The sequence below is a fragment of the Cydia strobilella genome, chromosome 2 (genome assembly GCF_947568885.1).
Source record: "Cydia strobilella chromosome 2, ilCydStro3.1, whole genome shotgun sequence".
Lineage (NCBI taxonomy): Eukaryota > Metazoa > Arthropoda > Insecta > Lepidoptera > Tortricidae > Cydia > Cydia strobilella.
In genome coordinates, this window is record NC_086042.1 from 311050 (window position 1) to 455228 (window position 144179).

Consider the following 144179-nt stretch of genomic DNA (forward strand, 5'->3'; position numbering starts at 1 on the left):
CTGACGTGATGTCCATCACTTGCGTAACAGCTATTAATTTTATTTATCGTAATATAGAATACAAGCCCATTATATCATGATCTCCAGTGCCCTATAGGGGAGAGTGGGGCAAGACGGGGTGGCGGGTAAGACGGATTAGCGGCTTTATATGGCGACACGACAGACCAACCAGAATCCTGTTATTGCATGACGATACGGCGCCATCATGGCAATCAGTTCGCACAGTGACCGGCTAGACAAATGGTGTCGTTAATTATTTATTTGCAAAAAAAACTGGTTTTGCCATATTCCTTGTTATTTTTTTGTTTTATTTGGTTTATGTTTGTTGTCTTAATATCATCAGCCCAAATATAATGTTAATGTATACCTATGGACCAGCATTCACGTCAACAACTAAGGACTTGTTTGGTTTCAAATACGGAATGTTTTTTTTTTACAAAAAATCTTGCCCGTCGTATTTTTAAGGTAATGAAGAATTGCGGATTTGAATGTATTTATTTCTTCTCTTGTAGAATGGTGAAAAAATATAAAAGAAAGTAAAATAGAGGAGAGTGGTCAGAGGAGGCCATGATAAAAGCGGTGAATGCTGTTATGTTATAGAAAGGAAGATGGGTACATGTTAGTTGCAAAATCATTTTCTGTCCCTCAGACGACTTAAGGAATAAAAGTAAAAACAGTTCGGGAAAAGTTATCAGACGACGGTACTAATAGCCAAAAGTCCCTAAAGATACTGTTTCTATGAATCATTTCTATAACACCATCTTGCCTCATAGGGGTACCCCATCTTATCCCACCTAGGGGGCATGATGGGGAGAAGGCACCTTTTGCCATTTTTATTTATTTTTTATTTATTTAACTACCTAGAGTTCCTAGTAAGTGTTGATTATGAAAAACTGATTACCAAAGATAGAAATAAAAATAACAAAACCTGAAAAAGAATAGCATTTTCAGTTTTATTGGACTTGAAACGTTAAGGGCCCCGTCATGCCCCACTCTCCCGTACTTGTTATGACTTGAGGTCACCAACATGCTGGTTTCGTGACATCGCTAATCACAGGCTGATTTATTTTAAACCTTATAGCAAAGACATAAAGCCATCCATGGTTAGTTCAGTGTTGTCGTTATTTAGATGATGTTAGCAAAGGTCAGTTGATAATTAACCCATTACGAGTGCATTAGATATTATCGGGAGCCAAGGGTTTGCTTCTAAGCTGGTGGCTAAGTTAGTGGCCGGTGAATGGACGTAGTTTAGTCTTCAGCTGGTCCGCGGTTGATTGACTCAGCCTCACTGCTCGTACTTCAACCTACAACTAAGTAAATATTTATTTTATTTTGATTTTGTGGGGTAGTGTTTCTTCTTATATTAGACTTCTTATAAAAAATATACCTCAACTATACATCACCATCATACATAACACCTACCTCACCTATTTCATCCAACAATAGTTGTCATAAAGTGTTTGCAGTTATTTTTAATATAATTTTTAATAGTTTTTAATAGTTTTTTTAGTATGTTTATATTTAGATTCATTTTAATTTTTTTAGTGTTTGTTTGAAATGAAAAAAAATTACATCCACTCGTGCTGGATCAGGAAAATATGAACCAGAATCAGAATGTGTGAAACTTACTTTTAAACAAAGTTTCTTGTTTTAGATTTTTTGAATTTTGAAGCGATGACTTTTATGACATCATAGGTTTACTATAGACTTATATTGACCGGGATATAGACCGTGATTACCTTTTGTATTATTTATGAGTTTCCGATAAGTCTAGTTGAAACTAACCGTGAATCATTCAAAACTCTAATCATAGGTTTAGTTATGGAGAAATCAGGAGTTTACGGTTACCTAGGTATTTAGTACGTACCATCGTCAACCTATTTCACTGACCCTTTCACACGAGCTAAGGTCCACCAATTATTAGTAAACTTGCGGGTATAAAACGTGTATAAAAAAGATTATTGTTGCAGTGACTGCATCATCGAAGCCAGTGCTGCCGCGCTTGGAGGTGGTGTCGCGGGTCGCCGCCATCCCCATCGTGGAGTCCGGTATCGGGGTCACCGGGAAGATGTACTTCAAGATCAAGGTAGGGCTACTTTGTGATTTCCTTTGATAATTCTCTTATTATTATCATTCATTCAAAGGGTGCAAATAGAGTGGACGCTCGAGCGGCGGCGACCAGCGCGGCATCCATATTAGATGTAGAGATCCCACACTAGCGTCTCCCTGGCGTCAAATACGCCGTGACTACGTTACCTCAGCGTATTTTGAGCAGCGGTGTAGCCGATCCTTAACATAGATTGATTGGTCGTCAGGGACCGGACAACCCTTTCCGCGATAAAACCCTTTCAATGGGCGACACTTAAACACGGCTAACACATTGAAAGACTTTCCCTTTTGAACTGCAAGCCCATTCATACCCTTACCTTTGACTAACCCTTACCGAAAAGCTAACCAAAAATAAGGCTAGCCCTTAATAAGGGTTACCCTTATCTTTAAGCGCTTTTTATAAAGGTTTCCCTTTGCGTGAAAGAGACAGGATTAGTATATATCTACGGTAGTGAATGAAAAGGAAAGAAAATACGTGCCTAGTCAAAGAACGCCGCCGTCGCCGCCGACGATCGCTCGGATTTGAAGTAATGTGTGCTTTATGAACAAGGTAGATGACTTAAATTAGCACGCTTATATGCAAAAAGTGAAGCCCTTTATAAGGCTAACCCTTATAAGCAATATGCAAGGTGTTGGTGAGCGGATGATAAGGGTTTTGTAAGGGTATTTGGGCTACCGATTACTCAAATGTGGTAGCTTTATATAAGGGTTTTTAAAAGCAAAACAAAGGGTTTCGTCAGGCAAAGGGTATGGTGAGTTAAGCCTTATGCAATACCCTTATAAAACCCCGATAAGGGATAGCGGGCCCGTCCCTGAGCTGGACCCGATCCGTCAACAACCCTGAATCACCCCTAAAATAATCTAAATTAGAAGGCTTCTAATTCAGATTATTTTCACTGAAAGCGTAAACTCTAAGAGTGTAGCGTATTTGGTTAAACAATTTGTGGAATCGGGTCTACCTCCTCCATTGCTATATTTGTAACAATCGACCGTGATTGCTTATCCAGGACTAAAATAGACTCAAATAACTGACTACAAAACCTAGTAGCTAGTGGCTTGGTCACTTGGTTGGGTTTTTGGGTCAGTATATAAACATTAGAATAATATTGGACATATGACTGGGATGAAATCTGGTCTTTATTTCATCATCTCTGCAGGCATGCAACTTCGCACTTCCAGTTTGTCACGTGGCGGGGTCAGCGGGCACAGATAAGCCTGTTTACAGACTATTACAGACACATCAAAGGAGTATTTCGAGACACTAATCTCCCATGCCGCTGATAACCTTTATTGAAGTTTTCCGCTTTACGGTGACGTCATGCACGTGCTTTTTGACTTATAATAAATAATTCAGCCTACATATAGCCACGGCTGGGCACAGGCCTCCTCTCATGCGCGAGAGGGTTTGGGCCCCCAAGCTGGCCCAATGCGGGTTGGAGAATTCACATACACCTTTGAATTTCTTCACGTTTTGCTTCACCGAAAAGCTACCTAGTGGTAAATATCAAATGATATTCCGTATATAAGTAAGTTCCGAAAAACTCATTGGTACGAGCCAGGATTTGAACCCGCGACCTCCGGATTGAAAATCGGACGTTAGATGCACTCGTCCACCACCGCTTTTCGACTTTTTGACTTACTTATAAACCGAATTAGAAGGGGGTGATGTAAATAGGGGTAGTGTTATGATGTACATGAAGCATGTGGCTGATTACTTTTTTGGTTGTGTCATTAGACATCTACCAGACTTGGCGCTAGCAGTTCTAACCTAACTGAAATCACACCTGTCTGCTTGTTGTTATTGTTGCCCTTTCGACTAGCTTTCATCTGATGATAAGTCCACCCGGACCTGCCATGTTATAAAGATATACGTTTGATGTTTACACGCAATTTGTATTTGTAAAATATTGGATTAAATCAAATGAATTTTAATTAATCCAAATCTTATCCTGCCTTGAAAAGTTGAAATATGCACATCTCAACTGTTTGAGCTGTCTCACACTAGCAACCTTCCAGGAGTCGAACCCCCTCTTCCGCTGGTACTTGTCGCTGTACGAGAAGACGCTGAGCACGGGCGTCCAGCTGGCGCTGCCAGCAGTGCAGCTGCTGGAGTCGCCCATCCATCAGCTGGACCGGTTCCTGTGCGCGTCGCTGGACGTGGTGGAGAAGCGAGTGCCCTCTATACATCTGCCGCCGCAAACTGTAAGTGATGCGGTATGGTATGACTACAGTCTAATATTGAATGATAAATAAGACATCGTGCTTAAGTGTCAATGATATTCTCATTATATTCAAGAATTGGCATAATGTATTCAACAGGAAAAAAATACTGATTAGGTAAGCAAGCCTCGGTTCCCAGGAACACATTTGGGGACTGTTTAGATTAGCTACCCAAATTTTTTTAAGTAAGTGATGTATGTATATGAATGTACGGCACAAAAGAAGAAAAATATGTGTTTACTTAGGTACCTAAAACCGGGGCTTTATTTTATTTAGGTACCCGGAGCTGTTGAACTGTGGAGTTGTAGTATGTATCATAGATAGGTTTTATCCGATCCGACCGACGAAAGAATGATAACCAATTCTCATATTTGCAGATGTACAGTGAAACCCGACAGTACGTGCTCCGGCGGGCGGACTCCGTCAAGCAACTTGGCACAGCCGTGCTGGACTCTCGCGTTACCTGCGCGACCGCTAGCGCGCTGGACCGCGCGCTGTCCACCGCCGACAAGTACGTGGACAAGTACCTGCCGCCCGACACCAAGGACCCCGTCGACGGTCAGTACCTGAGGGTCTACTGCCAACATAAAAAAATTAATCGTTCTGCTCCTGAGAGAGGCCCTCTCTATCGCTCTTGCATATTCGAGCGGCAGAGAGGTAGATAACGTTAGGTATTCGATTTTTCGATCTTGGCCGTGGACCCTCTGTAGCCCTATAGCAATTAGGATAGTGCTGGACTCGCGGTGACCAGCACGGCCAGCGTTCTGGACCGTGCGCTCTACACACTGATTGACGACCCTTCCATCTACAGTCAGCAGCTAAAGTTGCTGAACGAGCGAGGTGTTAAACATGTTATAAACACTTTATTGTTAAGAGAATAAAAGTGTGTGATAGTAATTCTGAACAGCCCGCTTAGCTTCTAACTCCTGCACCGGTATCATGGTCGCGTTTTTGTCACTTGCCATATTATGCGTCACTTTCGTACTTATGTACTTGTTAGAGCGTGACAGACGGTGACAAATGATAGACAGCCGTCCATCTTAGCCCCGCTGGAGGCCTAACCAAGATGACAATCATTGATAGAAATTATAAAAAAACGTAAATTGAAACTATATGATCGAAACTTAAATAATGTATGGAAATCATCACGTGACTTTTCGTAGCATCTGTCATCCCGATACATTTTTTAGGGTTCCGTACCCAAAGGGTAAAAACGGGACCCTATTAAATTAAATAAATTAAATTAAATTGTCATTTATTTCAGGCCTAATACACCCATATGTGTTAGTAACTTACATAGCTAATAAAAATAATGTTAGTGCTATTACTACTCTCTGTCCATCTGTCCGTCTGTCTGTCACCAGGCTGTATCTCATCAACTGTGATAGCTAGACAGTTAAAATTTTCACAGATGATGTATTTCTGTTGCCGCTATAACAACAAATACTAAAAAGTACGGAACCCTCGGTGGGCGAGTCTGAATCGCACTTGTTTCTTTTCGTTTGGAGTTTGTCGACGTACGCTTGTCATGTTGGCTAGGCCTCCTGACTGCACGCAGTCTCCAAGCGATAATTCAAGCCACCAAACTAGAGCATAAATAAGGTCTATTATTAGCCCCGAATGAAGCACATCGGCAGTTTCCGTCGGCGATACGCGCATCCTCGAACCGTGTCTGGCGCTTCGTCTAATTGGCTCTTATCATTATCACTGCGACCCTTCGGCCTTTACCGGCGATAGATATGGGTTGCAAGCAGGGAACGTTACCGGTGTAACTTAAAATCAAAATATCACGTAGCATTTGAAATATTTCTTTGATATTGTAGAATGGTATTTAGTAATTGGAGCGCGGCTATCAAGGCTGACCACAATAACCGAAAACCAGTTCGGTATCACAGCAGGTAAAGGAACAACAGAGGCCATACAGATAATCCGAATTCTGATGGAGAAATGCCGTGTCAATAAAGAAAATCTCTACATGGTATTTGTTGACCTAGAGAAGGCTTTTGATAGGATCCCAAGGAAGTTGGGATGGCAGGCTCTGCGTGCTCAAAATGTCCCAGAACACTACATCGCCCTCGTTCAAGACATGTACTCAGAGGCTAAAACTCAAATCAAAAGCCCCGCAGGTGTTAGTGAGCCTTTTCTCGTCGGCGTAGGAGTCCACCAAGGTTCCGCTCTGAGTCCTTTGATATTTAATGTTACCATGGATTATATCACCAAAGGCCTACAATGTGAAATGCCATGGTGTATGTTATATGCGGATGATATCATCCTCATCGCTAAGAAGGCAAGAGATTTGCAGGAGACCTTCAACAGATGGGTGAATGAGCTCGAACGACACGGTCTCAGAGTCAGTCGCACAAAAACAGAGTACATGGAATGCGACTTCGGTGGTGAAGAAGAAACATCTTGCAATATCTCAATTGATAACACAACATTACCTCGAGTCACACATTTTAAGTACCTTGGTTCTATGCTTACGACTGATGCTCGCGTGGACGCAGATGTCAGTCACAGAGTTAACACCGCCTGGATGAAGTGGCGATCGCTAACTGGAGTACTCTGTGACACCCGTATGCCAGTGCGAACTAAGGGCAAGATCTATAAGACGGCTGTCCGACCTGCTATGATGTACGGAGCGGAGTGCTGGACAATGGCAAAAAAGCATGAACAGCAGTTGCACACAGCGGAAATGAAGATGCTGCGCTGGGCAGGCGGTGTTACCCGTCTTGATAGAATACGCAATGAGCACGTGAGAGGCTCTTTCAGAGTGGCCCCTATTATGGACAAAGTAAAGGAAAGCAGGCTTAGATGGTACGGCCACATCATGAAACGAGATGATCATTTCCCAGTTAAATCTGTCCTAAATATCCCCACTAAATCCTTGGGAAGAGGAAGACCTCCCGACACATGGTGGTCCAATATCAAGCGGGAGATGAAAGCCCAGAACCTTACCCCTATGACAACCTAGGATAGAGCGTCCTGGCGCCGCCGTACAAGGAGGCCCGACCCCAGATAGAACTGGGACTAAGGGAAGGAGGAAGATTGTAGAATGGTATTTAGGTAAGGACAATGGGTTATCAGATTACCTAAATGGAAATGGAAAAATATACATAAACAACCGAAATATCGCAATTGAATACCGGTTAATTTGTATGAAAAATATACCGGTATTCGATCCCTGGTTGCGAGGAAACTAGACCCTTATTGATTCGAATCGTCGACGATCCCAAACTCACAAGCGGTATTGAACCTTTAAGTCTAAGGAGAGACTTCGCCTCCTTATGCGTGTTCTACCGCTTGTACAATGGGCTGTGCTCTGAAGAATTGTTTGACATGATGCCAACGGCCGCTTTCTATCACCGCACCGCTCGCCATCGGCAGGGTGTTCATCCTCACACCCTAGCACCTAAATGGTCGCGTAGGTACTGTGCGGTTTAAGAGGAATTTCCTCCCGCGTACGCGTTTTCCCGAGGGGCTACAGTATGGGGTTCTTCAAAAAAGAAGTGTACAGGTTTTTAAAGGGTCGGAAACGCGCGTGTAATATCTCCGGTGTTGCAGGCGTCCATAGGCTACGGTAACTGCTTACCATCAGGCGGGCCGTATGCTTGATTGCCACCGACGTGGTATAAAAAAAAAACATAGTTTTTAGCCTGCTCTAAGTTTTTGGCTATTCTTTCAAATGTTTATCGTATTACTTCAGGTTTTATGATTAGAAAGAACTATACCAACGGAAGTGTCTAGCGTGAATTTCGAAATCAAATAATTTAAGCGGAGATTCTTAAAGTAAATATTGCGTCATTATAATTTATAAACTACATAGGGCATTTTTACACCAAATAAAAGTACTGCGGAGTTGTTTATAATGCTTAAAAGAAACATAAATACATAAGTATCATTGTTTCATGACTTGTTTTACTTATACATATTATATAAATACCTATAGCACTCAAGAACTTATCTATAATTTCCACCGCTGCTATTTTCGAACTTCCTCTAAAACCACCAGATTACCTGCATGTCTTTGGTGTAAAAAATATCTTCCTGTTTATATTTATTTGTGTATTTATCGCTATATATGTTCGTGAGTTATGAATGTTTTCTATGTACTGTCCGCGCGCCAATTCCGTGCATTCGGAGGTCGAGGAAGTGGGAGGGTGTGCGCCGTGCCCGTACGTACAAAATGACACCACTCGGTCATGACGCCCAACATTCCTAACATTCACGGAATTCGTGCGCGGATAGTATTTACCTAGATCGATATGTGCAAGATTGTCCCACAAAATTCATTTATATACTGTTGATCCCAAGCCGAAGACCTCGGTAGTTAGGTTAGGTCATGACACCATTCAAATACGTCTGTGTTATCAGTAATTTAGGATGCGCCGGACTCTGCCCGTTTGCCCGCTATCTCCGCAATTAGTCAAGCAATTATTGATACACTAATTGACCAGTTACAGCCGTCACAGGTTGTAAGACGGATGGATGGACGGTCGGTGGTCAGACAAGTGCGGATCCCAATTAACCCTGGGGCGGGGCAATAAACTGGGAACCGTTTCGATTATCGCAACTTTGTCTGACCGCTTTTGTCTTTCGTTTGATTGATCGATGTCGAGGGTCTTCAATTTTAAGTGACTTCCTGAGAATTTATGTTAGCGATATGAAACTTACTTGTTTATATTTACAACTTTGGGAACAAATCAAATTATTTTATTAAATATTACATTGTTGAGTATTCAAAGTATTCGACATAATATGACATGACTGTGGGAGGAGGGCAGAGGGGGCAAGTGCCCCGGGCGCCATCCAAGGGGGAGCGCCAAAATGGGCAAAAGGCAGCAGCAGGGAAATTTTTGTCAGTAGTCAGGGGGCGCAAATTTGGTGACTGCCCCGGGCGCCATATCCTCTAGCTACGCCCCTGGACATGTAACGGAAGTTTCAACGATGGTCAGCGAAGAGCGTCGCTGTTAGTAATGAACAAAACTTGTAGTTTACTAAAATTCCATGAGTACTGAAAAAGGTCTTTAAGTTAAACAATTTCTTGAACACGGAGAATGCCTCTCGTACAGCCAGCATCAATAGTAAAGTATCTGCAACTCTGGAATACTTTTCCAAAACAGAGATATTTCTCTATCTCAGAGTACCCAGTGGGCATTTAATGAGTGTGTGTTTGGTTGGTGTACAGTGAGCATCATAGTACAAGATGCAGAGAGCGGGGGCTCGGGCGGGCGCGCGGCGGCGGCGCAGGCCGTGCAGCACGGCGCGCGGCTCCGGCGCAAGCTGCAGCGCCGCCTCACGCGCCAGGCGCTCGCCGAGGCCAAGGCCATCCGCGAACAGATACACGTGCTCGTCTACGTGGCGGAACTAGTAAGTACTCTCTCTCTCCCTCTCTCTCTCTTGACGCGGAGAGCGGGGGCTCGGGCGGGCGCGCGGCGGCGGCGCAGGCCGTGCAGCACGGCGCGCGGCTCCGGCGCAAGCTGCAGCGCCGCCTCACGCGCCAGGCGCTCGCCGAGGCCAAGGCCATCCGCGAACAGATACACGTGCTCGTCTACGTGGCGGAACTAGTAAGTACTCTCTCTCTCCCTCTCTCTCTCTTGACGCGGAGAGCGGGGGCTCGGGCGGGCGCGCGGCGGCGGCGCAGGCCGTGCAGCACGGCGCGCGGCTCCGGCGCAAGCTGCAGCGCCGCCTCACGCGCCAGGCGCTCGCCGAGGCCAAGGCCATCCGCGAACAGATACACGTGCTCGTCTACGTGGCGGAACTAGTAAGTACTCTCTCTCTCCCTCTCTCTCTCTTGACGCGGAGAGCGGGGGCTCGGGCGGGCGCGCGGCGGCGGCGCAGGCCGTGCAGCACGGCGCGCGGCTCCGGCGCAAGCTGCAGCGCCGCCTCACGCGCCAGGCGCTCGCCGAGGCCAAGGCCATCCGCGAACAGATACACGTGCTCGTCTACGTGGCGGAACTAGTAAGTACTCTCTCTCTCCCTCTCTCTCTCTTGACGCGGAGAGCGGGGGCTCGGGCGGGCGCGCGGCGGCGGCGCAGGCCGTGCAGCACGGCGCGCGGCTCCGGCGCAAGCTGCAGCGCCGCCTCACGCGCCAGGCGCTCGCCGAGGCCAAGGCCATCCGCGAACAGATACACGTGCTCGTCTACGTGGCGGAACTAGTAAGTACTCTCTCTCTCCCTCTCTCTCTCTTGACGCGGAGAGCGGGGGCTCGGGCGGGCGCGCGGCGGCGGCGCAGGCCGTGCAGCACGGCGCGCGGCTCCGGCGCAAGCTGCAGCGCCGCCTCACGCGCCAGGCGCTCGCCGAGGCCAAGGCCATCCGCGAACAGATACACGTGCTCGTCTACGTGGCGGAACTAGTAAGTACTCTCTCTCTCCCTCTCTCTCTCTTGACGCGGAGAGCGGGGGCTCGGGCGGGCGCGCGGCGGCGGCGCAGGCCGTGCAGCACGGCGCGCGGCTCCGGCGCAAGCTGCAGCGCCGCCTCACGCGCCAGGCGCTCGCCGAGGCCAAGGCCATCCGCGAACAGATACACGTGCTCGTCTACGTGGCGGAACTAGTAAGTACTCTCTCTCTCCCTCTCTCTCTCTTGACGCGGAGAGCGGGGGCTCGGGCGGGCGCGCGGCGGCGGCGCAGGCCGTGCAGCACGGCGCGCGGCTCCGGCGCAAGCTGCAGCGCCGCCTCACGCGCCAGGCGCTCGCCGAGGCCAAGGCCATCCGCGAACAGATACACGTGCTCGTCTACGTGGCGGAACTAGTAAGTACTCTCTCTCTCCCTCTCTCTCTCTTGACGCGGAGAGCGGGGGCTCGGGCGGGCGCGCGGCTCCGGCGCAAGCTGCAGCGCCGCCTCACGCGCCAGGCGCTCGCCGAGGCCAAGGCCATCCGCGAACAGATACACGTGCTCGTCTACGTGGCGGAACTAGTAAGTACTCTCTCCCTCTCTCTCTCTCTCTGGTTCGGTCCCAAGGGCCTGACACTTCTTATTGCGATTCCTATAAGAGGAAAGAGAAATTAGTGCCATGCTTTGTCCTTATCACCGACCGGGTGGCATCATAGGTAGGCGATGGCGAAATACCAAAATTTATAAGTGAAAGAGAAAAATCCTATGCTGCCCAAATTTTATATGAATATTCTTTCTCTTACCCCCGGTCGCTTGATGTCGCGTCTATAACTACTTGTATATACTATGTCTATGTTAGGTCCCTCATGTCTGAGGATCGTAGTCGGCATCTGGGTTGCATCTGGAGCGGAGGATATGCCTCCACCGGTTTCTGTCCAGCGCTTCTCATACGACCGTGTAAAACTGAAAAACATGGAAGGCGATGATTCTTGACATGATTGGCCCATCTTTTTGCTGAATGACCGCGCGTTCTTTTGCCTTTGGTGTTTCCAAGTACCTAGTGTAGATTTTAAATACGGTTGATTAAAATGCGAGAAGCTTATTGATAAGCGATGCCGTAGCTATTTTCAACCCTTACCTTTATTTAATCAATATAGGGAATATTACGCGAAACTCTGCGTAGAGTGCGCCACTACCACAATCTGAGGGTCTATCGCGAAACTAAGAAAATCGAAATTTCGTTATCTAACATCTCTGTCACTCAGGTCACTCTTGCATATTTCGAGCCATAAAGAGGCAGATAGTGAAATTTCGGATTCGCGTTTCCCGGTAGGTCCTCTGTAAACAAACCGCCTTGATGTGTCAATGTCATATTTTATTATTTCTGAAAACTTGTCAAAAACCTGTTAAAGCTACAGTATGTATAAGTTACTCCTATGGTTTACTAAAAAGGCTAGTGCTGCACCCTGGTTGCAGAACATTGCAGTAATATCCCCTATTGTCAAGTCAAACCTAACCTTTCAAACAGGAAAAAAACACTTCTAAAGTACGGGGGTATATACGACCAACGTTGTATCATAGCAACTTGGTGTAGCTCTTTGACATTGTCAATCCATAAAGTCTACCAAAGAGTATAATAATATATGTATTGAAGTCTACTTTGTCGGGGACGTGCTTAGGGGACGTGACTCGTATGGCAAGTTGGCAACTAACTTGCATAAATCTGTATTAAGGTGGGTTTCCACGGCCCATGTTATTACAAGTCAGGCACGCCTGTGGATGCCTGTGCGGTTATCCGTCGGGAGTGGGTGACGACAGGCGACCACAGGCCTCATTGGATGCGACCGTTCCCATGATCTGAGGCGCGGTCAGATCCGTGAAACAACGGGCCGTGGGAACCCACTTTTATACAAATACCGTTGAATTCAAAGCTAATCAACGTACGTAAACTTACGTTCTCATGTCAATTAAGTATAGGCTTCTTAGCTTTATCAAGTGTTAAAAAAATAACATCACGTACCTGATACTTCAGGTATGCCTCCAATTAATTTCCAACTTCGTTCCTAGGTAGCCACAGACCCTGTCTTGGCGTGGAAGAAGGTGAAGGAGCTGTACTCGTCCCTCAGCCAGCCGGAGCCAGAGAACCAGGCGCGGCCGGAGACCCTGGAGCAGCTGGTGGTGCTGTTGGCGCGTGAAACTGCCCGCAAGATGGTGCATCTGGTCAACTACACGCACACGGACCTACCCAGGTCAGTTTAGACATACCCTGGCAAGTTTATAGACTGCATGTGCTATCCAAACCCTAAGAAGTTCCGTTTATGACTGATTCCGCATGTCAATTTACCTCTACAAGTTTTAGTTGATCAACCCTAATATCGCCGGTATACTTACTCAACCTCGTATCTGCAACACTCATTTGATGACAAAAACACCCGTATTCCGAATGAAAGAAAAGCGAAATTTCCATCAAATGATGGTTGCAGATATGAGGTTGAGTAAGTATAGCGACGATATGCTCTTATTAGTTAGTAGGAGATACGTTATATATGGTCGACCTTCACCGATACGTCTGACGGATGAAACTTATATTTTATGAAAGAAAATATGTTCCTGAATTCCTGAATACAAATAAATAAGGTTGCCTAAAGAAATATGGTCAAGGCTATTTTTAATAAATTTTTGAAAATATTTTTTTTTCTTAAAATTTCACCGATTTGTCTGACGAACGAAATAAGTTCCAAATACTTGAATAGAAAGGTCGACCATATATGACGTCATAACGTATCTTAGACTATATGATTTACATCGGCTATCATATTGAAATTCTGACTGAATCGACCCCTAATACTCATTGAAATATCCTCATACCAAAAAAAACTAGATCTGGACACATATATACATATGTATGAGTATACCTATAACGCATTTGATCTATATTATATTGCCCACACGCGTTTTGCAGTCGACGAGAAATTTATAGTGAATGGCGTATTATCTTATCGAGCGACCCGTCACCTTTCTGCAATTGCGACGTATTCTTTGTTATCAACCACCACACGGTCTGAAAGTGTTCTGTAATAAATATTGACGATATAAAACTTCTCATAGAAGTAGAAGAGACCTAGAATATTGAGCCCTTTATACTTGCAATTAATACTTAGGTACCAAACCTAAATACCGCAAGCCAGTAGTCACTAAACTTTATAATTCGGGGTCCACGTACTACGGCCTGCGCTATCTTTTTTAGGCCGGACTGTATGAAATATGGCTATTTTTGAGGGCCGGACTACCAGGAGACATCTACAGTAAGATTTCAGTAGAGGTAGTCCAGCAAGGAATATCAACGTTGTTATTTTTGCTGTGATTATATCATATACCATTTTCCTAAGTGGCCTTATCTTATCGAACTTTAACCTGCGAATCTTCAAGTTTTTTGAAGTGATACAGTGGTGATATTGCTGCGCTAACTGCTTGCAGAAACCGCGAAAGAAGTAGTCGGTTCTATAATCTAAGATAATCTCTAATCTAATCTAGAGCAAAGTAAAGTAGAAGTAGTTTGATAAACCTAATTTCTTATTTATCGACTGCATGGTTTCCTTTCAGAAACGTGAGCACCGGCTTGGCGATAGTGACTAAGCATCTCTCCAGTGCCGCTGACGCGCTTCTCAAGGTAAGTTTTGGTATTAATTCATGATATTTATTGAGGAAATACTAGGTCTTTCTTCATTATAACATCTCCAGGAAATAATAAACAACGGTGTCATTTCACGAATCAACACTATTTTAACATGTTTATATTATACAATCACAGAAGAGTCAACGAGTATTCTCTCGCGTGGCCGTCATAAAACTTATCAAATCTCTGTTAATTTGTGTATCTTTGTAACAATTGCAAAAGGTATAATGACGGATAGAAATAAACGATAATCCAGTCTACTCGTATATTGGACTTGGTACACGTTGAGAATAACGCCATTGCCACGACAGATGCGCCCCCGCAGCCGCAGCCGCAGCTCCGCCCTCGCGGAGCTCGCGCGCGTGTCCCTGTCGCTTCACCTGCGAGTGCTCAGCGGCTCAGCGCCACTCCCCCCTCAATAAGGCAATCTTCCGTCATTATTTAGAGTTCCGTACTTTACTAATGGAGTCGGTGTAGCTAGCGTAACGATTGGTGGACTGTGTGAAAATTGCTAGCACGTAACTAAAATCTAATTACAATGGGACAATGTAGAGTACTGTAGAGCTTGATAACTTATGCCATTCTACCCAGGTAGCATTTATACGTCATTATGACGTCCGTTACGTATTTATGACGTATAAATGACGTCATTATGACGTCACTTTTACGTCGCTGACGTCACTTTGCTACCTGGGTAACAACTCGTAAGATAAATTTTGATAGATAGGTGCGATCGATTGAATTCGTTGAAACTCGTTCTAGACTTAGGGTTTTTAGATATTACATTTGTTGCAACGTTTGAAGAAGCCTTCCTTCACACAATGACTGCTCGTTAGCAGTCGCGGAACGATTGACTGATATGGGATAAACAGCTCCCGCCAGAGTATAAGGACTTTTGCAAGTTGATGATATATTAAATGAACTAGGCTATTGAGTGAAAGAGATGGAATTATTGGAATATGGGATAAAAAAACCCGAACGCCCGCCTAATAAAACGCCCAATCTTATTGCCGGCAGACGGTGACTCACCCTCACAACATGGGCCCCCACAAAACACGAAATCGAAGATGGCTCAAGGGCAACGCCGGTGTGAGGGCTGGGGGTACAGACGGTAGAAAGGGGTCACTTACTGAGCGTGATTTTAAACGTGCAGCCCACTCACCACATATGTTGCCACGTCTGCTTTCGAGAACGCCGCTGTCACGACCCCACATTATTTTTATTTTTATTTCTGGCTATGTGATAATTTTGATTATCTTATTTACAAACTGAAATAAATGTCTTATGAAAAAAAAAGTATCCCAGGCTGGATGATCCAGTTAGAAGGTCGAAACATACTGTTCTACCTTAGGGATGGCCAGGGGGTGCCATAAGCCTTCAGTAAGAAGTGCATATACTTGGAAAAATTCGACCTATGCCGCTGTGGCCTGGTGGCCGAATGGTACAAGCACCTGCCGCGATAGCAGAGGACGCTGGTTTGATTCCAGCCTGGGGTACTGGAGGCTTTGGTCACTTTTTCTTAGTATATGACATTTATTTCAGTTTATAATTTATATAGTAGTGTTTACTTGAAATATTTGTTCTAATACTTCTAATACGAGTAGTATCTTATGTTAACTTTGACTATTGTATAGTCCAACAAGAAATTGTATAAAATAAATGAGGGCGCCACTTCCTACGTAAATGCACTGACATATTATTGACATTTGAATTATCTCGTTGTTTTTCTTGTATATTGTTTTAAATAGGTACAGAATTATATAAATCAATCACATTTTTTTTGCAACTTTGTGACCCTGCCACTCGCTTACGGATCGTTAAAATCGTCAGATTATTGAAATGGGCACTATTTAACAAGTAATTAAACCACCATATCTTAATCTGACGCGCTCGAGTATTTCAAGGTGGCAAAGTGACGTCAGCGACGTACAAGTGACCTCATAATGACGTCATTTATACGTCATATTGACGTAACGGACGTCATAATGACGTCTAAATGCTACCTGGGGATTTTTAAATACTATTCAGACGGACAGCGGGTCTTGACCCCTAAAAATAGTTCCAATGAAATTCCGCAACATGGCGCGTGATCATATATTCCTGGTCAGGCTTTACATATTGGGCTGGGGCACCCATATTACGTTTTATTTATTGTTTAGGTATTAGTTTTAGTTTTATGAGGTAGTTTTAATTTTAGGTTACTTTTTATTGTTAGTTTAGTATTAATTATGTCTATGGTTTTAATAAACTCCATCGAATTATATTCTAGTCTTGGTTCTAGTAGATTAATATGTATACTATGTATTCAAGTAATTTAACATAGCCTAACAATTTGTAATATAATAAAATTAAATAAATTTATCTAAATCTAAATATCTTTTGTTTACAAACTAACACTAACGCCTGCTATTAACACGATTTTCAAAAAATACCAAATTTCGTCAGACATATTATATGGCTAAAATGTTCAAAAACACCTTGAAAGGTACCAAATACCCGTACCATTTACGAGTATAATTTCTACTCGTTATAATTATGGTCAAGCACAATTTGCAGCAACGACATTTTCTTAAATCGTCTATTTTTTATCTCTATGTTAATTTAAACATCCTGTAGCTCGTAAAGTATTAGCCGTAGAGTAAAAATGAATATGACCTAATTTATAGAAAATTTTATGTAGAATCATTTGTCCGAAGTAATTATAATGCTATTCGTACAGATATTCGAGATATGAGCAAAAATCTGAAAAAGGGTACCTTCAACCCTCCCCCCCCTTACACCCTCAGCACACCTCCCACCCCCGAGGACTTAGTATGTTCATCTGTACACCACAAGGTATAAATGTACCAATTTTCAAAGCTACACGAATTATTTCCGCAGATCGCCCATTTTCGGCTTAATTTGACGTAGCTATAAGTTCTTAGTAGAAGGTATTGACGATTGTTCAATAATGAGCGTCTTTTGACCGATATTGCCGGTTTAGACTTGTAAAATGGTAACTTGTAGGTTTTTATTAAATCACACCAAGAGGGTTTCTGATGAAGATTGAATTCGCTGATTTAAACTTTCACGATTTTTACTCATTATTATTTAACAAAACATTTAATTATACGCGATTAAGGGCCAGTTGCACCAACCACAATTGACAGACTGATCAACGTCCTAAGTCCCATCTTTTTAAACGTCAGAGGCCTCTTGTTCATTTTTTTGCACATAATAAATATTTGCTGTCAGTCCTGAACAGACTATTTACAACTCTATGGACTGTCAGAATACTCCGCGCGAGCATTCAAATTTGAAAGCGGGGCATCTAAACATTTTGTACCGAAATATGTACTATCGGTGTTTATTACTATTATAGTAATAAATAATAAAGATTGAATTCGCTTCGTTCCGCAGACGTTGCTGGTAGACCTCGCACTTGCGAATTCGTAGCTTTATAAAATCTCACCCAGGTTTCTATTCAAGAGTATCGTTTGGTTTGGTTCCGCAGACGCTGCCGGTAGACTCCGCGCTGGCCGAGGTCCGCGGCTGGAGGAGCAAGTTGGAACAGCTACTGTACCAGCTGCAGGCCAGCTCTAAGGTCTATTTGGTAAGGTCTTCATATTATGTTTTAGGACATCTTTTGGACAGGTTTCAGTTTGATTATTTTAGACAGAAATGACACAATTTTATATTCAGACCGGAAAATGGGTTACTAATTGGCTTACTGAAGACCATATATTCGATCTCTGCAAGGCACACTAGAAACATTGGTTCGATCGGTTGTTCTTTTATTCACAACGATGGTGACATGTTGAAATTCTAATTTATTGCACTTAATTTTAAGCTTATTATGGAGCCTAAGTTGAGTGATTTTTGTTGATACCATGTTGCGTAATGAATTTTATTACATTCCACTAAATAATACTTTCTCATGACAGGAACACCTAGCCATCTTCCTAGCGGGCAACGAAGAGAGAGAGAAGATCGCGCCGCGCTCCTCGCTAGAGCAGCGCGAGGACCTTGCCGCCATCAACGGAGTCAACTAGTAGTTAACTGTTTACTCGTTTACCATCGTCTGCCGGCTGTACACACTCGTTCACGGCCTGTCTCGGGGTCTCTTGACGAGTGTACAGCCGGCATATGACTGACTGTTTGTAAATCTTATTGCAATGTGATAAGGTCTACCAACGATCAGTGTGTTGCTGTTAGTATATGTATATTAGTAGTAGTTTTGACGACCGGTCTGGCCTAGTGGGTAGTGTCCCTGCCTATGAAGCCGATGGTCCCGGGTTCGAATCCCGGTAAGGGCATTTATTTGTGTGATGACACAAATATTTGTTCCTGAGTCATGGTTATTTTCTATGTATTTGTATGTTATATATATCGTTGTCTGAGTACCCACTACACAAGCCTTCTTGAGCTTACCGTGGGGCTTAGTCAATTTGTGTAAAAATGTCTTATTTAATATTTATCTATTTATATACTTGTGTTTAGTTAGCGAGGTGGATAAGAGGAGCGCTGAAGGCAGACTGCGGAGATGTCGCAGAAACGCCTAGTCGAATATGCCAGAGCGTTAGAGCAGAGAGCAAATACTTAATGCTATTTAGATTCTCGATATCCGCGGAATCCTCTGTGACTAACAGCATTTTTACGGCATTATGACGTCAGCGACGTCATTATGACGCCATAATAACGTCATTATGACGTCGCTGACGTCACTTTGCTACCTGGGGAGCAGTGTTATCATTTTTGCGTTGTTGTTAGGTCCCTAATTGAAATTTAAGTCACCTAAGGGAGAATGCAAAGTCCGTCAGATTCTAGTATGAGTCGCTGGCGAGGCGTATCAACATTATGGTGTCTCTTACCATAGTGTTCAAAAGTTTGCGTAATTTAAAATGGGGACCAACTAGAGGTGGTTATTAATTTATGAAATACACAAATTTTAAATGTAATTTTTATTTTTATGACTATAAAGTTATTCTAATGAGCATTTTGTTTTACTTAAAAAAATATTTACTAAATTTGGTTATTATTCGTTGTTAGAATAAAAAGTTCTCTATCAGTGAACTATTATTATAACAATTGTATGTATTTGTAATTTTATTACTGTAAACTTATTTGTATAATTTTGGTGTTGATTATGATGTATAATACGATGTACCTAAGGCACTAAATATAGATAATATAATATAAAGTTTTCAGTAGATTATTGTAGCGTTTCATTTACTTAAGTGCTGACGAAAAGTTTAAAAACTTGCGAAAATATCCATATGGAAATATTAGAAAACTCATATTTTCGTATGCGGAACAAAAATTTTACATTTCTAAAATGGAGACCCTTATTACTTATAAAAATTTCTAGTAATAGACAATAGACATAGACATAATTTATTGGTAATAAGGTAATAATCACAATTTTTTGTTACTTATTTCTACACATCTTACATCTTTTATTGATATCACTTAAATTTTCATTTTATTTTATTTTATTAAACAATTCAATATTACACGTTACTATTCTTTATAATCTATTATACATATTACACTATTAACTATTCTTTATAATCTATAAATTCTTTAAAACTATAAAAGCTTTGCTTGATTAGCCAGTTTTTTAGCCTTGCTGTAAAAGGAACTAAGCGTTAACGCTTCTGTGATATAGACTGGCAGCTTGGGCTTAATTTTCGGGAACTTTTCCAACTTTTCACCACACAATTTTTTCAGCTTTTTGCGACATTGCACATCTGTAGTTTCATTGTTCATATCACCACATCGTCGGAAGACAATTGGCTGACTCGATATGCTGTACTCCCTTTTTGGCGAAAATTGTATTGCCGAATTTCACTTGGCAACCAACTTTTCGCCAAAGTTTCATTTGACAAACCAATCGTTACCAAATAATTATTTCGCAACCATTTCATTTCCGAACCCCATAGTTGGGAAATGAAAATGACGTACTAGCTTGGGTTAGGTTAGGTTTGAATATGTAAAGTTGCGAAATGAAATTCGGCCAAATCAAACTTTGGCGAAAAGTTGGTTGCCAAGTGAAATTCTGCAATACAATTTTCAGCGAAAAGGCAGAGAACCACTAGATATTATTATTTGTATCTCCGTTATAAACTCGGGTTTTCAACTGAAATATTTTCTAGCGTAACACTATTTGTGTTTTATATCTACCTAAAACTTTTTTCAGTCTCTACGATAAACCGCAATAAAATCTAAACTGCTCCTAACCTCCTGAGATTTGAGTAGCTTCCATTCCTCCCCCACATACCCAAAAGGCCTCGGGTCTGTATGCACGCCCTTGCCATCCCCCGGCCCTATAATAATTAACACTTTCCCCGTAAAATTCCTTAGATATTCTTCGAAAGCAGGTCTATTATTGAAGTAACAGAAGAGCAACGCCGTGGTAGTAGAGTGCAGAAGTCGTATGATGTCCTTGTCTAACGTAGGGGCGGTGAAGAGGAGGGGTATGAAGGTTGGCGGCGCGTATTTGCAGTGCCACCACACGCCGTCCACTTCGATGCCTGACGTCGGGAGGCCTGTGGAGCAAAGTGAACATTGATTCGAAGGTGTAAGAGTTTTTATTGATTGACTGATGAGTTATTATTTTAAGGGGCCCACTGACTATCAGTCCGCCTGACGATATCGGCCTGTCAGTTAGAACAAAAATTGGACAGTTCCGAACAACTGGCAGGCCGATATCGTCCCTCGGACTGATAGTCAGTGAGCCCCTTTAGTATGAAAGAAAAAATCGTGCCCCCTAGTTTGACAGCTGAAATGGTTCAAATAGATGGCGCTGTACTGTACTGCGCCATATTTTTTCTAGATTGACAAAATTACCGCATAATGTACGGAGCAGTACCTACAGACAGCAGACAGCGCCATCTACTATTGCCATCAGTTATATCGGAGAGCCCAAGGTGCTCAAAAATGTATGTAGGCTTAGCACAGGAGCGCCGCGCGGCAGTATCTCATAGACATAGACTACCCGTCGTTATTGCAGTTAGATATAGATGTACAGTCGATCTTGTGAGCGAGATATTGCGTTATTCCTGTGCCCACTGAACATGCACCTTAACATACCTAGGTACCTACAATCGATGAATTATTATAGTGATGATACCCTAATTTTAGGAAAAAAAGCCTTAACTACCTACTATTACACTACACATTGTTTCTCTGTGGGCTCACTTGTGACGACGCCGAAGAAAAATTTGCTCAACAAATATTATCAGGCGTTACGTGAAATCTTCCACGTTGTTAAATGAAAATACGTAAACCTTGTTGCAAAGCATAGAGTAACTTATACTAGAGCGGTACTGTCATAGTAAATTTTGTAACCACAGTAAATTCACTGCCATCTGTCGACACACTTTAAAACTAAAAATGGAGATTTATAAAAATACGTATTTAAATATAGATAAATGATTTTTTTTATTTGCTTTAATTATTTTTATGATTTTGACCCATGTTCTTTCACTGATATGCGTTAAAATTGTTAAATAACAAACGAAACCGTCAACGCCATCTATACGACTGTAGGCCAAAACTAGTAGCGCCCTCTGAACGAGAATCAAATTTTCTTGATTTTCAAGGCACGTTTTTTCCTTAGACTGTATCCATCTATTACGGAGTTATATCTATCTTTGTTGCAAAAAATCCATCGGTGGTCACTGGTCAGCGTTGCTCAATAGTAGGTACAACGTACAACATAGTAGTTTTAGGGTTCCGTACCCAAAGGGTAAAAAAGGGACCCTATTACTAAGACTCCTCTGTCCGTCTGTTCGTCTGTCCGTCTGTCTGTCTGTCACCAGGCTGTATCTCATGAACCGTGATAGCTAGACAGTTGAAATTTTCACAGATGATGTATTTCTGTTGCCGCTATAACAACAAATACCAGAAAGTACGGAAACCTCGGTGGGCGAGTCCGACTCGCCCCGCCCCGCAGCGCAGCTCCAAGTGGCGAGTCGGACAATAAATAAGTCATGTATCGTACCTTTAATGCGTAATGCTATACTTGCACAACTATTGAACCGAGTCCCGCTCCACAAGACCGTGCAAGCTTGTGAGAAATAACATGATTTTGATGATTTACGACCTGGGGGCCTAGTGCCTAGTCAAGATGCCAATCGCTTGCGCCGTAGCGAACGAAACGCTAATGTCTCTCTGTCGCACTAATATAGAAGAGTGATAGAGAGACATTACCGTGTCGTTCGCTACGGCGCAAACAATAGGCATCTTGAGTAGGCCCTCTGACTCGCCACTTAGTTTCGCGGCAATATTATAGTACAATAGAAAAGTAGCATAGAAATTTGTATGGGGTACCTTTTCTCTGCAGCTGATTGTACATGCTGCCTACCTGTAGCTTGCTCGATCCACTCCAGCAGCCCACTCCCACACCCCACACTGAGCACCATCAACACGCAGTTCTAGCACAGACAGACATAGCTAGCTCACCTGTGGCCTGTGTGATCATCCACTCCAGCAGCCCACTCCCACACCCCACACTGAGCACCCTATCACACCCCAAATCCTTGATACTGTCTCCGATAAACGCGAAGTTCTCTTCACTAGGGAACACCCACAGCACTTTGCTCCGGTCCAGGTGATCATGGAAACTATCGCAGATCTCCTTCCACTTCCCCAGTTTGTGTAGGCAAAGTATGCGGTTCACTATATTGTCTTCCATCTTTACTTTAATCTAGAATACCAACTGTTTAAAATTCTTTTACACTGTTACTTGAATGACGAAATTTGGAATGTTGTAGTCTTTTCTACTTAGTCTCTTTTCTTTGCTGAAAGTCAACTGCACTTTGAGGATTGCAATACAATCTTACCAATATTGGCCTTTTAAGTGTCGCGGTCTTTTCTTCTTTTTAGTAATTCTCTTAGTTCCGTTATGAGACTTTTCAATACGATTTTATCTTTTTAAGCAATTCTGTCTTCAACTGGTAAAGAACATAAGTAAGACCGTTATGTAGATACAGGTAGACATGATATATCATTCAATAAAAAGATAAATAAGAATTTCTTTCTCTTTTTTTTTGAATTGGAGTTTCTTTAGGAACATATGTTTTCGAAAATGCTTGTAGCACCCGCGGCAGTAACATTGACAGTGACCACGAACATACAAATACAATACATACATCATACGTTGCATAAAGGTGATCATATATTTGTTGTTGGGAAGTACTTGGATTTTATTTTGTTTTTAATTTTTCTGTACTAAAAATCAAGAAAGGAAGTGATCCTTTCTTGCCCGTATGTCTGTCTGTCAAGACATCTTCTCAAAACGCATTCTTGCAAAACATTTATCAATTGAAATGATTAAATGTTTTGCAGCAAATCCGCTGGTGTCACAAAAAAACTTTAGCTTATAAATAGATTGGGCCGCATATATTCAAGAAGATTTATAGATGCCTAATTTGCACTTAACTTTACAAATTTACAGTTAATAAGTGGACGACGGTATGACAAGACGGCATCAAGGAAAAGAAAGGAATAGGTATACATATTAAGTAAATCAAAAATAAAACGTGTGCCATTTCGTATCAAAAGATTAAATAGGTTATGTCTGATTGAAGAAAATAGGGGGAACCTAAATAAGGAAGATTTAATTATTAGGTACCTATTCCTCAAAAATTCTAACAAACTACAATTTGAGTATTTCTTTCGAGTCCGCCCCTGTGCTCTCGTACTCGTGTTGGTATCTGTTATAAAAATTGGCCGCAGCCCAACATTATATGATGCGGAAGAAATATAAATATAGCCCACAGGAGAACTACGAGCCCTACAGTTGACCGATCTTGAGCCTTACTGCGTCATAATAAGATCTACCTATGGTTAGAACTTAGAACTGATATACTTAGTACATACCATTGTTAACAAAAAACAATCCGGACAAGTGCAAGTCGGACTCGCCCACCGAGGGTTCCGTACAAATTTAACTTATTTTTAGGGTTCCGTACCCAAAGGGTAAAAACGGGACCCTATTACTAAGACTCCGCTGTCCGTCTGTCTGTCTGTCACCAGGCTGTATCTCATGAATCGTGATAGCTAGACAGTTGAAATTTTCACAGATGATGTATTTTTGTGTTGCCGCTATAACAACAAATACTAAAAAGTACGGAACCCTCGGTGGGCGAGTCCGACTCGAACTTGGTCGGTTTTTTTTTAGTAAACCTAAACTGTATACACTTAGTATATAAAAAAATATTAATAACACGCTAGTCAGGATAGGATCTACATTTTTTAGCAATTTATAGTTTTTAGATTCTCCCTGTATATACTTGTAGAGTAAAACGCTATTATTTGCCCAATTTCATAGTTTTCTACTAGGTCAACGGGAAGTAAAGTAACCTATACATTTTGATTCCCCTGAGAATATCAAGAAGTCGGATTATACGTTTTTTGCGGCATAAACGGTCGTATCTTTTTTTACGTTAACATAGAAATTTGATTTTTCCAAGAGATTGTAGATCTGCGTACCTAAGTATGGTTTTAATTTCAACTCGATACCTTTACGCGTTCCAGAGATAAAGGGTCATGACAGACAGACAGACGGACGGACGGACAACAAAGTGAACCTATAAGGGTTCTGTTTTTCCTTTTGAGGTACGGAACCCTAAAATTGTTATCTTTATTTTACAATACATAAGATGACCGAGGTTGGTCAACTAAGTTGCTATTAGTACAGTTGCCATATCAGAAATATGGGAGCGGCCAGGGTGCTCACAAGTATCTGAACAAAGTCTCTATGCTATAAGGGCCTGACACTCTTTGATAGAGAAAAGATAGTCTTATTGCTATAAGAGGAAAGAGAAAATAGTGCCATGCTTTGTCCTTACCCAGGTAGCAAAGTGACGTCAGCGACGTCATATTGACGTAATAATGACGACGAATTATGTATAAATGCTACCTGGGTATCACCGACCGGGTGGCATCATAGGTAGGAGGCGATGGTGAAATACCGAAATTTATATGAGTGAAAGAGAAAAAATCCTATGCTGCCCAAATTTTATATGAATATTCTTTCCTTTACCCCCGGTCGCTCGGTGGCGCGTCTATAACTACTTGTATATAATATGTCTATGGCATGCTAAGATATTTTCGAGCACCTCGGCCGCTCCGATATATCTGATGGCGACTGTATACTAAACTGGCGGCCATTCTAGAGTAAGACAGCTATATGCAGGTGATACGTAAGACAAGGAGAACAGCCGTGTCGCATTCATCATTTATAGACAGTATAGCACGTCAAGCGTGACATTGGTCTGAAATTAACAGCTTAATTAGACAAAGTACTAATTGCAATCGATTAATCATCCCGATAATATTATAAACTGAAGTGGATATCATACATCAAAGAAAAAGTGACCAAGTGTACTGGTGGCCGAGGCGGGAATTGAACCCGCGTCTTCAGCTTACGCGGCTAACGTCCACCACTAGACCACCCGCCACGGTACACTTGGTCACTTTTTCTTTGATGTATGATATTGATATCTATTTGGGGCATTTTCTATGAAAAGGGACCTTATTGTCGATGGCGTTTACGCCGCACAGCGTCGCGCGGCATTGTATTTATATCGGAGCATCGTTTATAATGGCGTAAGCGCCATCGACAATAAGGTCCCTTTTTATAGAAAATACCACATATTATTGGAACGTTGGCTTTTGAAGATGTTTGTGAAGTCGACCGTACCTATCGAATGTATATCCATACTAATATTTTAAATGCAAAAGTCTGTCTGTCTGTCTGTGTGTTCCCTCTTCACGCTTAAACCGCTGAATCGATTTAGATGAAATTTGGCATAGAGATAGGTTGAGTCCCTGAGAAGGACATAGGATAGTTTTTATCCCGAAAATCATCCCTTAAGAAAGTAAAAAGCGGGGTGGAATTGAGATAATTAATGAAGTGTCTGCTAATTTGTGTGCATAATATGCTCAAATTGAATAATTGCTATAAGACTTTCTCCAGGCGCTATTCTTACTCTTGCTGGGGTTACTAAGTCCACGCAGACGAAGTCGCGGGCAAAAGCTAGTAATATTATAATTGCGAAAGTGTGTCTGTCTGTCTGTCTGTTATCTCTTCACGCTTAAACCGCTGAACCGAATTAGTTGAAATTTGGTATAGAGATAGTTTGAGACTCGGGAAAGGCCATAGGATAGTTTTTTTCCCAGAACCCACCCCTTAATGGAGTGAAAAGGGGGGTGGAAGTTTATCTGGGGAATCAATAAAAAGCCCAAATTACTTATTCCACGCAGACAAAGTCGCGGGCAAAAGCTAGTGTATAATATCTACGGTGGAAGTTTCAAATGTCGTAAGGGACATACGGCCATATGTCCCTTACGACATTTGAAATTTCCACCGTCGATATACACTTCCGATTGCCGCCTGATAAGATAGCTTCACAAATTCCTCGTTTTGTGGTCAGCACTCACTTATCTACTAGGTACTTAACTATAATGTATTGATTAAATTATGACGATTAAACTCGATATCCACTTCTATATTACATTGCTATTATAATTATTTCATTTTTTTACATTTATTTTTGTATTTGATTGCAATAATCATTCATAAAAACCATCTGTCAAACACAATCTGGCTTTTAAACATCTGTACCTACATATGGGTCCCTACGGACTATACGGATAATATGCACATCTCGGCCTCCTCCTGTGTGTTCATCCGAGTTAATTTTTTTAAGATTCCGTACCTCAAAAGGAAAAAGCGTAACCCTTATAGGATGACTTTGTTGTCCGTCCGTCTTTCTGTCAAGACCAAATCTCGGGAACGCGTGGAGGTATCGAGTTGAAATTAAAACCATATGCGCAGGTCTACAGTTACTTGAAGCTGTGAAAAAATGAAACTTCTGAATTAACGTAAAAAAAAAAGATACGGCCGTTTATGCGGCCAAAAATAGTTATTTGTTATGCAAGGGTGCAAAGTGTGGAATTGAAACACGAGCAGCGAAAGGATTCTATAGTTGAACCACGAGCGAAGCGAGTGGTTCTAAAATAGAGTCCTGAGCGTAGCAAGTGTTTCAACACACGAGAAGTAAAATACATTTGCACCCGTGTGTAACACAAAACTTTTCACCTCACTATAGCGAGGAAAGTGCAACATCCACAGGCGTTAGATCATCTTCATCACTGAAATCACTCATTTTTTACGATATTATAACAAAAAACTCTGGAAATTCTTTATTTTACGTGAGAAGTTTTTAAGTAAAAATTTTGTTGACAATGTTGACATTTCTGACGTATGAAATGTCAATGATGCGTTTTGAAATTGCATCGACTCAACTTATATTTAACATCATTATTAAAAAACAAACGTTTCTTATGGAACATTAAGGTTTATGACATAAAATCATTAAATAAAGCTAAATTTGGTATTTTTTATTAGATTCTCAAACCATTTGTTTAATGATAATTAATATCAAATGAATCATTATTATGAGCGTTTTACGTTTTGTTATCTGTCAAGCTACTTAAACACGCTCCATCCAAGGTCAAATTACTTTCCCCACTAGTGGATAAAATGCGTTTTTCCCCGCTTGTTTTAAAGGATAAAAGACAACTTTCCGAGCTAGTGAGGGGAAATAGTTATTTGTTATACAAGAGTGCAAAGTTGTATTTTACCCGCGAGTGTGGAATTGAAACACGAGCAAGCGAAAGGATTCTATAGTTGAACCACGAGCGAAGCGAGTTGTTCTAAAATAGAATCCTGAGCGTAGCGAGTGGTTTCAACACACGAGAAGTAAAATACATTTGCACTCGTGAGTAACACAAAACTTTTCCCCTCACTATAGCGAGGAAAGTGCAACATCCACAGGCGTTAGATCATCTTCATCACTGGAATCACTAATTTTTTTTACGACAATACGATATTATAACAGAAAACTCTGGATGTTGTGTATTTTTACGTATCGGAGTCGGCGAGAAAAATTTTGTTGACAATGTTGACATTTCTGACTATGCGTTTTGAAATTGCATCGACTCAACTTGTGCGTTCAGAATTACATTCAACATCATTTAAAAAAACTAATGTTTCTTATGGAATTTAAGGTTAAAATAATTAAATAAAGCTAAATTTGGTATTTTTTATTAAATTCTCAAACCATTTATTTAATGATAATTAATATCGAACGAACCATTATTATGAGCGTTTTATGTTTTGTTATCTGTCAAAAGCTACTTAAACACGCTCTATCCAAGGTCAGATTACTTTCCCCACTAGTGGATAAAATGCGTTTTTCCCCGCTTGTTTTAAAGGATAAAAGACGGCTTTCCGAGCTAGTGAGGGGAAAAGTATATTTCGACACTCTTAAGGGAATCAAAATTTATGGAGTACTTCTCGTTAACCTAGAACTATGAAATTTGGCAAGTAATATCGCCTTACACTACAAGTACAGGGAAAAATCTGAAAACTATAAATTTGTCAAAATACAAAAAAAAAAAGTTCAATTTGCGACTCGCACTTGTCCGGTTTTTAAATTCATGTTAAGTTTGATTTTGACATGATATTGAATAGTGTCCGTATCGATTTCATTTTCGGTTAACACATTCATTGCCAGTGACTCGCCAGGGGAGTTCTCAGTTCTCTGTTCGTAAGCGCTTTTCGCTACATACGGTTTTTCCCGTGTTATCGGCTACGCTCGTAGCCCGTAGCGCGGGCTGGCACTGAATGTGTTAAGATTTTCGTGCTACGTACAGTCGCCATCAGATACATCGGAGCGGCCGAGGTGCTCAAAAATATCTGAACACGCACTCTAACGCCTTTACAATAGAGGCGTGTTCAGATGTTTGTGAGCACCTTGGCCGCTCCGATATATCTGATGGCGACTGTACCTTACCTACTAAATATCACGATCCGTCATTTTGACAAGTTAAATATCGGCCCCCCCGTTCGAGTTTATAAAACTTAGCTCGAAGTATGTAGCCTATTTATATATTGAGAGAACAAGGCGATAGTGGTTCTTAATCGGTACTCAATAATTATAATATTATCAATATCATATCTTATCAGCGCAAAATATTCGTTTCATTAAGATGCCTATCTATCAGTATGAAAATATCGCCTTTACACAGTGTTTCCTGTTTCACAACGTTGTTTGATTATTTTAAAGTTTCATTGTTTTTATTCTGTAGGTGCTTTATGCTGAAATAGTGTTTTATAAAAAATAAAATTCTTATAAAGAGTGAATTTCGTTGCGTGTGGCTGCTAATAGTGAAGTTAATATTAGAGAGCTGCGGATAAAAGGTAGGTTAACTATTAGTAACTTGCACCTAAACTATCATTATATCATCCTTTTACCGCCCATTGCTGAGCCTAGACATCTCTTCGAGTACACCACTTGTCCCGGTCCAGAACTAGTATCATTCAGTTGATCTAGTTAACGGTTAACTAGGTACTTAAGTAAATGCAGTGAATCTATAAAATGAAATAGATGTCGATGTCATATAGGTACTACATAAAAAGTGACCAATCCCTCCACAGTTGGAGGCCGCGCGGATCTGAACCGGCGTTACCAACTTATGCGGCTATCGCCCTTTTTTTTTTTGACGCAGGGGTAAATGCATTTACGCATCTCACCCCCGGGCTGGGGAAGCCCATTGGGGGGTGGTATGTGGGACTCGCTCCTCCCGTAACTTCCTCTGCTAGCCAGAGGAAGAGGAGGAGAATACCCACTAACATCCCCTGCGGCGTTTCCGTCTATGCCGTTGAGGGGGGTGCAATGGGGTCGCGAGCATGTCGACCACGTACGGCACCCCCCCAACATGCGGCTAACGCCCTAGCACTCTTAAATATTCTGTGCCGATCACCGATGTGTGTAATGACTAATGCACACGCGTTTCATACGTTTTTTAACACACTTGCGAGGAATAAAAATAAACTTTCATATTAATCAAATTTTGATTGTTAAAACAGTAAAAGTCTAAAATCTGTCATACTGCCGGCCGCCCCTCGCCCCGGCCGCGGGCGGGCCGGCCGGGCCGCGGCAGGCGGTCGGAGAGCGCCGGCTCCCGCCAGTCCGTGGTGTAAAATCTACTCGATTAATTACATATTATTAGCAATCAGTTACCTTCTTAACTCGGATAATATAATGAAAAAGCACGAGTGTTATAATATACTGAAAAAGCACGCGTGTTTAATATTTATCTAGGATTATGAGCCAAAAATCGGTGGAATAAAAACGTCGTTTTGAGCAAGTGTGTTAAAAATAAGTGTTTATTGTACTGACTTTTCGTTCGCATCTGTCATTCTGCTACACGTTTGTTTTTGATCGAGGGTATTGTTGATTGTCACATTTGCTACACCAACAGGTGCCCGTTTAAGGTGTGCTCATATTTACAGACCATTCCAAACACCTCACCATTTTCTGTTTCAGCAAGAAGAAGATGCAAGATGGCGGTTAACCTGTTGACTGCCGCGGTTCTGCTCGCTGCAGCTCCGCTCATCACAGCACAAGATGCTGCCACCGCAGGTCGGACATTACATTTATTAGACTTGTAATCAAGGAGCGAAATGGTGTTAGTAAAAATTCAAATTTCAAAGGAAGGATATACGGATGTCGCCACTACTTAAGGTGCGTCCGTTCGTCAAGTTCTGTTTTTTAACCGACTTCAAGATTTCAAAAGGAGGAGGTTATCAATTCGGTTGTATGTTTTTTTTTAATGTTTGTTACTCCATAACTCCGTCATTTCTGGACCGATTTTGAAAATTCTTTTCTTGATTGTAAGTATATACATACAGATTGGTCCCGTTTTGGTCAAAACGCAGTTCTGATGATGGGATCCATAAGGAATCGAGGGAACTCCTCAAATGTTAAAGGCATACATATAGTGATTTTAGTATTTTCATCAACAAATCAAGCATTTACATTTAAAAAAGTGACATTTGATGAAGTGGAACTGCTGATGATGATCAGAACGGAACTCTTCAATGACGCATAGTTCACGTTTAGCGATTTGTCCTCTTCGTTATGATTGGTAAGCAAGTTAGGTTTTCAAGGCACATTTTTGTCAAGCTCGAGTTCTGATCATGGGATCCATGAGGAATTGAGGGAACTCCTCAAATGTGAAGGGCATACATATAGTGATTTTTGTATTTTCATCAACAAATCCAGCATTTCCATTTAAAAAAGTGACATTTGATGAAGTGCAGCTGCTGATGATGATCAGAAATATCAGAATGGAACTCTTTAACGACGCATAGTTCACGTTTGGCGATTTGTCCTCTTCGTTATGATTGGTAAGCAAGTTAGGTTTTCAAGACACATTTTTGTTAAGCTCGAGTTCTGATGATGGGATCCATGAGGAATCGAGGGAACTCCTCAAATGAGAAAGGCATACATATAGTGATTTTTGTATTTTCATCAACAAATCCTGCTTTTACATAAAAAAGTGACATTTGATGGAGTGGAACTGCTGATGATGATCAGAATGGAACTCTTCAACGACACATAGTTCATGCTACTTGGAGTTGAAACTCTAGGTCCATGGGGTCCCAGCGCGCATAAGTTGTTTGCAGAAATCGCGAAGCGTCTGGTTGACGTAACTGGTGACCGAAGAGCTGGCGGCTTTCTCGCACAACGTATCAGCATTGCGATACAGCGGGGAAATGCCGCCAGCATCCTTGGTACAATGCCTCAAGGGCCTATTTTAGATTTAAGCTAGTTATTAATTTCGTTTACGTAGTACCACTGTATATATTTTGACTATTATATGTAATTAAATATGTTCACGTTTGGCGATTTATTCTCTTCGTTATGGACCCAGACCTAAACTTGGACCTGGACTTTTTTTTTGAACTGCGATCCTCACAGAACCGAACTGCTATCAGAAAAGTGGGTTAGGTTAGGTTAGAACTGTGACCCTTACAGAAACGAAATGCTATCAGAACATTGGGTTAGGTTAGGTTAGAACTATGACCCTTATAGAAACGAAATGCTACTAGAAACGTGGGTGGTTTTACCTCATTTCAGGCAAAAGATGCTGTCTTTTTCATTTCATTGTCTGGAGTGCACCATCAACAATAAGTAACCTTTCAACGGCATCCCCCATTGAAGTCGGTTTTTTTTTCTTAAAAATAATTTTTGTTTCAGGCCATGATTGCACTTACATGCAAGCCATACCGCGGCCGGAGCGGCCTAGCGACTGGCCTACCTTTAACTTCGACGGTAAGTGATTTTTAAACGACTTAAAAAAAATTAGGTTCTCAGTTTGACCCGTATATGTTTAATGTAATACTAGCGACCCGCCCCGGCTTCGCACGGATGCAATCTCATCAAAATCCGTTGCGGAGTTTTAAAGATCTAATCTAAGCATACATGGGGACAGACAGACAACAGGAAGCGACTTTGTTTAATACTATGTAGTGATATAACATCACTGATACTGTAAACTCTGTTAATAGCCGTAACAAGCATCATCTTAGGTCACAAAGTACTACAGGACGACCGGTCTGGCATAGTGGGTAGTGACCCTGCCTGCGAAGCCGATGGTCCTGGGTTCGAATCCCGGTAAGGGCATTTATTTGTGTGATGAACACAGATATTTGTTCCTGAGTCATGGTTGTTTTTTATGTATATAAGTATGTAGTTATCTATATAAGTATGTTTATATCGTCGCCTAGTACCCATAGTACAAGCTATGCTTAGTTTGGGACTAGGGCGATCTGTGTAAGATGTCCCCAATATTTATTTATACTATAAGAAAGAGCGAACGCATAGTAGACGCATGAGACTGCAAGTACCATTTTAAAATAATTCTAACCAAGTTTTACTTCAGTAAACTCGCATGCGAGTTTTTGCACCATCTAATCTACCGTTTCCACACCGAGTGTCATAGTTAGGATTTCTATTTGCTTGTAGCTTAGTCTTCTTCTTCTTCTTCTTCCTGGCCATTATTATTCCCATCTCTAATTGGAATCGGCGCCCTCCTTTTACCATTACGCCACTTTATACGGCTTTTTTCTATTTGCTTGCTTGCTTGAAATTATTCTGGATTGGGGATAAAATCCGCCTCCCCAATACGTCTGTCCGAGGCATCTGAACCTTTTAGAACATAACTCAAAAAGTGCTAAAATAAGTACTATCCCCCAGGCCTGAACTGGGCAACGCGGCCGCTGTTGCCAGCGCCGGACCGGCTGGACCTGTGCATGGACCAGTACTACCCCCAATCCGCGACCTCCGGCATCCAGCTCATCTTCATGGACGAGGACGTGGACGGAGACATCGCCATCGCCAAACTGAACTATCAAGGTGAGAGCTGGACCAACTGGACCTCGCCCCAGTCACCTCGGGCATCCAGCTCATCTTCATGGACGAGGACGTGGACGGAGATATTGCCATCGCCAATCTGAACTATCAAGGTGAGAGCTGGACCAGATGGACCGGTAGTACCCCCAGCCACCTCGGGCATCCAGCTCATCTTCATGGACGAGGACGTGGACGGAGACTTCGCCATCGCCAATCTGAACTATCAAGGTGAGAGCTGGACCAGATGGACCGGTACTACCCCCAGCCACCTCGGGCATCCAGCTCATCTTCATGGACGAGGTTACGACCTGCAATTACTGACTTATTTTACTTTAAATCTCATCATCATCAAGTAGTCAGTTTTTGATAATATTACGGGCCTACGCATCGATCTTTGAGTAGCGGCTACTCGAAGGTCGATGCGTGCTGTCACTTGGTATGGGGGCTCTACATGAAGTGATATATGATATGATTTATTAAAGAAATTCGTAAAGTTTTTTTAACAATCGGTGCAAATTATATTGCGGTATAAAGTGTAAATTATTTTACAGGCACGGCGACACCGGTGATGCACTTCACGTCGGGTCGTAACGCGTTGCTCGGGGCCGTCATAAGGCAGAACGAAGTCGGGGAGTGGTACATCTACGTAACGCAAAGGTAATTCCAATATTTTCACATCAAGAAACTTATTAGTAACTAGAACTTATGAGGTCTAGTTTCCACTCTGTGGGTGGCGTCAGATGTCAGGTATATCTTGAGTAAAAGCTAGTGTCCGCGCCAATTCTTGGATTACGTTGCCGAGTGGCTCCCTTAAGTGAGCCGTAGTAAAAACCTGGGATAGCGCTAGAAGAATGATGATGATTACAGTTAGCTACTAAAAGACCTTGCCTATACAGTTTATGGGTATGGGTGGGTAGGGAAATTGATAAGGTTATAATGAGCATATTGTTTCAGCCAAGACTTCGAGGAAGGCATGATCTACTATTTGTTTGAGATCGTTGTGGAAGGCGAGACTCTGGTGGCCAGCGTGGCGCTCACCATTGTCAACATCGACAACAAGCCACCACGGATAGAAGCGTTTGATGCCTGCCAAGTAGATGTGAGTCTTTGTCCCTGCACCCCTTTATTATTATCTAAAACAGGAATTTGTTGTATCGTATTAGGCTTCGTAATCATCACAAAGGGGTCGCTTAAGACAAAACTTGTGACGCCATGACAAGTCGATTTCACTCGCTCACATACTTATCGGTTTTGAGCCATTCAATCCCTCCAGTGTGAATGTTTATGTGTCGAGCGTAAACACGAGGAAATCAGCGTGTTATAAAATCAGTTCTGTGTTAGCGACCCTATTTATATCTTTCGAATTTGTGTAATTAAGATTTACATTTACAGGAGCTAGGCGATGCCCGTTTGACGGAGTGCGTCTACAACGTGCACGATCCTGACGGTCAGATCAGCACCAGTGTGATGGCCTTCGAGATCATCAGCGACCGCGGGGACGAGGACACCTTCTACATCGAGGGCCACGTCGATTCTAGCGACTGGTTCACCATGACGATGACGATTGGCATCCAGCAGTCGCTGGACTTCGAGGCCAATGCGCTGCACATTTTCACAGTCAATGCCCTGGTGAGTTTTTTGAATACTTTGGGTTGAATCTCGTTTTATTCCGAACATTACATAGAAAGGTACTCATAGATTAAACTTACTCCTCATGAACCGACTTACTGTTTCATATCCAGCAGAATCGCTATTATGAGAAATATCAGCTTTTACGTGTTAGATAAGCATGAGTTCTCTATTCTTTTGCATTTCTCATCATTGATGCAAAATTTGAACTACGAGCCTTTTGCAAGACAAGTTCTGATGGTGATGGTGATAATGAAATCTTTAGTTTTAAATCACAATATATACTTGGTATGAAATTAGACGCGAGTCGGTCTTATCGCTATAAGAAGTTTTTTTAGAAGGGCATCATTGAATTCCAGGATTCCGTGCCAAACATAGGCCCAGCATCGTCGGCATCGATAACGGTCCTGGTCCAGAACGTGGAGCACCGCCCGCCGCGCTGGGTTGAGGTGTTCGCGGTCCAGCAGTTCGACGAGAAGACGGCCCAAGAGTTCACCGTCCGCGCCATAGATGGTGATACCGCCATCAACAAGCCCATCTACTACGACATCATCACCGAGGAGGGAGGCAAGTATACACGGTGCAGTACCCGCCGCGCTGGGTGGAGGTGTTCGCCGTCCAGCAGTTCGACGAGAAGACTGCCGGAGTTCACCGTCTGCGCCATTGACGGTGAGACGGTGATACCGCCATCAACAAGCCCATCTACTACGGTATTGGCACCGAGGAGGGTGGCAAAGATGCACGGGTGCAAGAAGCACCATCAACGGTTACGCCGCCACCGCTTCTATTTAAAAATCCCACTTTGCAGCCCATAAAAAGTACTAACTGACAAATTAAATCCTGGCGCCGGGACTGTATGTTATGCAAAGCAGGCTTCTTAACATTTGTCATGGCTACAACAGCTTCTTCAACTATATTTACTAAAGGCAATCCTTATCTCGCAGACGATTTCTTCTCTATAACGACTCTGGAGGGCGGACGCAACGGCGGCATCCTGCACGTGGCACCTATCGATCGTGACGAGCTGCAGCGGGAGGTGTTCCGCCTCACGCTGGTCGCCTACAAGTATGATAACAGGTAAGCTTTGTCGGTGTGGGCTACACGTGAATTATAAACAAAATTCTATCTGAAATACTTCTACTCCACTTGATCGTTTCACAACGTTACAGCAGCGGGCAATGAGCGATGTAATTGTCAATTTCCTCGATAAAATGAGTGACTGATGAGTTAAACTGAGCTGAGTAACAGCGACTCTAAGTTAATTCAACTGCGCATTCTATCAACTCTGTGATGGTGATTGACAGTGATGACAATACTGTACTGATATGCTGTGTACATACAGCAATGTTTTCGCACCGGGATGGGGCCTGTTCTAATTTGTGAGCCTTTTCAATTGGAGTACTCAAAGAGTACTCCAGTTAAAAACGTAGTTGTAAAAGAACTTGAGAACCTGTTTGAAAATGACAATATAAAGTGAAATTGATCAGTAACATATAATTGTGCAGGACCTTCGCAACGGAAGCTAACGTGGTGATCATCATCAACGACATTAACGACCAGTACCCGGAGCCAATGCAGGAGGAGTACCGCCTCAGCATCCCAGAGGAGACGCCGCTCACACTTAACTTTGGAGACCAGCAGTTTGGCTTCCACGATCGGGATCTGGTAAATTGAACTCCAAAGAACAAAATTGTTTGTAGAACTCAGTTACCATCTTCTTCACATAGGCAGACACTGGATACCTGTCTCAGGTTTGGTTGCCGAAGTTCTCAGTTTTTGCAACGGGTCCTTGTCTTGAGAATTGTAAAGCTTTTTTGCTTCAGTATGTAAACTTCGACACCCCTTTGTTTAATCCACTAACCTTTGTTCTGTAGGGTGAAAACGCCCAATACGACGTGCGCCTGGTGAGCGTGCACCCGGAGAACGTGGCGTCGGCGTTCTACGTGGCGCCCGAGGTCGGCTACCAGGAGCAGACCTTCATCATGGGGACCGTGGACCACGCCATGCTGGACTATGAGGTCCCGGAGTTCCAGCATATAGAGATTCAAGTAAGTTGCTCCAAAGTCCCGAATTCCTATTTTTTCTTTCTATGAAATTTCCCAACATTTCATCATGTTACTTTTCGTTCTCGATAAATTTTTTGGATTTCGTAGTCACCTAGAACCATAGTTTCGCCATTTCCGCCTGTCCGAGGCTTTGCTCCGTGATTGTTAGTGCTAGAATTTGGCATGGATACATAAATCATGCATTGCGATTGCGACAGAACGGTAAAATAAAAACTATCAAAACAATTTTTTTTGGGTACCTAACATACAAAATGTTTTTTTTTTGCTTTGACCCAATATAATTTGGGGTATCATTGGATAGGTCTTTCAAAACGAATAAGGTTCTCCAAAAATCAATTTTTATAACGATAATATTTTAGGAAATAATCGCTCAGAAAAAAAAAATATGTGCCCCCCCCCTCTAACTTTTGAACCATGGGTCAAAAAAATATGAAAAAAAAATCGTGAAACAAAAGCTTAATAAAAACTATAGCAAACATGATCGTCTAGTCGTTTTAAGTTATTGCAAAAAATCTTCTCATTTTAGTAAAAAAGACGTACAAAGGGTTGCAAAGGTACTCATGCTTGTAATGTACATGGTACTTACTACTTATTAATAGCCCCCGTTTGGCATATGTTGACAGAATTGTAACTACGAAACCCTACACTGAGCATGGCATGCATTCGGTCGAGGTCGAGGATCTATTAAACTAATAATTCGTTTTCCGTCACAGGTCGTAGCAACTGACAGGATGAACTCGTCGCTGCAAGGCATCGCCACGGTCTACATCGACCTGATCAACTGGAACGACGAGGAGCCGATCTTCGAAACAGATTCCCACACAGTGAACTTCGTGGAGACAGTCGGCGCGGGCTTCTATGTGACCACCGTCAGGGCCGACGATCGAGATATTGGGGACAGAGTTGAGTGAGTGCCATCCTGTGTATTTAATTAGACGTACTTCTTAAGTATGGAACCATAAACTGGGTGCAGTCTGAAGCATATTCAATCGCCAAGTTGTATATCGACCTGATCGTGTAACCACGAGGAATCGATCTACGAAACGGAGTCCCACACAGTGAACTTCGTGGAGACAGTCGGCGCGGGCTTCTATGTGACCAACGTCAGGGCTGACGATAGAGATATTGGGGACAGAGTTGAGTGAGTGCCGTCCTGTGACGCAAGTAGTATTGAATGAGGGCTACCTTTTTTGTACTCACCAGTTGGCGCCACTGTAGATGTAGGTCCAGAAAAACAGATCAACATTCTTCTATGCTTATTTTTATAAAATCAATACGTTCTAATATACACAAAGGTATTTTAACGTCTAAATGTGCCATCATTTTTTTCAACCTGTATAATTTTGCATATATTTTTAGTTGGAACTTTTTTTAAACTACTAACATTTATTGTTTGCCATGATTCATTAAAGATGGACAAAGATTTGCCACAGTTATGAATAAGGAGTAAACATTTCCGACAAAAAACCTTGAAACCCCCTAAATTTCCATGCATTTGACATTTTGAAAGACCTCCATTTACACTAGCGCCCCTATCGGCGAAATTAAACGCCGTGACCCCTTATTAGACGTACCTACTTAAGTATGTAACCATGAACTGGGTGCGGTCCGAAGCATATTCAATCGCCAAGTTGTATATCGACCTGATCGTGTAGCCACGAGGAATCGATCTTCGAAACGGAGTCTCACAGAGTGAACTTCGTAGAGACAGCCAGGACTAATGATAATGATCAAGGTATTGGGGACAGAGTTGAGTGAGTGCCATTCTTTGACGATAAAGCAAACAATTCTTTTCCAGACACTCTCTGATGGGAAACGCTGCAGAATTCCTGAGCATCGATGAGGCGACGGGCGCCATCGTCGTCTCCATCGATGACGCCTTCGACTATCACCGGCAGAACGAGTACTACATTCAGGTACCATCGTAACTTGTTCTTCAACAGTCATTTATAACATCCAGCGACAGTTCCTGTCACCTATTTGAGAACAACTTTATCCTGCAGTCTGCAATCTAAAAATCAGGTCCGGCTTGACCAACAGATAGGACCAGATGATCATATTGTTAATATTTTTTTATAATTTGGAAAGTGAAGGAAATATAAAGATTGTGCTCCAGTCAAGATTCCAACTCGGGCTGCCGGGATACTAGTCTGAAACTCTTTTATTAACTGTGTTACCGAGACTTCCCTGTCGGCAGAGAATTTATATTTCCACACATATTCTTCGTAACAATTTAATACAAGATTGCTGTCGCAAATCGAAATACTTAGCCGAAAAGCGCATAAGATTAAATAATTATCTAACTTTATTGGTATTAGATACGAGCAGTAGATACTCTCGGCGACGGCCCCTACCACACGGCCACCAACACGCTGATCATCAACATTCTGGACATCAATAATACGCCGCCGAGCCTTCGGTTGGTGAGTGATTCCTATTCAATCAATGCCACGGCAGGTTGTCAATTTTGCTAGTTTCTCAGTGGCTCTCTTTTCTTACCTAAAGGTGCTTCATTACAATCAAAATGTATCGATAAAATAAGTCCACCACGTAGAAACAGAAATCAAAAATACTCGTAATGATGATGAGTATATTCACCCGAGATGTGTGCGAGGAGCAGTAGGAAAGCTTCGCGCCGCTCTAAAACTTCAAGCTCGAATGACTGGTGGACATTGCCTCGAGGTTTATCTCTTATGAGGGCGGTGTTCGACCTGCAGTGATCAGCGAGTAGGCATAAAGTTATAACTAGCAGCGAGTAGCGAGTAAAGCTATAAACTAGCAACGAGTTGGTAGGAGTGAGTGATAGTTTTGTCGCTGGACTACTTAGGCGTAGCGGCGGCCCTAATCATTACGAGGCTCCGAGCGGCATAGCTTTGCGAGGTCCTTGTCTTTTGTGCCCACTAAAAAAATGCTCGGGTTATTGCGCAAGTCCCCTGCAAGAGCGAAGACTGCGCGATTTGCTTCGCCATCACCTTAGATCGCCGCTGCTTAACTGTTATATCCCCCTCTGATGATAATTTTATTTTTAGCCCCGCGGCAGTCCCCATGTGGAGGAAAACGTCCCGGAAGGCTACGTGATCACCACGACCATCACGGCCACGGACCCCGACACCACAGCCTACCTGCGCTTCGAGATCGACTGGGACACCTCCTACGCCACCAAGCAGGGTCGGGAGACGCCTGCCATCGAGTTCCACAAGTATGTGGTGGTAACGGCTCTGTACCGGAAGGCTACATTATCACCACGAACATCCGAACCGAATCCGAACCAGGCGTCGTAGCACGGTACGCTTATCACCATGCCTGTCACGTTCTAATAAGTATGTGAGTGCGAAAGTGACGGACTTAGTGATAGGGGAACCATGCTGCGCGGGCAGGACACTTGCTCTATTTGACCGATATTTAATTGCCATGGGCGACCAATCTAATTAGATACTTACAGGGAAACAAAGTCAATCAAACGGACATATCCTATTTCAAATTTGCAACACTAGTTATGTAAACAAAGTCTGAAGGCACATTGCTTACACAGCTAAGAATATTGACGAGGATAAATAGTTGTCATTGTCAAGTAATTTGTTATATGCCCTTTTGTAAAAAAGACATATACCTACACATTTCTGTCACAGCTGCGTGGAGATCATCACCGTCCACAACGAAGGCAACACGGGCTCGGCGAACGGCCACCTCATCGTGAAGGAGATCCGAGACAACGTCACCATCGACTTCGAGGAGTTCGAGGTGCTTTACCTCACCGTGCGAGTCGTTGATGAGAACACGTACATCGGGGACGACTCAGATGAGAGTGAGTCATATTTTGAAGTTCATTCAAAGCACTGAAATCATGATGTGATGTGGTTAAAGACTTCCATGCCCAACTATGTACCTACCTCAAATCTTGGTTTTTTTGAATGTGTGTTAACATTCACATTGAACCAGATTATGTCTTCCTATTCCGTAAGAGGACGGCGTCCATTATTTACGTTCCAATTTCTTCAACATTACCCAACGGTCTACACTTTTCCCCAGCCTCGTCATCCCCTATAAACCTTTATAATGGAAGCCCCCTTAGCTTCTTGCCAATTTGCGAAGGCAGAGGCTACGCTCACGCATATTCATAGTGTGTTAACACTGTTAACTGCTCAGTTATTTAATTCTACTTAACTTCCCCAGTGACGTTCACCATCATAATCGTGGACATGAACGACAACTGGCCGATCTGGACCGAGGGCACGCTGGAGCAGGGCTTCCTGGTGCGTGAGAACGCCACCAGCGGCGTCGTCATCGGGTCAGTGCTGGCCACCGACATCGACGGGCCGCTGTACAACCAAGTGCGCTACTCCATCCAGTGAGTCTGTCAGTCTGTAGCACCAGCAGAACGCCACCGGCGGCGTCATCGGCTTCCTGCTGGCTACCGACATCAACGGGCCGCTGTACAACCAAGTGCGCTACTCCATCCAGTGAGTCTGTCAGTACTGTAGCACCAGCAGAACGCCACCGGCGGCGTCATCGGCTTCCTGCTGGCTACCGACATCAACGGGCCGCTGTACAACCAAGTGCGCTACTCCATCCAGTGAGTCTGTCAGTACTGTAGCACCAGCAGAACGCCACCGGCGGCGTCATCGGCTTCCTGCTGGCTACCGACATCAACGGGCCGCTGTACAACCAAGTGCTGTACTCCATCCAATGAGTCTGTCAGTACTGTAGCACCAGCAAAACGCCACCAGCGGCGTTATCGGCTTCCTGCTGGCTACCGACATCAACGGGCCGCTGTACAACCAAGTGCGCTACTCCATTCAGTGAGTCTGTCAGTACTGTAGCACCAGCAGAACGCCACCGGGGGCGTCATAGGGGACGTGCTGGCCACCGACATCGACGGGGCGCTGTACAACCAAGTGCGCTACTCCGGATCCAGTGAGTGCTGAAAGTAAGTCTTTATTTTTCAGTTCTAGCATAGTACGAATGTCAAAAACTACCATCGGTTCTAACTTTACACAGCACCGTGAAGATATCGGCGCAAGAAACTTGGCGGGGATTCTTTCAAATAATTACATAAAATACGTAACGTGAAGTTCTTCTAGAAAACATTTCAAACATTATAGATATATGAAATAAGTAATACAGTTGTTTCTAAGGACCTTCTGAAAGACATGATAATCTTCAACCTCCGTCTCCTAGTTTTATTCTCTAACACTGGCGGCTCGTAGCCACCAACGCTTAACAATCTGAAGGATACACGGAAAGAACATGTCTAGTCACTTAAGTAACATTTTGAGTAATCGCGGTTTTAAAATTTGGAACCATGTCAAAATGTATGGTAATTCCGTGACCGTCTTTTTTAACTAAAAAAAAGTTGTGTTACATATATTATACAGTGGTAGCAAAAGATATAACCATTCATTAAGAGATTTCATTTTGAAATGAAAATCTCATTTTCCGATAAAAGTGACTAGACATGTTCTTTCCGTGTACCCTTCATCTACTAATTCTTTCAGACCAATCCGTGACACCCCGGAGGACTTAGTGCACATAGATTTCACCACAGGCCAGCTGACAGTGGGGCTGAACCACGCCATCGACGCGGACATCCCCCCGCGCGAGTACTTGTACTACACCGTGATCGCCAGCGATAGATGCTACGAGGAGCCCGAGGAGTGCCCGGACGACCCCACGTTCTGGGAGACGCCGGGTGAAGTAAGAGTTGGCTATAAAAGGGTTAGGCCGGTGTAGGGTTTTGTGATGTCTGTGCGTCCGTATGTTACAGCAATTTGCTCAGTAAGTATGATGTACATATGTAGGTGGTCCCAAATTATATTTTATTGCCATGTACATACTTAGTCGGCTTAGTCCTCGTAGTATTATATGAGTAAAAAAAAATACACTTGAAAAATGTACAGTCGGCGATACTTGTTTGTAACTTTGTATTAAAAACACACCATTTAAATAAAAGACTGAGTTCCTGATATTTTTGTCTGTGTAAATATTATTTTGCTGTAAATGTGAATTGTTTAATGCTGTATTGTGCAAATTTGTTTATTTTCGTGGGCTTTGGTTGTATACCTGTGTATGTGAATGTTGTTCGTTGTTATGTCACGAATAATAGTTATTTGTTATACAAGGGTGCAAAGTTGTATTTTACCCGCGAGTGTGGAATTGAAACATGAGCAAGCGAAAGGATTCTATAGTTGAGCGTAGCGAGTGTTTCAACACACGAGAAGTAAAATACATTTGCACCCGTGTGTAACACAAAACTTTTCCCCTCACTATAGCGAGGAAAGTGCAACATCCACAGGCGTTAGATCATCTTCATCACTGGAATCATTAATTTTTTTACGATATTATAACAGAAAACACTAGAAATTCTGATTTTTACGTGAGTCGGTGAGAAGAACAGTAAAAATTTTGTTGACAATGTTGACATTTCTGTTCTGACGTATGAAATGTCAACGATGCGTTTTGAAATTGCATCGACTCAACTTGTGCGTTCAGAATTATATTTAACATCATTACAAAAAATCTAACGTTTCTTATGGAATTTTAAGGTTTATGACTTAAAAGTATTAAATAAAGCTAAATTTGGTATTTTTTATTACATTCTCAAACCATTTATTTAATGATAATTAATATCGAACGAACCATTATTATGAGGGTTTTACGTTTTGTTATCTTTCAAGCTACTTAAACACGCTTCATCCAAGGTCAAATTACTTTCCCCACTAGTGGATAAAATGCGTTTTTCCCCGCTTGTTTTAAAGGATAATAGACGGCTTTCCGAGCTAGTGAGGGGAAAATGTTATTTACTTATGAAAACTCATGGATTAGGATAAGATTGTCTAGGGCTTTGATGAGTCTATAATTAAGGAAATTTAATAAAGTCATATAAAACTATGGGTTTTTATTATATAGGTACCCTGAAAATTTCAATATTCAAAGAGTGCCGTTTCATATCAAAGGCATTTCCTTCCGCGAAGATTTTAAATCAATGAAGTTACTAGAGGAAGCCTTCAAGGTTGGTAAGGTTGGTTGGTATGTGTGGTAGCAAAATTATTTCCACCTAGGGCGTTTACACTTGAATCCCTTATTACGCTTAGGATTCTATTATAGAATCCCTTGCTGCTCACGAGATTCTATTACAGAGAATCCCTCGCTCCGTTCAGTCATTCGCTCATTTACTACTCTACATGTATCAAGTTTCTTAGAGGCATAGACTATATACACGCAATATTCAAAAACGTGTCAAACAGATTATTAGTGTGAGTAAGTAGAGTCGCAAATAGAGGCTGTTTACATATATGGTAAACACCCCTATAATGGACACATTAATATAATGAAACGTAAACCACAATTTCAGTTTCTAAACACTTGCATTTTTTACCATATAGACAGTCGCATAGAGACATACAGTCATAGAGCTGCTTAAGTTGGACGTTTCATTAATTTCGGTGTGATTAAAAAGAAATGGCGCCATACTGTCCATGATTGGAGAAAACAAACATAGTTTTAATTGATTGTTGTGCATAACAAAAGCATTTGAGCAATACACACAGCTTTTTTCAACAAAATACCAACATGGCTGACACATATGTCAAGCCTTGTTAATTAGATTTCGTTCAATTTGTTTCAAGGTAAGCTTCAACATCTCCCTTAATCACAACTTTTGTAATAATTGATTGTTAATGATGTTGGATCCGATCTAGATATCTATCTACATCACGGACACGAACAACAAGGAGCCGCAGCCGGACTACACGCAGTTCCAAGTCGAGGTGGAGATCTACGAGGACGCCGGCGAGGGCACCGAGGTGGTGCAGCTGGTGGCCACCGACCAGGACAGAGAAGGTGAGGTCATCTGCACCACTCACACATCCAGTACTACCAGCAGTTCCAGGTCGAGGTGGAGATCTATGAGGACGCCGGCGAGGGCACCGAGGTGGTGCAGCTGGTGGCCACCGACCAGGACAGAGAAGGTGAGGTCATCTGCACCACTCACACATCCAGTACTACCAGCAGTTCCAGGTCGAGGTGGAGATCTATGAGGATGCCGGCGAGGGCACCGAGGTGGTGCAGCTGGTGGCCACCGACCAGGACAGAGAAGGTGAGGTCATCTGCACCGCTCACACATCCAGGACTACCAGCAGTTCCAGGTCGAGGTAGAGCTTTAAGAGGACGCCGGCGAGGGCACCGAGGTGGTGCAGCTGGTGGCCACCGACCAGGACAGAGAAGGTGAGGTCATCTGCACCACTCACACAACCAGTACTACCAGCAGTTCCAGGTCGAGGTGGAGATCTACGAGGATGCCGACCAGGGCACCGAAGTTGTGCAGCTGGTGGCCACCGACCAGGACAGAGAAGGTGAGGTCATCTGCACCACTCACACAACCAGTACTACCAGCAGTTCCAGGTCGAGGTGGAGATCTACGAGGATGCCGACCAGGGCACCGAAGTTGTGCAGCTGGTGGCCACCGACCAGGACAGAGAAGGTGAGGTCATCTGCACCGCTCACACAACATACGTATACACGCGTGACAGGCACATTTTCACAGCTTGAAAACCGAGCGATGAGTGGGTCAAATCGGCTGACATCACTTACGTGTTTAAAAACTTTTTTTGTCTCCAGCGATTTATCACACGGTCAGCTACCAGATCAACTACGTGATCGACCCGGACCTGCGGCGTTTCTTCGCCGTGGACCAGGACACCGGCCGCGTGTACGTCGACTTCACCACCGACGCCGTTTTGGACAGGTCACACTGGCTATATTATATATAATTCGATCAAACATTGGTCGCTGTGGGCGGGACAAGACAAAACTATAGAACAAAAGACATCAACGAGCGTTTATCTCAATATTCTCAATTGTTCCCTGAATGAGTTATTGTCACATAAATTTGAACCTTAATACTACACGATAGTTGCTTTTTAGGATTCCGTACCCAAAGGGTAAAAACGGGACCCTATTACTAAGACTCCGCTGTCCGTCTGTCTGTCTGTCACCAGGCTGTATCTCATGAACCGTGATAGCTAGACAGTTGAAATTTTCACAGATGATCCATTTCTGTTGCCGCTATAAAAACAAATACTAAAAAGTACGGAACCCTCGGTGCGCGAGTCCGACTCGCACTTGGCCGGTTTTTTAACGACATGGTTGCTTTGGCACGTGCTGATGACCGCTCCTAAAATAAACAAAGGCTTTTGTTTAACGGATTAGGGCCCGAACCCGAAGAAATCATCTGAGATAATTCTTACTATACTTTCCCGCACTAGTACGGAATCAGCATACGCATGTATTACGTTCCTATGTCGAAAATTAAAAGGGCCATATGTACTGTAAAACGTTGAACGATACACGTGCGAATAGGTAATTCATAACTCGTGTCGATTTAAAACAATGTTTGAATTTATCACCACCAGCGGTGTCAGCATAGTTGCATTTTTATGCATAGGTATATAAAAATGCTACCGTGCTAAGCCCGCTGTTGCGAATTTCCTACTTTCCGCACTTGTATCTTAAATAACCATATTAAGCATTGCCTGTATTTTTCCCAACTAATCCATCAACTAAGTAGTACCTTCAGTTCTTTAGCAAACATGTGTTAATGTCATGTTACTTTATTTCAGGGACGGAGACGAGCCCACTCATAGGATTTTCCTCAATCTCATCGATAACCTTTTCTCCGAAGGAGGTAAGCTATCATCGCCGATAACTTCTGAAAATTACCTATAACAAAAATAATTATATGTGGTATTTTCTATAAAAAGGGACCTTATTGTCGATGGCGCTTACGCCATTATTAACGATGCTCCGATACAAATACAATGCCGCGCGACGCTGTGCGGCGTAAGCGCCATCGACAATATAAGGTCCATTTTCATAGAAAATGCCCCATATTTGACCTGATGTTTCCAGAGGGCTCCCGCAACACCGTGGCCATCGAGGTGTTGGTGATACTGCTGGACGTGAACGACAATGCGCCAGAGCTTCCTTCACCCGATGAGAGGAGCTGGCAGATTTCAGAAGGGCTTACTCAGGTCTGCACCTTTCATTCACTAGGAATGTGATTAAATACCTTTGGAGGTCCGTCTGAAAAGGAAATAATTAGACTTAGAGCGGTTTCGCACTACGTCCGATCGGAATCCGTGAAAATATGGTTCGAAGTAGCCGTAGAACTATTTATATGGTAATTTACGCACTAGATCCGTCTGATTTCTTTCCGAAATCGGATGACGTAGTGCGTAAATTACCATAGAAATAGTTCTAGCTACTACGGACCAGATTTTCACGGGTTCGGATCGGATTCGGATCGGACGTAGTGCGAAGGTAAATAGAGATCCGATGCCGGAAAAAGAGATTTCAATATTTCACTCGCAAGTGCTGACTTACTTGACACTTTTCCCTAGAACATGCAGGATATGGAATGAGCTACCGTAAAATGGTCCTACTTTGCTCCAATATGTGGTATTCTTTATAAAAAGGGACCTTTTTGTCGATGGCGCTTACGCCATTATTAAAGATGCTCCGATATAAATACAATGCCGCGCGACGCTGTGCGGCGTAAGCGCCATCGACAATAAGGTCCTTTTTCATAGATGCCCATGAAATGCCGCATATTTGCTCCACTTTAAGGAAATTTTGAATATTTTTTTAAACTGTTCATTATTAAATATTCAGACGAATTGAATATTAAGAAGAACATCTTATGTAAGTAACATAATTTATCCGTAAATCAAGTTTATGAAATGTTGTTTTATATAAATCGAAGCCATGAATAAGCACAAGATATTTGTTTGAGGTATTTTTGCTCTTACCTATAGTTTTCTTAGGGGTGCAAAGTTACCCCCATTGTGGGCCAAATTAATAGGCCCCGCCAAAAAAGAGAGATAAATTTTTAACGTAGCAATGCAAAATATACATACAATTTCGTTTAGCTGAGTTAATAAATAATAATATAGAAATATTATGTTTGAATATTAGACGTTGTCTTTTTTTTATTGGAGCATAGTTACCCACCAAGGAGCAAAGTAGGACCATATGTTTCTTTTGCGTTGACACGAGAATTTAGAGTTAACGAGTATTTGGGGTTCTCAAATGTCAGCAATGCTTTACTGGCTCACCATCCCAAGGACATAAGCAACCTAATATCCATGAACGACTATTGATATTTTGCTGCTTATTATACTTACTTTTAGAATGTTAAATCGATAATTAATCGAGTTTTCGGTGTTGTTAGTAATTGTACCGCCATAAAGTATCTGGGCGTTACGCTTGATGAAAATCTTAATTTCAAAAAACACATCGAAATAATGTCTACTAGAGTCAGAAAGGTGATATTTATTATGAAGCTGCTACGAAATTCTGCTACGTGGGAATTGCTTAAGATTGTATACACTTCGATATGCGAATCCATCCTGTCTTACTGCATTGGCGTGTGGGGTGGCTCCACTAGCTCTGCACTACTGCCTCTCGAAAGGGCCCAAAGGTTTGTGCTCAAGGTCATGCTTGGGAAGCCTCGGTGGTTTTCAACGGTCACCCTTTATAAAGACGCGGATGTTCTTAGTGTGAGACAATTATTGATCCTACGAGTTGCAACTCACGTGCATCGAAAAACTATAAATTCCAAAGAATATCTTACCCTAATCCGTAATCGAATCTTCAAAGTTCCTACTCCCATCACAAAATCCGCATTCGCGAGGCGTTTGCCTAACTCCCTGCATCCTTATATTTACAATACAGTAGTAAAGGCCTGCAACATATCTAAAAAGTCTCCTCTTGAAGCAAAATTCGTAATTAAGAACTGGTTGAAAGGTCTTAACTATAGTCAAACTGAAATGCTGCTGAAGGTCGTCACCTAATCACTTACGTATGCTAACAATCTCTGTAGCCTTAATACATGCGCAACCCAACACACACTCACACACATACACACACACACACACTTACACACACACACACACACACACAGAGACAGAGTTTTTCTTTAATTTTCTTTCTTTAAATTACTTAATTTCTTTAATTATTACTTCTATTAATGTCACCTAGTTTTTTACTTAACCTTTGGTTGTTTAATGCGAACCCGGCTACCACGTGACAGGCATTGCCTAGTGTGGGGCCACTGGATATTGTCGAATATTATTAAGGTTTTTTCTTTTAAATAAATATATTCTTATTCTTATTCTTATTCTTATATCGAATTAAACACCAACTTTTCACATTAGTGCTATCCCCGTATTTCCGAAAAACGGACAGCCCCATGTGCAGAGCGTGTATGGAAGAAGAAGAAACAACAAAACATATTCTCCTGAACTGTAAACAGATAGAAGTTCACGGGAGCAAATACCTAGGGAATCCGTGCACACTGAAGGAGGCAGTTAGCAACCTGAAGACCTGGCTTGCTAGGTTTCATGGATGAGCTGGGGTGGTTAGAATAGGCCTACCTCGTATTCACGCAAAATAGGCACATTGGATGTCGATTTGCGGAAAATGCCCAGTAAAACTAACTAACTAACTATCCCCGATTTTCGCTCACGATCCTTTCAACCTTCAGGGTGTTCGCTTGTCTCCCGACCTTCACGCGAACGACCGCGACCAGCCGTTCACAGACAACTCGCGCGTGTCGTATGAGGTGGTGGAGCACCGCGCTGTGGACCGCGACATCGATGTACCAGACCTCTTCACCATCATCACCGTGCCCAACGAGGAGCTGTGGGAGTTCCGCGGGGAGCTGGAGACGACCATGGACTTGAGAGGGTACTGGGGCACGTACGAGATACATATTCGGGTGAGTGCCGAGTGAGCTAGTCTTTACAATATGCCTTCAAGTTTCTAAGTTATGTAAAATTTAGCTTCCGCCTCCACCCATGACTTCACCCGCGTGGAAGTCGTTAAAACCTATCAACCCAATTATCACCTCCCTAAACCTGAATTTCAAAAAATCATTTAATAGTGGAGCTTACATTTGAAGTAAAAGTTTTAAATTTAAAGGGTTAGATTTTGCGTTGTCTGTCAGTGGAATGCTCCTCATTTCTGAGAGAATCGGAAAGCAGTTACGTACACCTACCTACCACCATCAACCATATAAGATGTAATGTATTCGTTGATCTCAAACATGTGCTAACTTCTCTAGGCGTACGACCATGGCGACCCGATCCTCGACTCCTTCGAGTGGTACCAGATCTCTATCGCGCCATACAACTTCCACGCGCCTGAGTTCGTGTTCCCTCTCACCGGCACTACTGTGCGGCTTTCGAAGGTACATATCTAATAAATAAGTGTAAATTTTAAAATATCCTTAGTGGGTATATTAGTTACACCACTGGACACTAATGCGTTGATTAAACGGGGAATTTATACGGAAGACTAATGTTGAACGTCCTTAGTTTAGGGTTTAGCTTTCTATCGTTTATAAATCTTTATAGGAGCGGTCAGCCAACGGCCCTCTGGTGACGGTGGCAGACACTTTCCTGGAGAGCTTGCATGCGACTGACGAGGACGGGCTATACGCCGGCGAGGTGGACTTCTCCGTGGTGGGCAACGGTAAGCCTGTAGTGCATATACTTAAATGGAGTTGGGCGGGACATGTTGCTAGGCAGAGTGATGGCAGGTGGACTAAAATATTACGGGATGGTGGCCGCTTTCGAATGAAAGAAGCCCCTGGCGTCCGTTGGCTCGCTGGGTGGACGACATCCGGAAGATTGCAGTCACTTCTGGATGAGATTAGCTCAGGACCGGGACAAGTGGCGTACTGGAAGAGAGGCCTATGCTCATGATGATATACTTAGTGTAGTACTTTATATATTGTATAACAGTGGTTCGTTTGTGATCTGCGGTCCCTAGAAGCACTTGAAGTGATTGATAATCGAATTTAAAATCAGAACCTACCTATTTAACATAAGTAAGTATTAACTAGTCCCTGACATAAAATCGTTTTATTGTAAGGGGCCACTCCCTTACAATTCCCGTTTGGAGAAAGAACCAGCAGAATGAGAGTCAGTGTGTGTTTTGTTAAAAATCTAAATGTGCGTTTGCGTCCTGTAGGCCTGTAGGGTTATCGAGGCTTAGCGAACATCTTACTCCACTAGAACTTTTAAATTAAAAAATTAAAAAAACCGGCCAAGTGCGAGTCGGACTCACGCACCGAGGGTTCCGTACTTTTTAAATATTTGTTGTTATGGTGGCAACAGAAATACATCATCTGTGAAAATTTCAACTGTCTAGCTATCACGGTTCATGAGATACAGCCTGGTGACAGACAGACGGACAGACGGACAGCGGAGTCTTAGTAATAGGGTCCGTTTTTACCCTTTGGGTACGGAACCCTAAAAACTACCATCATCTACTGCTGCTCCACTTGGTTTGTGCTTACCATTTAACTAAATATCAACTTCTTTAACAGCCGAAGCCGTGCAATATTTCGAGATCGATAATCTCGGAGATAACAGAGGCGAGCTGAGGTTGGCGCGCACCTTCGATGAAGACGTCAGGGAGTTCCAGGCAAGTAATGAATATGAAAATAAATACCTTATGAATTTCATTTTCAACACCTTGAAGAAATCGTAAAACTTTTACCCTAGTGAGGCTAGCGGGTCTCTATTGTTTCCCATATAGTTTTAAGTCATAATGTATTGTTTGTCCACATTTTCGTTAGTCATAATTTGGTTTTTCTCAGAAACGCGTAACTTTTCATGATTGCCATAAAACAAATCTAACCTAACCTATCTGAAAATCCTGAAAAGTTAACGGTTTCAGAATTATGACTAATGATAATATGACATTCATTACATTATGGCTTTCAATAATTATGTCAAACAAAGGGACCCCGAGGCTAGCACATATGTATGCTAGCCTTAGCTAGCACCCCTCCTGATTATCCTTAGAGTATCACGAGGCAATATCTTCTCTCTTCGGCAATTTTTAAGCTACAGCGAGGTTTGCCCATTTTTGCGCGTCATCAAATATCAAATCCCACCACCCTCTATTTATTAATTAATCAAATCCGCAAGAGAAGAATGATGTCATCTGCATCTGACCAAATACATTAATTTACCTTCCATTCCACTACGATATATTAAATCGCTGTATTTGCTTTGCTTTACTGCACTACGAAAGTCCATGAACTAATTTTTCCTTATATTCAGGTGACGATCAGAGCGACGGATCGCGGCACAGACCCCGGCCCACGGTCTACGGACACCATTCTGAACGTGGTCTTCGTACCCTCGCTAGCGGATCCTACCTTCGCAACTGATACCGCCACTGTTGCGTTCATGGGTAAGCAGTGTTGTTTTACAAGACTTATTCACGCAAGTGACGATCAGAGTGACGGACCGCGTCACAGACCCCGGCCCACGGTCTACGGACACCATTCTGAACGTGGTCATCGTCCTCTCGCTAGCTAATCCTACCTTCGCAACTGATGCGTTCATGTATAAGCTGATTATTGCAAACTGCGTCAAAATATCAAAAGTAACATAGCGTTCTTATGGACTCGATTTCGTAATAACGTGACGCATTTTCACAGAACAAGAAGTGAATGTAGAAACACAGCAGCTCCCACTGGCAGAGGACTTGAAGAACTACCGCTGCGAAGACGACTGCTACTCCATATACTACAGGATAGTTGGTAAGAGTTTGTTCAATTACTATCAATTTTACGTGTACCCTATCCTTTTTCTTTTCAGCCCATTACATCTAAATTAAAACCTTTCAGATGGCAACAGTGAAGGGCATTTCGAGCTAGACGCGTCGACGAACGTGTTGAAAGTCGTACGAGCTCTAGACCGAGAAGTAGCCTCGTCGCACCAGCTGGTGGTGGCCGCCAGCAACTCACCCACCGCCACACCCACCCAGGGCTCCCTGATCACCGTCACCGTCAATGTAAGTGGTCATTATCACCTATCATCAACAACATCACGTCACGACCACGAGATGACCGCGACGCAACGCACCAAAGAAAAAACTAGTCTTCACAATTTGACTAAAGGTAAATATTAGCTACAAACACATTACGACATAATTCGTGACAAATGTCAGCGTATAGACTTATTCGGGGAACCAGTAATGTGTTTAGTGTACAATGTTCACAAGAAGTTTTCAGAGAGCACAAATAATAACTCGAAATATTTGTTCCAGGTTCGAGAAGCGAACCCTCGGCCGATCTTCGTGAGGAGGCTCTACACTGCCGGCACGTCCACCCTGGACACCATCGGCAGGGAACTGCTGACAGTGCAGGTGTGTTTACACGCACTGAATAACTTCAGTTTTGGCATCAAATAGGTATTACATACCTACTGTCGGTAAAAATTAAAAGCTTTGTCTTCGTATAACCAAGCAAAGCTCTTAACTTAAGCCAAGTATTGTCGTTTATTAAACAAATTCATGGCGTAAAGTCTTTGACGATAACGATATATACCTATATTTCATTGATACAATCAAAGCGATAGAATCAGAGCTAATCGTTATCGTAAACGCAAGAGACCGCTATCAACAGATTACACTTTAGCTACGAGGAGTTTAGAGGACGCGCAACGTGGCGCTCAACCTGCTTCCTCACCTCGATAATGCACGAAGAAACCCATGCTCGGGCTAGAGCTGTTATTAGTTTTTGTCATGTTCTTTTAATATAAATTAATGGTTTCCCAGGCGACCCACTCTGAGAACGCTCCCCTGACGTACGAGATCGACTCGGCCAGCATGCAAGTGGACGCCAGCCTGGAGACGGTGCGCGAGCACGCCTTTCAGCTGAACCAGCAAACCGGCGTGCTGACGCTGCAGATCCAGCCCACCGCCAACATGCACGGCATGTTCGAGTTCGATGTCGTGGCCACAGACCCTGGTGAGATACTCCAGTATGTAGGACAGCCTGGAGACGGCCTTTCAGCTGCACCAGCGGATCCAGCCCACGGCCAACATGCACAGCATTTTCGAGTTCGATGTCGTGGCCACAGACCCTGGTGAGATACTCCAGTATGTAGGACAGCCTGGAGACGGCCTTTCAGCTGCACCAGCGGATCCAGCCCACGGCCAACATGCACAGCATTTTCGAGTTCGATGTCGTGGCCACAGACCCTGGTGAGATACTCCAGTATGTAGGACAGCCTGGAGACGGCCCTTCAGCTGCACCAGCGGATCCAGCCCACCGCCAACATGCACGGCATGTTCGAGTTCGATATCGTGACCTCGGACCCTGATGAGACTTCAATATGCTCCGACAGGTTTGAGACGCCTTCCAGCTGAACCAGCAGACCGCCAACATGCATGGCATCGTGGCTACGCATCCTGATGAAATCCTTCTTCTCTATTCCTTTTTTCCTCATTACTGAGCGTCGCAACCATACGAGGTTTCTTTCACCAAGGCTCTCCAATAGGTACGTACAATTTTTCGCCTTCCGAGTAGACGCCTGTGTATAATTATATCTCCGGCAGGCATTAGCATTTATCTTTTAACGAATTCGGTCACTCCTTTCATGCATTTTGCTATTACACCAACCTTTCTCCATATTTGTCTGCAACAAATTTCCTGCAAACGGAAGATGGGTTTGTGACAACTACAAAAATTTTAATCGTGACTTGGATATTTACTGTTAACTTCTTTATTTGTTCAGCCGGAGAGACTGACAGGGCGGATGTGAAGGTGTACCTGATTTCGTCCCAGAATCGCGTCTCCTTTATATTCGTTAACACGGTCGAGGAGATCGAGGCGAATAGAGACTTCGTAAGTACACTTTTTAACTGTCTGACTTGAATTGTACAAATCGGAGGAAGATTTTTGTTATCTTCAGCAACGGTTCAATCTTTATTTTCTCAGTCTATTTATCTACATATCGTCTATGTGGTACAAGCGTCATGTTTTCAGATCGCCGAGACGTTCTCGACGGCGTTCGACATGACGTGCAACATCGACCAGGTGACGCCAAACACCGACGACAGCGGCGTCGCGCTCGCCGACCAAACCGACGTGCGCGCGCATCTCATTCGCGACGACATACCCGTGCCCGCCGAGGAGATCGAGTTGTAAGTCCAACATCTCCATCTCTCTCCCCGTTCATAACGTCAACATCGACCAGCAGGTGACCAACATCTCCATCTCTGTCCCCGTTCATAACGTCAACATCGACCGGCAGGTGACCAACATCTCCATCTCTGTCCCCGTTCATAACGTCAACATCGACCCAGCAGGTGACCAAAATCTCCATCTCTGTCCCCGTTTATAACCAGGGACCGGACAACCCTTTCCGCGATAAAACCCTTTCAATGGGCGACACTTAAACACGGCTAACACATTGAAAGACTTTCCCTTTTGAACTGCAAGCCCATTCATACCCTTACCTTTGACTAACCCTTACCGAAAAGCTAACCAAAAATAAGGCTAGCTCTTAATAAGGGTTACCCTTATCTTTAAGCGCTTTTTATAAAGGTTTCCCTTTGCGTGAAAGAGACAGGATTAGTATATATCTACGGTAGTGTATGAAAAGGAAAGAAAATACGTGCCTAGTCAAAGAACGCCGCCGTCGCCGCCGACGATCGCTCGGATTCAAAGTAATGTGTGCTTTATGAACAAGGTAGACGACTTAAATTAGCACGCTTATATGCTAAAAGGGAAGCCCTTTATAAGGCTAACCCTTATAAGCAATATGCAAAGTGTTGGTGAGCGGATGATAAGGGTTTTGTAAGGGTATTTGGGCTACCGATTACTCAAATGTGGTAGCTTTATATAAGGGTTTTTAATAGGTTTTTAAAACAAAGGGTTTTGTCTGGCAAAGGGTATGGTGAGTTAAGCCTTATGCAATACCCTTATAAAACCCCGATAAGGGATAGCGGGCCGGTCCCTGTTTATAACGTCAACATCGACCAGCAGGTGACCAACATCTCCATCTCTGTCCCCGTTCATAACTTCAGCATCGACCAGCAGGTGACCAACATCTCCATCTCTGTCCCCGTTTATAACGTCAACATCGACCAGCAGGTGACCAACATCTCCATCTCTGTCCCCGTTCATAACGTCAGCATCGACCAGCAGGTGACCAACATCTCCATCTCTGTACCCGTTTATAACGTCGACATCGACCAGCAGTTGACCAACATCTCCATTTCTGTCCCCGTTCATAACGTCAGCATCGACCAGCAGGTGACCAACATCTCCATCTCTGTCCCCGTTTATAACGTCAACATCGACCAGCAGGTGACCAACATCTCCATCTCTGTCCCCGTTCATAACGTCAGCATCGACCAGCTGGTGACCAACATCTCCATCTCTGTCCCCGTTTATAACGTCAACATCGACCAGCAGGTGACCAACATCTCCATCTCTGTCCCCGTTCATAACGTCAGCATCGACCAGCAGGTGACGTCGACCGAACACAGACAACAGCGGCGTGGCGCTCGTCGACTAGACGGACCAGTTTATACAATGCTTTAACCATACCAGAACCCAATCGAACGTTAGGAAGTGGTACAGTCAAGTGTAAAAATATAGGTGCATACAACTTATTTAAAAATATGTCCCATTGTTCTTAATTCGCTGACATAAGAGCTATGGGACATATTTTTGAGTATGATGAGTGCACCCATATTTTTACACGACTTTCCTAAAAATAATCATTGTAAGACATCTAGTCCATTGATTGAATGACATACATATTTCAGCATTCGCGCCGACACGCAGCTGCTGTTCACGATCCAGATGGCGCTGCGCACGCGCGAGCTTCAGCTCCTTGATTTCGTCACGGACCTGAGCCCCGACGAGAGCTCCGACGCCAGCCTCATTACCATCTACGTCCTCGCCGCGCTGTCGGCCGTGCTCGCCTTCCTCTGCCTGCTGCTGCTGCTAACCTTCATCATCAGGACGAGGACGTGAGTCTCAAGTTACAGTACGCCATTGACTGCCTTGCGCTGCGATTTCTTTCAGTAGCTATACACGTCATTTAACTGATTATTGATAAACCGATATACCTACACAATAAGGTTGACGAATAAATTGAAACAAATGTCATATACCTAGGAAAGATCGAATAAGTGACCACGGGACTTCCCTGGAGGCCTTGGTCACTTTTTCTTTCGTATATGACATTTATTTCAGTTTATAATTTATATAGTACTTAGTGCCAGTTGCACCATCCGCACTTGAAAGACTGATCAACGTCATCATGCGCGCCGCGGTGGTTTACCATGAATCTTTCCATACAATAAAATTTAGCGAACTACCTAATAGTTTGGTGTAACCGACCCTTAGTGTTTCTACTTGAAATAGCACAAATTAAAATATTTTCATAAAAATATTTTTTTTTTCCCTAATAGTAATATGAATGAAGTGATGGAACGTGGTTGAGACGTGTTTCAGCCTGCACCGTCGGCTGGAAGCGCTGTCGATGACGAAGTACGGGTCCGTGGCCTCGGGGCTGAACCGCGCCGGGCTGGCGGCGCCCGGCACCAACAAGTACGCCGCGGAAGGCGCCAATCCCATCTGGAACGAAACCTTCAGGGCCCCGGACTTTGATGCCATCAGGTACTTCATCATAATATTATACACACACGATGAATGGAGAACTTCCTGCCTCGCACAGCTACACTGCGCCTACGATATTTCCGGACCGATCCGACCTTCAAACCTTCAAGAAAAGTGCGTACTCAAATCTTAAAGGCCGGCAACGCACTTACAACCCCTCTGGTGTTGCGGGCGTCCATGGGCGACGATAATCGCTTACCATCAGGTGATCCGTCTGCTCGTTTGCCTCCTTTATCATTAGAAAAAAGAGTTCGTTTAAGCTTCTGGGTCATCCATTAATCACATCACACGTTTAGGGGGGGGGGGGGGGGTCACGAAAATGTGACATGTTGTGACAAGGGGGAGGGGTCACAAACTTTGTGACGTCACTAAGTTATTTAAATTATTTTATTCGCTGTACAGTTTAATAACAAGTTTTTGGAACGATAATCGTTTTTAATCATTTAATTTTCTTTCCTAATCTGTTTTGGGCTATAAAATTACTAATATTTCTTTTGTCAAAAATATTTTGATAAAATATTAATAATATCGATTTCATTGAAAAAACGGCACACCAGGGGGGAAGGGGTTTGCCAAATGTGACCGAGTGTGACAAGGATTAATGGATGAACCCCAAGGGCCTGACACTCTTTGATAGGGAAAGACAGTCTTATTGCGATTCCTGTAAGAGGAAAGAGAAAATAGTGCCATGCTTTGTCCTTATCACCGACCGGGGTTTTTTTCATGGTCGGGTTATGGCAGCATAGGTAGGATGCGATGGCGAAATACCGAAATTTATAACAGTGAAAGAGAAAAAGGATTATGCTGCCATACAATTAACCTGTCAATATCATGAATATGTCTTTCTCTTTCCCCTGGTCGCTCGGTTTCATGTCTAATAATTGGTGGTTAGCACTAAAATTTTACAACGTATTCAACTAATACTAATTTCAAAATGTGAATACCTACTTATTAAATACCCACAATTCAATACTCTTAGTATACTGAGCTAAGAAAAACAAAACTTATTAATAAAATGCATCGATCGATACAATAATATTATTATGAGTATGCTATCGCATACGACTCGCTCACTTAAGTAATTTGTTTGCGGTATTGAGAAAAGAGAGGGTCGAATGGATTAAATTTACCCGTTTGAAGTGAAGCGACACAAGTGTACTTGTTGTATTTCAGTGACGCGTCGGGCGACTCCGACCTGATCGGCATCGAGGACCTGCCGCAGTTCCGCAGCGACTTCTTCGCGCCCGGGGACACCAGCTCGGAGCCAGGCTTCAGCGAACCGGCGGTAAGACATCAAAATACTCGGGCGATGCAACTAATAATTAACTATAACCCATAAGCCGTGAAATCAAATTTTTTTCCTTTTTTATTGTGGGACGTACCACATTATTACAATCTATAAATTATATATACAGATGTCAATCGCGTTTTTAGTCTTAATTCGCGTTGATTGACGGATGGTCAGCTGGCGCAATTGGTAACGCATTGGACCGGCAATCCAAGGATGTGGGTTCGAATCCCACGTTGACCACAGTTGATCATCGTTGATTTTTTCATTGTGATTGATATCTGTATATACAATTTGTAGATTCGAAACTGTTTACCGCGATCACTTTATAATTCTAGATCCACAACAATACACCCTGATGGAATCCATCCATAGGCATGTTTCATTGGTTACTAGCAAAACGTATGCTTACCACCACGGGATTAACTTTTAAGGCACTTCTGACTTGGCGGTGAGCAAGCGGTGAAACTCCAGAATTGGGTAATCGCTTCAATCCCGCGTATCCACTCAAGTAAGCCAATCAACAAAAAATAAGGCGCAATGTAAGAACAGCTTCATATTGCCTAGTCAGAAGGCCTTATAGCACAATAGATATTTGGCGAGATCTTAAGGTACTCCTTCGATTTCCTAAGCGTCAAACGTTAAACTGAAAAGTAATAGGGGATATTAGTGCAATGTTCTGCCACCAGAGTGCAGCACTAGCCTTTTTAGTAAACCATAGAGTAACTTATACGCACTGTACCTTTAACAGGTTTTTGCCAAATTTTCAGAAATAATAAAATATCACATTGATGCATCAAGGCGGGAAACGCGAATCCGAAAATTCGCTATCTGCCTCTTTATCGCTCGAATATGCAAGAGTGACAGAGATGTTAGATAAAGGAATTCTTTTGTTTCACGATAGACCCTCAGATTGTGGTAGTGGCGCCCTGGCGCCCCCTACGCAGAGTTTCGCGTAATTTTCCATATTGCAGTAACATTTTGGTGTTTCCAGGGAGTACATCGGGACCTGCCCAACCACAGCAACAACTTCGGCTTCCATGCCAGCCCCTTCAGCAAGGACTTCACCGACCGCCAGTTCAGGAGGAACTGAAGCGGACGTGACTCGATCAGGGTCACCCGTTGGAATACTTAGAAAAATGTGTAACATGTGTGCCCACATTATCTATTGTTGACAATATTTGCTATTCTGCAATAGCAAAATGGTAATGGTCCATCCACATCTGTCGCATGTGCCGCTGGTGCTGCATACAATTTAAATTATAATGCGTACCATTTTCGAAAAGAGCAACTCGATATGCTTACCTTTTATAGATACGAATGGCGCACTAGCGGCATCTAGCGTCAGATCTGGACGCACTTTCTGTAATATTTTATTGCATTTAACTGTAACTTTAGGACCTACATTTCTTTTAAATCGATATTTTTTACAATGGAGGTTGTTATGTATATATATGTACAAAGCTGTTGTGATAGTAATAAGCATAATAAATTATATTTTTTATAAGTATTTTATTCATGTTTTTCTATTTTAAAATTATTTAGTAAGTACTTACCTATTAAATAAAACTATGAAAACGGATTATATCGCGTATATTGAATTTACGGGTGACGGGTGTCACCCGTTGACCACGAACGCTGTAAAGGGTTCGAAACGTCGGGATGTATTATAAATTCAATATACGCGATATAATCCGTTTTCATAGTTTTATTTCATGAGTAACTATCGCGGTAACCGAAGACAATATTACTTACCTATTAATTTTTTAAATATACATACTTACAATTATTTTAGATATCACACTCAATTCATATAATCTTCACTTAATAGGTATTTACGATACAAGTGCGAATTACGTATTCGCACGTGTATCGTACAACGTTTTACAGTACATATGACCCTTTAAATTTTTGACGTAGTTACGTAATGTGCTTATTATAGCACAGGAGGTCGTTATGAAGCACCAGATGTATTGTAAAAACTATAAAACAACATTTATTAAACTTAGTTACCTACCTACCTTAGTCAAAGGCATAAATATATATACATTCCCAAAGTTTCAAAAATATGTGTACGCTCTTACACCGTAGACAATATAGTCGTGTTCACACATTTTTGAGCCATTTGTCTGTATCGATATTTTTGCCTTCGACTGTACTTAAAATTATAGTTAATTTTATTACTTTAGTGGAGCCGGTTTGTGGAGTTGAACCTAAATGCCGAATGTGTCTGCAACAAGATGTCATCTTCGATATCATGTTGAAGAAGTCCCTAGAAATCAATTGTTGGTAGATGGGAGGTTCCAGTTACAAGAACGTCACCCAGCCTGCAGACCGTCGGCCGGCAGCAGCGCTGCGGCGACAGCTCCAGCTGCAACCACAACCACTGATTAAAGCTGCACGAATCAACCAACAGCATTTGTTGTCTCCTTTATTTCGCTGGAATACAGACAGTGCTGTTAGTTAATTACCGCACGTCTCCTCTCATCTCTGCTTAATCTTCGCCTCAGTGGAAAGGCTGCCTAACGTATATTCTTTTTTTTAAATCCACAATTTATGGACGAGGCCAGAGTACCTAAACGCCTTCTAAAAGGCCGACCGGAGGGCCGCAGAATTAAAGGAAAGCCCAAGCTCAGATGGTTGGACGGCGTTATACCAGGACATCAGGACCTTAGGAGTAAAAAGTACCTATATATAAGAAGTGCCGATTAGTACATCACCTCACCACCTGCACTCACACGATCTCATACACCTACACACACACACACACACACACACACACACACACACACACACACACACACACACACACACACACACACACACACACACAATAATGAAATAAAATATTTTCATTTTTCATTTTTTTCATTTTCAAAAAGTTGGAGAAGGAAAGCCACAAATAGATCGGACTGGAGAGATTTGCTTGGCCAGGCTAAAGCCCACCCGCGGCTGTAGTGCCTCAGATGATGATGATTTATCAATAATCAAACATGCAATTCTGAATACTGCTTTAATTTGACGAAAGTGTTAACATTGTCGCTTTGTCTGATATTATCTGAAATATCACCTTACTTTTCATATTGATGTTTTACATGTTAGATTTCACAAACTTGTTCCACATTTTTGGTGAATGTGCCCTAATTATTTTTGATAGGTATTCCATAGTATGTTTATCATCCCCTATATGTGTAGTTGTCAGCAGAAAGACACCCATTGCCGGGCAAAAGCACATCTCTTTAGATAAAAGATGCTTCACATTGTCCTTTTAATGTGGTTCGCTCTGATATTCATAATAAAAACAGCTAAGAACAAGTCCAGAAGCGTCTTATAACGCAGCGGAGCAGTGCTTTGTCATGGCGCCACTGACGATGTTGGTGCCGCTGAAGGCGCTCAGCCGAGCCACCATCATGAATAAGATATGAAAAACCGGCCAAGTGCGAGTCGGACTCGCGCACGAAGGGTTCCATACCATTACGCAAAAAACGGCACAAAACACGTTTGTTGTATGGGAGCCCCACTTAAATATTTATTTTATTTGGTTTTTAGTATTTGTTGTTATAGCGGCAACAGAAATACATCATCTGTGAAAATTTCAACTGTCTAGCTATCACGGTTCATGAGATACAGCCTGGTGACAGACGGACAGACAGACAAACAGACAGACAGGCAGACAGATAGACAGACAGACAGCGAAGTCTTAGTACTAGGGTCCCGTTTTTACCCTTTGGGTACGGAACCCTAAAAAAAGGTAAGATGCAGAAGTTATCAAAACAGCTTACTAAGAACAAGTCCAGCAGCACCGTATAACGCGGCGGAGCAGTGCTGCGTCATGGCGCCGCTGACGATGTTGGTGCCGCTGAAGGCGCTCAGCCGAGCCACCATCATGCCCAGGCACGCCACCATTCCCCTAAAATATACAGTTTTTTACTTGTATCACAATATCTGTCTAGACATAAGTTTACCTCATCAGCGGCCATTATATTTTACAAGTTACAATTTTACATCAAATTTTTATTCAGCAAATAGGCCACAGGGGCACTTTTACATGTCAATTTTTACTAACCAAAAATTACAAAAAACAATTACAAATATGGAATCAATAAAATATTAGATACTTTCTTAGAGATGTATCCAGTCTCTAAATGTCGAATTACACAAAAAAACTAATAAAAAATATACAAACAACAGACAAGTACTAAAATTGTTTAGAGATGTAAAACTCTCTAGGTGTCAGATAAAATACATTTAAAAAAAACCGGCCAAGTGCGAGTCGGACTCGCGCACCGAGGGTTCCGTACTTTTTATTATTTGTTGTTATAGCGGCAACAGAAATACATCATCTGTGAAAATTTCAACTGTCTAGCTATCACGGTTCATGAGATACAGCCTGGTGACAGACAGACAGACGGACAGCGAAGTCTTAGCAATAGGGTCCCGTTTTTACCCTTTGGGTACGGAACCCTAAAATAAAAAAAATAACCTACCTGTAGGATGTTGGGTACAGCGTCACGAAGTACGAGGAGATGACACCGAAGACCATGGCGGTGGTGAGGAACACGTAGAACAACACTAGACCTGAAAGTGGCTCGCCCGTCAGATCGACCCCGATGGCTGCTGCTGCTGCTATCACCAGGATCACCATCGTCAACAACTGCAAATAAACCGGTCAAGTGCGAGTCGGACTTTCGCACCGAGGGTTCCGTACTTTTTAGTATTTGTTGTTATAGCGGCAACAGAAATACATCATCTGTGAAAATTTCAACTGTCTAGCTATCACGGTTCATGAGATACAGCCTGGTGACAGACAGACGGACAGAGGAGTCTTAGTAATAGGGTTCCGTTTTTACCCTAACAATCTTCTGGGTTTTTGTTCCCTCAAAAGTTTTAAACATTGGTGAAATAAATAATACTATTTTGGATACAGACTAAAACTACACATCGAAGCTGGGTTTGTCGCTAGTCTCCAGTATCCTTGATTTTCTGGGACGTTTTCTGGGTGTGCATGATTTAAGACTCGTATTTAAGAGTTTACTCTATGATAATAACTAGTCATTATTTTATCTTTTATCCAGCGACAACATCATTCACGAATTTATTTACCGTTTTTTTTTTTTTTTTTTTTTTTTTTTTATTTTTTTTTTTTTTTTTTTTTTTATTATAAACTGATCGGCGATTGGCCCTAGTCACACCTGATGGAAAGTGAAGACAGGGCCTAAGATGGAGCTCACCGGTTCAGTAACAGCCTATTCACTCTTGTTTTAAAGAGACCGAGGTCATATTGATCAGGGAATACAGATGGCGGGAGCGCATTCCATTCCTTAGCCGTCCGTACCAAAAAGGAGGAGGCAAAACGTTTCGTCCGAACGAATGGAATGTGGACCACGAACGGGTGCATACGCTCCCCGCGCCTGGATGTCCGATGATGGAAAGGGGAAGGTGGGATCAGGTCGTGCAGTTCCTGTGCGCACTCCCCGAAATGTATCCGATAGAACACCGATAGGCAAGCGACTCGACGGCGATGCTCAAGGCTCTGTTTATGTTTCGACACAGGTTTCACTGTCCGTCGTCGCGGCTAACTGAAACTGTGTGTGTGTGTGTGTGTGTGTGTGTGTGTGTGTGTAACTGGAACTAGCGGCTGCGTGTCGAAACGTCGGCAAATAAAGGTAAATAAATAAATTCGCGATATACTCGTTTTTAAATGTGATTTAACATCTGATTCAGCCTATCCGTATTTTCTTATTGGCGCAGTTTGGTAGGATATATTTAGTGGCGGACTGAACAACAATAATCATATGCAGATCGAAGTGAATTAAGCAAACCTTTCGTTTCCCAGCACATTGAGAGATGAGCGCGTTGAGCACGAAGAACGAGAGGCCGTGAGCGCAGCCTGCCCAGATCGTGTTGTCATTTATAGAGTTCGCGCACACTGTCTGCGACAAGAGAAACATATAATGAAAACCGAAAATACATTAAATGATGTACAGCCAGCAATACTATTCGCTTACCACCTTTGCATACAGACGAGGGGTACCTTTTCTCTGCACCTGACTCTACATGACTTAAAAGTCATCTGGGGTTCGAATCTGAATGTCTAATGTAGGTATTAATGTCTAGTCTACATAGGTGTCTGCTTTGAGCGAGCTTTTGTCGTCTGTCATCATCGCCGCCACTTTCTACGTTTTCCAACAAGTATGTATGTATAATATATAATATATATTTAATATCTGTATTATGAAATTTGTATTGTAAATGTATAATATTCTCAATATTCTTATATGTATATATATATAATATTGAGAATAAGAAATACTATTAAGAGGAATAGGAACATTTAGAATAGGAATCTTAGTTAAGTAATTCAATTATTGCATGAAAATTGTTTTAATTCAATTAACTGCACGACATTTGAAATTGTCCTAATATGCAACTATTTCTATGGAATTAATAAAGCTTTTTATTATTATTATTATGTATGTATAAATTTACGAGAGTGACGCAGCTATACAATACTTAGACGATAAAAGTGTAATCATCAAATCCGCAAACATGTGAATGCGTATGGCCATGAAATATTTTGCATAGATTTAAAACAAATGACAAATCTCAAAATTAGTCAATTCTATTTGAAAGAGTTTTCATGACCGATCTGAATCTCTAAATATATTACGAATTTGTGATATGATATATTTGTGGGGACTGTTATTTTCATGTTCCCCAACGTGACAATGGTTCTTACGTCGGCATCTTGGACGACAGTAGAATTCTCCTGTTTGACGGCGAAAAGATCGCAGAAGCCGGCGCCGGCGTCGCTAAACGCATACGACGTGAAGAACACATTGAAGATCGTCGGCAGGATGATCGCGAAACTGTTGTTCCTGCATTATGGTTTTCATTTAAAGAATTTTAGTTGGCTTGAGCTAGTTCCCTAAGTAAGAGACTTTAGTAAACCCCTGTGAGAGGTGCCTTACAGCGACCATTAGGTCGCCTTTAATACTTCCACTAGAATATGTAAATTGGAGTTAAATATAAATTGAGAATAATATAAACATATGGCAGATTTTGTTAGCATTTGACATATAATACACATATAATGCTTGCAATATACCTACGCGATATAGACGACGAAGGTCAGGTAGAACAGCAGCAGCGTCCTGCCCAGCAGTGGCGGCTGGAAGAGGGGCGCGATCTGCGTCCACAGCGAGCGGAGGGAGAACACCCCTACCTCCTCCTTATTCCCTTCCTCTAGGTGCACCTCTTTTACCTACAACAAAAAAATTGAGGTCCTACAAGGGTCCTACCATCATTCAAACTGTTAAATGACAATTCGTTTAGCGCATTGAGCAATATTGGTGGTAGGGTATAAATTATTAACTAAAGTCTATATAGGTAGAATGCCCATGCCTGAAGGGTAGAGGGTTTTTATGATTCAAATTTACAATTTTGTAGCCGCCGTGCAGGTCTCGACGACAAATAAAAAGACTTCGATTTGAAGTAAACTTATAATCAGTAGGTGCTGGTTACTTTACAAGGTACAGTTGACGTAAACGGTTAAAGGTGTAGAAGTGGTGGTAATAGTATGGAGGCTGATGCGAAAGTGGTTAAGCTAATTTTGAATGTTAAAATGGTAGTCTAAATTTAGGTGCCTCTAATTGGCCGCGATACAGGTTATGTGGAGCGCTCCTATTGGTGCATTTAAATAAGCCTCCGCATAGTAAGCGAGCCCGACGGCTGCGTTTTGCTACTGCATTATACACATAAAAGGTTGCGTTCGCAACAAATTTTAACACCGCACAATGTTACCCACAATGTTTTTCATCACACTAGCTTGTTTGTTGTTTGGCAGGCTTTTTTTAAGACAGTATATATCTTTTAATTTAAGCGATTTACCCGAAACTCCCCCTTCCCCCCATTGACTCTATACATCCTGGCCAGCGCGTCCACCGCCTCGCTGCTCCTCCCCACATTGACCAGGAACTTGGGGCTCTCGCAGAACCTCCACAGCGCCGCAGCGCCCAGCCCCAGCGGCAGCGCCATCACCAGCGCCAGCAGCCGCCAGGGCCGGAACTCCATCCACAGGAACGGGTACGAGAAGTCCAGCTTCATTATCAGGTATGCCCATACTGTGGAACATAGTTTACATAGTAGAAATATTAATTGGCTATGTGCGAAGTTGTGGTGGGGGAAATACTAGCGACGCAGGACGTGGTGGAAATATGAACTTTTGTGGGACTACATCTTCATGCTATCTGGTAGTTGCCGACTGTCCCACCCCGCTAGGGCGGCGCCACATTGCAGAACGAATCTAGTCATGAATAATAGAAGCAAAGAGGATTTAATAGGATAGAGCGGTACTATCATAGTAAATTTTGTAACCACAGTAAATTCACTGCCATCTATCGACACACTTGAAAACTAAAAATGAAGATTTATAAAAATACGATAAAATGTATTAAAATATGGATAAACAATTTTTTTATTTGCATTAATTATTTTTATGATTTTGACCCATGTTTTTCACTGATATGCGTTAAAATTGTTAAATAACAAACGAAACCGTCAACGCCCTCTATACGAGGTAGGCCAAAGGTAGTGGCGCCATATGATCTAGAATCAAATTTTCGTGATTTTCGAGGCATGTTTTTTCCTTAGACTGTATCCATCTATTACGGAGTTATATCTATCTTTGATAGAAGGCTTAATTTTATGAATGCATCTGAAGTCAAAGCCGGATGGTCCCTGCATGGTAACGGGTTTTTTTCAGATAGAACAACTAGCATCTGACACATTTCCAATGTATCCGATTCTGAATTCCAATTTATTTGTGATAACTCCTAGAGGTTCAACTATGTACCTATCAATGAGGCTATCCTCATTCCCTAATTATAATTAATGTTTAATGCGATTGGTCAATTGGTTATGAGATGATTAGCATGTTTTAGCAGACTCCAAAATTCGCCTGCAGAGCGTACGTCGCAGGTTCATAGCGGATACGCTTAAGACGTCTAAGTAGAAGAAATGGTACTGAGAAACAGAGGCGCAAGATTTTAAACTTCAACCCCACGATTGAAGTCGGCGGTCAATGTATTGAGCAGGTAGCAGAAGTAAGGAACTTGGGTGTCCTGATGGACGGTAACCTCAGATTTCACAACCATGTAGTAGAGACCTCTCGAGTATGTTTTTATAGACTCAAAATATTATATAACGTGCGTAGGTATTTGAGTACTGAAGTCAGAATATCTCTGTGTGAATCTTTGATATTGTCAAAACTCAATTATGCCGATACTGTTATAGGTGGCTGTCTGTTGTCAAAAACCAAAAAGCTAATACAGCGTGTGCAAAATACATGTGCACGTTTTTGTTTTTACATTCCACCTCGAAGCCATGTTACTCCTTACCTAAATAATAGCGGGTTAATGAATATGGAGTCGCGACGTGCAACGCATCTCGCCTGTTTGCTTTTTGGTATTGTAAGGACAATGACGCCACAATATCTATTCGAAAAATTAACTTTTTCACAAAGGCATATTAGGGGAGCTACTCGTTTGCTTTGTCCACGGCACAGCACCGCCGCATTTCGCGGCAGCTTTAAATACACTGCCACGAAATGCTGGAATAATATACCGCCTCCTCTTAGGAACTCATTGTCAGTAAATTCGTTCAAAGTGAATTACAAAAAATACATTTTAAGTGTACAGAAAAATCGTTGTTAAGTCTGTGCTAATTCTTTTTGTGTACTTATGTGTTTCTGGCTTCTAAGTGGATCTAATTGTACAAATAAAAGAAGTATGACTGCTACTGTACTGGTCAATAGTGTTTATATTTTAATGTGGATCAATAGTTATAATAATTCAACTAAAATTATATTTAATTTGTATAGCTGTAGTATTTTTTTTTTTTTTTTTTTTTTTAGGAAACAAACAGTCACATACAGATAAGTTTAAACTTGCAGATATACAATAAGACCTATAGTTCCATTAATTATAACATACTGATATTGATAACAAGTAGAAACAGGGCTTGTTCGGCACTGCCTATAAATAGGAAGATACACAGAAGTAACAATTGGATACACAACTTATAAAGTACCTAAGTATCAAACATGCTTACAAACATACATACGTTACATAAGTTACATAACATAAATTATATATTTATTTATTTATTTTATATTTGATTCGTATAGCTGTTGTAATTATATTTAAGTTGTATTTGTTGCGCTCTCTCGGAAGGGTTTCCACGGAAGACCAGCGTCGGGGGCCTCATAGGTTCCTTGACATGAAGCTGAGTGGAGACCATTTCAGGAACGCTTTATAACCAGCAATCTATGTCAGTGTTATTAGTTAAGTTTTAAATTAAGCGTTTTTGAATAAAGCATCTTCTATTCTATTCTATAAATGAATTCCACCGATCTATCAAATGCCGCAATCTTTTAAATCGCATGCGATTATCGGTCGGTGACGTATCAGTGTCGAGGTCATTAGACGTGGGCGTGAGCATGAGCGCGTTGCGTTGGCAGCATGGTTGCATTTTTATCGCCTGTCACTATGCCTGTCACTTTCGCACTTACATACTTGTTGTTGTTGTTGTTGTTGTTGTTGTTTGTTGTGTTGAATGTGGAGGGAGGTACGAGTAGAGGAAAGCCGAGGTAAAGGTGGATGGACTGTGTAAAATATGTTATGAAACGAACGCAAGTGAATGATGAGATGACGGGTGACAGAGAGGTATGGAAGAAAAAGACATGCTGCGCCGACCCCAAGTGAATGGGACAAGGGCAAGCGAATGATGATCAAGGGCAGGCATGGTGACAGGCGATAAAAATGCGACTGTGCTTAGCCCGCTGGTCATGAGCAGCATTACCGCGCTCGCACCCGCGAGCCGCAGCATTCGTCTGCAGAGCGTAGGCCAGTACATATAGCGTGTCTTACTGTAGTAGAGCGTGGGCGTGAGCATGAGCGCGCTGGTCATGAGCAGCATGTACCGTGCCCGCACGCGTGCGCCGCAGCATTCGCCAAGCAGAGCGTACGTCGCAGATTCAGCTGCGCTCGACCTGCACAGTAGTACAATAGTTATTTACGATACAAGTGCGGAAAAGAGGAAATTCGAAACGAGTGGCGATCGACACGAGTTGCGGAGGATTAATAATGACCTTAACCAACACAGCACTCACAGGGCCGAGCTGATGAACCTGAGCGCGGCCAGCAGCTGCCAGCTGGGCGCCAGGCTGCTCAGCGCCGCGCTGACGAAGCTGCCCACCATGGCCACCTGCAGCACCAGCTTGCGGCCTCGCGTGTCTGACAGGTAGCCCCACGGGTATGACATTACGATGATACCTAGAAATAGATTGAGATAGATAAATAAATAAATATATTATAGGACATTCTTACTCAGATTGACTAAGTCCCACGGTAAGCTCAAGGAGGCTTGTGTTATGGGTACTCAGACAACGATATATATAAATACTTATAGAAAACACCCATGACTCAGGAACAAATATCTGTGCTCATCACACAAATAAATGCCCTTACCGGGATTCAAACCCAGGACCGTCGGCTTCGCAGGCAGGGTCACTACTCACCAGGCCAGACCGGTCGTCAATGATTAAGATTTCATTTTACGAAAGACAAAGTGACCAAGGCCTCCAGTGTCCAGGGCAGTAATGAGATGAAGCGCCGCTCATTGGGCAACCCTTATCTCACCAGCAAACGGCAAAGACGAAGAGGATACCGATCTGCCGCAGCCGCAGTTCACATTCGGCGGCTTACACAATGCCTATGGTTACCACACGACACCTCAACTCACCAGCAAAAGGCACGGAAGACAAGATGCTGATCTGCTTCGCCGTGAGCCTCAAGCAGGTGGCAGCGGCGACTATGATCCCCAGCCCGAAATTGTCCTCGCCCATGGTTACCAGGCCCCTATTTCACCACGTTGACAGGTGCGACAATTGTCGAAATAACTATTACTGACGTCACGGGCCTCCGTAGGCTACGGTAACCGCTTACCGCTTGTATGTCACCAACATTTTAATAAAAAAAAAACGCCAATAAATAAGTACTTATTTGCGAAACTAATGCCAATTGTCACAAGAAACACGACAATTGTCAAGAAATTTCGACACAGAACTCATTTCCTGTCCAAAAATTCTTTTAAATCTGTGACAATTGTCATCATCATCATAGTCTAACCCGTTCGTATAAAAATACCGCAAATCGATGTACAGGTTAGCCGTTTGGCACACACATACTAGGGGCCAAAACAAAATTTTTGACCCGCAGTTCCTAAAAAAATTTCGCTAAAACATTTATTTTTTTGTATGGAAAAAAAAACCAAAACCTATCGTATGTGGTATCATACGAAAGGGCTTTTTTAAGGCGATTCTAAAAAAATATCACATCATTGCATTTCGGGCATTTTTTTTAAATTAAAACAAAAAGAATTTTTGAAACATACCAAGTTTGGGCTCCTCCAGACACGATATGGCAGATTTTTTTTGTACAATATACCACAAATGATACGTGATATCCTCATGTCTAACTCCAAGAAAGCAATTTTGAAAATAATATCATTAACAATTTTTTTTTTAATTTTTCAATTTTACAAAGTGACACAGTTCTACTTCAATACCTATTTCACGAGACTTATGGAACTATACTGCAGATACGGTACATATTAATCATAAAATGATACGTAATATCCATATATCGAACGGGAAATACCTCTTTAACCCTTTAACTGCGCCTTTCATCAGTTGGTATAGTTTTTTTTTTTTTTTTTTTATTCGTAAACACACACACAGACAATAGACATACATTAAAAGAACATGAAAATAAAGTGTCACGAAATGGCCCCATCTCAGCATGCTGCTGGCGACTTCCAGCGCTGATCTTCCGATGAGACCATCACAAATTTTTGACACAAAATATCAAGATTGTATCCTTCAGATACCTCAACTCACCAGCAAAAGGCATTGAGGACAGGACGCCGATCTGCTGCAGCGTCAGCCCTAAGTCGCAGGTGGCGGCCGCGACTATGATCCCCAGCCCGAAGATGTCGATGCCCATGGCCGTGATCACCAGGAAGCACGCCAACAGCAGCAGGACGTTGTACTTGCCGTTACCTGTGGAATATTACTTAGTCGACTCACGAATAATACTGTCCGCGCGCCAACTCCGTGCATGAGGTCGAGAAAGTGGGAGGGTGTGCGCCGCGCCCGTACGTACAAAATGACACCACTCGGTCATGACGCCCAACATTCCTAACATTCCTCACCCTCAGCCGTGCACGGAATTCGCGCGCGGACAGCATCAATAGTAAAACGGATCATCATACTGTTCATAACATGTAATATTGCTGGGAGTGCATAGTGTTGGCTAGATCCAACATGATCAAATGGGGCATTTTCTATGAAAAGGGACCTTATTGTCGATGTCGCTTACGCCGCACAGCGTCGCGCCGCATTGTATTTATATCGGAGCATCGTTAATAATGGCGTAAGCGCCATCGACAATAAGGTCCCTTTTTATAGAAAATACCACAAATATTGTTTACTAGAACTTTATTAAATTTAGTAAATGTTAAATCGTTATGGTATATGTTACAATAGAACATATTAATAAATAATAATTACTTACCTAGTTAAAAACCGCCAAACACACTCAATGAACATACGTATACATACGTATAATCACGCCTATTTCCCGGAGGGGTAGGCAGAGACCACGGATTTCCACTTGCTACGATCCTGACATACCTCTTTCGCTTCCTTCACTTTCATAACATTCCTCATACACGCTCGCCGGTTTAGGGTGCTCTTGACCTGGCCTTTCTTCAGGATTTCCCCGATCTGATCAGAGAAAGTCCGCCGAGGTCTGCCCCTTCCAACTCCCGTTTCTACCTCTCCCTTATACACTCTCTTTGTTAGCCTTCTTTCACTCATTCTTTCCACGTGTCCAAACCATCACAACATACCTTTCTCAATTTTTGTCACTACATCTTCGCTCAGTCCACACTTTTCCCTTATCACACTGTTCCTAATTCTATCTTGTAATCTCACAACACACACACTTCTCAACGCTCTGATTTCCACTGCATTCACTTGGCTCTGATGCCTCTTCTGCCATTCCCAACTTTCGCTACCATACACTCAATGAAAATCTTCAATATTCAACTTTTTCATAATTGCCGCCATCTTGCTTATAAATGCTTGTAAGAGAGATGGCATATAGTCGAGAAAATCGGACGGGCACCGCCGTGGCGGGATGGCCTAGGGGTTCATGGCGTTAGCCGCGATAGCTAAAGACGCCGGTTCGAATCCGGCCTTCACCACTGGAGGGCTTAGTCACTTTTTCTTTAATACATGACATCTATTACAGTATATATCTATTACAGTTTTTAAATGCTTGTAACTTTTTTAGTGTTCCGTACCCAAAGGGTAAAAACGGGACCGTATTACTAAGACTCCGCTGTCCATCTGTCTGTCTGTCACCAGGCTGTATCTCATGAACCGTGATAGCTAGACAGTTGAAATTTTCACAGATATTTCTGTTGCCGCTATAACAACAAACACTAAAAAGTACGGAGCCCTCGGTGCGCGAGTCCGACTCGCACTTGGCCGGTTTTTTTAAATACAGTTTTGCCATTATCAAATGAGTAATAAATAAAAAAATACGCTAGTTTCTCTTTCAGAATCACTTTTAAGACCAAAATAAATATTTCTAGTTTTCGAATACTTATCACTTTTAATTATGTTGGCTGCATCCATAAATTTTAAAGATTTTTAATTGTACATGCATTTATTTTATTTTATTAAAACTGTAATTTTATTTTATTTTAATGTATTTTATTAACAATTTATTTCCTGTGTACTAATATAGTTTTTCTAAGTATTAACTATTGTTACTAACATATTTATTTTTTAAGTGTGATGGGCACCTTTGCACCCGGTACAGCTCGCGGAGGTCTTTTTGAATAAAATATTTTAGTTAGTTTTGTAGTTTATTGTTTAATTCCATTTTTTTTTATATACACTGTAATGTCATGTATTTTCTGAATTAAATTGACTTATATTTTGCCATTTAGGATTAGTTATTTTATTTTAAATGTAAATGTAATTGTATATGGAATTTTTATTCTGAAATAAATTATTTAAATTTGAAAAAAATTGAAAATAAATTGGCTGTGACAGACAATCATACAAGTGATCCTATAGTTATTTTAAAGTCCCATTTTTTTCCTTTTGAGGTACGGAACCCTATAAAAACATTTTTTTACATATGATTACCTGCTAAATCCAAAGCTTCTTCATACCCATAAGACCCTTTGTCCACTTTGCTATGGTTTGCACTCATTTCTAAATCACCGTCACCATCACTATAGCTATTATTTACCACCATTTTGTTATATTACTAATAATTATTATACTAATTTATTATTTCGCGGCTAAGGAGTTTGTGTGGGAATTAGGTCGGCGACTGAGAGATAGGGGTTGCGATCCTCGCTCCGGATCGTACCTGGTCCAACAGATCTCCTTGGCAATTCAACGGGGCAACGCTGCCAGTGTCATGGGGACGTTTGGGCCGGCTACGGTCCGGGGTGGCACCATAGCCTAAATAGTTTAATTTAGTGGTTAAGCTAGACAAAGCCTGTTGCGGATTACATCATTTGTAAGTCGATGACGAAGCCTGTTGCTGATTTGCTTTTGTGTCCACTTGACGAAGCCTGCGTTGCCGATCACGATCTATGCATGGATGTTATTTACTGTTTTATTTATTGTGACGTGAAAATAAATTTATGGAATTTATTATTGCTTATTGGTATTCACATAATATAACAAGTCCACACAGATAAGTTTGAGATGTTGTACTGATATTTAATGCGAAGATCACGAGGTCGCGCTATCATAAAAATGTAACGTATAATCTGTCGCGATCTCATCAATTTGTGTCTTATTCCGTAGAGAACAAGGTACAATATCGTAGCTATACTTACTCAACCTCGTGACCTCATATCTGCAACAATCATTTGATGGAAATGTCGCTTTTCTTTCATTCGGAATACGGGTGTTATTGTCATCAAATGAGTGTTGCAGATACGAGGTTTAGTAAGTATAGCGGCGATATAGAGGTTGGCGAGTGTTTATTCAACTGGAACTGAGGGCGTAAAAACTTGTGTTCGAGGCTGTACATACAATGCGATACGGTGTGTTATAATGCAACTTGCATATTACTTAATATACACGTGTTATTTTTGATTTCCGTTAATTTTAAGGGGAGATTCTTTAGGTTAAATAAAGTTAATTTCTCTAAGAAACTAGTATTTTAACTCTTACAGTTTTTGAGATATTCAATAAATAAATTAAATTACTGAGCCTGTGTAAAAGATTCTTCATTGCCTTCCAATTTTATTTATTTTTTAAGTTTCGTCAGTAAAGAGTTTTTCATTGACAGCACTTCACTACAAGGTTACTGAGGTGAGTTAGTTTGACAATTCCGACATTACCTACTTTTCTTTCATTATGTGTCACACTAACTTTTACGTAACTCTAAAGGACCTTTTACAATGCAATATTCATTTATTTTGTATGAAAAAGGAAAAAATATTTTTTTTTCCAATTTTACAAAAAGCGATATACAAGGTAGCTTCTATTAATGTACCAAGCAACGTGTCGAATTTAACGGAAATCAAAAAAAAACTTGCCGTACTAGACCGTGCGTAGTAGACCGGAACTCTATTTTCAGCTCCTTCTGCTTATAATACTAGTTGTAAATCGTTGAGCAATACACTGTTTGTCAGTTGCGACACAAGTGACATCTAATGTCGAGTAGCAGTACTAATAATTCCGCTACTTGACGCTAAATGTCGACTACGAAAATAATAGTCTTTTTGGTAACAGAACTGATGTATGGAGGGAGCACTGTCTACTTAATTCTCTTTGATGAGAGTGAGACCAAAGATAGATAACTCCGTAATAGATGGATACAGTCTAAGGAAAAAACGTGCCTCGAAAATCACGTAAATTTGATTCTCAATCAGATGGCGCCACTACCTTTGGCCTACTCTCAGATAGATGGCGTTGACGGTTTCGTTTGTTATTTAACAATTTTATCAGTATACAGTTAATAATTTCATTAATATCGGTAAAAGAAAATGGGTCAAAATTATATATAAATAATTAATGCAAAGTAAAAAATAATACATTTTATCGTACTTTTATACATCTTCATTTTTAGTTTTAATCGTGTGTCGATAGATGGCAGTGAACTTACTGTGGTTACAAAATTTACTATATCAGTACCGCTCTATCCTATTATATCCTCTTTGGTGAGACGCAATGCACTTGGACAAATTGTACAGGTGGAATACCACCCTAATACCTACTTTGCATAAATTTCTAAGAATAAAAAACAACATAAATGTATCTTAATAAATCTTTAATGACTAAACCTTACATCTAATTACCTTATTACATAAATTAATGATATCAAGTCAAAATGTCGATAATGATAGCTAATTGTCTCACCCCATTTACTTCGTGGTTTGTTATCGGGTTGCGATATTTGCATCTCTTTCCTAATTACGTGAATCGAAAGTGACGCAGCACCGCAACGAAATAAACATCGTAGTTAGTAAAGAAGCCTAAATTAAACTAAGTCTCCGATAGGGTTTTTTTTTTAAACAAACAATAATAATTACAATTTCGGAGCGTGCGTGGATTATGGTACATTATGATACAAGTGTGCTATAGTCATTTATTACAGTCGAGGCGATATTGTACGCGCGAGCTAGAAGAAAGCCGATGTGTGTATTGACCAAAGCACACGTGTTTCGTACGACGTTTTTCAACACACTTACGAAGAAAAAACAAAACATATATTAATCAAATTTTAATTCTTAAAATGTGCCACCATACATTACCGCACTAGTACGATAAATATAACATTACCGCAAAAGTTCGATAATTATAATGAAAAAAGACGTGGGTTTAATTTAATGACCCTCAAAGCGGTTCAATAAGTTTCACATTACGAGCAAGTATGTTGAAAAGTAAGTAAGATCAAGTTGGGTAAGTGAAACATACTTTATTTTGCTTGGGGCAAGAGAATCAGTATGAAGATTCCATACAAGAGTTTTTCTTGCCCCGGTGTTTCTCTTACCCCACCTGACCTTAATTGAATAAATGCGAGCTCCATGAAAATCTGCAGTGGAAATGGCATGGCAGCTCCGATCCTTATAAGACACGGAAGGAACAGGTCGGCTCAGGGTTTCCAGAGCTTGAGCAGGCCGTCCTCGCTGTAGGTGGCCAGCAGGTTCTGGTGCGGATGGTGCGTCATGCCGATCACGGCCTTCTCGTGGACCTGCACACCATACGGATACGCATGTTACTCAATATACAGGGTGGCTAAAAAATAAGTGCATTCCCGTTTCCAGGAACGTTTTGGGATTATACTGAGCAACTTTTACTATGGGACCAACCACGAAATCGCCCTCGCGCTCGCGCCGCCCCGACGAGAACCTTTGTCCCTCTAGACTAGACTCACGTTGATGGTCCGCTCCAGCTTGCCGGTGTTGGCGCAGAAGGCGTACAGCACCAGGTCCTCGCCGGCGCAGTAGACGAGGCGCCGTCCCGACGAGAACCTTTGTCCCTCTAGACTAGACTCACGTTGATGGTCCGCTCCAGCTTGCCGGTGTTGGCGCAGAAGGCGTACAGCACCAGGTCCTCGCCGGCGCAGTAGACGAGGCGCCGTCCCGACGAGAACCTTTGTCCCTCTAGACTAGACTCACGTTGATGGTCCGCTCCAGCTTGCCGGTGTTGGCGCAGAAGGCGTACAGCACCAGGTCCTCGCCGGCGCAGTAGACGAGGCGCCGTCCCGACGAGAACCTTTGTCCCTCTAGACTAGACTCACGTTGATGGTCCGCTCCAGCTTGCCGGTGTTGGCGCAGAAGGCGTACAGCACCAGGTCCTCGCCGGCGCAGTAGACGAGGCGCCGTCCCGACGAGAACCTTTGTCCCTCTAGACTAGACTCACGTTGATGGTCCGCTCCAGCTTGCCGGTGTTGGCGCAGAAGGCGTACAGCACCAGGTCCTCGCCGGCGCAGTAGACGAGGCGCCGTCCCGACGAGAACCTTTGTCCCTCTAGACTAGACTCACGTTGATGGTCCGCTCCAGCTTGCCGGTGTTGGCGCAGAAGGCGTACAGCACCAGGTCCTCGCCGGCGCAGTAGACGAGGCGCCGTCCCGACGAGAACCTTTGTCCCTCTAGACTAGACTCACGTTGATGGTCCGCTCCAGCTTGCCGGTGTTGGCGCAGAAGGCGTACAGCACCAGGTCCTCGCCGGCGCAGTAGACGAGGCGCCGTCCCGACGAGAACCTTTGTCCCTCTAGACTAGACTCACGTTGATGGTCCGCTCCAGCTTGCCGGTGTTGGCGCAGAAGGCGTACAGCACCAGGTCCTCGCCGGCGCAGTAGACGAGGCGCCGTCCCGACGAGAACCTTTGTCCCTCTAGACTAGACTCACGTTGATGGTCCGCTCCAGCTTGCCGGTGTTGGCGCAGAAGGCGTACAGCACCAGGTCCTCGCCGGCGCAGTAGACGAGGCGCCGTCCCGACGAGAACCTTTGTCCCTCTAGACTAGACTCACGTTGATGGTCCGCTCCAGCTTGCCGGTGTTGGCGCAGAAGGCGTACAGCACCAGGTCCTCGCCGGCGCAGTAGACGAGGCGCCGTCCCGACGAGAACCTTTGTCCCTCTAGACTAGACTCACGTTGATGGTCCGCTCCAGCTTGCCGGTGTTGGCGCAGAAGGCGTACAGCACCAGGTCCTCGCCGGCGCAGTAGACGAGGCGCCGTCCCGACGAGAACCTTTGTCCCTCTAGACTAGACTCACGTTGATGGTCCGCTCCAGCTTGCCGGTGTTGGCGCAGAAGGCGTACAGCACCAGGTCCTCGCCGGCGCAGTAGACGAGGCGCCGTCCCGACGAGAACCTTTGTCCCTCTAGACTAGACTCACGTTGATGGTCCGCTCCAGCTTGCCGGTGTTGGCGCAGAAGGCGTACAGCACCAGGTCCTCGCCGGCGCAGTAGACGAGGCGCCGTCCCGACGAGAACCTTTGTCCCTCTAGACTAGACTCACGTTGATGGTCCGCTCCAGCTTGCCGGTGTTGGCGCAGAAGGCGTACAGCACCAGGTCCTCGCCGGCGCAGTAGACGAGGCGCCGTCCCGACGAGAACCTTTGTCCCTCTAGACTAGACTCACGTTGATGGTCCGCTCCAGCTTGCCGGTGTTGGCGCAGAAGGCGTACAGCACCAGGTCCTCGCCGGCGCAGTAGACGAGGCGCCGTCCCGACGAGAACCTTTGTCCCTCTAGACTAGACTCACGTTGATGGTCCGCTCCAGCTTGCCGGTGTTGGCGCAGAAGGCGTACAGCACCAGGTCCTCGCCGGCGCAGTAGACGAGGCGCCGTCCCGACGAGAACCTTTGTCCCTCTAGACTAGACTCACGTTGATGGTCCGCTCCAGCTTGCCGGTGTTGGCGCAGAAGGCGTACAGCACCAGGTCCTCGCCGGCGCAGTAGACGAGGCGCCGTCCCGACGAGAACCTTTGTCCCTCTAGACTAGACTCACGTTGATGGTCCGCTCCAGCTTGCCGGTGTTGGCGCAGAAGGCGTACAGCACCAGGTCCTCGCCGGCGCAGTAGACGAGGCGCCGTCCCGACGAGAACCTTTGTCCCTCTAGACTAGACTCACGTTGATGGTCCGCTCCAGCTTGCCGGTGTTGGCGCAGAAGGCGTACAGCACCAGGTCCTCGCCGGCGCAGTAGACGAGGCGGCCGCGCGCGGACAGCGCGGCGGCGGTCAGCGCGCCGCCCTCGCGCTCGCGCCGCCCCGACGAGAACGAGCGCACCGTCTGCCCGGCCGTGTTCATTATCACCACTGAAAACAATATACCACTATCACTATTTGTCACACTATATGTACACTTATGAATAAAAACAGGGATCCTTGGGGCTGAGCAGTAGTGTTGACGGGAACTCGGCCTCGCACGTGGCTCAGAGCGGCCTCGTCCCGGTACTATAGTGTGTTACCAGTGTTGGCGCTGTTGCAGAACTTGCAGACGACAAAGTGCTCGGGATTCTTGGGGGTGAGCAGTAGTGTTGACGGGAACCCGGCCTCGCCCGCGACCCCGATCGGCCTCGTGCTAGTACTACAGTGTGTTACCAGTGTTAGTCCGGTTGCAGACGACAAAATGCTCGGGGTTCTTGGGTGTGAGCAGCAGCGTGTTGACGGGGGGCTCGGCGCCGGCGGCGGCCTCGCCCGCGGCGCCGAGCGGCTTGAGCGTGGCGGAGCACTCGCCGGTGCGCAGCGCCCACAGCTTCACGGAGCCGTCGCTGCTGCCCGACAGCACGCCGTGCCCGTCGGGGGTGAACACCGCCTATGGGAATTATAACTTGTTTTTTTAACCGACTTCAATTTCATAGAAGGAGGAGGTTCTGTATTCGGTTGTGGCTATGTTTTTTTTTTTTTTTTTTTATGTATGTTCACCGATTATTCCGAGACCCGTGGTCCGATTTGAGTAATTCCTTTTTTGTTCGAAAGGAGCTACTTCCAAGTTGGTCCCATATTAATCTGGTTCTGATCTGATGATGGGATCCCTGAGGAATTGAGGGAACTCCTCAATTTTTAAAGGCACATGTATGGTGATTTGGGTGTTTTCATAAGCAACTTTAGCATTTTCTCTCGAAAACGACCAATTTGATGAATTGCACCTGATGATGATGATTGTTTTGAAGATAGTGATGATGATTTTTTTATTGTAGGATGTTCAGCGAATACTCCGAGACCCGTGGTCCGACTTGAACAATTCTTTTTTTGTTTGAAAGGAACTACCTCCAAGGTGGTCCCACATTAATCTGGTGCTGTTCTGATGATGGGATCCATGAGGAATTGAGGGAACTCCTCAATTTTTAAAGGCACATGTATGGTGATTTGGTCGTTTTCTTAAGCAAATTGAGCATTTTTTCTCGAAAACCACCAATTTGATGAAGTGGAGCTGATGATGATGATTGTTTTGATGATAATGATTTCAGCGATTACTCCGGCACCCATTATCCGATTTGAGTTATTCTTTTTCTGTTTGAAAGAAGTTACCTCTCCAAGGTGTTTTCGTAATATTTTTGGTTTTGATCTGATGATGGAATCCGTGAGGAATTGAGGGAACTCCTCAATTTTTAAAGGCACGTGTGTGGTAATTTCGGTGTTTTCTAAAGTAACTCAAGCATTTCCTCCCCAAAACCACCAATTTGATGTAGTGCAACTGTAGCCTAACCACGAGTTTGACACTAAATATTCTTCGTAACTTACTTTGTACACTAATATGCTAGTACGAGCGAGATGCATAAACAGTAAGTTACGCACACGATAGCGAATATATCAATGTCAAACTCGTGGTAAGGCTACTGATAACTTCCCTCGTATGTGTATTATGATTTTTGATGTAGGTAGTGTTGGAAACAACCAAAGAGACTGAGAGGTGAAGGTAGAGGGTATTAGTGTTTGGGGGGTTTGAGGTTGGGGGTTGAGGGGAGGTGAGTTGATGGGTCGGGGACTGTGGGGTTGGGAGTTAAGGGATCGGGGGGGGGTTAGGGTTAGAAGTTAAGGGGTCTGGGGTTAGGGGTCGGGGAATGGCGGTTGAAGGGTTGGTGGTTTAGGGTCGAGGGGTTCAGTGATCAGGGGTTGATGTGCTGTGAGGTTGAGTGATCACCGGGTTTGAGGGATTGGGTCAGTGGCGGGGCTGAGAATGGATTTAGTGACAGGAATGATTTCCCAGACGGACTCGAGGAAAATTCTGATTATTTAATAAAGTTTACGAATTTACAGTTAAACATCATTATGTTTTTCATTCATGCGTCACGATCTTAACAATGTTTTAAAACTAAAAATTGAAAAATAAAAACTTTTATAAAAAAAAAGATAACCGACTTCAAAAAGGATGAAATAAAATATTATCCTTTTTAGGGTTTCGTGTTTAAGTATATGCGTTACCAACTGATATTTTTGAAGTCGGTGCCAAGCCAAGTACTCCAAGTAGTAACAATACCAGTCAAAAATAATCAGCTTTATGTCTATAAATCCCATTACAACTGTACAAATATTATAAACGTGAAAGCAATTATGTCTGCCTCTTTGTTACCTTTTCATGGCTAAACAACTGAACCGCTTTAGCTGAAATTTTGCATGAAGGTTCCTTGAATTGTTTTATATTTTGAATATGGATAAGCGACAGTCCCAATCCCACACTTGCGTGCTATGACTGTTCAAGAATTAGTAAGAAATGCTCTTTAAAAAAATACGACGACAAAACGTATTAGATTTACACTAACGTGCCGACAAGCATGGTACGAACTGCGCCAAGAAGGTTCAACCGTGTGTTCTGTTCTGAGGTGTACAGAAAGTTCGTTTATTGTCGTCGTGTACGCTGCGTCTTACATAGGCGAACACTCGCGAACGCGAAGCGAAGCGACGCGGCACGGCGCGGCTGGCCCAAGGCGTTCGCGTTCGCAACGAGATCGCCCACGTAGGACACTTCTATATCTATGTATCTTTATCGAATTGCACCAAAATCATTATGAATATATGGTTTAAAATTTGGCTTGGCACCGACTTCAAAAATATCAGTTGGTAACGCATATACTTAAACACGGAACCCTAAAAAGGATAATATTTTATTTCATCCTTTTTGAAGTCGGTTTATCTTTTTTTTTATAAAAGTTTTTATTTATTATTATTATTGTTTTATTTATTTTTTACGGCCTCGCACTTTCGCGGGAGCCAACCCTTTTTATTACCTTGGGAGTACACATTGAAAGAAAAGGGCCTTCAAATGCGCCGTTTTATACCTTAAAATTTGAAGCGTTCCAATAAATATGTTCCTACTATGTATGTTCCTACTCATATCTGTATTCCTAGCATGTAAGTGAATTGGTTTTAAACTGTAAACTTACGTTGTTTCCAATAAATAAATAAATTACAAATAAAACCGCCATGTTCTAGGATGATTAATGCAGATATCGTTTTGGGGTGCCCTGTTAGAAATCGGAAACATTTAAAACACTATTTTTATTTCGGCCGGGAAGCATTTGAGACCGAAGGAAGCTGAATATAGTGAGGTAACCAACCTCGTTTACGAAGGAGGTGTGCCCGCGGAACTGTTGAAGCTCGCAGGACTTGAGGCCGGCGCACGGTGCGGTCGAAGGAGGCCGACAGTAGCTAGGAGGAGTCTCGGCTGAACTGCAGTGACGTCACTCACCTCGTTAACAAACGACGTGTGTCCGCGGAACTCCTTAAGCAACTTCCCGGACTTGAGTCCGTGGATGCGCACGGTGCGGTCGAAGGAGGCCGACAGTAGCTGGGAGGAGTCCCGGCTGAACTGCAGTGACGTCACGCCGCGGGAGTGCGCGCGGTCGAGGCGGCGTTGCACTGCGCCCGTTGATACGCGCCACACCTGTCATCATGAAAGGCTAATTCACTCTGTTCGATGTTTTATGAGGTCTTAATATTTAGGTAATATTTCAGTAATAAAACCATAGTTTTATTTCATAGTTTTACGTGTCCCGTCGAGTTTGTTGCCGGCCCCATATTGGGATACCCTCCTACAATTTAGGAGGAAATTAAATCTTCTCGGGTCCGTGGTGTAGGGTTGGAGCCGGCGTAGTTTTTATCGCGTATATTTTTACTTGAAAATTGTTGTATTGTATAACTAGCCTTATGAACCGATTTTGCATGTACAACCAGCCTTAAAAAATGTATGATGGTTCATTATTTTTAGTATGTGGGTATTTTTGCACTTTGTAGTTTTTCCTCAGTCACCCATTGACCACGAACGCTGTAAAGGGTTAGAAACGTCGGGATGTATTATAAATTCAATATACGCGATATAATCCGTTTTCAAAGTTTTATTTCATGAGTAACTATCGCGGTAACCGAAGACAATATTATTTCAGAGCCTCCCGGAAATGACAAAGTTGAAAAAAAAATTACACCATGTCACGGGTTTCAGCAGCAGTTCCACTTTACTAAAACATGCTTTCCGAAAATGCCAATAATATGTGTAAAGTGTTCCCGTGATTTCTCCAAGATCCCATAATCAGATTCTAACTTGATAACAATAGGAACAAACTGTGAAGATTCTTTAAAGAAAAAAATAGCCAGATTGGTCCAGCAGTTTAATAGTTATTTGTGCAATAAGAGAGGAAAGTTGGTTTTTCTTGCGAGTGTTTATTTTGAGTCCCGAGAAAGCGAAAGATTCTATAATTGAATCACGAGCGAAGCGAGTGATTCTAAGGTAGAATCTTGAGCGTAGCGAGGGACTCAAAAACACGAGATGTAAAATAACTTTGCTCTCGTGTTGCACACATAATTTTTCACCTCAGTAGTGAGAACATATTAAAGGTTAAAATGTATTTCGAATTACACAGAATAAACAGAAAAAAAAAAGTATTATAATATGTACGATACGATAAGATACGATACGATACGATACGATACGAGATGAGAGACCGGACCGGACCGGACCGGACCGGACCGTACCGTACCGTACCGTACCGTACCGTACCGTACCGTACCGTAGCGTAGCGTACCGTACCGTACCGTAGTATGAAGTGCCTTCACTAAATTAAAAAGCTACATTGTTTGACGAAAGTAGGCTTGTTCGAGCTGCTGAGGTGAAAAAAAAATATACAAACCTTGATGCGGCCTGCCCTGCCCTGCCCACACTGTGGCAAAGACCAAAGTGTGAAAGAGACAAGCTTACACTTATAGCGTAACTTTATTTGACGTTCATAAGCGCATTGTAATATGCCTACTTGATTAATAGAAACTATTATAATAGAAATATTCTACATTATGCAAAGTTCTAATGTATATATTTTCACAGAAAAAAGTAAAAAGATTTTCTTTGCCGCCTTTTTTTTTTTTACTAAAAATAGAAGTGTTTTTTTCTGCTGAAAATACGCCAACCTATTTGAGACACCTAAATAGTCGCGGTACCAACATTATAATAATAAGTACTTGATAAGTACTGATCATCTGTTTGGCTGTTTAATGGACAGTCGAAGGCAAAAATCTCGATCCTGACAAATGGCTCAACACGACTTTATTGTCTAAGGTGTAAGAGCGTACACATATTTCTGAAACTTTGGGTATATATATATTTATGCCCTTGACTGGACCTATGCCTTCATTTGATATGGCCACTTCAACTTTTAAAAAGTTTGGAACTCGACAAATAATGGAATTTGTATGCAACATTGCAGTCCCGAAATCGAGATTGCAATGTTTTTAACTTTTTAATTTTTTCACTGACCATAAACTACGCACTTCTCGACCTACTTTTTAACCGGCAACGTCGACGCTGCGCTGCCTTCCATTTTTGAGAAAACTATCTCTATCTTACTAGCAGAATGTATTGTGTACGCGCGGCAGCGCGATATACTCGTAATGCATTCGGTACATACATTAAATGAGAGCGAACTAAAGGACGTCGAACACATTGATATCCTTCTGTTCTGCAGGAAAACAAGAAGATTTGAGGAGAATAGTGCGTGGGAACGGGAATGTCCCCGGAAAAGTAACCTGCAGCTTCAACTCCAGGGAATTGCCTGCCTGTTTCCGGCCGGGCGTCCCTGCACTACGTCAACTAGTTCTAAAGGGTGTCCCAAAAAGGACGCAAGATTTGAAATTGATGAAAAACACATTTTTATTTGCATATAAAATCTTGAAATACATAAAATAGAAGTACTTGTGGAATAATACTTCAGGTAAATGTCCTCCTAGGCTTTGTTGGCACATACGCACTCTTTTGTCAAAATTTTCTATGACCATTTTGCATAGATGCCGCTGAATTTCTCCGATGCACTGTCGAATTTCCTCTTTTAAAGCATGAGTGGTTGTAGGCTTATTGGCATAGACTTTAAACTTTAAATAACCCTAAAAAGAATTCTAAAGGCGTTAAATCGCAAGACCTAGGGGGCCAATTCTGATCACCGAATCGAGAGATCACACGACTAGGAATTTTCTAACCGTACCCGCCAAACTTTCATTACTTTTGAAATATTGTTCAATGATAAAAACGCGTTGATCTTTCGTATATCCTGCCATTTTTACAAACCCTAAACCAAACATTCAGCTGTCAAATAGTTTTTTTTTAGGGTTGCCAGCACTAAAATACAAAAATGGCGGCAAATTGAAATCTTGCGTCCTTTTTGTGACAGCCGTTACATGTGCATGTTGTGACCTTGACGCGGCCGTCGTTGGCGCCGGCGGCGAGCGTGTCGGAGTCGCGCGCGAACGCTAAGCTGAGAACTGCTTCCTCCATGCTCATGTATTCCTCTTGAGCTTGGTAGCGGAGGTCCTTGCGGATCTTGCCCGTCGTGAAGTTCCACACCTGTATACGATACAAATTACAATAAACATATTAATTGAAATGTACAGTTTCAAACGCGCGTTCGCTAGTGTATCACAGATAGCTAAAAAAATGCCGTAAGTAAATGACAGCTACAGCTTCTTCAAAAAGTAAAACTCATGTATTGAAGACACGTTTCATGCGTCATCTGCACGTTCTTTTTCGACTGATTTACCACTAAATAAAAGTGCACACTGATCACTCAGTGTGTCCTTATGACCAACAATAGTAAAAGTGTAATAGGCCAGCCTGAGTGGACTGCAAACCGACGTGACGATTTATTTTCCTTACCTCAACTAGCCCATCCACGGAGCCGGTGACGAGGTATTGGCCGTCAGGGGAGAACCGGGCGCACTCCACGTGGGACTTCTGCCCGAACTTGATGGTCTTGAACAGCTGCGTGGGGCACTGGTCGTCTTCTTCGTCTCGGATAGCGGCCTTGCCTCGGAACAAGTCGATGGTTGTGCCTGAGGGAGAAAACAATGGAAAAATTAAATAAAGCTCGAAGCCCCACGTTCGGAGCTTCACGCACTCCTACATACTGGGCGCCGGAGGCTCCCTTCATACCAAAAAGTTTGTGTGCTTTGCGCGCACTTATGTAATGGGCGTCTGAGGCGCTTCGTGTCAAAATGCTGGATGAAAATGATAAACAAATGTTGATGGCTCGTTTCAAAGCCCATATTTAAAGTGGCCAGTCTGCTTGTAAACTTCGTGACAACAAAAACAACTAGAGATATTTAACAACTAAATTAAACTAATACCTACCATTTTCCAAATTTTGGAATCAAGGCATTCCAATCCAACGCACGAGTCCAAAGTTGGTGAATCCTGATCGCGTGTGGTTTTCGTTTTTTAGAATTGCAACACTAGCGGCATAGTGATAGTCACCTGGCGGGAGCAGCCCTTGGTGCTGCTGCCACTTGAGCGCCTGCCCCAGCAGCGCCAGCAGCCGGCTGGACGGCACGACGGACACCTCGCCGGCGAGCGAGGCGGCGCATTGTGATAGTCACCTGGCGGGAGCAGCCCTTGGTGCTGCTGCCACTTGAGCGCCTGCCCCAGCAGCGCCAGCAGCCGGCTGGACGGCACGACGGACACCTCGCCGGCGAGCGAGGCGGCGCATTGTGATAGTCACCTGGCGGGAGCAGCCCTTGGTGCTGCTGCCACTTGAGCGCCTGCCCCAGCAGCGCCAGCAGCCGGCTGGACGGCACGACGGACACCTCGCCGGCGAGCGAGGCGGCGCATTGTGATAGTCACCTGGCGGGAGCAGCCCTTGGTGCTGCTGCCACTTGAGCGCCTGCCCCAGCAGCGCCAGCAGCCGGCTGGACGGCACGACGGACACCTCGCCGGCGAGCGAGGCGGCGCATTGTGATAGTCACCTGGCGGGAGCAGCCCTTGGTGCTGCTGCCACTTGAGCGCCTGCCCCAGCAGCGCCAGCAGCCGGCTGGACGGCACGACGGACACCTCGCCGGCGAGCGAGGCGGCGCATTGTGATAGTCACCTGGCGGGAGCAGCCCTTGGTGCTGCTGCCACTTGAGCGCCTGCCCCAGCAGCGCCAGCAGCCGGCTGGACGGCACGACGGACACCTCGCCGGCGAGCGAGGCGGCGCATTGTGATAGTCACCTGGCGGGAGCAGCCCTTGGTGCTGCTGCCACTTGAGCGCCTGCCCCAGCAGCGCCAGCAGCCGGCTGGACGGCACGACGGACACCTCGCCGGCGAGCGAGGCGGCGCATTGTGATAGTCACCTGGCGGGAGCAGCCCTTGGTGCTGCTGCCACTTGAGCGCCTGCCCCAGCAGCGCCAGCAGCCGGCTGGACGGCACGACGGACACCTCGCCGGCGAGCGAGGCGGCGCATTGTGATAGTCACCTGGCGGGAGCAGCCCTTGGTGCTGCTGCCACTTGAGCGCCTGCCCCAGCAGCGCCAGCAGCCGGCTGGACGGCACGACGGACACCTCGCCGGCGAGCGAGGCGGCGCATTGTGATAGTCACCTGGCGGGAGCAGCCCTTGGTGCTGCTGCCACTTGAGCGCCTGCCCCAGCAGCGCCAGCAGCCGGCTGGACGGCACGACGGACACCTCGCCGGCGAGCGAGGCGGCGATGGCGGCGCGGCGCCGCTCCTTGCCGCCGCCCGCGCCGTACGCCTCGCGAGGATCGAAGTACGAGCGGGAGAGGAGGTTCTCTGCAACAACGAACTATGATAAAACATGTTGAATTTTACTTATAATAAAACAAAAATCGTCTATGTTGTGTAATTTTCTCTATGACATTAAAGTCAGTACACACAACCTGCATATTTCAAAACTCTATTGACCCAAAAGACAAAGATCTTAGTTTGGGCACATTGCAATGGGATGGATTGTATAAAAAATTTTAATGAAATCGCCTTCTCATCTAGCCATATAAAAAATAATACAAATTCTTCGTTTTACTCGCAACACCAACCCTCTCCATTTATCTTTAATATACTTTGGTACTCAGAGAGTACATGGCTCACTCTGGCTCTAATACTAATTCAAGTACTTATAGACTTACCGCCGGCCTAACTGTTAACTTAACAGGTTATTATTAGAACGTAAGGGGACTGCGTACCAAAACACATAGTTTTTATTCGCAGGTCGCATTGTTAAATTATGACTTTATATGTATTACCGAGAGCTGGTTAAATGCACACTTTTTTGACAGGGAAATCTTCGACAGTAGGTATATTGTTTATCGTTGCGATAGATCAGCTGGCTCGAGTGGGGCGGAGCGGGGCGGGGGGGTGGCGGTCGCTGTGCGCCGGGAGTTCCTGCCGACTCCGCGAGACTGGCCCTGCCCCTCTCCTGCATCCTCCGAGTGCATATGGTTGTCAATACCTTTATCGCATACTGACGCTCAAGGACAAACATTCTTAAATATTTGTTGCGTTTACATTCCGCACGGGCCGCAGTATAGGGATACGTTGGAAAACTTCTTTGAAATCTGTAGTCAATTAATAATAGACAATCCAAATGATATTTTTCTTATAACAGGTGATTTTAATATTTCTGACGCACAATGGACTAAAAATGATTGTTACAAAATGACCTTATCTAGCAGCAACAGTTATCCTATACAATTGCTTAGTGAATTTTTATCATTCACAGGTGTTGAACAATTTAACGGTTGTTATAATATTAATCAACGTGTGCTTGGTCTTATTTTTTGCAATAAAAATTGTATGGTAACAGTAAGTGATGATATTTTAACACCTGAGAATTTGCATCATAAGGCTCTTCAGATCGAACTTAACTTAGATTACGCGCCACCTCTGAGGCCAGCTTCCACTTACATATATCGCTTCTATGAGGCGAACTTTAATCAAATAAATATTGAATTATCAAAAATTCACTGGGTCGAATATTTTCAAGGCCGCGCACTGGAGGAATGTGTATTACTATTTTATGATATATTAAATAAATTGATTGACAGATATGTTCCAAAGGTACCGCAACGTACATCGTGTTCTAGGCCTCCTTGGTATACTAGATCTCTTAGAAGACTTCTAAATGAGAAAAAGAAATATCATAGGCTGTGGAAGACTTTCGGTAATCCCTTAGATTTCGACACATTTAAAACTTTAAGAAAAAGAATTTTAAAATTAGAGCCAATATGTTACAGAAATTACATTAATAATACTGAAGCCAAAATTAGTACTCACCCTAAATTCTTTTGGACGTATATAAAATCAGTTTTTGTTAAGAGCGGTCTCCCACAGCTTATGTACTATAAGGGTATGACAGCCTCAAATGGTACACAAATATGTGATTTTTTCAATCAACATTTCCACTCAGTTTTCGAAAAACCTACTGTTAGTTCTGTTGACCTGAATAATCTTCCACCTGTAAATGATACAGTGTTTGACATGGACACTATTTTTATAACAAAAGACCTTGTTAACAATTATCTTAAACGTATAAACATTAATAAGGGTGCTGGTCCTGACGGTATACCTCCCATCATAATTAAAAATTGCTCCTCTAGCTTAACATTACCGATAACTTTACTTTTTGAGAGGTCTATCAGGGAGGGGTGTGTACCATCATTATGGAAACAGGCATTAGTTACACCAGTACCAAAAGGTGAAGTTAGCTCGGACATAGAGAAGTATCGCCCTATATCGAAATTGTGTCAGTTTGGCAAAATTTTAGAGAAGATTGTTAGTGATCAGCTTTCTACTGCTATGCGGCGCCATATCATTTCTAACCAACATGGTTTTCTCAGCGGTCGTAGTGTCGAAACTAATCTTCTATCATATACAGAAGTCATATTAACTGCATTAGATAACAACTGTCAAGTGGACGCTGTGTATACCGATTTTGCCAAGGCTTTCGACAAGGTCTGTCATGAGCGCTTACTTTTGAAACTGTGGCATTTTGGTATACGCGGGGATCTTTACCGTTGGATAAAATCTTATGTAGAAAATCGCTCGCAGGCTGTAGCTGTTAGAGGCCATATTTCTCATTACAGGTCTATCAGTTCTGGTGTACCGCAGGGTTCCCATTTGGGGCCTTTACTATTTGTCCTGTACCTGAATGATATCACTGAATGTATCAAGAACTCAAACATGCTTTTATACGCCGACGACACGAAAATTTTTAGAGTCATACGAAATCCAGACGATTGTATGTTACTGCAAAATGATCTACATGATTTCCAGACTTTTTGTAACGCAAATAATCTTTTCTTAAACCCAGCAAAATGTTTTGTTATTAGCTTTAGTAGAAAAAGGACAACTATTAATTTCAAGTATGATCTTTGCGATAAAGAGTTAACCCGTGTGAACCAGATCCGTGACCTCGGCGTAATCATGGACTCAAAGCTTACCTTTGTGCCCCACATTGACAATATCTTAAAAAAATCTTTTAAGCAGTTAGGTTTCATATTGCGTGTAGGTAAGGATTTCAGGAGACCCTCGACGTATAAGATATTATTTAATAGTTATGTCCGTAGTCGATTAGAATTTGCTAGCGCAGTGTGGAACCCGCTATATAAAATTCATAGCGATAGAATAGAGAAAGTGCAAAAAAAGTTTCTAAAAGCAATTGATTATCGCACTGGTAATAAATACATAGATTACACTACCGCTATGAAAAGACATAATATTTCTCCCTTGAGCTTGCGTCGCGAACGCACTGATGTTATAATTCTGTATAAAGTCATTAACAACATTATCGACGCCCCTGAGTTATTAAAATCTATTTCCTTTAGAGTACCCCGTCGTTGTGAGCGAGCATGTAGAAAGAAGAACCTCTTTTATATTCCTCGTAGTCGAACTTCATACGCGAGAAACGGTTTCATTAGAAGAGCATGCAGGATGTATGATGAAAAATTTCAAAATTTAGATATTTTCAATAACAAGTTTTGTACCTTCAAACGCCTGACCTTGAAGTGTATTAATAGGCTTTAACAGGCTTTAATTAGAAAATTTAACAACAATTGCACTTTTGTCTGTGTTACAATTTATCCATTTTTGTTTTATTCTTCCATTCTTGTTTTATTTTTATTTTTAGTTTTATTTTTATTTTTATTTTATTATTGTTAAAATGAAAGTTTTTTTTCTTTTTTGTAACATTGTTTTTGACAACTTAGAAGTTCTATTTCTAGTTTAATTTAGTATTTATATAAGTCACATGGTTTTCATACTATTTTTTAGGAAACTGTAGGTCTATGAGTCTATTACCCTATATTGTAACAACTTATTAATATAAGAGACTGTTTGTTTCTAAATAAAGAAAAAAAAAAATAAAAAAAATAAAAAAAAATACCAACAGTTCTAACCTATATTTTTGAACATTCTCGGCACAAGAAACTCGGCAGGACTTATTTTTTCAAATTAATGTACTCATGCAATGATCGAAATTAACGAAAACCGCGAGAAAAGGATATGGATTTAAAAAGCATGCTACCTTCAGCTCTCTAGTTATAGTTTAGATAAAGATATGGTTTTAAGGAATTTGGTAGTTGGGAATGGTATAACTAGTTAAGGTTTTAATTGTCACTGTACAAGAGATAAAGCTAAGATTACCAAGGTGTATGTAGCGGTCTGTGTGGTGCTGCTTCATCAGTCTGCAGGGGTGCGAGTTGCGCAGCAGCTGCCGCGCCGCGCCCAGCTCGCGCAGCTCGATCAGCTCCAAGACCACCTTGCACAAATTAAGAATCAGTTTCAGTATTTTGACAACATCAAATGGCCATTGTACCAGTTAAAAATATGTGTGCCTTGCTGCTACCTTGTACTGGAGTATAAAATGGCTGAAAAGCGTAATAACCTGTTCATACAACTCCACCAGCTTGCGCTCTGGCAGCTTTAGTGCCGCTACGCAGCCCAGTACGGCATCCCAGTGCCCACTGTTGATGTCTGCACAAAATCCGTCCACACTCTCCACCGTGTTCAGTGACACACCTGTTTCTTCCTGCAACACATAATAATTAAAAAAAAAAAAATTTTTTTGCACAGATAAAATGGATTATGAAATTAAAAATAGATTATGCTTTACTCACATATTTTTATTCAAATTTAATCTCTAGCAGCTCAGTATACAAGAATTAACAGTGATTTGCAAGAAAAGAGTGAAAACATAATATAGAATTGGTTTTGTTTAAAAAACCAATGAGACAAAACAGATGTAAATTTGTTGTAACTAAAAAAGATTTAAACTACACTGAAGTTAATTAGTACTAATGTTGGAACCGTGGGGATAACAGAATAATGAAGGTTGACCAGATATTTCAAGTAAATGCACACTATTTGCAACTCAACAGAAAGATAATAATATTTCTTGAGGCACATACATAGATACAGATATCTAACCACTTATTTGACCAAAGAGCTGGTTTAATAGGTTTGTAGCATATTTGGTAAGTATGTACAACTAACAGTAATAACTACATCTCATACTAACTTCATATATAAGTATATAAATAAGACTATATGAGATTTAACTGGTGACCGAAGAGCTGGCAGCTTTCTCGCACAACGTATCAGCATTGCAATACAGCGAGGAAATGCGGCCAGCATCCTTGATACAATGCCTCAAGGGTCTATTTTAGATTTAAGCTAGTTATTAATTTCGTTTACGTAGTACCACTGTATATATCTTGTAAATAAAGAGTTTTCTTCAACACTTATTTTATGGATGAACATCTTTTTAAGAATTTTATTAGAGTTAAAGAATACTAAGATTGATGATAGTATACTAACAATGTCTCATACAAGATACTACACTAAAATGCCATCCATTCTACTCATATAGACAACACAAGTTTGTGACATTCTAAATAGCACCCATTTTAGCATTTTACACACTTCACTCACTAAATAAATACTGACCTGCAGCGTCTGAAGCGTGCGCGTGAGATTAGACTCCTTCAGGTACTGCTGGATCAACCGGATCACGCTGCAATAACCACATACTCATGTAATGTATCAACAACAGCCCTATCAAATGTATCTAACTTGTAGCGACCTCAGAAGACATTAAGTCTTAGTAATTAAAATGTAGATGAAAAGTTACAAACAACCGACTCGATTGCTTGAAGTTCAATACTCACTCTGCAGATTCTATTTCGATAGACATTGTGACTTATTCGTCTATCCCTGTAATAAATTGATGTTATAAAATAAAACTAGTTCGTTATTATGGTCAAATTCACTATAAGTTAAATTTAAAGCAATTCGCTCATTAACTGACTGATATTTATTTACGTTTTGAGGTTATGCTAAGCTTTGCATTAACTGTCAGTGTCAAATCGAAGTATTGTGCTACGGTCGCGTTCGAGCTACAGAATTTCTGCACATAGCGCATGTATAGTTGGTCAGACCAAATTGTCAGTAAATAAGAACAAAAAAACTAGAAATTAGAAATTTAAGTCTAAGTAAGTGAAAAGTATAAGTCTTTTCTCTTTTTTATACATTTATATGCTATTGTTATTAGTAGGTATACTATTATTATGATTATGTTCACAGGGCAAGCTATGCTGGCGCCGTCTGCCAAATATTTCGACCGTCCAACCTCATTGGAATGCGTATGAATTCGCCGCTAGGGGCGCTAGTGTAGATGGTCTTTTCCATAGTTCGAAATGTCAAATGTCACTTCAATGACTGACAGCTGTTCTTTAGTCTTTTGGACCACCATCAACAGAGGCGCCATCTGGTGAGCAAAAAAACGATAGCCCTCATTATAGCGAACTAGACTCCACACTCACTTTCGCGGCTTCGCGCCGCAATTCACGCACGAGTGTGGAGGGCCCGTTAGAAAAACTCGGGCTATAACTCGATGCATATTATTCATATAACCTGCGCCAGAACCCCAACATATACTATGCGCCGTGTTGAAGGATGGATAATAAAACATAATTATAAGATTCTTTTATTTTATTTAAATCACTTAAAAATAAAATTACATTTCGGAGCCCGTGCGCGGCGCTCTGCGCCGCTAGTTAGTGATAGGTATACGAAACTTATGAGAGGCTCTTTTACCATTTCTCTTTATATAATAAGTAGTCGCTATTATTATAAGTTATCAGTCAAATTTGCGTCATCGCCGACACTGAACAATCCAATAGCGAGATCATCCTAAATCTAAATTCAAGAGTTGAGTGTCAAAAATGGATCCGCGTATTCTCTCACTGAAAGTTAATAAGTACATCTTTGTAGTAATAACGGTCTGAAAATATAATTAATTCCTGTTTTTATATTCCAGATTCAGTTAGCCCATTTGCTACTTACTCTATTTGGTACCTGGGATATAAAAATATAGTCTAGCAGCTATTTTGCTTAAAATATTGTTACAAAAATTGTTCAATCAGCATCATTTTTCATTTAAACAATCATCTCTACAATTTCATTCCACATCAGTACGTCGAGCGGAGTGGACGTCTCTTGTGTGTTTGGCGACGAGGTTGATCACAGGTCGAGGTCGGCGGCGGGGCGGGACGTGCAGGCGGCCGACAGCGGCAGGTCGGGGGGGGTGAGTCGGGCGTCCTGCAGGAACGGGTGCTGCAGGGCGGCGCGACCGGACAGACGTTCTGCTGGCTCGTATCTGGAAGTAGTTAAGATAGTTTAAATTGAGTGGTATTTAAAAAAGGATAACATAGTATGGTAAATAACTAACAAAGTGTGAAGATAAACTTGCAATCGTGTTGATAAGCGGCGCGGTAGTCGGGGGGCAGGGGGGAGGGGACAGTACCTTAGCAGCGCGTCCAGCAGGTCGGCAGCGTGCGGCACCAGCTGCGCGGCGGGGGGCAGCAGGTCGCGGGGGGGGCGGGGCGGCCAGCGCGGGAAGGCGGCGCGGTAGTCGGGCAGGCGCCGCGCCCGCGCCCACAGGGCTCCCCCCGGGGTCCCCAGCGCGCGGAACACGCGAAACAGCTGGTCGATCTCGCTGTCGCCGGGGAACAGCGTGCGACCGCTCATCTGCAGGGTACACGTTACAGGGTTTAGCTCGTACCGGACTTACTTAAACCATGTTGGGTAAATGAAACATGTTTGTTTTGCACGAGGCAGGGGAAAAAATATTAGCATTTCTTACATGTGTCTCTCTTGCCCCTATAACTCCATTACCTAACATGCCCTCACAAGTTTCCATATTGAAAACATCCATCTTACCATTTCTGCATAAATGCAACCAAGACTCCATACGTCGACGGCAGTGGAGTAGAATTTGGCACCCAATAGGATCTCGGGCGCTCGATACCACAGCGTCACCACCTGCACACAAACATGTCGTTCGTCACAAGAGTAGATTAGGTGGCAACTCTCATCCGACTTTTGGCGATTTCTTGTCCTTCTCAGATTTTATGCAATTTTACTCAACCCTCCCAAGTAAATTATGGACCCCTTATTTATATATTTTTAATATTTTCTCTGGACAAAGCTTCAACTTTAACAAGGTCTACCGTGTCCACAAGCCAGTTCTGCTTCAAGTACTCGAGTAGGTTGGGCCTCCTACCTCGTGTGTATAGGCCCGGACAGGAAGAGCGAAGGCGCGCGCAAGGCCGAAGTCCGCAAGCTTGATGCGGCCCGCCGTGTCCACGAGAAGGTTTTGAGGCTTCAGGTCTCGGTGGAGGACTCGTGCGGCGTGGCAGTACGCGAGGCCTGCGGCTAGTTGGCGCACGTAGCTCTGAAACATATCAATGTTTCTGCAATGTTTTGTTTTGGTTCTTTATTTCATTCTTATTGCTGTTTAGTAATGAAACTTGTTGTTAATCTTTTTAGGGTTCCGTACCCAAGGGGTAAAAACCGGACAAGTGCGAGTCCGAGCGGAGTCTTACTAGTCTTAGTAATAGGGTCCCGTTTTTACCCTTTGGGTACGGAACCATAAAAAACTAAGACTTCGCTGTCCGTCTGTTTGTCAGTGGTTTGTCACCAGGCTGTACCGTGAACGCTCTCATGAACCGTGATATGTAGCTAGACAGTTGAAATTTTCACAGCTGATGTATTTCTGCTGCCGCTATAATAACAAATACTAAAAAGTACGGAACCCTCGGTGGGCGAGTCCGACCGCACTTTTTTATTAGTTTTGTTTCACATGTTGATAGGTAGAATAATTAAATAGTACTTAGTACTTGATTACTAGAGGCTAGGAAATTAGGTCGTTTTAGATTTAAAAGTTTAATGTAGGCTGGGAATGACATACAGATAGGGCCGACGTTGCCAGCCTAGGCTTGCAATATTTAATGATATCCTTAATCTCAAAGGGTCTATCTATACCTTGACAAGCTCCGGGCGCAGGGGACCCCTCGTGAGGTCCATGAGCCGCTTAAGGTCCATGTGCATGTACTCAAACACGAGGAACAGCTTCCTGTCTGCCAGCAGCACATCGAGCAGCCGGACGACGCCTTCATGCCGGAGCGTGCGCAGCACTGAGATCTCGCGCAAGGCTGTGGAGGGCACGCCCTCGGGCTCACTGGGAAAAGTTACGTCAAAGATGATGGTTCTAAAATATAGTGCAAACGGAAATAGTGCTTGCGTCAAACCAGTACATGAAATGCTAAATTGAAAAAACTTGCCTCAAGGCAGATTTGGATACATGTGATTAGCAGCGTAGCAAAACCGTCTCGTGTGATGAGGAAGGGTCCTGGATTTTCCCCGGGCTACCATCCCCCCACACAGTCCTACCGCTCTAACTGCCCTAGGTGCAATAGAGGCCGTCAGGTAAAAAAAAAAAAAAGTGATTAGGTGGGCCTTAGGGGCAATCCTCCTCACCATGTTACCTATGTATTTCGAATCAGGGATGTTGCGGATGCGAATCACAAAAACGAAACGAGATTCCTATTGGCTAATGACGAAATTATCTAGCACTTACGCCGCCGCTAAGACGTTCCTGTACCTAACTGTTCCACATCCGCATCCGCATTAGGCTCCGCATCGATTTTATGCGGATGCGGATGTTGAAAATAATGCGGAAGTTCCATGGTTGGGGATGTGAATATTCGCAACATCCCTATTTCAAATAGCCTAGCTACATTAGGGCACCGAGAAGTGCACCGCGGACTGACAAAGATTGGGAACCCCTGAGCTAGCCTGCGAAAACACGCACGCGAAGCAGTCTGATCAGTAAAGGTGTGCCAACTGGACCGGACAGAATTAGTCCTTAATGCTTGTTCATAATACTGACTGAGATGCAGCCCAAACAAAAAAAATGTTATTGCTGGATCATTCATCATTTACTTACACCATTTAGTGACCATCACTACAGAAAACTGCCATGCATAGCAGTGGCGGATCTGGGATTTTGGGTTGGGAAGGGCTTGACAAGGTGCATACCCCACATTTTTTTAATAAAAACTGAAATGTTCGGGGATTGTTACCGGTATAACTTAAAATCAGAATATCACGTAGCATTCGAAATATTTCTTTGATATTGTAGAATGGTATCTAGGTAAGGTGGAGAACAGCACAGGATAGGAAGGAATGGGAGAAACTGGGGGAGGCCTTTTCCTCACAAGCGACATGCAAATAATAAACCAATATGAAATTTTATGTAATTGTAAAAAGAAGCATGAAATAAAGGCTATTACTATTACTATCTAGGTAAGGACAATGAGTTATCAGATCACCTAAATGAAATGGAAAAATATACATAAACAACCGAGATACCGAAATTGAAGTTTTATTTGTATGAAAAATATACCGGTATTCGATCCCTGGTATGGAGTATTACTTTTATTTGACTAGTTTTTTATCATCAGTGAGAAATCGTAAATACATTTGGACTAGATTGGGACCTGTCTGGCCTAGTGGGTAGTGACCCTGCCTGTGAAGCCGATGGTCCTGGGTTCAAATCCTGGTAAGGGCATTTATGATGAGCACCAATATTTGTTGCTAAGTATTTATATATTATATATATCATTGTCTCACAACACAAGCTTAGCGTGGGACTTAAGTCAATTTGTGTAATAATGTCCTATAATATAATATGTATTTATTTATTTAGATTTAGACGTTAGTAAGTCTATTTTGTGTTATAGTTATGATTTTTAGTGTGATTTATTCCATGCAGATGCAGATTCTTTTATACAGATTCGATATTATTTAGGTTAGTAAATGTGTGATTGTGCTGACACAACTAACAGTCAGTATATAACATACCAAAACCTACATCATTCCATCAGTAAAGACATCATTTTCGTAGATAAATCGTTGAAATGCCTACAAATACATTGTCATGCAGTGTAAGTACAAAAACCTGTTAAGCTCATTTTTCGCGCCAAAACTTACTTTTCTAGTTTGATTTTCTTTAATGCGATTTCATTTCCAGTTTCACGGTCTTTTGCTTTATACACAACTCCATATGTTCCTTCGCCGATTTTCTCTACTTTTGAAAACTTTTCCATTAAATCTACTAAAAAGTTACTTTTATATAAATGTTGTTAATGCTTTCTGACTATGTTGGTTCGGGTTTACGCGTTTACTTTTTTTGACAGTTGAATTGTAAAATGCGTTTAGACATTGCTATCATTCGTGTTCTAGTCTAGTTTACATTAAATTAGTAAGTGGCAGATTATAGATATTATTATTAGTGTGCAGTTTATATTACATAAGTAATTACTACTCACAAACCGTCTGAATTAAATTGTAAGTTTTATTGTTAAATTAAAACATTCAACCAACCCAGCAGCTGCAATAAAAACACATATTATTAATCTGTGAATAAAAGTCATTGTAGTCATAAAAAAAAAATTAAAACTGTCACTGTCAATATCAGATGGATGTACGTTCAGAAACCTCAATAATTTATTACTCCTATATATTAACAACGAAACCATTGCTTCATCATCTTCACCACATCTTCCCAAAAAATCATGATGAAACACTTTCTACTTTATTTTTGCTTTTACAATTTAGTATTTAAATATATGCGTATAAATACGTCTCGCCTCGCCTTGTGATAATCAAGTATACGAACAGGTCTTTCAGGTTATGTATTACCTAACCACTTATTTACCTATCTAAAAATACAAATTGTTACTAAAAAATCGTAATGTTTTAGTAATACAATTTAAAAACAACCCACTATTTAAGAGAAGTGCGTATAAGAGACAGATAAATGGATATCAGTATCAGTCGTTTGGTGCAGCGTGTATCCGTGCTAGCTTTGAGATCGTCGGCAGTACGCCTAGATAGCTGCAGAAGTATATCCACATCGAATATCAGGATGGAGAAGGCAATGGAAAAACTACAGACCAACCCCTACTACGAGAAGTATGCAGACCGCATCGCGCGCCTGCAGAAAACTGATCCCAACGAATTCCTGGAGCGTGTTGCGCGCACAGTGACCCCGGAGCGCAAACCCAGCGGCGCGGGCAAAGCCCCGGTGGATACAAGGTACCAAAGATAGATATAACTCCGTAATAGATGGATACAGTCTAAGGAAAAAACGTGCCTCGAAAATCACGAAAATTTGATTCTCAATCAGATGGCGCCACTAGTTTTGGCCTACTCTCGTATAGAGGGCATTGACTGTTTCGTTTTTTTTTTTTTTTTCGCATACCAGTGAAAGAACATGGGTCAAAATCATATACAAATAATTAATGCAAATAAAAAAAACATTTATCCATATTTAAATACAATTTAACGTATTTTTATAAATCTTCATTTTTAGTTTTAAAGATGTCGATAGATGGCAGTGAATTTACAGTGGTTACAAAATTTACTATGACAGTACTGCTCTATCTTATTATATCCTCATTGCTAGGTACTGAACACGCATATGAAAAGATATATACTTCGCGATATTATAAAGTTAAAGTACATTTACAGACTATTATTATTTTTCAGTCAATATTCATCAGTGCTAAATCCTAAAGAAGCTTTACCAGAGGGCGTAGCTGCAGAAGAAAAAAAGCTAGATGCTATATTTAAAACTGAGCTAGTAAAAGACAAAGATGCATCAGAGATTCAAGTTATCTGGCAAGAGTACCACAAGGACAAAGATGTGATCGCGGCCACAATTCCTGCTGATACATATTCTGGTTTACGTGAGAATATGAAGCAGTTCCCGACATTCCTATTCCCGCTGCCTCGGGACCAGGGCTATGAGTTCATAGTTTGTCAAAGCTTTGGGCATTCTGTGCATTTTACTCCACTACTGGCATTCCAGGTTAGTTTTTTGTTTTTTTTTTTTTTTATAAAGGAGAAGTGAAAATATCCACCTTGGGCAAGCATGCACTTGGGGTTCTGGGACACAGACCCACATTTTTAGTTTGTGCCTGAGTTGGTAGTCCAAAAAAAAAAATTAGAATATTTTATTCATGAGTATATACAAGTTTGCATTTTGCAGGTTCACAAAGAGAATGCTCCAGAATGTCTGACAATGATCCACTACACTGAACTTAAGGACAAGGGTATTGTGTTGATGCGTGGCGAGTATGACAAGGCAAGTGTAATATCAATAATTTGCAAGGGCGTTGCTGCCGTTGCCAGGCTTTAAGATGGGAGTACACTCTTTTTTTGAAGGTATAAAGGTTGTATTGGTCATATGCTGAACTAAACATTTGCGGTGTGGAGATTTTGAAAAGTTTGCAGTGGCAAGTAAGTTAACTGATCTTTTCTTTATTACAGAATGTGCTGAGAGGGCATGAGGCACTGTGTCTGGCCAACCAGTTCCAGTTATACTATGGTGCGAGTGCAGAACCAGCGCGCCGTGAGCTCCTGCAGTCCTTCACCGCCAGCCCTGAAAATTTCAAACACATGGACCTCATTGCACAGCTGGAAAACATTTCCCTTGTCTAGATTCACCTGCTGGAAAACCAAGATTTGTGATTATGAATATAAAATTATACCTAGAAATTATAAATAAAGAACAGATTTAATACATGCTTTTATTGATTTAATTTGTGAGGAAAAAATGTATATTCTGGAGTATCCTGTATGATGGAAGGTGGCTCGCGAGGCGAGGGTGGTGGCGGTGGGGATGGGGTCTCCGTTAGAGATGACTGGGAGCCCTGGGAGGGCAGTGCAGGTGATGCAGGGGATGCCAAAGATGTGACAGTGCTGCACCGCTTCAGGTAGTCGATGGGATTCTCAAGGATGGGTGCATGCATATTGATGGTTGGACTTGTTTGCTCGTTCTCAATAAGTCGCCGCCGCTCTTCCAAGTACATATTTTGCAGCATGGCCTTAGGCTTCCGCATCGGGTCTTCTGTGAGTACCGAAGGAGTGTGCATTTGCACATACATTGGAATTTCTGTTATGAATTGTATGTACTTTCTATAAGCATAATCTTCTTGCAGCTGAGGTACTGGACTACTGGATAACACGCGATTTGGGCAAGGGTCTTCCACAGAAGCGTTATCACCATTGTTCGAAGCATCACTGATGCGGTCCATGTCAAATACTACAGAATTTATACAATTTTCCTTTGCACTATTCCCGCTATCCTCGTCGGAAAACATATTAGCACTGATATTATGTACATTATTCAAACGAGTTTCCACAATTTCGTTGGTAGTAGTTTCAGGATTCAAAGTATATTTGCCTTTAACTATGTTGTTGAGGTTTATATTTCCTGGTTCATGTTTGATTTCTGCTAACAGTGGCCGAGTTATTGTCTCGGATCGAACGGCTTTAGGAAAAAGCGCTAAAGTGAGGCGATTAGCTGTAATGAAGTTATTGTGAGATGTTTGTTCCGTCTTTTTGGACACATTGTTAATTTTATTCTCGAGATCTGTATTCTTAATAGTACTGCTTGTGTTACTACGCGACTTTTTCCTTATTTCATCTAGACACCTTCGAGTTTTGCGTTTCTTACGCTTTAAGATATGACAAGTATCTTCCATAATGATTCTAAAAATGTATAAAAATAATGGAAATAATAAACGCACAGCACAGCAAAAACTGATCCCACAGGCTCCGAGTCCAGCGCCACAAAAATGTTTTAAAAATGCCGCCCTGACGTTCAAGGACGTGCTTAGCTTGTGTGATCAATTTTATCGTCGCGTTCAATTTTATCATAATTATTTTATTTAAGTAAAAATCATTCATTACATAGTAATAAAAAGTAAATACATATATTGCAATTTAATTTCTTTAATATTTGAGTAAATAACTCGCATTGTTTAAAATTCAAAGTAAACAACGTTTGAACAAGAATTTTATCAATTTTGATATTTTTGATAAAACACCTTCAGGCTGTCATTTTCTGTCAAGTCAACAAATGTCATATTCTGGCGATAAATTGAGAGGTCCTTGTACCTCTTATCTGCAAAATTAATAACAGTTTATTCTAAAGACAATGTTACAGAATTCTTATCTAGCTACATAGTGTTATTTTAGCTATATGCTAAGAAATTTATGCTAAGGTAAGTAAACTGAAGACGCGAATGTCGCCTGGCGCAATTAATGATCGAGGGGTACTCGCTACTGCAGTGGTCGATTTTGGTTCCACCAATAAAGTTAAACAAAACAAAGTCACAGGTATCATGCGATGTACTTAATTTGCCGTGTCCGAAAATGTAATATCGCGTTGGTAATTAGAATTTTGAGGAAGTTAAAATTAGACACTTTGTGAATATAAGTGGAAATTAAATGCTGCATTATGACTTCAATACATCGTGAGTAAAAGCAACATTCGTGCTGTTTATATTAAAAACATCCTAGTAAATTATTTATGCTGAAGTTACATCTAAAACCCGAATTGCCTAAGAAAACAACATTTTACATATACTTTGTTATAACTTAAAATTCCAGAACCAATTACATTTTGTTGTACCATGTCCTAAAACTCTATTTACCTTTGGAAATATACGTATAATTAGTTACGTTACAGTCATTCGTTAGTAGTTATATATTAACAGTATAACTTACACTTATAATTTTCATAATTCATAATTTATTTACTATGTTTGTTGCTTTTAACTCTAAAAAAATGAAGATTGATTATGTACAGAGTAGCTTATAAACTTAATTAAAAATAAAGATCTTCATTACTAATGGTAAGATTGGTAAGAGCTTGATTGGTGATTGGACTTTCAATCCAGAGGTTGCAGGTTCAAACCCCGGTTTGCACCAATGAGTTTTACGGAACTTATGTACGATTTGTAAAAAATATAATTTGATATTTACCAGTTGTTTTTTGGTCAAGGAAAATATCGTGAGGAAACCGGACTAATCCCAATAAGGCCTAGTTTCCCCTCTGGTTTGCAAGGTCAGATGGCAGTCGCTTTCGTAAAAACTAGTGCCTAAGTCAATTCTTCGGATTTGTTGTCAAGCAGACCCCAGGCTCCGATGAGCAACGTGGCAAAAATGCCGGAATAACATGAGGAAGATGACAACTCCTGCCCAAGAGTATTGTTGTTCGGGATGTATTATAAATTCAATATACACGATATAATCTGTTTTCATAGTTTTATTTCTTTAGCTATTGTTAAATTTAAACTTTCCTTAGTCACACTAGTATTAATATTAAAATATCAGTGAGTGAGTGTGTATTAACTCATACACACTCATGGAGGAGACAGCACATTCATACAAGTCTGATAATAAATGCCTGACACATTTAAACCATGTCACTAATTGTTAATTTGAAAATGTGAGTTTAATCACAATTAAATTTATTTTATTTATTGTTATTTAGTCATATGGCATAGGTACACTATATATAGGCAAACAATCAAAACAACAACAAATTAATACTAAAATCAGATGTTAACATTCAGTGTGTTCAGCCATGCAGCTGCATGGGTTGTGAGATGTAGCAGGTCTTCCGGTGGTCCAGAGTATGAATGTAAACGACAGCGCTGGATAATGTGTTCCATGGTTTGGACCTCTTTTTACAATAGGACAATTTAATAATAGTGTTTGGATCTATAAAAATAAAAATTGTGTCATTTTCAAGCAAAAGGTACCACATTGTCGCTTGCCATAAGGACGCTCTGTCAGATTTTTTCGTAATACAAACAATTTTCGTCCTTTTGCTTGAAAACGTCACAATTTAGGTTAAACTTGGAGTGTTAGTCTGACTGGCTATAAGATTCCTTTTCTTCAGTGTCACAGAACTGGTACAATGAAAATTAAGCCTGCCCATTCTGTAGTGATACCTACTGGTGTTTGTCATCAGCACTATGTGCAGGGCATCAGGTTCCCTTAGTTTTTTTCTACCCTAAAGAAACTCATTGTAATAGTAACCGTGTGTGCTGCGGTGCGGGCACCGTGATGGCGGCGCGGTGAGGCGCGGCGCGGCGCCGGCATGGCGGACGAGGCGGGCGCCGACGTCGGCCAGAGCGACGCCGTGCTGCTGGCGCCGCTCACCGAGGACTCATTCCTGCACAACCTGCACGTGCGCTACAAGCGGGACATTATTTACGTGAGTCGCGCTCGCGCCATCTCTCAATAACTCTGGTGAAGCTCATTATGGTTAAAATTCAGTTCGGATGGTGTATCTCTGGTAGATTTAATTTTATATTGATTTAAGATATTACGATTTTTGCAAACTATTTTAAACAACTAAATTTAAATGTGAAACTACATTTATTTAATTTTTCTACATTTTCCACGTTACCACGGGGAAGACAATCGTACGGCCGCTGCCGCCGCCGCGCGATGTTGTGGCCGGACCGTTATAAAATAATAATAAAATTCTTTATTTAAGACCATCGGGGATCATTGGATTAGTAATTATCTTAAATTTAAATAGTCTTATCTAGCTGACATCGGTTTTTCTTTACAGACGTACGTCGGCAACGCGCTAGTGTCGGTGAATCCATGTCGCGCGCTGCCGCAGTACTCCGCCGAGCTGGTGCGCGCCTACCTCGCGCGCCCGCCCTACCAGCTGCCGCCGCACCTGTACGTATGTTCCCTGCAGGCATATGTGCAATACTAGTACTATCCCATACAATTAGTATAAAAAAAAACTTTTCTCAAAAATGGACGGCAAAGTCGACGTTGCCGGTAAAAAAGTAGGTCGCGAAGTGCGTAGTTTATGGTCAATCAATCCCCTGGCTTTTATCCCTATTCAGGGTCAGCCCTCCTGATACTTATTTGCCAAACTTGGCGGTTTTGCGTCATTACTGGCGTTAAGCCGTCGTCAGCAAGTCTTTTTGGACTGTCTGTATCCAGGTGGTTGGTGGGCGGCCTCTACCTCTTTTGCCTTCTTCTATGGCCAGTACCTCTCGAGTCATGTGGTCTTCATTTCGGCGCATTACTTGGCCGAACCAGCGCAGGCGGTTTTCTTGCATTTTATGCGGTATTTCGGCCATTTGAACGACCCCTGGATGTATCTATTTTGGATCCTGTCTAGTCTGGTCACACCCCCAGCCCATCGAAGCATTTTCATTTCGGTGACATGCATTTTTTGTTCTTCCTGCTTTCGAACTCCCCAGCACTCGGATCCATACAGCAAGGCCGGCCTGACCGCTCGCTTAGTGCGTAGTTTATGGTCAGTCGAAAAATTAAAAAGTTAAAAACATTGTAGTCTCGATTTCGGGACTGCAATGTTGCATACAAATTCCATTATTTGTCGAGTTCCAAACTTTTTAAAAGTTGAAGTGGCCATATCAAATGAAGGCATAGGTCCGTTAAACAGCCAAACAGATGATCAGTACTTATTATTATAATGTTGGTACCGCGACTATTAAGGTGACTCAAATAGGTTGGCGTATTTTCAGCAGAAAAATACACTTCCATTTTTAATTAAAAAAATAAAACGGCGGCAAAGCAAATCTTTTTACTTTTTTCTGTGAAAATATATACATAAGAACGTTGCTTCTGTAAAATATTTCTATTATATTTGCATTTATTGCGCCATTTTTGAGAAAAGCACTATATATGACTCGGCTGGAAGGCTACTTGCTGGCTTCGGATTAAATTAAACGGACTCCCAAGGTCCTCAAAAGTGAATCCTCAGCCAGCAAGTAGTTACATCCGAGCCTCGACAATAATGTACTATTGTAACATAACTTATGTACCTTCACGTACAGATACGCGATAACGGCAACCGCGTACCGCTGGGTCCGCGACCGCAACGAGAGCCAATGCATCGTGATCACGGGCGAGAGCGGCGCGGGCAAGACGGAGGCGGCGCGCGTGTGCCTGCAGTGCGCGGTGGTGGCGGGGGCGGGGGCGGGGGCGGGCTCGGGGGCGGGGGCGAGCGCGGGGGCGGGCGCGGGGGCGGGGTCCGGCGCGGGGGCGGAGGCGGGCGGCGCGCTGGCCGCCGCCGGCACGCTGCTAGAGGCCTTCGGGAACGCCGCCACGGCGAGGAATCATAACGCTAGTCGATTTGTAAGTCATTTCATTAAACTCCATGTCGTCTTTAAATTCCTGTGCTATTTGTTGAAATAATAGTGTACAGTTTTGTAATTTCTTTGCATGGGAATACACCAATTGTGTATATTGTATATATGTATATGTAAGAATGTTATCTATGTATGTAAGTGTATTATATCAATATGTACCTATGTTTAGAATTAGTACTATGTTATTTGGCATAAATATTTGTATTTAGTATTTAATTTCTCTTACATTCTTAATTTCTTTCTTTCTTAGTGTAAAAATTTCCCGCACCTATCACTATATTTGATCTCTGTTTGACCTAAAGGTTAACTGGTAGAGAATGCCTTCAGGCATTAAGTTCGCCTTTTGTACAATTTTTACTGTGCAATAAAGTTTAAATAAATTGTTATAATACTTAAATTGCATCGATCTTGTAAGTATATGAGCATTGAAAAACGTGTCTTACTTACTACTTAGCTGGTCGTAAATTATATTTCTAGCTCTTCAAGGGTTATCCTAAAAGACTTGTACTTTCAGGGCAAGCTCCTGGACATCGAGTTTGATTTCAAGGGTGAGCCCGTGGGCGGACATATAACGCACTGTAAGTACGGTTTAATTACCTTAACACAATTTAATTCTGTTTTTAAATTTCCGCAAGATACAAATTCAATCATTTTACGGTTTAGACTCACTTGTTTTAGTCACTCGCGCGACATTTTTCGGAGAGCCTAGGTCTCCTTTCTCAAGCACTAATAATAATTAATAATGTAATTTTCCCATGTCGCGCGAGTGACTAAAACAAGTGAGTCTAAACCGTAAAATGATTTAATGTTAGTATGTCTCACAACAGTTTAAATTCGATTACAAATTTAATGTTTCTGTTTTGCACGCAGACTTATTGGAAAAGGTAATTCAAATTTATTGAGTTAGTATTAAGAAAATTATAATACACGAAAAGAGGATTAGGTCGCCGACTAATGGAATTATTCCAAAATGTCCGTCAATTCAAAAGAAACCCTTGATAATCATTTGTTCCTATCTGTAATTTTGACATTTCCATTTGTTAGAAAGAGACAACATTTAACAGAGGTTTGTAAGAGGTTGCTAAGTTTTATCATAGAGTAACTTATACTAGGGCGGTACTGTCATAGTAAATTTTGTAACCCCAGTAAATTCACTGCCATCTGTCGACACACTTTAAAACTAAAAATGAAGATTTATAAAAATACGAGAATGTATTTAAATATAGATAGATAAATGATTTTTTTTATTTGCATTAATTATTTTTATGATTTTGACCCATGTTCTTTCACTGATATGCGTTAAAATTGTTAAATAACTAACGAAACCGTCAACGCCATCTATACGACTGTAGGCCAAAACTAGTAGCGCCCTCTGAACGAGAATCAAATTTTCTTAATTTTCGAGGCACGTTTTTTCCTTAGACTGTATCCATCTATTACGGAGTTATATCTATCTTTGGTTTTATAAATAAAAGGAGTAAGTGTAATTTATCTGAAATACAATTGAGTATTTTTTTTTATTTTTTTTATTTGGGGCATCAACAGCAATACAAAAATTAATACAAATCATAGTGAACAGAAAACATAGCCAATAACAGATACCACAAAAGTACAATTAACATGCAATAACTAAGTGGAAACACAAAAAAAAAGAAGGGAGTAAAAAAGCATTCTATACAAACTAGATATGGCTTGCATAACATGTGTACGTGTGTGTTTTGAGTGATTGTGTGTGCGTGTTCGTGTGTGTGTGTATGTGAATTTCAAGTATATGTGACGTTTTCAACCAAAAGGTACCACATTGTCGCTAGTCGATAAGGTTGATTTCAAATTGAAGCTATATGGAAATAGCGCCATATTTACAACCCTTATATATACAATAAGTACCCTTTTGGTTGAGAATGGCACATATCAGTGACCATAGAAACAGAAATTCATATTTTTGTAATATGTAAAAAGATTAAATGGCCTGAAACTTTCAAATATTTAAATTCCTTACCTTAACCTAACAACAACCTTAACCTTAGTATAGTACCTATTAGTTTGTATCATGTCAGTACCTGTGAGTTCCTATAATTGGCTTCCTGTATCAACTATAATTTTTATGTTAATGTCACAGCTGTTGGATCTCCAAATAAATAAAATAAAATAAAATAAATTCATATTTAGAGAGCGGTTGCTTGTTTCGTAGCCACAATCCTAATCAGTGTTCGTATGTGCAGGAGCGAGCGAGTGGAGCATTAGAGGGAGAACGCAACTTCCATGTGTTATACCAGTTGCTGGCCGGAGCCGAGCCACATTTGCTGAGTGAGTGCCGCTTAGTTTACCCTACGTTTTCGTCTTAGAACATTGTTTTTCGTTTTTGTCGTATTATTTTTAACTTAAAAAAGGAAGGAGGTTCTCAATTCGGTCATATGTTTGTTACCTCAGAACTCTCTCATTGCTCAACCGATTTGGACATAATTTTTCTGTTTGAAAGTAAAGATTTTTGTCATAATCCAGTTCTGACGGTGGAAAGAATCTACTAGGGAACTCCTCAAATCTTGTATTGTCATCAACAAATCAAGCGTTTACATTGAAATAAGTGACATTTTATGAAGTGAAACTGCTGCAGAACGGAACTCTTCGACGACGCATAGTTCACGTATGGCGATTTGTTCTCTTTGTTGTGTTTGTTGAGCAAGTTAGGTTTCCAGGCCACATTTTTCAAGCTCGAGTTGTAATGATGATGGATTCTATGAGGTATTGAGGAAACTCCAGGACTCTTATAAGCATACTTATTCGCAGAGAGACTGAAACTTCAGCGCTCATGGGAGCACTACGCGGTGCTGCGCGGCTGCGGCGCCGCGCCCGCGCCGGCGCCCTGCTCCCCGCGCCGCACCCCGCCGCCCCCACCCGCGCCCCCGCCCGGCGTCCGCGAGCACGCCGACAAGGACCACTTCCAGTTCACCAAGGTACTGCAGCTCCACGTGGACCCCTACGCCGTGTCCCCGCCCCTGCTCCCCGCGCCGCACCCCGCCGCCCCCACCCGCGCCCCCGCCCGGCGTCCGCGAGCACGCCGACAAGGACCACTTCCAGTTCACCAAGGTACTGCTGCTCCACGTGGACCCCTACGCCGTGTCCCCGCCCCTGCTCCCCGCGCCGCACCCCGCCGCCCCCACCCGCGCCCCCGCCCGGCGTCCGCGAGCACGCCGACAAGGACCACTTCCAGTTCACCAAGGTACTGCTGCTCCACGTGGACCCCTACGCCGTGTCCCCGCCCCTGCTCCCCGCGCCGCACCCCGCCGCCCCCACCCGCGCCCCCGCCCGGCGTCCGCGAGCACGCCGACAAGGACCACTTCCAGTTCACCAAGGTACTGCTGCTCCACGTGGACCCCTACGCCGTGTCCCCGCCCCTGCTCCCCGCGCCGCACCCCGCCGCCCCCACCCGCGCCCCCGCCCGGCGTCCGCGAGCACGCCGACAAGGACCACTTCCAGTTCACCAAGGTACTGCAGCTCCACGTGGACCTCTACGCCGTGTCCCCGCCCCTGCTCCCCGCGCCGCACCCCGCCGCCCCCACCCGCGCCCCCGCCCGGCGTCCGCGAGCACGCCGACAAGGACCACTTCCAGTTCACCAAGGTACTGCTGCTCCACGTGGACCCCTACGCCGTGTCCCCGCCCCTGCTTCCCGCGCCGCACCCCGCCGCCCCCACCCGCGCCCCCGCCCGGCGTCCGCGAGCACGCCGACAAGGACCACTTCCAGTTCACCAAGGTACTGCAGCTCCACGTGGACCCCTACGCCGTGTCCCCGCCCCTGCTCCCCGCGCCGCTCCCCGCCCCCGGGGGTCTATAATCCGAGTTTTTAAGTGTTATCATATTTTTTGTTGTTAGGCGGCTATGGCGAGACTCGGGCTGAGCGCCAGCGAGTGCGGCGGCGTCCTGCGTTTGCTGGCCTTCTTGTTGAAGCTGGGCAACGTGCAGTTCGAGCCCACCACCACCATCGACGGCGCGCTCGCCACCTGCCTGCACCACGAGTACGGTGCGTAACTGAACTATAGCGTTATGTCCTCGGCATTCACGTCCTGTTTACATTCGTTCTATTTCGATTTTGAAACAAAATAAATTCTATTTTAATTCCTCAACTATAGGTTCAAATTCCTCTGGCATTTTTCTTGTATGGTGGGGTTTCGTTAAAGATATTGACTGTGAAGGATGTGTGTGTGTGTGTGTGTTGCAGAGTTGCGCGAGGCGTGCGCGCTGGTGGGCGTGGAGGCGGGCGCGCTGGCCGCCGCGCTGGGCGCGCCGCCGCCCGACGAGCCCGCCGACCACTCGCCCGGTAAGTAGTAAATACTTCCCACTTACCTAACTTTGCTGTTTCCTTTTACTCATTTTCATATACCTTTGTCTTTTTTGTAAACATTGGAGTTTTTAAAAGGGCTACAAATATAACCTAACACCTAACCTAATGCCATGCCATAATGAAATGCCTAACTTGACCAAAATTCGTAGAAATGCTTGTAAAGAAAAAAAAAATAACAAATAATATATCGGGAAACGAGAGGGAATAAATATTCCGGAACATTCATACATACATTATCGAGAAGAGTAGTTTTGAATTCATATAACAGACTCGAAAAAAACTCAAGACGCTCAGACGGGTCGTATTTGTACAGAATGCGAGACAGGCGAAGAGGAGAGCTCCAGCGCCAGCGGGTCGGGCTGCGCTCGGGGCCCGGGCGCCTGCGCGGGCTGCGGGGCGTGCGGCGGCGCCGGCGCAGAGTGGGCGCGCGCACGCCGCGACCGCCTGCTGCAGGCCCTGTACGCGAGGCTGTTCGCCTGGCTGCTGGCCCGGGTCAACGAAGCTATCAAGGTCAGTGGGGGGAGGGGGAGGGGGCGCCGGCGCAGAGTGGGCGCGCGCACGCCGCGACCGCCTGCTGCAGGCCCTGTACGCGAGGCTGTTCGCCTGGCTGCTGGCCCGGGTCAACGAAGCTATCAAGGTCAGTGGGGGAGGGGGAGGGGGCGCCGGCGCAGAGTGGGCGCGCGCACGCCGCGACCGCCTGCTGCAGGCCCTGTACGCGAGGCTGTTCGCCTGGCTGCTGGCCCGGGTCAACGAAGCTATCAAGGTCAGTGGGGGAGGGGGAGGGGGCGCCGGCGCAGAGTGGGCGCGCGCACGCCGCGACCGCCTGCTGCAGGCCCTGTACGCGAGGCTGTTCGCCTGGCTGCTGGCCCGGGTCAACGAAGCTATCAAGGTCAGTGGGGGAGGGGGAGGGGGCGCCGGCGCAGAGTGGGCGCGCGCACGCCGCGACCGCCTGCTGCAGGCCCTGTACGCGAGGCTGTTCGCCTGGCTGCTGGCCCGGGTCAACGAAGCTATCAAGGTCAGTGGGGGAGGGGGAGGGGGCGCCGGCGCAGAGTGGGCGCGCGCACGCCGCGACCGCCTGCTGCAGGCCCTGTACGCGAGGCTGTTCGCCTGGCTGCTGGCCCGGGTCAACGAAGCTATCAAGGTCAGTGGGGGGAGGAGGAGGGGGCGCCGGCGCAGAGTGGGCGCGCGCACGCCGCGACCGCCTGCTGCAGGCCCTGTACGCGAGGCTGTTCGCCTGGCTGCTGGCCCGGGTCAACGAAGCTATCAAGGTCAGTGGGGGGAGGAGGAAGGGGCGCCGGCGCAGAGTGGGCGCGCGCACGCCGCGGCTGCAGGCCCTGTACGCGAGGCTGTTCGCCTGGCTGCTGGCCCGGGTCAACGAAGCTATCAAGGTCAGTGGGGGGAGGGGGAGGGGGCGCGCGCACGCCGCGACCGCCTGCTGCAGGCCCTGTACGCGAGGCTGTTCGCCTGGCTGCTGGCCCGGGTCAACGAAGCTATCAAGGTCAGTGGGGGGAGGGGGAGGGGGCGCCGATAATATTGGGCATAAAAAAAAACTAACATGTCTCAATGACCCAAAGAAGGTCTTGGCCTCCGAAACGAGAGCACTCCACTTTTCCCGATCCTGCGCTGTACAATGCACATCGCACATTTCTCGCGTCATCATTTAATATAATGAATGATTGCTGTTTATGCGATTACGCTTTAATTCGATTTATATTTCAGTTTACGTACATACGTGCTCCTAGCTAGTACTCATTATATACCTTGGTTATAAATAAAGACATATACATAAATCAGTGTTTCCATCAAGATATCAATCAACCATCAAGATCAAAAATCATATCAGCTCAGATGTACAACCCGTACATCTTTTGGTCCTTCGAAGCTTATCAGTGACTGTGGCAGTGAGTTTGTCCAAACGGCCTCCCACAAGCGGGTCTCACCGTGCGGATTGTCATTGTCATAGGAGTATCAGTTCATCATCGAAGATCATCATTATCAAGATTATCAAGAGACGTCTGCTATCAAGCCAAGTAAGAGAATTCTGCTACGGCAATAAAAATAAATTTTAAAATCAATATCAAACATCAAATCAGTGGCCACAGTATTATCAATTGTTTATTGATTAATACTTATTATCAATATCAACTTTAATACCTATCAATCAATCAAGATGAGTTTAGAAAAGGAAATGGAAACGATTCGCAACGAACAAAATCAGCTCATGGCCAGTATGAACAGGCTATTTGAGAACTACAAAAAAGATGGTCCAAGCCGCCGAACTGTGTCTAACATCAATAACAAGTTGACCGGCCTCGACGGATTTTGGCAAGAGTTTCAAAACAATCATGCAAGGTTGGTAGCATTCCAGAACGAGGATTGCACTTATTATGCCGAAAAGACTTATAACAAAACCAAAACCTTCTACGAATCAGCTCGGTCTGTATTGCTAGATCATTTGGATACAGCTAAAAAGGCTCCTCTATCACCGAGGCCTAGGCCAATCTCACCGAAACCAGCAGAACGTTCAACAGACTCTTCGCCAGAAATGTCCAATTGGGCAGCAGAAAAACCAAAAAACCCTAAAAATGAAGAAGTGCATCCTGAGCCATCAAATCACCAGAGCCGCGCCGTCCCTCAACCACAACAATCTGAAAATCAAGAAGAGACGGACATCCGGGCTCCGGTCAATCCAGGGTTCGCAATTCCACCTATTTTCAATTTCACCGAAAACCCAAGCGTCGATGCTGCCAAATTATCAGAGAAGATGAGAAAACAACAGAGAAACTTCAAGGCCTTCGCGCGTACTTTACATTACATCGACCTCTCCACCGTCAATGAAAAGTGGGAATTGGAAGATTTACTCAAATCAGTCCAGTCTCGTTGGACAACAATTGACACTTCACTGGGACATCGACAGTGAACTTTTCGAAGATGACGAAACCTACAATCAAACGTTCTGCAAATATGAGAAGAAATTCCAAGACATCAAAAAATCTATCAATTCGAAAATATGGTCCATGGCTCACCGGGAGAAATCAACCCCCGTCATGGACATACCGCCGTTTAGTGGGAATTACCAACAGTGGGTTTCATTCAAGGATCTATTTAATGAAGCCATACATCAAAATCGCTCCATGTCCAACGCACAAAAGATGCAATTCTTGAAAAATAAGGTCAGAGGTGAAGCTGAAAAACTCATTCAACATCTCAACATCAGCTCAGAAAATTATGACACCTGCTGGGAAATCCTAAACCACAGGTACAACAACACAAAACTGATTTTCACCGCCCACCTCAATAACCTGTTGTCGCTATCAACAATGCAACAACAATCGTATCAACTAATCAAGCGTCTACATGACACCACCAACGAGTGCCTAAACGCCATCAGGAACCTCGGCGTGGACACCTCGTCATGGGATCCGCTCATCGTCCATATTTTATCACAAAAGTTGGACGCGGAAACTCATACGGAGTATGTCGAATCATTGAAGAACCCACGTAACTTGCCGACCTTAAAGGAGTTTCTAGATTTCCTAGAAATGAAGTTCACATCATTTGAAGCAAGCCGCCGCAAGTTGGACACACCAAAAACACTCCAACAATCAGAAGCATCAAGAAAGCCTTACTACAAATCATTTGTAGGCATTAAAGATACATCATTATCACAAAATAATTCAAATGATGTTAAATCAAGTTATTATCAAAGAAAACATTGCCCAGTTTGTAATAAGAATCACGGCATATTTTATTGCGAAACATTTCAAAGTGCAAAGCCAGAAAGCAAACGAGGCATTATTGCAAGTTTGAATTTATGCAAAAATTGCCTTTACAATCACTACGATAAAGAATGTATTTCAACAAGTCGATGCCGCACGTGTCAAGGAAAACATAATACGCTCGTACATGATGCCTACAGTCAGAAACAAGATACTTCCGACCTACTTAATAAACGGAAAACTGTTGCAACAATTACGCAAGAATGTAGGAATAATATAGAAGTTTTATTAGCAACCGCCCTCATCAAAGTAAGGGCAGTAGATGGAACTTATCACATTTTGAGAGCTTTTATTGATCCTGGAGCACAGATGTCACTGATCACGGAGGCTGCCGCTCAACTTCTACAAATACCCCGAGAAAGCTGTGAAGATACTATGTATGGCCTCGGCATTAATGGAAACACCTGCAACGGTGTTATAAACGTCACCATGTCATCAATGCACTGTGACTATCAATTTGATGGCGAGTTATTTATCATGAATAAACTCACTTCGTCAAACCCGATCTGTCACACTTAAGAGGACTTCCACTGGCAGACCCGGATTACAACATCAGCCGCCATATCGATATAATCTTAGGAACAGAAATCTACGCTAAATTCGTCCAAAATGGAACAATAATAGAAGGCGACGGCCTCCCTGTAGCCCAGAAAACAAAACTTGGGTACATCATAAGCGGGAAAGTCCCATTGCCATCGTATCAATGCTGCACCGTCGTCAACAATATGACTGATATCTCGCGCTTCTGGACCATAGAAGACATCAATGAAACATCAAATTTGTCATCAGAAGATCAACATTGTATAAACTTCTACCGCGAAACTACATTTCGACAAGAGGACGGAAGATACGTCGTTCGATTGCCCTTGAAGCCAGAGATGGAAAATGCTCTAGGACAGTCAAAGAACATGGCCATAGCACAGTTCAGGCAACTCGAGATCAAGTTTCGAAAGGATCAAAATATCGAGAGAGAGTACAAGAAGTTTATTCAAGAATACATAAGTTTAGGCCATATGCGCGAATGTACAGACGAAATCGACGGGCCACCCAATTCGACAATAGAGTGCTTTTTGCCACATCACTGCGTGAAAAGACCTGAATCAGCAACTACATCTCTTAGAGTTGTGTATAACGCGTCTTCCAAAACGTCAAATGGAACAAGTCTGAACGACATCATGTTCAGCGGACCCAATTTACAACACGAATTATTGTCACTCATCATTAAGTGGAGACAATATAAGGTCGCGTACGTTGCAGACATAGAAAAAATGTTTAGAATGATTGGTATAAACATTCAAGATCAAAAATATCAGAAGATCATTTGGAGAGACAACGAACATCAAAGGTTTCGCGAATACGCATTAACGACCACAACCTACGGCACCAAAGCTGCCCCCTGGTTAGCCATGATGACGCTAAGACAGCTGGCCAAGGACGAACGCCACAATTACCCCGAAGCGGCTAAGGTCGTAGAAGAGAGTTTTTACATGGATGATCTTCTACACGGCTTTCACGATCTCGAATCAGCAAAGAAAATGAAACAAGATTTGATCGACCTATTAAAATCAGGAGGGTTCAATCTTCGCAAATGGGCATCAAACACGCCCGAATTACTGCAAGGAGCTATCAAGTCTCAAGATCAGCAACAAACCTTCGAATTCAAAGATCAAGAAACAACGAAAACACTGGGTCTACGCTGGCACCCGCAAGAAGATATATTTACTTTCCAACTAAAAATAACACCACTATCAACTCAAACATCTATCACAATGACAAAGAGAGAGTTACTGTCAAGTATAGCGAAAGTATTCGACCCTCTGGGGTGGCTGTCGCCAGTAACCACAAAATTGAAGTTACTGTTTCAAAATGTCATATCAAATGACATTGGATGGAACGATCAAGTACCCCATAATATCAAGAAGGAATGGTACACAATTTCACAAGACCTACAAACTATCAAAGAAATCAAAATCCCGCGTTGGCTAAATACCTACAAGAATCAAGACCTTGAACTACACGGTTATTGCGATGCATCGACTAAAGCATACGCGTGCGCAATCTACTGTCGTGTCGTCTCTACCGATGACAAAAAATCAACGCCGCCGCCAGTACTGATAGCAGCGAAAACAAGGCTCATACCGTCCAAAAAATCGGTGACCTTGCCTAGATTAGAACTGTGCGCAGCTCTACTTCTATCAGCCCTCATGGAGAAGATCAAGCAATCCCTATCTGAAAACAATATCAAATTGGTCTGCTGGTCGGACAGTACAGCAGTGCTGGGCTGGCTAAACGGCGAACCTAGCAAATGGAAGCCATTTATAGCCAACAGGGTTACGAAAATTACAAAAATAATACCGCCGACTTGTTGGAACTACGTCAAGTCCGAAGAAAACCCGGCCGACTGCACTAGTTGCGGAATCACGGCCCAGCAATTACTAAAGCATCCTCTTTGGAGAAATGGTCCAAAGTGGCTATCAACATACAGTGAAAATCAAGAAAGGCCCACATTCACTACGGATCAAGAGGTTAAAACATCAAAACAATGCCACGCGGTAACATGTAAACAATCAGACGGGGACATTATCAATGAATTAATAAACAAGCATAGCAACATGACTCATTGCACCCGCGTACTCGCATGGATACTACGAGCGGCTTCGCGGCGTCAGCAAAACTCGAGTTACCTAACAGCTGACGAGTTAAGAAGCGCTAAAAATAGAATAATCAAGTACGTGCAAGAAAGAGAGTTTTCAAATGAAATCATCAATTTGAAAACAAATCAATCAGTGGATTTAAAAAGCAATATTTTGAAATTAAGACCTTTCCTGGATCAACACGGAATGTTACGCGTTCGAGGACGACTTCATAACGCACACATCAGCTGGGAAATGAAGCATCCACTTATCGTTCCACATAGAGGTCGCCTGACGGAGCTGCTTATAGATCAAGCACATAAAGCTGTTTTGCACGGAACCGCCAAACTCACTCACTCCAAGCTAAGAGAATCAGTCTGGATTGTAGGTGGTAATAGAGCAACGAAAAATCTCCTACGCCGTTGCATAACGTGCCTTAAGCAGAAACCTCCAAAGCTATCACAACTCATGGGTGACTTACCTGAATCAAGGTCAAATCCATCAAGGCCATTTTATAATACCGGTGTAGACTATACAGGATACGTATCAGTGAAGGCAAGCAAGGGTCGCGGCATCAAAACGACTAAGGGCTACATTGCTGTGTTTGTCTGCATGGCGACAAAAGCTGTGCACTTAGAGCTAGTTTCAGACCTAAGCTCAGAATCATTTCTGGCCGCTCTACGCAGAATGTCCGCCCGGCGTGGAGCACCCCGTCACATCTTCAGTGACAATGGCACGAATTTTACCAAAGCCAACAAAGCAATAAAAAGGGAGTATGAAGAGATCACTGCCTCGCTAGATGAATCATTCTTCAAAGCCATCAGCGATATGAACATCAGCTGGCACTTCAATGCACCTTCGTGGCCCAGCGCGGGCGGCCTGTGGGAAGCCGCCGTCAAAAGCCTCAAACATCATCTTCACCGAGTGCTGGGAGAACAACACCTAACCTTCGAAGAATTTTCGACTCTATTAGCCCAGATAGAGGGTTGTTTGAATGCACGTCCACTGTGTGCATTGACCGAAGACCCTGACGACTTGGACTATATCACGCCGGCACACTTTTTAGCAAGTGGTCCGACTCTCCACATCGTTGAGACTGAAAGGGACGAGCGTACACGGTGGCGCCTAACACAGAAAATATTCCAAGATATATGGAAAAAATGGCAAACTGAATACTTGTGTCAGTTACAATCACGCTGTAAATGGACGCAACCCAAGCCCAACATTGAGATCGGCGACGTCGTAATCATTCACGACGCTAATCTACCTGCCGGCAAGTGGGCCCTTGGCAGAGTATCAGATGTTCATGCAGGAAAGGATGGTTTAGTCCGTGTCGCTTCAGTAAAGACAAAAAACTCAATAATCAAACGGCCCATCATCAAGCTGTCAAAACTGCCAGTATCAGAAAATGAAGCATCAATCAGTGAAGAACAGAAAGAAAACTTATCGGCCACGCCCCCTGCAAGACAAACAAAGCAAAGAAAACCAACAAAATCCAAACTCATTGGTTACATCACTATGGCGCTTATGCTGTTTATGTTATTTATATCGCCGGCACAATGCACTCATGACGTATCACGTTTCAAAGACGGTCAAGGCATTTACTTTGATAAAATAACAAATATGAAACTGGCACGAGACGAGTGGAAACTTGTAGTATATTATGACATCAATCCATACTGGGAAGGATCAGAACTATTTTCCAAATACATCAAGCACTTGGAAAATATGTGTCACGCCATTAAAAATAAACAACAGTGCAACATCGTACTCAATCAACTGCGACACGCCTATTCGGAATTAAAATACTACGACAGCATGCTACTCGGTCAACGCGTCGAATCACCACGAAAGAGGAGGGCATACTTCAACGCCGTCGGTAACGTCGCTCACAGCCTGTTCGGCGTGCTCGACGATCAATTCGCCGAACAATACCAGAAGGACATCGACCTGACCAGAGCTAATGAGAAACACTTGGCACAGTTATGAAGGAATCAAACCTCGGTTATAGAAGCGGAAGCCAACCTACTAAAGAGAGTTGAAACATCAATGCATAATCAGCACAAAACTTTCAACTAACACATAAGCAACATCAAGTCGACCACAATCGATCAATCACAGTGGACAACCCCCTGAGAGACAAGATCATCGCGTCGCGGCAACTGCGCTCAACTCTACAAATACTTCTATGTTTAGGGGATTTACTTCTATCAAATAATTTCATTCCACTTAAATGTTATTTCACTCTAACAATCAGTTTTATATAAAGATATCTCAGCATCTCTTATCAACTTCTCATCTCCTGGCGGGGAATATGTACAATGCAAGCATCGCACATTTCTCGCGTCAGCATTTAATATAATGAATGATTGCTGTTTATGCGATTACGCTTTAATTCGATTTATATTTCAGTTTACGTACATACGTGCTCCTAGCTAGTACTCATTATATACCTTGGTTATAAATAAAGACATATACATAAATCAGTGTTTCCATCAAGATATCAATCAACCATCAAGATCAAGAATCATATCAGCTCAGATGTACAACCCGTACATGCGCCGTTTCCTACCAATTATCGGCTTGAAGCTGCCGCAGATCCGCTTCTACACTGTCTCCCCAGCGGTATCCGGGCCGGCCTACCGGGCGGCCATCAGTCGGTTTTCCCAAGTACGACCTTTTGGCAGCCCGATCCTCTCCCATTCTTAACTTAATAGGTGACCGAACCAGCGAAGTCTGTGGGATTTCGTTTCGCCGATAATATTGGGTCCGCCCACCAACTCCTCGATTACGGCATTCTTCAATATCCTCCACGGGCAGGTGTCTATCTTAATAGGTCCCAGGATCTTACGAAATATCTTTCTTTCCGCTACCAGGAGCTGACTTTCCTCTTTTTGTGTTAGTGACCGGGTGCTTAAGTACCCGATAATTAATTATACATCAAACATAACCATAGTCTAAGGGTCGGTTGCACCGAGCCGTCTGTCACCGTTAAAGCGTTCGCAAAATTTTATTGTATGGGAAGTTTCATTGTTCTCTGCTGCGTCACGTTGATCAGTCTGTTAATTGTGGTCGGTGCGACTGGCTTTAAATTCCATTACCTTTTTGCAGCCAGCGGAGCCGGGCAAGCGTCGCTCCCTCGGCATCCTCGACGTGTACGGCTTCGAGGCGCTCGCGCAGAACGGCCTCGAGCGTTTACTCATCAACTACGCGGCCGAGCGACTCCAGGCGGCCGTCACCAACGCGACCCTCCGCAGGGAGCAGGAGGAGTACGCCCGCGAGCAGCTCGCCTGGACGCCTCTGCCCTACCGCGACCACGAGCAGCACGCCGACCTGCTGGACGCGGTGAGACTTGCAGCAGTGCAGCAGGCCGCCGTCACCGGCGACCCTCCGCAGGGATCAGGAGGAGTACCTGCGAGCAGCTCGCCTGGACGCCCCTACCCTACCGCGACTACGAGCAGCACGCATTTTAGTCTTCTCATCTTCAATTTAGTGATGAATGATTCTTGATGTTAAGTAACTAACATTTCGCCCATAAGTACAATACCCAGAGTGTGACTATACCATGCAACATTGGTCGACAGGGCCCGGACAGTGTGCTGGGCTGCCTGCGCGAGGCGGGCGCCGGCGACGCCGGCTTCATCGCGCGCCTGCAGCGGCGGCGCCACCCACATCTGCGGGTATTGCCGCCCGACCACTTCCAGTGCGTACCTACTCACTCCAATTATTTCTTAACTCATTGGATATTTTCCCAATAATAGATCCGTTTTATTTTGTGGCTGGATCGCGTCTTGGATAAATTTTCTATTGTATTTTTCTCACAGAGTGACCCACTTCGCCGGCCCCGTGGTGTACAGCGCGCGGGGCATCGTCAGCAAGAACCGCGACGTGGTGTGCCGCAGCTGCTGCGCCGCGCTGGCGTGTGCGCGCGAGCCTCTACTGGCGGCGCTGTTCCCGCCCGCGCCCCTCGCGCCCGCCCCGCGAGGTCAGTGCCCCGTGTGTACCCGCGACGTGTGTCCGCAGCTGCTGCGCCGCTCTGGCGTTGACATTAAACATATGTATTTCGGTGTCAGGTTCACCACGTCGCCCGGCGGCGCTAGCATGCCGACAGCGAGCCCTGGTCGGCGCGCTGCTCCGGCGTCTGCCGGCGGCGCCGCGCCTGGTGCGCTGCCTGCGCGCCGACCCCGCGCTGCGCCCGCACCGGTTCGACACCGCGCTGTTGCGGCACCAGCTGCGGACCCAGGGGTGAGTGTTGCGTTAGACAGAGGGTGCTAGTGTTGGTGCTCCGGCGTCTGCCGGCGGCGCCGCGCCTGGTGCGCTGCCTGCGCGCCGACCCCGCGCTGCGCCCGCACCGGTTCGACACCGCGCTGTTGCGGCACCAGCTGCGGACCCAGGGGTGAGTGTTGCGTTAGACAGAGGGTGCTAGTGTTGGTGCTCCGGCGTCTGCCGGCGGCGCCGCGCCTGGTGCGCTGCCTGCGCGCCGACCCCGCGCTGCGCCCGCACCGGTTCGACACCGCGCTGTTGCGGCACCAGCTGCGGACCCAGGGGTGAGTGTTGCGTTAGACAGAGGGTGCTAGTGTTGGTGCTCCGGCGTCTGCCGGCGGCGCCGCGCCTGGTGCGCTGCCTGCGCGCCGACCCCGCGCTGCGCCCGCACCGGTTCGACACCGCGCTGTTGCGGCACCAGCTGCGGACCCAGGGGTGAGTGTTGCGTTAGACAGAGGGTGCTAGTGTTGGTGCTCCGGCGTCTGCCGGCGGCGCCGCGCCTGGTGCGCTGCCTGCGCGCCGACCCCGCGCTGCGCCCGCACCGGTTCGACACCGCGCTGTTGCGGCACCAGCTGCGGACCCAGGGGTGAGTGTTGCGTTAGACAGAGGGTGCTAGTGTTGGTGCTCCGGCGTCTGCCGGCGGCGCCGCGCCTGGTGCGCTGCCTGCGCGCCGACCCCGCGCTGCGCCCGCACCGGTTCGACACCGCGCTGTTGCGGCACCAGCTGCGGACCCAGGGGTGAGTGTTGCGTTAGACAGAGGGTGCTAGTGTTGGTGCTCCGGCGTCTGCCGGCGGCGCCGCGCCTGGTGCGCTGCCTGCGCGCCGACCCCGCGCTGCGCCCGCACCGGTTCGACACCGCGCTGTTGCGGCACCAGCTGCGGACCCAGGGGTGAGTGTTGCGTTAGACAGAGGGTGCTAGTGTTGGTGCTCCGGCGTCTGCCGGCGGCGCCGCGCCTGGTGCGCTGCCTGCGCGCCGACCCCGCGCTGCGCCCGCACCGGTTCGACACCGCGCTGTTGCGGCACCAGCTGCGGACCCAGGGGTGAGTGTTGCGTTAGACAGAGGGTGCTAGTGTTGGTGCTCCGGCGTCTGCCGGCGGCGCCGCGCCTGGTGCGCTGCCTGCGCGCCGACCCCGCGCTGCGCCCGCACCGGTTCGACACCGCGCTGTTGCGGCACCAGCTGCGGACCCAGGGGTGAGTGTTGCGTTAGACAGAGGGTGCTAGTGTTGGTGCTCCGGCGTCTGCCGGCGGCGCCGCGCCTGGTGCGCTGCCTGCGCGCCGACCCCGCGCTGCGCCCGCACCGGTTCGACACCGCGCTGTTGCGGCACCAGCTGCGGACCCAGGGGTGAGTGTTGCGTTAGACAGAGGGTGCTAGTGTTGGTGCTCCGGCGTCTGCCGGCGGCGCCGCGCCTGGTGCGCTGCCTGCGCGCCGACCCCGCGCTGCGCCCGCACCGGTTCGACACCGCGCTGTTGCGGCACCAGCTGCGGACCCAGGGGTGAGTGTTGCGTTAGACAGAGGGTGCTAGTGTTGGTGCTCCGGCGTCTGCCGGCGGCGCCGCGCCTGGTGCGCTGCCTGCGCGCCGACCCCGCGCTGCGCCCGCACCGGTTCGACACCGCGCTGTTGCGGCACCAGCTGCGGACCCAGGGGTGAGTGTTGCGTTAGACAGAGGGTGCTAGTGTTGGTGCTCCGGCGTCTGCCGGCGGCGCCGCGCCTGGTGCGCTGCCTGCGCGCCGACCCCGCGCTGCGCCCGCACCGGTTCGACACCGCGCTGTTGCGGCACCAGCTGCGGACCCAGGGGTGAGTGTTGCGTTAGACAGAGGGTGCTAGTGTTGGTGCTCCGGCGTCTGCCGGCGGCGCCGCGCCTGGTGCGCTGCCTGCGCGCCGACCCCGCGCTGCGCCCGCACCGGTTCGACACCGCGCTGTTGCGGCACCAGCTGCGGACCCAGGGGTGAGTGTTGCGTTAGACAGAGGGTGCTAGTGTTGGTGCTCCGGCGTCTGCCGTACAATTTACACTACCGTCGTAAAATAAGGTTTACTAATGATGTATATTGATTGTAAATGGTATCGCAATGATTGTATAGCATCATGGACATGGCGCTGCTGAGGCGCGCGGGCTGGTGCGAGTCGTGGTGCGCGCGCGGCGTGCTGGCGCGCTACGGGCTGCTGGGCGCGCAGCGGCGTGCGCATGCGTCGCCCGCCGACCCCGTGCGCGCCGCAAGGGCGCTGCTGCGCGCGCTGCCCATCCCGAGCGCCGAGTTCGCGTACGGCAGGACGAAGGTGTTCATACGCAGTCCGCGGACGGTGAGTAAAAATATTTTTTTTTATTTTTTTATTTAGAAACAAACAGTCTCTTATATTAATAACTTGTTACAATGTAGGGTAATAGACTTATAGACCTACAGTTTCCTAAAAAATAGTATGAAAACCATGTGACTTATATAAATACTAAATTAAACTAGAAATATAAATTCCAAGTTGTCAAAACAATGTTACAACAATACTCTTTCATTTTAACAAAAATAAAACAAGAATGGAAAAATAAAACAAAAATGGATAAAAAATGGATAAAACTAAAATGGATAAATTGTAAACAAAACAAAAGTGCAATTATTAAAGTTAATTTTCTAATCAAAGCCTGTTAAAGCCTATTAATACACTTCAATATAAATTATGACTTACCTACAGGAGAATTTTTGCTATCGATTTGTTGCTAAACAGATTTCTTAATTTAAAAAGATATCAAACTAAGAAAACTTAACCATTCGGTTTGTAAATTTAATGGATTTTTAATTGATCGGTCAAAAATGGTTACTCTCGTTGCGATGACGTGCATATGTCTGGCACCTGTAATCCTGTACAACGTCTAAACCGTGTGTAAGAATCTCAAATGATCAACGATTGATACTACATTATGTCGTTGTCGTACAGGTTTGGGAGTTAGAAGCGCTACGGTCAGCGAGAGTGGAAGAACTAATCCGAGCGGCGCAAGCGGCGTGGCGGAGACACAGACAGCGGAGACGAGCGCGCGCGCAGCGCGTCATCGCACGAGCGTGGCGCGCCCGCCGCGCGCCGCACGCGCCGCACGCGCCGCACGCGCCGCACGCGCAGCCCGCCCGGGCCAGTCAGCCCAGGGGGACGGGAGAAGGTATGTGACCTTTCAGTGTGGCTGACGAGAGCGGCAGAGGTAATGAAAACGAGCGTCGTAAATGTTACAATATCGTCTTTTACATCCCCCGTAGTCGGAATGCTTACGCGAAAAATAGTTTTGTTAGAAGGGCATGCAGGTTGTACAATGAAAAATTTCTGAATTTCGATATTTTCTGCGAGAAACTTAATAGATTTAAAACACTATCTATGCAGTGTAATAACCCAAATCATTAGTTTGGCGCTATTAGGAAAAAATCTCAGTATTGAACGTTAATAAGTAAGTAATAAGAATAACAAAACCTTTTTAGTATTCAGTTTATATACAATTTAATTGTTAACACCCTGATACTCTTGCATTTTTTTTTTTCATTATTGTTGTTATTGTTTTTGTTCTTGTTTGCACAAATAGCTCTGTTTTATTCTGTATAAACTTTATTAAAAATGATGTTAAAATATTTTCATTAAGGAAACTGTAAGTCTAGCTTTAAGAAAATTTCCAGTGTTATGTATAACTATAGAAGACTTATTGTTTCTTAAATAAATAAATAAAATAAATATGTATAACGTTTATAGTACAGTCGCCATCAGATATATCGGAACGGTCGAGGTGCTCAAATTATCTGAACAAGCACTTAACGCCTTGACAATAGAGGCGCGATCAGATATTTGTGAGCGTCTGCTTGCTGCCTTGCATCGTGTGCAACCAACATGACGTCGCATCTTTTTTTTTACCCTTGTTTTTATTTGGGCAAAAAATTTTTACTTTTTAGCATTTTCGTGTATATTGATATATATCATCACAGATTTCCCCAACGTCAATTGACTCCGAATGTTGTCTCAGGCGCGGGTGCGGGGTCGGGGGCGGTTGCGGGCGCGGTCGCGGACGCGGGGTCGTGCGCGCGCGCCGCCGCCGCGGCCGCCATCTGGCGCTGGTGGAGCACGGCGGCGCGGCTGGCGTACCTGCGCGGGCTGTGGCGGCGCCTGCCCGCGCGCCACCGCAGCCCGCTGTGCGCCGCCTGGCCCGCGCCGCAGCGCCCGGCGCTCCTCGCCCGGACCGACGCGCTGCTGAGGAGACTGCATCACAGGTGGCGGTGCCAGCTCTACCGCCAGGCCTTTGATCAGACGGCCAGGAACAGGATGCGGGAGAAGGTTAATAGTTGCCCGATTTCACAGTAGATGGCGCTGTTGAGCTTTTCTTGAAGGTGTGAAGATCTTGTAGGTCCCGAAATACCGCACGCGACAGTTCATTACACGGTTTAGCTGGGCGAGCCAGGAAGTTTCTGGAGAAACGCACAGTTGAGGACTGCCAACCGTCCGAGTGGTGAAGAAAGAAACGTTGTTGGTTTTCATTTCTCATGCTCTGAAAGAGGGTCTGTCTAGTGGCTAGTGGGTGTCCTCTCTTTCTAGAGCCCGGGGGGCCCTTCCATTTGGTTATCTTTCCTGTCCACCTCCCGTCATTAAGCCTTGCCACATGACCAGCCTTACTTAGTCAGTATACTTAGTCATGTTTAAAAAAAACCACATGCATTTTACTTTCGTCGTATTCAAAATGAAAAGTAGAGTGCTTGTTTAACTCGGGTGAAAGGCATCATTTCAGCCTCGGACTATTGGCGCTCTCACTGCGTTCGAGCGCCAAAATACCTCGGCAGGCGTGAATGCCTTTCATCCCTTGGTTAACAATCTAATATTATCTATTACCTATATATGTTAATATGTACTGGTGAGAACCTGTAATTGGCTTTTTGTATCATATTTATAAAACCTATAGACATGTTAACAGCTGTTGGATCTCCGAATAATAATAAATAAATAAATAAAAATAAATGACTCGGTTGCAGGTGACGGCGTCGGTGCTGTTCAAGGAAAGAAAGGCGCGCTACAGTGCGTCGGTGGCGCACCCGTTCGTGGGCGACTACGTGCGCCTGCGCGCCTCGGGCGCCTGGCGCCGCGGGGCCGCCGCGCCGCACGACCGCTACGTCGTGTTCGCGGACGTCGTCGGCAAGGTGCGTCACTCTACACTCTACACTCTACACTCTACACTCCACAGACCATGGGAGAGGACAACCTGCGCCTGCGCCTGGTGGTCTCGTGGTTCAGATATATTAATTTTTTTTAGTTTATTTAGAACACAAAGTAATTTGTTAGATAGAAAACTTTGAATAAAATTTCCCGTTTTCTCCATAGTAAATGGATGGAGAAAGTTTTCTTGAATTTCTGGCTTTTTAGTACATTACCTTAAGTTGACCCCTAGGAAACTATTCATACTGGATAGGAATGGAATCGATTGGCATAAAAAAATAGAATATGAAAAATAAAAGTCAATATCAGTATGTTATAATTAATGGAACTATAGGTCTTATTGTATATCTGCAAGTTTAAACTTATCTGTATGTGACTGTTTGTTTCCTAAATAAATAAATAATAAAAAAAAAAGTTAATTTTCATACAAATTGTATGGGAAAAGTTTTCCTCGATTAGTGGTTTTTCTAGTGGTTTATTTTTTTTGGTCCCATACAAGCGTTTGATCCTGGATAGGAATGGGATCGATTGGCATAAAAAAAAAAGTTTATCAAAAATGACCTTTTTCTCGCAACCTGTATGTTTTTTCCAAAATCTGTAAACGCCAATTTTCATTAACTTGAAATCGAGGGAAGGTCTTCAAAGACCGTTTTCGCGTAGCAGCACGGGATCTGGTAGCTGCCCTCACTGACCCATTTAGAAATTCCACCCTGTATAACAGATCTACCTATGTAACAGATAATTTTGTGTGATCAGGTGGCGCGATCATCAGGGCGCGTGGCGCGCTGCCTGGCCGTGCTCAGCACGGCGGCGCTGCTCCTGCTGGACGCGCGCTCGCTGCGCGTGAAGCGGCGCGTGCCCGCGCACGCCGTGTACCGGCTCTCGCTGTCGCCGCACGCCGACGACCTGCTGGTGGTGCACGTGCGCGCGGTGAGTGTGCTACAGTGTGTGTACATCAGGGCGCGTGGCGCGCTGCCTGGCCGTGCTCAGCACGGCGGCGCTGCTCCTGCTGGACGCGCGCTCGCTGCGCGTGAAGCGGCGCGTGCCCGCGCACGCCGTGTACCGGCTCTCGCTGTCGCCGCACGCCGACGACCTGCTGGTGGTGCACGTGCGCGCGGTGAGTGTGCTACAGTGTGTGTACATCAGGGCGCGTGGCGCGCTGCCTGGCCGTGCTCAGCACGGCGGCGCTGCTCCTGCTGGACGCGCGCTCGCTGCGCGTGAAGCGGCGCGTGCCCGCGCACGCCGTGTACCGGCTCTCGCTGTCGCCGCACGCCGACGACCTGCTGGTGGTGCACGTGCGCGCGGTGAGTGTGCTACAGTGTGTGTACATCAGGGCGCGTGGCGCGCTGCCTGGCCGTGCTCAGCACGGCGGCGCTGCTCCTGCTGGACGCGCGCTCGCTGCGCGTGAAGCGGCGCGTGCCCGCGCACGCCGTGTACCGGCTCTCGCTGTCGCCGCACGCCGACGACCTGCTGGTGGTGCACGTGCGCGCGGTGAGTGTGCTACAGTGTGTGTACATCAGGGCGCGTGGCGCGCTGCCTGGCCGTGCTCAGCACGGCGGCGCTGCTCCTGCTGGACGCGCGCTCGCTGCGCGTGAAGCGGCGCGTGCCCGCGCACGCCGTGTACCGGCTCTCGCTGTCGCCGCACGCCGACGACCTGCTGGTGGTGCACGTGCGCGCGGTGAGTGTGCTACAGTGTGTGTACATCAGGGCGCGTGGCGCGCTGCCTGGCCGTGCTCAGCACGGCGGCGCTGCTCCTGCTGGACGCGCGCTCGCTGCGCGTGAAGCGGCGCGTGCCCGCGCACGCCGTGTACCGGCTCTCGCTGTCGCCGCACGCCGACGACCTGCTGGTGGTGCACGTGCGCGCGGTGAGTGTGCTACAGTGTGTGTACATCAGGGCGCGTGGCGCGCTGCCTGGCCGTGCTCAGCACGGCGGCGCTGCTCCTGCTGGACGCGCGCTCGCTGCGCGTGAAGCGGCGCGTGCCCGCGCACGCCGTGTACCGGCTCTCGCTGTCGCCGCACGCCGACGACCTGCTGGTGGTGCACGTGCGCGCGGTGAGTGTGCTACAGTGTGTGTACATCAGGGCGCGTGGCGCGCTGCCTGGCCGTGCTCAGCACGGCGGCGCTGCTCCTGCTGGACGCGCGCTCGCTGCGCGTGAAGCGGCGCGTGCCCGCGCACGCCGTGTACCGGCTCTCGCTGTCGCCGCACGCCGACGACCTGCTGGTGGTGCACGTGCGCGCGGTGAGTGTGCTACAGTGTGTGTACATCAGGGCGCGTGGCGCGCTGCCTGGCCGTGCTCAGCACGGCGGCGCTGCTCCTGCTGGACGCGCGCTCGCTGCGCGTGAAGCGGCGCGTGCCCGCGCACGCCGTGTACCGGCTCTCGCTGTCGCCGCACGCCGACGACCTGCTGGTGGTGCACGTGCGCGCGGTGAGTGTGCTACAGTGTGTGTACATCAGGGCGCGTGGCGCGCTGCCTGGCCGTGCTCAGCACGGCGGCGCTGCTCCTGCTGGACGCGCGCTCGCTGCGCGTGAAGCGGCGCGTGCCCGCGCACGCCGTGTACCGGCTCTCGCTGTCGCCGCACGCCGACGACCTGCTGGTGGTGCACGTGCGCGCGGTGAGTGTGCTACAGTGTGTGTACATCAGGGCGCGTGGCGCGCTGCCTGGCCGTGCTCAGCACGGCGGCGCTGCTCCTGCTGGACGCGCGCTCGCTGCGCGTGAAGCGGCGCGTGCCCGCGCACGCCGTGTACCGGCTCTCGCTGTCGCCGCACGCCGACGACCTGCTGGTGGTGCACGTGCGCGCGGTGAGTGTGCTACAGTGTGTGTACATCAGGGCGCGTGGCGCGCTGCCTGGCCGTGCTCAGCACGGCGGCGCTGCTCCTGCTGGACGCGCGCTCGCTGCGCGTGAAGCGGCGCGTGCCCGCGCACGCCGTGTACCGGCTCTCGCTGTCGCCGCACGCCGACGACCTGCTGGTGGTGCACGTGCGCGCGGTGAGTGTGCTACAGTGTGTGTACATCAGGGCGCGTGGCGCGCTGCCTGGCCGTGCTCAGCACGGCGGCGCTGCTCCTGCTGGACGCGCGCTCGCTGCGCGTGAAGCGGCGCGTGCCCGCGCACGCCGTGTACCGGCTCTCGCTGTCGCCGCACGCCGACGACCTGCTGGTGGTGCACGTGCGCGCGGTGAGTGTGCTACAGTGTGTGTACATCAGGGCGCGTGGCGCGCTGCCTGGCCGTGCTCAGCACGGCGGCGCTGCTCCTGCTGGACGCGCGCTCGCTGCGCGTGAAGCGGCGCGTGCCCGCGCACGCCGTGTACCGGCTCTCGCTGTCGCCGCACGCCGACGACCTGCTGGTGGTGCACGTGCGCGCGGTGAGTGTGCTACAGTGTGTGTACATCAGGGCGCGTGGCGCGCTGCCTGGCCGTGCTCAGCACGGCGGCGCTGCTCCTGCTGGACGCGCGCTCGCTGCGCGTGAAGCGGCGCGTGCCCGCGCACGCCGTGTACCGGCTCTCGCTGTCGCCGCACGCCGACGACCTGCTGGTGGTGCACGTGCGCGCGGTGAGTGTGCTACAGTGTGTGTACATCAGAATAGGATCCCATTATTTTTTTTTTTTTTTTTTTTTTATTATTTTGATTATAGTTTATAGTAGTTATATAACTTATTATAATGTACTACACTGTGCTGTACATAGCTTAAATCGATTACATAATAAATAATAAATTATAAGTAACACCCAACGTAGAAATATTTTTTCTACCATTTGACACATACTGCTTCCTTGATCCATCCTAGCAGGTGAGGAGATGTGAAAATAAAATTATCTGACCGTTGCAGTGATAGGAAGTGCTTTCACATGTCTTACTTGCAATCGTAACGTCCCGTCATGCTATTTCGTTTTAATAATACTATCGTACAGGTTACATTACCGTTTTTTTTTTTCACTAACTCATATTTTTTATTTTTATTGATGATAACATGGAAAATACAATATGTGCACCGTAATACAATGTTTCGCCAAACTGCCGAGCAGTTTGTTGGCGATGAGCTCGCTCTTTTATACATCAAAAGCAGGTACATAATTTTTGCACTGTCCTACCGTCCCAGCGTAGTCCTTTTTTTTTATCAAGTACCTATAGGAATATTATAAGTGGACATTGGATAAGGGGCATTTCACGTCAAGCGGGCAGCAAAAAAATTGTCAGGGTCTGGATTTTGTTCATAGTTGGATTAATTGGACCTATATGTGAATTAAAAAATTTGGCATCATTACTTTTTTAATATATTGCTTCGTTAACAATTTATACGCAATTGAAAAAACTACAAAATTTGAGGAACGGATTTTTTAAAAATTATTATTGCAATTCTTTCAGTGGATTTAATTATAACTAAATAGTGATTATTTGAGAATATTAGTTGATTTCTTTGAAAATTTATAAAAAAAGTTTTTTTTATCTTTTTTTCATATAACAAACCGGAAGTTAGTATTAAATATCTTTTTTTTTCCAACTTCGCATTTTTTTATATTTTTTATTTTTACACAATAATGTAGCTTATGGTGTACTAATGTCCTATAAAAATTTTTATAATGGCATCTCGATTGGTTTTGAAGATTCATGAAGTAATTCGAAAGTACTGCGCGACGCTCCGTACTGAGAGGTAGTTCTATGTGGCAGTCTTTAATGGCCAATTACGGGTTTTTTTACTTTTGCGTAACGGAATTAAAGCAATAAACAATATTTCATCGGTTAAGATGTAGAAAAGCTAATGATGTATTATTCAATCGTGCCTTGTAGCGCTATCACTGATCAACCATATCTTGGAACTGAAAACAAAACGTTTATGTTTTAACAAAACGCTAGAGGTAACTTAATAACTATAGCTAGGTTTAGGCGGGGTATGTCACATGCTTAAGAGGTCACTTTCGAGTTAGGTCACGTTCTGAGGACGTCACTTTCTGTACGTCACATTCTGAGTTCGTCACATTCTGAGTACGTCACTTTCTGAGAACACCACTTTCTGAGGCCCTCGCTTTCTGAGTTCGTCACTTTCTGAGTACGTCACTTTTATAGCAAAGTAATATTTAAGCGTATACCTGCATTAACAATGGATACCAGCAATCATATTAGCTGTACGGCATAAAAACGGCCGTATGCCGTACAGCTGTTATGATTGCTGGTATCCATTGTTCATGCAGGTATACGCTTTAATCTTACTATGCTATAAAAGTGACGTACTCAGAAAGCGAGGGCTTCAGAAAGTGGCGTTCACAGAAAGTGACGTCCTCAGAAAGTGCCGTTCTCAGAAAGTAACGTACTCAGAATGTGACGAGCTCGGAATGTGACAAACTCAGAATGTGACGTACAGAAAGTGACGTCCTCAGAACGTGACCTAACTAACGTGACATACCCCGCCTAAACCTAGCTATAGTTATTAAGTTACCTCTAGCGTTTTGTTAAAACATAAACGTTTTGTTTTCAGTTCCAAGATATGGTTGATCAGTGATAGCGCTACAAGGCACGATTGAATAATACATCATTAGCTTTTCTACATCTTAACCGATGAAATATTGTTTATTGCTTTAATTCCGTTACGCAAAAGTAAAAAAACCCGTAATTGGCCATTAAAGACTGCCACATAGAACTACCTCTCAGTACGGAGCGTCGCGCAGTACTTTCGAATTACTTCATGAATCTTCAAAAACAATCGAGATGCCATTATAAAAAAAATTATAGGACATTAGTACACCATAAGCTTCATCATTGTGTAAAAATAAAAAAAATAAAAAAATGCGAAGTTGGAAAAAAAAAGATATTGAATACTAACTTCCGGTTTGTTATATGAAAAAAAGATAAAAAAAACTTTTTTTATAAATTTTCAAAGAAATCAATATTCTCAAATAATCACTATTTAGTTATAATTAAATCCACTAAAAGAATTGCAATAATAATTTTAAAAAAATCCGTTCCTCAAATTTTGTAGTTTTTTCAAATGCGTATAAATTTTTAACGAAGCAATATATTAAAAAAGTAATGATGCCAAATTTTTTAATTCACATATAGGTCCAATTAATCCAACTATGAACAAAATCCAGAACCTGACAATTTTTTTGCTGCCCGCTTGACGTGAAATGCCCCATAAGTGAGCCATCGCTGGTGGCGCGGGCGCGGGGCAGGAGTACAGCGCTGCATAAAAAAACCTCATTGACTGGTTATTCGTTGTTTGTAAGATGTGTATGGCAATATTGTAAGACCTGTTATATACATAATAATACATAATATTGTTAATATAATAACATTGTCGCATACAGTGCGCAAGCGGAGCGACGGCGGGCGACAGTTCTGGCGAGGAGCTGTCGCAGTGTTCGTCGCGCGACGCGCCGCTAGCGCCAGGCTGCCTTTTTGCGGTGAGTCACACACAAGGATGTCAAGTATTAGATTCAGCTTATAATATAACTGGCGGTAACCACACATAGGCAATCCTGTATAAATTTAGTACCGCCTCTAGTTGCGAGTGTTGCGACCTTATTTTCGAGTCTCACGACGTGTCTTCATGTTCTCATCTTGTTACCCTCTGCTGGGGTAGGGCTCGAACGATATTATTCCACTGACTCCAGTCCTGGGCAGCTTGGGTCCCCGTTCCCAATACACCCAACTCTTGCTCCACAGAACGGCGCCAAGTAAATTTAGGGCGACCATGTTTTCGTTTGATGGGTATCTTTCAGGCCAGGGCCACTTTGGTTAGGTGGGTTTCCTGAGGATATGCCCGAAGGCAAAAAAAAGGTATTTACTAGAAAAACACCTTATTATGTACATGACAATGCAATATTGAATAAATGACTAAATGACTAAAAAGAACTGAATTTTGCATCATTTCGTTTTGAATAAGATTACAGTACACAAAAAAAATGAACTGCATTTTTTTATAAAGTATTCTTTATAAAAAAATGCAGTTCATTTTTTTTGTGTACTGTAATCTTATTCAAAACGAAATGATGCAAAATTCAGTTCTTTTTAGTCATTTTATTTTATTAAATTACAAGTTTACTTAGTATATTTATATTTTTAAGATTATATGGGCTAATGGATATGTGGATGCAATGCAACCCCAGTTCACATTATTGAATTATAATTAAATATTTTTACATGCTGCTGAGTCTTTATACATTTATGTCTATCAGTGCTTTTTAGGGTTCCGTACCCAAAGGGTAAAAATGGGACCCTATTACCAAGACTCCGCTGTCCGTCTGTCTGTCACCAGGCTGTATCTCACGAACCGTGATAGCTAGACAGTTGAAATGTTCACAGATGATGTATTTCTGTTTCCGCTATAATAACAAATACTAAAAAGTACGGAACCCTCGGTGCGCGAGTCCGACTCGCACTTGGCCGGTTGTTTTTAATATTGTTATCTATAGTTTATGGATTCGTAGTGACATGACAAGTTAGTACGGGACACTCGTCCGTATTGGGCCCTTGTAGTATATAAAACGCAATATGATCGTCCAGGGCGAGGGCGCGTGGCGGCGGCGCGGCGACCTGGTGCTGCGCACGTGCCACGTGCTGGAGCTGGCCACCAAGCTGTTCCTCGTCGTGCAGAACGCCGTCGGCCAGACGCCGCACGTCAACATCGCCTCCGAGTCAGTACACAACTATACACATACACAAATACACATACACATACACATACTAGAGTGTTAAGCGAGGTTTAGACTAGCAAGATTAACTTGCATGCAATTTACATTAAATTGCTGACAACTAAGGTAAACTGCATTCAAAATGTTTATCAGATACCGCAATGTAATGAAAATTGCATGCAAGTTCTTGCTAGTCTAAACCTCGTTTTAGAGTTAGATATACGGCACAGCGAAATTTCATCTACTTCAAATAGAGTAGTAACATTAAACATTAAATGGCATATTTACCATCTTGTGACACACAAATACTTTATCAATCCCCACTTTTTCACACACACACACACACACACACACACACACATATCTTCTTCTTCCTTGCCGCATCCGGCAATGGCGGACCCATTAACAATTAGCTCCATGCATGAATTTATTTTTATTTTTGGATTCATAATTTATATCGTTAGAACACCGGAAATGATAAACATACTTTTGTAAACCTTAACATTATTTTATTAAAAAATATTTAAAATGTTGAAAATTTTTGAGCGGTTGAAACGCTCATAATTTTTGGCGCGAATTCGACAGAGCGTGATGACGTCACACGTTGGGCGGTCCAACTGACGTTTGCTACTAATGACACTAATCTGTCGAACGCGTGACGTCACGTGGCGTTTCGAGCGTTTCGCTCACTAGCTTTTCGCGGGCAAATTTTTGTACTTTTTATTTATAAATTTAAGTAATTAAATGGTAATTTAAAAACGGAAATGCATTTGTAACATGATATAACCGGTAACAAACATCCGAATAAAACATATTTCGTTCAAATATAAAATTCATGCATGAGGCTAATTCTGGTCCGGATTATGAAATGCCCTAATGTGGCTCGCAAAACCAAACTTTGTCTTGAAGATGCGGTCACAGGACACACACATACACACATAGCATGCAATTTCAAATTCCCTCTAGTTAAATTTTTCTTTCACTTCCCTATATTTGATGTTTTGTTATTTTAATAGCTCATTAACGTAATTTCACTACATTGTAACTTACTTTTAAGAGTAAATCTTATTCCTCGTTTTCCGGGGTGAGGGCCTGGAGATCTGTATTACAGGTTTAAGCCTAGTTCAGACTCCAGTCTCTCACAAAGGATATTATAAATCTGTTCTCCTTTACTCTATTCAAAAATTAATAATGTTAAATGTATCCTTTGTGGGGTGAAAATAAATATATTTTTCAACACACTTGCTCAAAATCCTCGTGTGTAATAATCAACTTAGCACACTTGTATCATAATGTACTATTATTATTTATTAAAAGAAAGTCAAAGCCAAACAAAACTAGGCTTTTCACCGCGAATAAATCGTAAAGCAGGTGTCACAAACCGTTTTGAACGTTACCCATGTACAGATTCGAGGCGAACTTCGGTCAGCAAATCGTGACTATCTCGTTCCACCTGCTGGGCGGCGAGGGCGGCGCGCGGCTCGTGCGGCGCGGCAGCCGCATGGACGTGCTGCTCTGATGCACGCCGGCACCGCACCGGCACCGGCACCGGCACCGGCACCGGCACCGGCACCGGGGGACGGGGGGACGCAGCCGGGCCTGCGCCTGATCACCTGCTACTACTGATAGAGGTAGACGTGCTGCCCTGATAGAAACAATGACGGGCCGTGAGGAGTCTGCGTGGAGTGGTCTAAAGTGAGCGGGAGTTGTGTCCTCGTCGGTTGACACGTATAGTCCGCGCGCGAACTCCGTGCACGGATGAGGAATGTTAGGAATGTTGGACGTCATGACCGAGTGGTGTGATTGTGTCGATATTACGTTATCGATAATATGCAACTTGTATTGCCGCCGCGCGCAAGTTAAATAGGTACATAATTATGAAAATAAAGATTAACTACTTAGTATTGTTTTTGATAAAATAAAAATAAATACACTTTTTTGCTAAATTCTATATAATTTGTATAATGAAGTGAAAATAAATGAAATATATTTATTGTTAGGCAATTATTGCCCTATAAACAAATACATTAAAACTAGAATACCAACATATTAAAAATAACTTAAAATTTGATATGTATAGCGCTGTTGGTTGTCCATGTACCAAAATAAAAATAAAAAATAAAAACTAACAACACACATTGCAGTAACAAACGTGCAGATGGTGAGTAACAATCAGTAAACTCTACAATTCAATTGAATTTACACTAGTAGACTGAATCGACAAGACTCGATAAACTTGCTTTCTTATCGTTGCCAACACTGGTTCCGGGCGAGTGCGGGGTGTGATGCGACGTGCGGGCGCGGGCGCGGCGCACCCCCCCCCCCCCACTTCCTCGACCTCCGAATGCACGGAATTGGCGCGCGGACAGTAGGTACACCGTACACGATGCCCACGATTCACGGGCCGCTCTAATGGCCGCAGGAAGGACGAGTCTGTTGCCGTAAGATTCAAAGTCGCACACGACTCGTGCCGGCTTCGAGCTGAGTTCTTGTAAAAACGGTACGCGTTTGTACTACCGCAATGAGGGCTACCGTTTTTGTGCTCACCAGTTGGCGCCACTGTATTTGCAGGTCCAGGAAAACAGATCTCAAAATTCTTCTATGCTTTTTTTTATAAAATCAATACGTTCGTTACACAAAAGTATTATAACGTCTAAATGTGCCATTTTTTCAACCTGTTTAATTTTGCATATACTTAAGTTGGCACTTTTTTTAAACCACTAACATTTATTGAGCTATATCTATTGTTTACCATGATTAATCAAAGATGGACAAAGATTTACCACAATTATGAATAAGGAGTTAAAATTCCCGATAAAAAAGCTCGAAACTCTCAAAACTTCTATGCATTTGACATTTTGTAAGACCTCCATCTACACTAGCGCCCCTAGCGGCGAAATTAAATGCGGTAGCCCTCATTCTTATATGGACTCCGCTTGGGACAACAACATCTCCTTGGATTAAAGTTTAAGAATGGAGTGTTTGACAAACATGTTATAGTTAAATTACACGTACAGATAAAGAGTGTAGATACATATTTTACACAAATAAATATAGTGACGTCATTGTTTCTCGATGACAAACTCGCCTGACAGACTGAGAGTTCAGTTACAATCACAGTTACAAACATCTCGTATGAGAATTGCAGTTGTTGACTGAAAATAGATCTTTTAGATTAAATCTCTCATGACAAACACGACGTCTCTACCACATTTTGTATGATTCATATCGACCGGGTCAGAATGTCCGATTCATAAAATCTAGACATTTTGTCTATAACATTTGAGTGAGACAGACATAATAAATATATTAAAACGTATCACTCGCGTATTTTTGAGCTAAAGATTGCCATGTTACACTCCATAACTAGGAGCTTCCACTTCAACGTCGGTCCGCCTACGCGTGCTCCGTTAAAGCTACTCGTTATGGAGCGAAACATGTCGAGCAATCTTCGATTTAAAACCAGCCAAGTGCGAGTCGGACTCGCGTTCCAAGGGTACAATTTAATAAATGTATTTTTTTAACCGACTTCAAGATTTCAAAGGAGGAGGTTCTCAATTCGGTTGTATGTTTTTTTTTTTTGTTTTTTTTTTTTTTTTTTAATGTTTGTTACTCCATAACTCCGTCATTTCTGGACCGATTTTGAAAATTCTTTTTTTGATTGTAAGTATATACATACAGATTGGTCCCGTTTTTGTCAAAAAGCAGTTCTGATGATGGGATCCATGAGGAATCGAGGGAACTCCTCAAATGTGAAAGGCATACATATAGTGATTTTAGTATTTTCATCAACAAATCAAGCACTTACATTTAAAAAAGTGACATTTGATGAAGTGGAACTGCTGATGATGATCAGAACGGAACTCTTTAATGACGCATAGTTCACGTTTGGCGATTTGTCCTCTTCGTTATGTTTGTTAAGCAAGTTAGGTTTTCAAGAAAAAATTTTGTGAAGCTCGAGTTCTGATGATGGGATCCATGAGGAATCGAGGGAACTCCTCAAATATGAAAGGCATACATATAGTGATTTTTGTATTTTTATAAACAAATCCAGCACTTCCATTTTAAAAAGTGACATTTAATAAAGTGGAACTGCTGATGATGATCAGAACGGAACTCTTCAATGACGCATAGTTCACGTTTGGCGATTTGTCCTCTTCGTTATGTTTGTTAAGCAAGTTAGGTTTTCAAGAAACATTTTTGTCAAGCTCGAGTTCTGATGATGGGATCCATGAGGAATCGAGGGAACTCCTCAAATGTGAAAGGCATACATATAGCGATTTTTGTATTTTTATCAACAAATCCAGCATTTCCATTTTAAAAAGTGACATTTGATGAAGTGGAACTGCTGATGATGATCAGAATGGAACTCTTTAATGACGCATAGTTTACGTTTGGCGATTTGTCCACTTCTTTATGTTTGTTAAGCAACTTAAGTTTTTAAGACATATTTTTGTCAAGCTCCAGTTCTGATGATGAGACCCACGAGGAACCGAGGGAACTCCTCAAATGTGAAAGGCATACATATAGTGATTTTTGTATTTTCATCAACAAATCCAGCATTTACATTTAAAAAAGTGACTTTTGATGAAGTGGAACTGTTGATGATGATCAGAATGGAACTATTCAATGACACATAGTTCACGTTTGGCGATTTGTTCTCTTCCTTATGGACCCAAACCCAAACTTGGACCCGGACTCGGACCCGGACCCGGGTCTGAACATGGACCCCAACTCGGACCCGGACCCGGACCGAACTCTGACCCAAACCTGGACCCGGACAGCCGGACACGGACCCGGACTCGGATCCGGACCCAGACCCGGACCCGGAAATGCTACTAGAAAAGTGGGTTTGGTGGGTGGGTGTGTTTTGAACTGCGATTCTCACAGAACAGAACTGCTATCAGAAAAGTAGGTTAGGTTAGGTTAGATCTGTTACCCTTACAGAAACGAAATGCTACCAGAAAAGTAGGTTAGGTTAGGTTAGAACTGCGACCCTTACAAAAACGAAATGCCTAGAAAAGTGGGTCGGTTTACCTCCTTTTCTACATAATTAGGCAAAAGATGCTGTCTTTTTCATTTCATTGTCTGGAATCTAAGAATGCTTTCAGCGGCATCCCCCATTGAAGTCGGTTTTTTTTTCTTAAAAATTATGTGAAATGTCTTTAAAAAACCCGTAGGGGTCGGATCAAAAACTAATAAGTAATTAAGTCCGACTCACGCTTGACTGGACATTTCTAATAAGTTTTCCTGTATTCTATATGTAAAGATCTATTTTGTGTATTTTTTTCAAAATTTAGACCCAGTAGTTTCGGAGATAAAGGGGGGGGAATGGTCATTTTTTGCCTATTTTCTTGAATATCTTCTAAATTGTTTTTCCTAAAATTATAAAAAATATATATTTTAGATTCTCACAATGAGCTCTTTTATTTGATATAATGATATATTACACGATTCAAAAACTTTATTTTTTAATTTTCTCATTGACCCCCCAAGTGGCCCCTGTGTTTAAAATTAATTTGTTTACGTTACATGTCCATCTTTGGGTCACAAACTTACATTTTTGTACCAAATTTCAACTTAATTGGTCCAGTAGTTTCGGAGAAAATAGGCTGTGACCGACGGACAGACAGACAGACAGACGCACGATTGATCCTATAAGGGTTCCGTTTTTTCCTTTTGAGGTACGGAACCCTAAAAATCAGTAAGTGACCCGTTTTAATATATTTAATATTTTGTCCATAGCTTACATCCGACGTGTAGCCGAACGGGCCGTATTTTGTGGAGCCCTGCGGCATGCCACTGTGTCTCATTCAAATATAAACTCTATCTACTGTACATAAGTTTCTGATTCCCACGTCTTACGGTCGATGTGAGTGGTACAAGGTTGTCGTTATAGTTCGAATCTTCTCAAATGATTTTTACGCCACCCTAATCTTTTAAACAAAAGCCATTGTTTCTTTTATACGAGCGCGTGGCCATTGTTGGTGAGCGCATGCCACGCGCTAAGATACAATGGCCACGCACTCACCAACAATGGCCACGCGCACAAAAGAAACAATGGCTTTTTTAAAAAAGATTAGGGAGTTTGGCGTAAAATAAATTGAGAAGATTCAAACTATACACACGGTCGTTGCCGCCAGTCTCCGCGATAGTCGTCATTAGAGGTAGCGCTAGTTAAGGAGGTTATCGATAAAGGACCGGGCGGGGGTCGAAGCCCGAGCTCGCGCCGCCGTCCTAAACAAGGTACTTGTAAATACAGCAACACACTTAACTGACCATCGGTAGACCCTCTTAAATTCCAGCCTAAATTTAATTCCATTCCAGCCTGGGGCACTGGAGGCCTTGGTCACTTTTTCTTAGTATATGACATTTATTTCAGTTTACAATTAATATAGTAGTGTTTCTACTTAAAATAAAAACAAATTAAAGTATTTTCTGTAAATAATTTAATTTGTTCTAATACTTCTAATTGCCCCTCTTATTCATAAAACTTTTAGCAACCTGTTGCAAACCTCTGTAAGAATTTCTTTCTAGAATTGACACACGTTCCATAATCATAGTATATATCCCGGTCAATATAAAGGGGCCCACACTATCAGTTCGCCGGTCGATATCGGCCTGTCAGTTGTTCGGAGCTGTCAAATTTTTGTTCTAACTGACAGGCCGATATTGTCCGGCGGACTGATAGTCAGTGGGCTCCTTAAGTCTAATGGAACTAACCGTTAATCATTCAAAATTGTTATTGACACCCGATTATGTACAACTTGAACAATGCTATATGTCTTTGCAATAAGATTTACAAAATGTCCAAACAGTGCGAACGATGGTCCGAAACCTTGTGATCGGTTCAATAAGGACTAAGTATATCTGTAAAGGTTGTCTTTTTTACAAAACTTCCCGTTTACAAAATGCCCTATTCAGAAAAAAAAACCGGCCAAGTGCGAGTCGGACTCTTGTATGGGAGCCTTATTTAAAAAATTTTTTTTTAATATTTATACTATTCTGTTTTTAGTATTTGTTGTTATAGCGGCAACAGAAATACATCATCTGTGAAAATTTCAACTGTCTAGCTATCACGGTTCATGAGATACAGCCTGGTGACAGACAGACAGACGGACGGACAGCGAAGCCTTAGTAATAGGGTCCCGTTTTTACCCTTTGGGTACGGAACCCTAAAAATGACACTCGAAAAATATACCTGCAAAATTCAATCAATTTTTGTTGTCAATTTTCATTGTTTTTATAAAGTAGTAATTACATATAGGGACTATGAATGTAGAGAGCGAACATTGTTATGAGTATAGAAGTTCCACGTTGTTATGAACAAACATATAACAGCCACACATTAGACTGACCAATGTTAGTCCTTACCGCGTTGTAATAAGTATCAAAACTAGTCAGTCAATCAGTGCCAACTTTCTGGACGGCGGACAGAGCGCCCAAGGTTCAACTGTTCATAGTGCCCGGCCCCGTTAGTTCTTATGATAGGTTCGTAGTTACAAGCTGTGTCCACACCGTGTTCAACAAACACATTCGCTAGAGTGCATTCAACGTGACGCATACCTCTTTCCCTTTTATTATAGATCTGTGAAGCGAACGATAATATTCTCGTCCTCTCGTATCGTGTTGTGACGCGAAATATTAATTTTAAATGACGTCACACGCGTTTTGTATTTTTTTTTACTTTATTATACAAATGGATTTGAAGTACAAATGTACTTAACATACTTAAGAAACAGACCTGGAGGTACAGGCTGGAGGCTTTTGATTTATTTATTTATTTATTTACACACAGAACAGGGCTTAAATCTAAACAGTTCCCTGGAAAACTGTATTTACAGTTTGCCTGCTGGTAAGAGCAATAAACGTATACATTTTAAGTACGCGTATTCGTGTCACGTCACTGACAGCTGTCAGTCAGACCGCGAGCAGGGCGGACGTGTAACTTAATGTTAGTGTTGGCGAACCGTTGGAAATACATTATATCTCGTATGATTTACCGAAGTATATACTAGTACATAACAATAGCCACATACAAGAGAATCACCTGCAGAAAAAAACTGCCATTGTAACGCGACAACAAATACAAAATACAAATGTTTATTTCATAGAATATGGTACAAAGATGGTCAAATTACAATAAGTGCGGCTTTTTTTTTTTTTCTTTTTTTTTAGGAAACAAACAGTCACATAGAGATAATTTTAAACTTGCAGATATACAATAAGACCTATAGTTCCATTAATTATAACATACTGATATTGATAACAAGTAGAAACACGGCTTGTTCGGCCTCTATTCCTCTATCCTCTCTCCTCCCCTCTATCGGCGTAGAAATATGTATTACTTACAACTAACTCATTCAATGTCACATTTTGCGCTACGACACGAGGCGAACTGAGGAAACTTTTATTTTGAGTTTAATTTTGATGCATGCAACAGTTGAATGCGGTCGACGATATTAAAGTACGGTGTTGTGGACATATCTTTAGCCGTTCCAGCAACACTTGTACACGCTTTTGGTGCACAATTTAATGTCCAAACAGTGGACGTTGCGTGAATTTGTGTGGTTTTAGTAAAAACGGGGCTTGTCAGTCGACACAATTGTCTTCACTGCCGAAATGTCTATATAAAAGCGACTATCTTAGTCCCGTTTTGCTACAAAAGAGTTCGAGTCGCTTTAAGATAGTATTATAAATATTGTTAGATCTGCAATACTTACAGATCTATAGCTTTAAAGATGTGCCAATAATTAGAGGGTGCCAACTATAGCTATTAACTCTAGTACCTTTCAGCTACGTACGTTCTGACCTAACTCGCATAACAACTGTTACATTGTACCTCGTAGTACACATACACGAAGTATTTTCTAGTTTCTGCATAATTACTTTATGCACCGTCGATAATGAAATTATATATTGGACAAAAAAAAAACTGCCGGTGCCATAGTCGAAAGTACGAATTTGGTCTGATTTGGCGACATTTTTATTTACCAATTGTAACCTGCCGGCTTAGCACGGTAGCATTTTTATCGCCTGTCACGTTCTAACAAATATGTAAGTGCGAAAGTGACAGGCATAGTGATAGGTGATAAAAACGCAACCATGCTGACTTGT

General features: G+C 43.7%; 7 protein-coding genes and 1 non-coding gene across 8 annotated transcripts in view; 4 read left to right on the top strand and 4 right to left on the bottom strand.

Annotated features, from left to right (window-relative positions):
* LOC134749759 (lipid storage droplets surface-binding protein 1) overlaps window positions 1-19528 on the top strand; it is a 20367-nt gene extending 839 nt beyond the window's left edge. The window contains exons 2-9 of the mRNA XM_063684790.1: window positions 1971-2086; window positions 4126-4311; window positions 4707-4887; window positions 9515-9696; window positions 12726-12907; window positions 14262-14328; window positions 17828-17926; window positions 18258-19528. Coding sequence (XP_063540860.1) covers window positions 1971-2086; window positions 4126-4311; window positions 4707-4887; window positions 9515-9696; window positions 12726-12907; window positions 14262-14328; window positions 17828-17926; window positions 18258-18365 — 1121 coding nt within the window. The 3' untranslated portion in view covers window positions 18366-19528. The remainder of the gene's footprint in view (window positions 1-1970; window positions 2087-4125; window positions 4312-4706; window positions 4888-9514; window positions 9697-12725; window positions 12908-14261; window positions 14329-17827; window positions 17927-18257) is intronic.
* Window positions 19529-20503: 975 nt separating this feature from the next.
* On the bottom strand, window positions 20504-23232 carry LOC134755396 (uncharacterized). Its single transcript, XM_063691951.1, has 2 exons — window positions 22780-23232; window positions 20504-20861 (listed from the first exon to the last, which is right to left on the bottom strand). The coding sequence occupies exons 1-2, from the start codon at window positions 23009-23011 to the stop codon at window positions 20509-20511; spliced, it is 585 nt and encodes a 194-aa protein (XP_063548021.1). The 5' UTR covers window positions 23012-23232; the 3' UTR covers window positions 20504-20508.
* A 6339-nt stretch (window positions 23233-29571) lies between these two features.
* Window positions 29572-60580, top strand: LOC134749740 (protocadherin Fat 1-like). Its single transcript, XM_063684768.1, has 37 exons — window positions 29572-29590; window positions 30720-30815; window positions 32436-32510; window positions 33435-33593; window positions 34142-34247; window positions 34545-34689; window positions 34983-35219; window positions 35579-35786; window positions 36164-36296; window positions 36725-36884; window positions 37094-37267; window positions 37999-38192; window positions 39084-39201; window positions 39604-39708; window positions 40315-40484; window positions 40915-41090; window positions 41459-41633; window positions 42781-42979; window positions 44983-45124; window positions 45902-46028; window positions 46903-46967; window positions 47192-47313; window positions 49827-50060; window positions 50406-50531; window positions 50698-50815; window positions 51675-51772; window positions 52417-52549; window positions 52800-52901; window positions 52989-53155; window positions 53411-53509; window positions 53921-54113; window positions 54883-54992; window positions 55134-55291; window positions 56924-57130; window positions 57618-57782; window positions 58956-59067; window positions 60065-60580. The coding sequence occupies exons 2-37, from the start codon at window positions 30737-30739 to the stop codon at window positions 60161-60163; spliced, it is 5190 nt and encodes a 1729-aa protein (XP_063540838.1). The 5' UTR covers window positions 29572-29590; window positions 30720-30736; the 3' UTR covers window positions 60164-60580.
* Trnaa-ggc (transfer RNA alanine (anticodon GGC)) lies at window positions 59242-59313 on the top strand. The gene has a single exon. It is a non-coding gene; the product is annotated as a tRNA-Ala (tRNA).
* Window positions 60581-61028: 448 nt separating the features above from the next.
* LOC134749722 (synaptic vesicle 2-related protein-like) lies at window positions 61029-74674 on the bottom strand. Its single transcript, XM_063684745.1, has 11 exons — window positions 74354-74674; window positions 72029-72190; window positions 70241-70403; window positions 69999-70120; window positions 66961-67193; window positions 66183-66334; window positions 65810-65948; window positions 64893-65003; window positions 63558-63724; window positions 62853-62980; window positions 61029-61441 (listed from the first exon to the last, which is right to left on the bottom strand). Exons 1-11 carry the CDS (start codon window positions 74463-74465, stop codon window positions 61389-61391), a joined length of 1542 nt encoding a protein of 513 aa, XP_063540815.1. The 5' UTR covers window positions 74466-74674; the 3' UTR covers window positions 61029-61388.
* A 1811-nt stretch (window positions 74675-76485) lies between these two features.
* Window positions 76486-94265, bottom strand: LOC134755390 (WD40 repeat-containing protein SMU1). The gene is made up of 11 exons (XM_063691945.1): window positions 94082-94265; window positions 93861-93927; window positions 92800-92943; window positions 92559-92673; window positions 88503-88691; window positions 86808-86983; window positions 86349-86498; window positions 83364-83558; window positions 80276-80489; window positions 79806-79990; window positions 76486-77426 (listed from the first exon to the last, which is right to left on the bottom strand). Exons 1-11 carry the CDS (start codon window positions 94105-94107, stop codon window positions 77328-77330), a joined length of 1560 nt encoding a protein of 519 aa, XP_063548015.1. The 5' UTR covers window positions 94108-94265; the 3' UTR covers window positions 76486-77327.
* Window positions 94266-94895: 630 nt separating this feature from the next.
* Window positions 94896-99460, bottom strand: LOC134755368 (cyclin-dependent kinase 2-like). Its single transcript, XM_063691912.1, has 6 exons — window positions 99249-99460; window positions 97239-97434; window positions 96478-96648; window positions 96135-96236; window positions 95719-95942; window positions 94896-95571 (listed from the first exon to the last, which is right to left on the bottom strand). The coding sequence occupies exons 1-6, from the start codon at window positions 99362-99364 to the stop codon at window positions 95436-95438; spliced, it is 945 nt and encodes a 314-aa protein (XP_063547982.1). The 5' UTR covers window positions 99365-99460; the 3' UTR covers window positions 94896-95435.
* A 462-nt stretch (window positions 99461-99922) lies between these two features.
* Window positions 99923-101849, top strand: LOC134749767 (ATP synthase mitochondrial F1 complex assembly factor 1). Its single transcript, XM_063684803.1, has 4 exons — window positions 99923-100355; window positions 100809-101130; window positions 101311-101406; window positions 101592-101849. Exons 1-4 carry the CDS (start codon window positions 100078-100080, stop codon window positions 101760-101762), a joined length of 867 nt encoding a protein of 288 aa, XP_063540873.1. The 5' UTR covers window positions 99923-100077; the 3' UTR covers window positions 101763-101849.
* Window positions 101850-144179: the final 42330 nt, after the last annotated feature.

What these genes read in the sequence shown, in the direction of transcription:
- LOC134749740 (XM_063684768.1), top strand. Translation starts at nt 30,737, where the DNA reads ATGGCGGTTAACCTGTTGACTGCCGCGGTTCTGCTCGCTGCAGCTCCG. An exon ending in GCCTACCTTTAACTTCGACG is followed by an intron (nt 32,511 to 33,434) that starts GTAAGTGATTTT and finishes ACTATCCCCCAG; the next exon opens with GCCTGAACTGGGCAACGCGG. An exon ending in TACATCTACGTAACGCAAAG is followed by an intron (nt 34,248 to 34,544) that starts GTAATTCCAATA and finishes ATATTGTTTCAG; the next exon opens with CCAAGACTTCGAGGAAGGCA.
- LOC134755396 (XM_063691951.1), bottom strand. Translation starts at nt 23,011, where the DNA reads ATGGAAGACAATATAGTGAACCGCATACTTTGCCTACACAAACTGGGG. An exon ending in GATGATCACACAGGCCACAG is followed by an intron (nt 20,862 to 22,779) that starts GTGAGCTAGCTA and finishes TTTGCTCCACAG; the next exon opens with GCCTCCCGACGTCAGGCATC.
- LOC134755368 (XM_063691912.1), bottom strand. Translation starts at nt 99,364, where the DNA reads ATGGAAAAGTTTTCAAAAGTAGAGAAAATCGGCGAAGGAACATATGGA. An exon ending in AAGAAAATCAAACTAGAAAA is followed by an intron (nt 97,435 to 99,248) that starts GTAAGTTTTGGC and finishes AACTTTTCCCAG; the next exon opens with TGAGCCCGAGGGCGTGCCCT. An exon ending in GTTGCATTTATGCAGAAATG is followed by an intron (nt 95,943 to 96,134) that starts GTAAGATGGATG and finishes TGTACCCTGCAG; the next exon opens with ATGAGCGGTCGCACGCTGTT.
- LOC134755390 (XM_063691945.1), bottom strand. Translation starts at nt 94,107, where the DNA reads ATGTCTATCGAAATAGAATCTGCAGA. An exon ending in GCACGCTTCAGACGCTGCAG is followed by an intron (nt 92,944 to 93,860) that starts GTCAGTATTTAT and finishes TATGTGTTGCAG; the next exon opens with GAAGAAACAGGTGTGTCACT. An exon ending in CCGTGGATGGGCTAGTTGAG is followed by an intron (nt 86,499 to 86,807) that starts GTAAGGAAAATA and finishes TATCGTATACAG; the next exon opens with GTGTGGAACTTCACGACGGG.
- LOC134749767 (XM_063684803.1), top strand. Translation starts at nt 100,078, where the DNA reads ATGGATATCAGTATCAGTCGTTTGGTGCAGCGTGTATCCGTGCTAGCT. An exon ending in CTCCACTACTGGCATTCCAG is followed by an intron (nt 101,131 to 101,310) that starts GTTAGTTTTTTG and finishes TGCATTTTGCAG; the next exon opens with GTTCACAAAGAGAATGCTCC. An exon ending in TGCGTGGCGAGTATGACAAG is followed by an intron (nt 101,407 to 101,591) that starts GCAAGTGTAATA and finishes TCTTTATTACAG; the next exon opens with AATGTGCTGAGAGGGCATGA.
- LOC134749722 (XM_063684745.1), bottom strand. Translation starts at nt 74,465, where the DNA reads ATGGTGGTAAATAATAGCTATAGTGATGGTGACGGTGATTTAGAAATG. An exon ending in GTCCTCAATGCCTTTTGCTG is followed by an intron (nt 70,404 to 72,028) that starts GTGAGTTGAGGT and finishes ATCTATTTCTAG; the next exon opens with GTATCATCGTAATGTCATAC. An exon ending in CTGTACCCAACATCCTACAG is followed by an intron (nt 62,981 to 63,557) that starts GTAGGTTATTTT and finishes TGTATATTTTAG; the next exon opens with GGGAATGGTGGCGTGCCTGG.